General features: G+C 46.2%; 3 protein-coding genes and 2 pseudogenes across 3 annotated transcripts in view; 2 read left to right on the top strand and 3 right to left on the bottom strand.

Annotated features, from left to right (window-relative positions):
* The first annotated feature begins 45,131 nt into the window (after positions 1–45,131).
* LOC109745822 (disease resistance protein RGA5) lies at positions 45,132–56,323 on the top strand. The gene is made up of 6 exons (XM_020304929.4): positions 45,132–45,700; positions 51,236–52,184; positions 52,561–54,591; positions 54,662–54,708; positions 54,797–55,885; positions 55,986–56,323. Exons 1-5 carry the CDS (start codon positions 45,211–45,213, stop codon positions 55,864–55,866), a joined length of 4,587 nt encoding a protein of 1,528 aa, XP_020160518.1. The 5' UTR covers positions 45,132–45,210; the 3' UTR covers positions 55,867–55,885; positions 55,986–56,323.
* Positions 56,324–57,016: 693 nt separating this feature from the next.
* LOC109745796 (glycine--tRNA ligase, chloroplastic/mitochondrial 2-like) lies at positions 57,017–65,449 on the bottom strand (annotated as a pseudogene).
* A 4,765-nt stretch (positions 65,450–70,214) lies between these two features.
* LOC109745807 (uncharacterized) lies at positions 70,215–72,629 on the bottom strand. The gene has a single exon (XM_020304917.1). The coding sequence runs from the start codon at positions 72,627–72,629 to the stop codon at positions 70,215–70,217; it is 2,415 nt and encodes an 804-aa protein (XP_020160506.1).
* Positions 72,630–95,098: 22,469 nt separating this feature from the next.
* On the top strand, positions 95,099–98,902 carry LOC109745808 (uncharacterized; annotated as a pseudogene).
* Positions 98,903–131,101: 32,199 nt separating this feature from the next.
* The window catches only part of LOC109745810 (disease resistance protein RGA5), a 3,650-nt gene continuing 790 nt past the window's right edge, over positions 131,102–133,961 (bottom strand). The window contains exons 1-2 of the mRNA XM_045231797.2: positions 133,897–133,961; positions 131,102–133,000 (exon numbers count right to left, since the gene is read on the bottom strand). The exon at positions 133,897–133,961 is cut by the window's right edge and continues 790 nt beyond it. Of these exons, the coding sequence (XP_045087732.1) occupies positions 131,179–133,000; positions 133,897–133,961 (1,887 nt within the window). The 3' untranslated portion in view covers positions 131,102–131,178. The remainder of the gene's footprint in view (positions 133,001–133,896) is intronic.

Raw genomic sequence — 133,961 nt, 5'->3', positions numbered from 1 at the left:
CTGAGGTTCAGCACACCGAGCGGTGCATCAAGGACATAAGCCTTCTGTGCAGCAATGAGGACAATCCTCAGTTTACGGACCCAGTCCGCATAATTGCTACTACCAACTTTCAACTAAATTTTCTCTAGGAACATATCTTAACCAGTAGAACTAAAGCGCAAGCTATGACATAATTTGCAAATACCTATTTGACTATGTTCATGATAATGAAGTTCATCTGATTATGAACTCCCACTCAGATAGACATCCCTCTAGTCATCTAAGTGAAACATGATCCGAGTTTAACTAGGCCGTGTCCGATCATCACGTGAGACGGACTAGTCAAGATCGGTGAACATCTCCATGTTGATCGTATCTTCTATACGACTCATGCTCGACCTTTCGGTCCTCCGTGTTCCGAGGCCATGTCTGTACATGCTAGGCTCGTCAAGTCAACCTAAGTGTATTGCGTGTGTTCCGAGGCCATGTCTGTACATGCTAGGCTCGTCAACACCCGTTGTATTCGAACGTAAGAATCTATCACACCCGATCATCACGTGGTGCTTCGAAACGACGAACCTTCGCAACGGTGCACAGTTAGGGTGAACACTTTCTTGAAATTATTATAAGGGATCATCCTACTTGCTACCGTCGTTCTAAGCAAATAAGATGCAAAAACATGATAAACATCACATGCAATCAAATAGTGACATGATATGGCCAATATCATTATGCTCCTTTGATCTCCATCTTCGGGGCACCATGATCATCTTTGTCACCGGCATGACACCATGATCTCCATCATCATGATCTCCATCATTGTGTCTTCTTGAAGTTGTCACGCCAATGGTTACTTCTACTTCTATGGCTAACGCGCTTAGCAATAAAGTAAAGTAACTTACATGGCGTTATTCAATGACACGCAGGTCATACAAAAAAATAAAGACAACTCCTATGGCTCCTGCCGGTTGTCATACTCATCGACATGCAAGTCGTGATTCCTATTACAAGAATATGATCAATCTCATACATCACATATATCATTCATCACATCTTCTGGCCATATCACATCACAAGGCACATGCTGCAAAAACAAGTTAGACGTCCTCTAATTGTTGTTGCAAGTTTTTACGTGGTTTGTAGGTTTCTAGCAAGAACGTTTCTTACCTACGTATGACCACAACGTGATTTGCCAATTTCCATTTACCCTTCATAAGGACCCTTTTCATCGAATCCGTTCCGACTAAAGTGGGAGAGACAGACACCCGCTAGCCACCTTATGCAACTAGTGCATGTCAGTCGGTGGAACCTGTCTCACGTAAGCGTACGTGTAAGGTCGGTCCGGGCCGCTTCATCCCACAATGCCGCCGAAACAAGATAAGACTAGTAGCGGCAAGAAGAATTGACAACATCGACGCCCACAACTACTTTGTGTTCTACTCGTGCATAGAAACTACGCATAAACCTAGCTCATGATGCCACGGTTGGGTAACGTAGCAGAAATTCAAAATTTTCTACGCATCACCAAGATCAATCTATGGAGTAATCTAGCAACGAAGGGAAGGGGAGTGAATCTACATACCCTTGTAGATCGCGATGCGGAAGCGTTGCAAGAACGCGGATGAGGGAGTCGTACTCGTAGCGATTCAGATCGCGGTTGATTCCGATCTAAGCACCGAAAGTACGGTGCCTCCGCGTTCAACACACGTGCAGCCCGGTGACGTCTCCCACGCCTTGATCCAGCAAGGAGAGAGGGAGAGGTTGGGGAAGACTCCATCCAGCAGCAACACGACGGCATGGTGATGATGGAGGAGCGTGGCAATCCCGCAGGGCTTCGCCAAGCACCGCGGGAGAGGAGGAGGAGGGAGAGGGGTAGGGCTGCACCAAAAGGAGACGTTCTCATGTCTCTTGGGCAGCCCAAACCTCAACTATATATAGGGGGGGAGGGGGCTGCGCCCCCCTTAGGGTTTCCACCCCCAAGAGGAGGCGGCCAGCCCTAGATCCCATCAAGGGGGGGCGGCCAAGGGGAGGAGAGGGGGGGCGCCCCACTAGTTGGGCCCTAAGGCCCATCTGGACCTAGGGTTTGCCCCCTCCCACTCTCCCATGCGCCTTGGGCCTTGGTGGGGGGGTGCACCAGCCCACCTGGGGCTGGTCCCCTCCCACACTTGGCCCACGCAGCCTTCTGGGGCTGGTGGCCCCACTTGGTGGACCCCCGGGACCCTCCCGGTGGTCCCGGTACATTACCGATTTCACCCGAAACTTTTCCGGTGACCAAAACAGGACTTCCCATATATAAATCTTTACCTCCGGACCATTCCGGAACTCCTCGTGACGTCCGGGATCTCATCCGGGACTCCGAACAACATTCGGTAACCACGTACATACTTTCCCTATAACCCTAGCGTCATCGAACCTTAAGTGTGTAGACCCTACGGGTTCGGGAACCATGCAGACATGACCGAGACGTTCTCCGGTCAATAACCAACAGCGGGATCTGGATACCCATGTTGGCTCCCACATGTTCCACGATGATCTCATCGGATGAACCACGATGTCGGGGATTCAATCAATCCCGTATGCAATTCCCTTTGTCCATCGGTATGTTACTTGCCCGAGATTCGATCGTCGGTATCCCTATACCTTGTTCAATCTCGTTACCGGCAAGTCTCTTTACTCGTTCCGTAACTCACATCATCCCGTGATCAACTCCTTGGTCACATTGTGCACATTATGATGATGTCCTACCGAGTGGGCCCAGAGATACCTCTCCGTTTACACGGAGTGACAAATCCCAGTCTCGATTCGTGCCAACCCAACAGACACTTTCGGAGATACTCGTAGTGCACCTTTATAGCCACCCAGTTACGTTGTGACGTTTGGCACACCCAAAGCATTCCTACGGTATCCGGGAGTTGCACAATCTCATGGTCTAAGGAAGTGATACTTGACATTAGAAAAGCTCTGAGCAAACGAACTACACGATCTTGTGCTAGGCTTAGGATTGGGTCTTGTCCATCACATCATTCTCCTAATGATGTGATCCCGTTATCAACGACATCCAATGTCCATGGTCAGGAAACCGTAACCATCTATTGATCAACGAGCTAGTCTCCTAGAGGCTTACTAGGGACATGGTGTTGTCTATGTATCCACACATGTATCTGAGTTTCCTATCAATACAATTCTAGCATGGATAATAAACGATTATCATGAACAAGGAAATATAATAATAACCTATTTATTATTGCCTCTAGGGCATATTTCCAACAGAACCCAGCCTGCTACTCTTTAGGGAGTTATTTTACTTGAACCGCCAGAATGAATGCGCCAACGGGCCTAGCTTGGAACTTGGCGGAATCTCCATTCAACGACGGAGAGATTGCCTCTTTCCTTATGCTGAGCCGCCAAGCCACCCAAAGGACTGGAACCAGACATGGTTCTACTGCCAAGATACTTCTCCGGCTGATGAGAACCGTCTGCCCGGCTTTCGTGGCCTGCGTCTGGAGCCAAATCACCCCCTGCCAGACAAACTATCTCAAGCTGAGCGTCAACCACTGATCCCCACCATCAACAAGATTAAGGCTCTTCTGGGAAACGGCCTTAACGACGTTGATCTGGTCCGGGTTTGGATTGCTTGGCGGGTGATTCCCTTGAGCCGCCGCCCCGGCTTAATGTGTGATTACACGGGCCGGAAGGATGATCCTCTACGGCACAGCCCCATCGACCTACCTGAGGACGTCGTTGACGACATGACCAAGTCCCTCTTGAACGAGAGCTTAGCAGACTGCGGGAGGACCGGCTTAAGCCCCTTCTGCCAAGCTAACCCGGCTCCGGCGGTAAGCTACCGATCTGAGCACTTTACTTTCCATTTTAACAATTTTCATTTTATCTTCAAGGAAACCTTTGTTGCATTTTTTCAGGCTAATGACAAGTTCTGGAAGGTCAGGTATGATCATGAGGCCGCTAAAAAAGCCAGGAAGGCTAAAAAAGCCGCTAGGAGAGCCGCTCCCCGCAAGAAGGGGAGTAAGCCTAGCGCCTCAGAGCTGCTTCAGTTGGATGATAGCTCCGAGTCAGAGGTAGCCCTTGATTCTTTAGGCTCTTCTTTTGTCTTTCGTCTGTTTTTAACCACCTTATTGACACTGATTATCAGCAGGATGATACCGGAGTGAGTAACTCGGTGGTTGAAGAGGTAATATACTTTCCTCCGACCCAGAGCCCTTGCCAAGGCTGAAAGTCCGAAGAGTAACCCGGAAAGTAAGATTTTCACATCCTTTAGATTATCAAGATCCTCAATTTCTTTTGAAGCGACAGATTCATGAGAGCCGGAGACACACCCGGACCAACAAGGATGCAGACCTCTCCTCCGGCTTACCTGAAGCATCAGGGAAGCGCCGGACTGAGGTTATCTCCAACTTATACCCCTTTCATCCTTTAGCGGGCGTCACTCGTCAACCACTCAATTCGTCTGATTCAAACTATCAGGAAACTTCACCTTCCTCCGGTGACTCCATGCAATCTAACCTGCCGGCTTTCAAGACCGCACCCGGGTAATGATAATCATCTCATTTTGTGCTTATCTTATCTATGTTTTTTGTACTAACCTTTTGACTTTCAGTGCCCAAGCCAAGCTCAGCAAGAGGGCAAAGAAAAATAAACCGGTCGAAGAACCGGACTTAACTGAACCCAACGCCTCTGCCTCTGAGCCACCATCTGCAGCAGCTCCGGAAACCGCCGCTTCAACTGAAGAACAAACCATGGCGGGTTCTGACAATCCGGAGACTCCCGGCTCAGCTCAACCGGCCGATGATCCGGATGTGGTGATTACCCGGACCGAATATGTTGAGCCGGGAAGACCCACTGTGCTGGCCAGATGCTCTGCCAAAGAAGAACTGCTGGAGCGCCGCAGGGCCAGACTGAAGATCACTGACTATGCTAACTTGAGCATTGGAGACATTGTTTCTGGTTACATTGGTCAAGTGCACAACAGCCGGGACTTGGAGATTGACATGGTGAAGCAGATACAGCAAAAATCTGAGGTACAACTCTCTTGCTTGCTCCATAGTCATCCTTACCATGCTAGCCCCCAAGTCTATTACTTATGATAGAATATGTTGTAGACTTAACTTCCGGCTTACCTTCATAAACCGGCAATTATAAATAGAATCTTTCAGCATACATTAGCCCCCAAGTGCCAAGTGTCTTTGCTTGCAAAGTGCTTGGGACTTTAATGTTGCATGGTAATTACTCAAACTGTAACCCGGAATTTGTACAGGCTGTCTGCAAGAAATTTGAATCTGAAATCTCTGAGCTGAAGAACCGCCTGAAGACTCAGGAAACTGAGACCCGGAAGGCCAATGCCAAATTTGAGTTCAGTGTTGCTGCACAAGAAAAACTGAAGAAGAAATTTGAAACAGAAAGAAAGACTTGGGCCGAGGAGAAAACTGCCTTGCTCAGCCGGGCCGAACAAGCGGAGGCTGCTCTGACTGAGAGAACCGCCGAACTCTCCGGCTTAAAACGCCATGTGTCACAGATGGTCTCCGCAATCTTCGGTAAGCCATTCTGCAAGCTTTTAACAAGTTTACATTCTTTATGTCTTATAAGTCCCACCATTGCCATCAGCTCACCTAACTTTGTTATACAGGCCCCAGAAGCTCCAACCTTAATCAGAATGTTCTGACCAAGCTGAAGGCTGTTTACACCTTGGTGGAGCAACTCTACACCGGGTCACAGCGTGCTTTAGCCGTTGTGGCTCTGTCCAATGAGGTTCCGACTCACCTGGCGAACGTACTCAGGCGGCTTGCCGTTCTTCCTCAGCGCTTCCAAGAGCTAAGACGGGCCTCTGCAAGAGCCGGAGCTATAGCTGCTCTGAGCCGGGCCAAGGCTTTTCTCCCGAAGCTAGACCCGGCCGACATCGCTCTTGGATACCCCAGCCTGAAGGAAGACGGGACCCCCTTCGACCAGAAAGACTTCGCCGCCTGTGTGAAAAGCGTGCGCCCGGTAGCTACCATGATTGGGAATGACACAGATCTTACCAAGTATCAGCCGGGTTATGACGCGGAGAATCAGAGGATCCCAACTCCACGCTATGAAGCAGTCAGCCTGATCCCGCCGACTCGTAAGCACACCTTCGCCCCAGAAGTTGACCCGGCTGGGTTAATTGATGATGAGGCTCAATTTGAAGCTTTGAGCGGCATTGACTGGAAATCATCAACCTTCCAGGTCATGGGAACAGCCGGAGGAGCGGAGAGGGATGAGCCGGAAGCTTCGACCCAAGAAGCACCTTGATTTTTTAGGCGGCTCATGGTTACACCTTAAAACAATGCCTCACCTTTTGGACTCGGGGAGTCTTGTAATAGAGTAGGACAAACACTTAATTTTGTCGTGCCATCGTGCACGTGTTGAATGCTTAACTCCATTGAAGCTGCTTCTTTATATTCCTCCGGGTTATGTTCGACCATCTACGTTCCTTAAGTTAAAGAGCTATCTTTAATCGTCCTGCATAGAAAACAAATCACAAGTCTCTGGGCGGCTTACCGCACTGAGAGTCATATACTTTATATATAACCCGGAATATGAACCAAAGTTACCAAAGACTGGCCCTCAATTATATCCTCGACGTAACCATAATAACATACTTACAAGCCTTCAAGTATACTTCCGGTTTATGTAACCCAAATAATGAGGTTGAGAACTCAGCTCCGGTTCACCAGTATCGATAATGCTTATTGTGTGCTATCAACATTGTTAATCAAAGTTAAGCCGGCGGAGCAAGAACCGCCCTTGCACACTGTTGATATGATCAAAACAACTTGTTGCAAACCAAAAGATCAAAACTTAAGGGCTTCTGATTCGAATGCGACCAAAGAACCGTTTCAAAGGGGTTAAGCTAAGATTCGAATGCGATCATATAGCCCCCAGTGGCGTTGGCGTTGCCGATCAAGAGGGTACCGACAGATATGTTCTCTTTGGTTCGAATACGACCTATGTGTGAACAGGAAGCCCCCAAATGACCTTGAGAGTTGTTTAACGATGCTGATTCGAATACGATCCACGTCGGTTCCCAAAGGGGGTTGAGCTATGATTCAAATATGATCAAGAAAAACTCCCCAATGAGCTCGGCGATTTGCCAATCAAGTGGGTATCGACAGCTATGTTCTCTTTGGTTCGAATACGACCTATGTTTGAACAGGAAGCCCCCAGGTGATCATATTGGTAACGGCCAGATTCGGATACGATCGTAAGCCGGACCCACCTCCAAGTGACCATGTAATGTTGTAATGGAAATAACACATTTACCTTTGGAGGAGAAAAGGACAGAGGTCCTGCTTCATTATTTATCATAATATATACATGGCTATAGAAATATGTACATTATGAGAGCCGGTGGCTCAAGTGTAATAAGGCCGAAGCTGAGCTATGTTCCACGGCCGACGGGTCTCCTCCTCCGACTTACGTGAATCTTTGTGCTCCCGAACATCGATAAGGTAGTATGACCCGTTGTGCAAGTTCTTGCTGACCACAAAGGGCCCTTCCCAAGGCGGGGATAACTTGTGTGCATCTGTTTGATCTTGGATGAGCCGGAGCACCAGATCACCTTCCTGGAAGACCCGGGACTTAACCCGGCGGCTGTGATAACGGCGCAAGTCTTGTTGGTAAATCGCCGAGCGAGCTGCTGCCACATCACGCTGTTCGTCCAACAAGTCAAGAGCATCTTGGCGCGCCCGCTCATTATCCGCCTCAACATAAGCCGCCACTCGAGGCGAATCATGACGGATGTCACAAGGGAGGACTGCTTCCGCTCCATAAACCATGAAGAAAGGCGTGTAACCCGTAGATCTGTTAGGAGTAGTATTGATGCTCCATAACACGGAGAGTAACTCCTCCACCCAATAACCCGGCATCCGTTGCAAAGGGACCAAAAGCCGGGGCTTGACGCCCTTCAAGATCTCCTGATTAGCTCTCTCAGCTTGACCATTGGATTGAGGGTGAGCCACTGACGAAACATCAAGGCGAATATGCTCTCGTTGACAAAACTCCTCCATGGCGCCTTTAGATAGATTGGTACCATTGTCAGTTATAATGCTGTGTGGAAAACCAAAGCGAAATATCACCCTTTTCATGAACTGAACCGCTGTGGCTGCGTCACACTTACTAACTGGCTCTGCTTCAACCCACTTTGTGAACTTGTCGACCGCCACCAAGAGGTGAGTCTTCTTATCCTTGGATCTTTTAAAAGGCCCAACCATATCAAGCCCCCAAACCGCAAACGGCCAAGTAATTGGAATCATCCTCAGCTCCTGAGCCGGCACATGAGCCGGTCGCGAGAACCTCTGACAACCGTCACATTTACTGACCAAGTCCTCCGCATCAGCATGAGCCGTCAGCCAATAAAAACCATGACGAAAAGCCTTGGCCACAAGGGATTTTGAGCCGGCATGATGGCCACAATCCCCCTCGTGAATCTCACATAGAATTTCTTGACCTTCCTCAGGGGAAACACAACGCTGGAAAGTTCCAGTGACACTGCGACGATGCAGCTCACCATTGATAATTATCATTGACTTAGACCGCCGGGTTATTTGTCTGGCCAAAGTTTCATCCTCAGGCAATTCTCCCCGGGTCATGTAAGCCAAGTATGGTATTGTCCAGTATGGGGTAATGTGGAGAGCCGCCACCAACTGTGCCTCCGGGTCAGGGACAGCCAAGTCTTCCTCTGTAGGCAACTTAACAGAAGGGTTATGCAAGATGTCCAAGAAAGTATTAGGCGGCACCGGCTTTCGCTGAGAGCCCAGCCGGCTTAATGCATCAGCCGCCTCGTTCTTCCTGCGATCGATGTGCTCTACTTGGTAACCCTGAAAGTGTCCAGCAATGGCATCAACTTCGCGGCGATAAGCCGCCATGAGAGGGTCCTTGGAATCCCACTTGCCTGACACTTGTTGAGCCACTAAATCTGAGTCGCCAAAGCACCTTACCCGGCTCAAGCTCATCTCCTTAGCCATCCGAAGACCATGGAGCAAAGCCTCGTATTCAGCCGCATTGTTAGTACAGGGAAACATCAACCGTAGCACATAACGAAACTTGTCACCTCGAGGGGAAGTTAATACAACTCCAGCCCCCGAGCCCTCCAATTGCCTAGACCCGTCGAAGTGAATAGTCCAATATGTATTATCCGGTTTCTCTTCAGGCGCCTGCAGCTCCGTCCAATCGTTGATGAAATCCACCAATGCTTGAGATTTGACAGCAGTGCGTGGCACATATTTCAGACCATGAGGCCCAAGCTCTATAGCCCACTTAGCCACTCTTCCTGTGGCTTCTCTGTTTTGGATGATATCTCCTAGGGGAGCAGAACTAACCACAGTGATAGGGTGACCCTGGAAATAATGCTTAAGCTTCCGGCTTGCCATGAACACCCCGTAAACAAGCTTCTGCCAATGTGGATACCGTTGTTTGGACTCAATGAGCACTTCACTGACGTAGTAAACCGGCCGCTGAACCGGATACTCCTTACCCTCTTCCTTGCGCTCCACCACCATAGCCATACTGACGGCTCGTGTGTTAGCGGCTACATACAGTAATAAGGGCTCCTTGTCAACCGGAGCAGCAAGAACTGGGGGCTCAGCCAGCTGTCTCTTCAAATCCTCAAAAGCAGCATTAGCAGCATCATTCCAGACAAAGTCATCTGTTTTCTTCATCAACTGGTACAGTGGCATGGCCTTTTCCCCCAAACGGCTTATAAACCGGCTCAAAGCAGCGATGCGGCCTGCCAGACGCTGGACGTCGTTTATGCACGCCGGCTTAGCCAGAGAGGTGATTGCCTTGATCTTTTCCGGGTTAGCTTCAATGCCCCTGTGAGAAACCAAAAAACCCAAGAGTTTGCCTGCGGGAACACCAAAAACACACTTCGCCGGGTTAAGCATCATCTTGTAAACCCGGAGATTATCAAAGGTTTCTCTAAGATCATCCACCAGGGTCTCCTTCTCCCTGAACTTAACCACGATATCATCCACATAGGCATGAACATTGCGCCCAATCTGGTTATGAAGACAATTCTGCACACAACGCTGATAAGTTGCCTGTGCACTCTTGAGTCCAAAGGGCATAGACACATAACAGAAGGCTCCAAAGGGAGTGATGAACGCCGTCTTCTCCTGGTCCTTAACTGCCATTTTAATCTGATGGTATCCAGAATAAGCATCCAAAAAACTTAAGCGCTCACAACCCGCCGTAGCATCAATGATTTGATCAATACGGGGGAGAGCAAAAGGATCAGCCGGACAAGCCTTGTTTAAGTCCGTGTAGTCCACACACATCCACCAGGTGCCGTTCTTCTTGAGCACGAGTACCGGGTTAGCTAACCATTCTGGATGAAAAACTTCAACAATAAACCCGGCCGCCAAGAGCCGGGCCACCTCCTCACCAATGGCTTTCCGCCTCTCCTCATTAAACCGCCGAAGGAATTGCCTGACCGGCTTAAATTTCGGATCAATATTGAGAGTGTGCTCAGCGAGTTCTCTAGGTACACCTCGTTGGTAAACCAAGCACGGAGATATAAGAGAGGACACTTCTCTCTAATAGCTACCTAATAACAACCTAAATTAACCCCCAAAACCCCTAAATCAGCCCCTTTCAAAAAAAAAACAAAAACCTCGGCTCCAGTTAGATGCTGACGCGTAGATGCCTATTGGTCCCGGTTGGTGCCACCAACCGGGACCAAAGGCCCTCCTGCCTGGGCTGGCCGCAGCGGCCACCTGGAGGCCCATCTGTCCCGGTTCGTGTAAGAACCGGAACTAAAGGGTTAGGGCATTAGTAATGACCCTTTAATCCTGGTTCAAAAACCAGGACAAAAGGCCCTTACCAACCGGGACAATAGGCCCTTTTTCTACTAGTGTTGGTTTCTCCAGCTCCAGCTTGCTGTACCTGGTGTTCACGATCTATCAAGCTGGAGGATGTGAGAGTTGACGAAGAGGTGGCGGTGGCGGTGGAGGTTGCCAGGCGCGAGCTGCAGTGGAGTCGTCGCATCTTGATCGGTAAGTGTTTGGTCTGTACATAGGTAGCTAGGGTTTTTGATGCCGTAGATCGAGTATCACACAGTCCAGTGTGTATTATCCTCGTCCTTTTGTATGTTAAAAGAAAGAGAGGGTGACAGGTAGCAGCATGCATCGATCCTGGGCCTTTTGGATGTCAGCAGTTGGTGCTGGGTAGTTCCAGCATGCGTCGATCCTGGGCTGGCCTGCCAAGCCTCAGATGAAACCTTGGGAGGGGAGAAAAATAAATGAAATCCATGTGTGGAGCTTACGTTCAGTCATTGTGTAGAGTACACAAGATAGTGGCTAGCTCCAGCATGCATTTGCATCGATACTGTTGAGCTTAGAGGACTGTGCGTTTGGGGTTTAGTTAAAAAGAAGTCTTTTAAGCAAGCAAGCATCAGGAAACACACCGTCGTGCCCTGCCTGCCCACCTGCTTTGCCAGTTGTTAAACCGATCTCCCTGTTTGCAAAGCAGGGACGGTGCATTGTTTTACTCAGCTAGCAGTTAGACACGTGATGCCGGTCGGCTTCCATTTGATTCGAAACGAATGGTGTTACCGTTGGATCCAGTCGATGCTCCACCCAATCCATGCAAGATTGTCGTCGCTGCTGGCAATTGGTGTCTTTCGCCAAAGAAGTTGACAGTGGCGGTTGGTGCCTTTTTTTTCGAAAAGGGACTCCCCGGCCTCTGCATCACAACGATGCATACGGCCACATTTAAAGATAAATAAAGAGGTTCAACAAGGTCTTAAAGTCTGAAAACAAAAAAGCAGCTAGCTCACAAAGAGCCACAACGCCAAAAACAAAAGGCCCAAAAGCCACAACCGGCTGGCATAACACAAGATAGGTAAACTAATCGCCTGTCCTATTACATGACCGCCATCCAAACCGGTTGAAGATATCCCGCGCTACCATCTCCCACCGGACAGATCCAGTAACCAAACGCTCCCTGGCCTCCGTCGGAGTGAGTAAGGACCACATACGGATCAACGCAGTAGCTCGGAATAAAACCTGCAAAAAATGAATAGTTGTTGTTCTGTTAAAAGCCAAATCATTTCTGCAGTTCCAAATTGTCCATAACAATGCACAAACTCCTACGCGAATGTGTCTAGCTGTTTCGGACTCTATCCCAACAAGCCACGTTCCAAATAACGAACTGACCGAATTTGGAGGAGTAATGTTAAAGGCAATTTGTACCGTGCGCCACAAAACTCTCGCCAACGGGCAATCAAAGAAGAGGTGCTTGATAGTTTCATCCCGATCACAAAAACTACACCTAGTAGATCCTGTCCAGTTGCGCTTAGTCAAATTATCCTTTGTTAAAATGACTTGTTTATGTACAAACCACATAAACACTTTAATTTTCAAAGGAACTTTGACTTTCCAAACATGTTTGGAACTAGAATAACACTAGAGTTAATGACATCGATATACATCGACTTGACTATGAACTCTCCAGACCTAGTAAGCTTCAAACACAACTGATCGGGCTGATGAGCTAGCTGAACCTCCATCAGTCTACTCACCAGATGAAGCCAAGCTTCCCACCGGTCGCCGAGAAGCACCCTCCTAAACTGAATATTAAGGGGAATGGACTGCATAATCGTTGCAACAAGAGCATCACGTCGCTGAACAATACGATACAGGGACGGATACTGAAGCGCCAACGGCGTTTCACCAGGCCAAGTATCCTCCCAGAAGCGGGTGGTGTTGCCATTACCGACAATAAACTTTGTTCTATTAAAGAAGGCAGCTTTGACTCTCATAAGCCCCTTCCAAAACGGCGAGTCAGTCGGTCTCACTGTCGCCTGGAACAAAGTCTTGGACTGTAAATACTTGCTACGGAGAATCTACGCCCAAGTTGCCTCAGTCTCAACTGATAACTTATACAACCACTTACTGAGAAGACATCTGTTCTTGACCTCAAGATTCTCAATACCAAGGCCCCCCTGGTCCTTTGGTCGACAGATGATATCTCAATTGGCGGTTGGTGCCTTGGCCGGGTTAATCTTGCTCGGCACAGAGATGAGCTGTGCTTTGAGTATCATCAGGTTGGCATTTGGTGTTTTTAAGTAGCTGTACCTTCCGTTGCTTCGGCAGCTGGTCTGTCTTGTGTGGAGCCTTTGGACACTGCACTGTCAATTTCTGATGCGCTGAAGGTGGATTCTAAGGTGCTGGACTTGCCAGACTGCCACGGCTACGGGGGCTCGTCTTCTGATGATGGTATAGGCACAGGATGTTGCATTTTACTCCCCAATCCTTTGTTTGGTTCTATATTACGAGGGGTTATACATGTGAATTTGGGATGGGGGTTACTTCCCTAAATACGAACAGTAAAAAGGATTGTTTCAGTCAGAGGTGAAAACACTAAGTTACAGGATGTCCGCTCATAGAGAGCACTCGTTATCCCCAAATCTCCTCCCATTAATTTGGTTTGCTCCTCGACACGGCTGCTTCCCTAATTTTTGGAGCAATGGATACACAATAATACCCCATATTTTATGCTCCATCAGAAAGAATCATCAAAAGGAAACCCTAGCGAGGTATAGACTACAGATCACCTACACAAATCAAGCCGCCATGACTCGAGCTCTGCCGCCCGAGAAAGGACGCCGAAGGCGGGATGCCGCCGGGAGAGCCATCCATCCTCCTCTCGCGCATCATTTGGTGGCCTCTGCTCTCTCGACTCCTCTGCTCAGGTCGTCACCTAAGATTGAAGCAGAGCACCAAGGTTACTCTTGTCTACTAGTACTAAAATAATACTTACTCTGCAACTCATAAGAAGTTTTTTGAGATATTGTAATTGTCAAAAAAAACATCTTAATTATGTTAAGTTACTGAGTGAGTAAAATACTGGATCTCCGTCTTTTCTTTCTCTTCTTTTCTTTTATAAGGGCATCTTCATCACGGACCCTCAAACCACCCGCATCCGTTCGGATAAGTTTTGTCATCCAACGCAGTCCAGTATTCATCTGCGGTCTGGTCCGGAGATCCTTTTTCCTGTCTACCATAAGTAAACTGGGTCGTCCGGAAGACTGTCGTGCATGCGTCCAGCAAGCATGACCCAGCCAAAACCCTCTCCCGCGGTTTCTCCCTTTGCCACCCGAAGCGGCCAGCACCACTCCACAGCGTCGCGCCACATTCATGCCAGCCCAGAGCAGACACGACCTCTAACTCAAGCCAGCATTGAAAGCGGCGCGCCGGCTGAGATCGCCAACCAGGTTGCTTCCAGATGCACGCGTCTGCTCTCCACATTCAAACGGCACCCGGTCGTCCGCCTCGCTGTATTAAACATACGTGGTTACCGAGGAACCTATTCCGGTGCACGCGTGAGAACGCCACCCATCCGTCCCTCTACAGACACCATTAAACACGTCGCCGCTTGGAAAAAGCACATAAGAAACATATGTTCATAAGGTCTACATTTATTTGGAAAAAGCAGGTAAGAAACATATGTTATCAAGATGTGACAGTTCACACGAACCATAACATGCAGGTGATAATGCCGTTCAGCTATTCATTCTCCCAATTAGTGGTAGAGTGAGACCTTGTATGCTCCTTTGCACTAACACAAACACTGGAACAAGTTAGTTTATTAAGTCACAACGCGGAATATGTGTATTGTAATAACATTGACAAAAAACTTTCTTCCCAAGATACAGTTGTGAATTACAAGAATGCCGAGGCTGACGGGTTAACGACAATACGCCTTACAAGAAAAGATATTCCCCCCGCTAGGGTACTTCACAAACTGATCTATGCATGGGTCTCACCATTTCCTCTATGCAAGCGAAAGCTAGGACACCAGTTTATGCTCTGCCAGATTGATTATCAATTTATTTATAGCACCTGAATACAAAGGCTTAATCACCGACCTAGACTAGTATTCCCAGAACCAGATTTAATTATCACATCTGGTTTTTCCTCCAAAATCTCATGTGTGCTTGTTATTTCAGTCTCGGTGCTTTCATCAACATAGGAACCAGAATCCACTAATTGCACGTCAATTATAGGATTGCTTGGATGATTACTAGCTATGCCAATCCTCGTGACATACTCCAGATCAGCAGCTGTACCCCCAAATTTTGTGAAGATCTCTCTAAGGCCTGGCATATAATCGATGTTGATTAATGCTGTACCATGTCCATAGGTTCTCCACTGGGGATGGTCCATTGGGGGGATGGCCTTGAAAACTAGCTTGAGCTTCCAGAGATTAGGCATTGCATCCGCCTCAAATTTTACCCAAGCTATACCCCGCATGAACGTAAACTTGAAGTACTTAAGAACTGAGAACCCGGCCTTGTCAAAGATGATATTGTCATCAGGCGCTGTCTCCACATACAAAGATAGAGCAGTCAGGGCAGGCAATCCTCTGAGAATATTGACAGAATTCATCATCAGCTCCCTCACTGCAATCTTCAAAATGCATAGGTTGCCAAGTTTTCCAACCCACGAAGGTACCTGTGAGAATATGCAGCTGATGTGTGGTGAGAATTCAAATCTCTGGAGAAGGGGGGGAGGTTCCATACAATCCCATAAAATGTTTGTTTTTGAAGCTGCGGTATTTTTAACCGGTGAGGCATGAGCCACTGCTATAGATTTCAGGTTGTCATGACCTCCAAGTAAAGAACCCAGAGCTTCCATGTTTTTCACCACATGCTTGAAAGTAGACAATGAAGAAATTGTAAGATGAAGCTCCTGCAGGTAGTTCAGCGTGCCAAGGCTCATTAAACTGGGAGACCCTATTCTATCCACCCAATCCAGCAGATCTCTCTGGACAGGAAGACTCAGGTGCAAGTGCAGCAACCGTGGAAAATTCACATCCCATGGAACAGGAGCAAATCTTGCATCTGTAATATCCAGTGTTCCCAGGTACTGTAGCACATTGTTCGGCAGTTTGATGCAGACATCAGATGCAATCTTCAAATATCTCAGTTGAAACATTTCTGAAATCCCAGTGAGGTCTGCTATATCATCATCACGGTGGCCTTGACCAGTTAGTTGAAGGTTTAGGACACGAACAAGCTTGAACTCTGTAACTACTCCTGGTCGTCGTCAGCGGGCTGCACGTAGTAGTAGGCACCTCCGGTGTAGTAGGAGTCGTCGTCGACGGTGGCGTCTGGCTCCTGGGCTCCAGCATCTGGTTGCGACAACCAGGTAGAAGGAAAGGGGGAAAAAGAGGGAGAAAAGCAACCGTGAGTACTCATCCAAAGTACTCGCGAGCAAGGAGCTACACTACATATGCATGGTTATATGTGTAAAGAGGCCATATCGGTGGATTGAACTGCAGAATGCCAGAATAGGGGGGGATAGCTAGTCCTGTCGAAGACTACGCTTCTGGCAGCCTCCATCTTGCAGCATGTAGAAGAGAGTAGATTGAAGTCCTCCAAGTAGCATCGCATAGCATAATCCTACCCGGCGATCCCCTCCTCGTCGCCCTGTTAGAGAGCGATCACCGGGATGTATCTGGCACTTGGAAGGGTGTGTTTTATTAAGTATCCGGTTCAAGTTGTCATAAGGTCAAGGTACAACTCCGGGTCGTTCTTTTACCGAGGGACACGGCTATTCTAATAGATAAACTTCCCTGTAGGGGTGCACCACATAACCCAACACGCTCGATCCCATTTGGCCGGACACACTTTTCTGGGTCATGCCCGGCCGCGGAAGATCAACACGTCGCAGCCCCACCTAGGCACAACAGAGAGGTCAGCACGCCGGTCTAAATCCTATGCGCACAGGGGTCTGGGCCCATCGCCCATTGCACACCTGCACGTTGCGTACGCGGCCGGAAGTAGACCTAACCCCCTTAATACAAGTGCGAGCTTACGGTCCAATGCGGCGTGCACCGGTCGGTCGCTGACGTCACGAAGGCTTCGGCTGATACCACGACGTCGAGTGCCCATAACTGTTCCCGCGTAGTTGGTTAGTGCGTATAGACCAAATGGCCAGAATCAGATCAAATACCAAGAACTCGTCAAGCGTGTTATTTTGAAGTAACCGCGGACGCCGTCCAGGGCCAGGCCCACCTCTCGCCTAGGTGGTCTCAACCTGCCCTGTCGCTCCGCCACAAAGATCCACTCGCGGGTACTCCTACGAGCCGACCTGACTTTAGTCACCACAGGTGTCATGTATAGAGTATATAAGTATATACCCGTGATCACCGCCCAAGTGATCACGGCCCGATAGTATAGCACAACAGACGGACAAGAATGTAGGGCCACTGATGGAAAACTAGCATCCTATACTAAGCATGTAGGATTGCAGGTAAAGGTAACAACAGTAGTAGCAAGGATAGGCTATGCATCAGGATAGGATTAACGGAAAGCAGCAACATGCTACACTACTCTAATGCAAGCAGTATAGAGAAGAATAGGCGATATCTGGTGATCAAGGGGGGGCTTTCCTAATTGCTCTGGCAAGAAGGAGTGGTCGTCAACAGCGTAGTCGGTCGGGGCACCAGCAGCGGTGTCGGTCTCGTAGTCTACCGGAGAGAAGAGGGGGAAGAAATAATGAATACAATGCAAACAGATGCATGACGATGCATGACATGACAAGCGTGATGCTAGGTGTGCCCTAACGCGGTAGTAGGTGATACTGGCGAAGGGGGGGAACATCCGGGAAAGTATTCCCGATGTTTCGCATTTTCGGACAGATGGACCGGAGGTGAAATGTTGCAGGTTCACTATGCTAGGGGCGTGTGGTGAACGAACGGGCTGCGTATCCAGATTCGTCTCGTCGTTCTGAGCAACTTTCATGTAGAAAGTATTTTCATCCGAGTTACGGATTATTTTATATGATTTTCTAAAGATTTAATCATTTTCTGGAATTATTTAAATTAACAGAAAAGGGAATTATGACATCAGCATGATGAAATGCTGACGTCAGCAGGTCAACATGTCGGCTCACCAGTCAAACCAGACAGGTGGCGCCCACATGTCAGCCACTGTTAATTAACAGAGTTTAAATTAAACTAATCTGATGTTAAATAGCTACTGGGCCCCACATGTCAGTCTCTAATTAGTAACTAATTAGGTTTTAATTATTAAAACATTTTAATTAATTAATATAGGCGGTGGGGCCCACGTGTCAGTGGCACTGGGCTGCCTGGTCAGCAGTTGACTGGGTCAACCCACGAGGCCCACTGGCAGTGGCTCTGAGGTGGCCCCAGGCCAGCCACGTCGGCGGCCGGCGCCGGAGTGGCTCCGGCGACCAAAACAACGGCGGAGGCACTGGGGACCTCGCCGGAATCCACGTACAGGGGGCCATTTGGCCCGTGCGTTGGCGCGTTCGAACGAGTGAGCAAAGCCGCATCCAACGCGGGTGGCCACGCGAGCTGCGATGGCCGGAGCAGCCGCCGGCGACAGGGACGGCGGAGACCCGAAGCACGGCGAACTCGCGCGCGATGAAACGGAGGCCAAAACGGGCGGCGCGCTACTCCTACGGCGACTACTCGAAGCCACGAACGCGTTGGTGAGCTCGGCGGACCGGGACGAGCCCTACCGTGATGGCTACGAGCTGACAGCGGAGCCCGGGCGCGGCAATGGCGTCGCGTCGCGCACAGCTTGCTGCGGCGCGTAAACGGAGCTAGGACGGGGAGAGGAAGGGGTGGAGCTCACCGTGCGGGCGCAAGGAGGTCCCGTGAGTGAACGGGAGCGCAGAGGGAGGTCGCGGTAGACGGGGATCACCGACGGCCGAGGCGGAAGGGGACGAGGTGGATCCGGCGCTGTGGTGCCTCCCGGCTCCAACGGCGGGCACCGATCGACGTGGAGGTCGACGACGGACGCCTACGGCATGTCGGGGTTGCAGGGCGATGACGGTGGCCGCGGGGACGACGGAGAACGGCGGCGAGCATGCTCGGGCAGTGGGGATCGAAGGGGAGAGGGAGGTGGATCTGAGGAGGGAGGCGCAGAGGCCGAAAGGGAGAGCGGGGCGAGTGGGAGAGGGGACCGAGGAGGCGGGGGCCGCTGGCGACCTTATCCTCTCCGGCGTCGGTGCCGGCGAGGTGGTCGGGCGGGAGCGCGCCCCTGTTCCGACCCGGGTCGGGGGAACAGGGGGGGCTTGCAGGGGGCTGGGTCGGCGGTTGGCCAGCTGGGCTAGGTGGGCCTGTGAGCTGGGCCGCCTGGTCCAGTGAGGGGGGGGGGGTTCTTTTCTTTATTTTTCTTTTCTGTTTATTTCACTTTAAAATACTTAGGCACTTTCTAAAAAATGTTTTCTCCATAATAATTACCAGTGCAATATTTGGCACCCACCGAACATTTTTTTTTTGACTTTTGAAAACTTTGGGTGTTTGTCACTAATTCATTTTTTTGAATTTGAAATGTTTTGAACTAACACTTGATTAGCAACAGTAACAGAGATGACATGGCATCATCAAGAGAGTTTTACTGTAGCCTAATTATCCGGGCGTTACATGTACCCTTTACCGAAAAGCAAATATGACAGATAGGGTCCTTTCGACCTTGGTTCCGTAGGAGCAAGTCAGAAAGGTTGAGAAATAGAACCATCTGATTTGATTCGTTCCCAATAGCCATGAGATGATCATCTTAGGGTGATCCGCGCGGGCCGGCTTAGAGCGCGTGAAACTCATCACTACCTCGTAAGGGCGTTGAGCATTAGTCTTGGCGATGCTAGGGATGGAGGGAGTCATCAGTCGCACAAGCTTATTGCTAAAGCCAAGACAGGACATAATAGCTTCTAAGTAATGCCATTGTACCCGCTTTCATCATGCCCAACTCAAAAACCATTTATCCCATACTTCTTCTTTTCTTGTTCCTTCGTATGAATAACAGGAATCCCGGTTCGGATGGTTGACCAACATTATGATTGTGTATGAACTAGGGCTTTGGCTCAACACCTGTTGTCTTTCTTGCCCATCCTTTTGTGGTATCGAAGCTGTTCATGGAGATCCATAGGTTCACGTTACAACCCACCAATAGTCGATTCCAGAGCGGAAGGCGAAAAAGATAGGACGGGGACCCTTCGGAAGAAGGTATATGCCCGTAGTATCTAGAAAATATTCATGGTTGCAAGAGCGAGGTTAGTCATCCTCACCATCACCATCAAATACCGGTACTCGCTTTGCGTTCTTCCTTTGGTCACTCAGGTTAAGGAAACTATTCCTACTGTACTCGAGTCGAAAGCTGTTAGCGCTGCATGCGCAAGGTTCCAACGCTTGCAGTTGCTTTTTTCTCTTTATTCCTTCTAAGCGAGCCTCTAAAGACTCTACTCCTACTTTAAACTTAGAGTACGATTCTTCCAAAGACAAAGTAGAACTTCGTTTTGAGGAGTTTGCCCCCACTGGACCGAAAAACCCATATATTCCCATGGGAATGGGTGGCGCTGAACAAGCAGGCAGGCCCAACGTTGTTTATCTTTACTGCAATCCTGGTTAGGTAATAGGAATTCCGTAGTGCAACAAAAGCGTTGATTCGAGGCGTCAGCAAAACACCGCCGTCTGTTCCTAAAACAAAACCCCTTAGCGCCCCGGGACGGGAGTGGGGGACGGCCCTATGCAGACAACAGCAGCACCGGCTCTACGAAGTCCGAATCGAATCTTTCGGTTGGCTTTCCCGTGAATAAGAATTGTTGGGCGCGGCGAAGCGAGCGAGAAGGAATAAAGAGAAAAAAGCAACTGCAAGCGTTCGGGGCTTCTCCTTTTGAGACCGCGAAAGCAGAGCTGGTTACGTCCATTGGGGAAAATTCCCAGTTTCGTGTGGGACTGCTTTTGTCTCTGGATGTCAAATGCCCCTTGACGGGCAAACGGGAGGCTCTCGAAAAGACGATAGAGGCCATCTTGAAATGCCAAGGGAAGCCCACAGACTCCCTAGCGTCTCTACTCGACCTAAAATGCGATCTCAAAGACCCCGAAAAACTCGAGCTTATTTTTTTCCGTTGCAGAAAAGAGATCCCTTACCCTTTCTTTAGAAAATGATGAATATGAAGTCCGGGAGGCTGCGGGTACTATGGATCCTCTAATTCCCAATCGGGTTACCTTCCTGGGTCAATGGCTGGGAATTTCTTGTCCCAGAATGCAAAAAAAAATGTCCGCCACTTTGTTGCTTTCAGCACGTTTTCTAATGAAGTCAAGCCCCTTCTGGACTGCTCAAAGCACATTCGGAGTATAGTTGACTATTCCTCCTTTACGTATCTCAGCCAAAGCCTACTTTATTCTCTACAAGCTAGGTAGTTAAGGAATTAAGTAACTAATTTAGACTGATTGGTGGCAGGCTCCGACGAAAGCTTATGGATTCAACACTTTGCGTATAGGAAGGCGGCTGCTTAGAATGCTAAACATGCCTACTAGATGGCTTATGCTAGAACAAGTCAAGCTCAACAATGCTTAAGCCCAAGGAATGGATGTGTTAAAGACTGGAAATATAGAGTTTATCTCAACCTAACCTATGCAAGCACTTATCCCCTTGCCTTGGATTAGGCACTACAACTATATGTGACTTAGAATCTGACCAGTAACTATACCTTATGAAAAGTAAGCACTAGCTATAGACAGAACTATATAGTCCCGAGTAAGTGGCGCGGAGCGGATTGCAATAAAGCAATAGAGAGTTAGCTACATATATTGAAGTTGAATCTATGCTCTTTGCAAGGCAGAGGCGAATAATAGGCTTGTCACTCTGCGAATTGAGCTAGTTCCTATTTGGATTTGCCAGCTACTTGTTTCATTGCGGCACATTTGAGCTGCTGATCCTACTCTGGAAAGTGAAATACCTCACTTAGAGGATTAGAGGGATGTCTATCTAAGTGGGAGTTCTTTAATAATATGATTAATTGAACTTAAATTTATCATGAACTTAGTACCTGATAGTATTTTGCTTGTCTATATTGATTGTAGATAGATGGCCCGTGCTGTTGTTCCGTTGAATTTTAATGCGTTCCTGGAGAAAGCAAAGTTGAAAGAGGATGGTAGCAATTACACGGACTGGGTCCGTAACTTGAGGATTATCCTCATTGCTGCATAGAAGAATTACGTCTTGGAAGCACCGCTGGTTGCCAGACCTGCTGCAGGAGCAACACCAGATGATATGAACGTCTGGCAGAGCAAAGCTGATGACTACTCGATAGTTCAATGTGACATGCTTTACGGCTTAGAACCAGGTCTTCAACGACGTTTTGAACGTCATGGAGCTTATGAGATGTTCCAGGAGTTGAAGTTAATATTTCAAGCAAATGCCCGGATTGAGAGATATGAAGTCTTCAATAAGTTCTACAGCTGCAAGATGGAGGAGAATAGTTCTGTCAGTGAGCATATACTCAAAATGTCTGGGTATAACAATCACTTGATTCAACTGAGAGTTAATCTTCCGGATGATAGCGTCATTGACAGAATTCTTCAATCACTGCCACCAAGCTACAAGAGCTTTGTGATGAACTATAACATGCAAGGGATGGATAAGATGATTCCCGAGCTCTTCGCAATGCTAAAGGCTGCGGAGGTAGAAATCAAGAAGGAGCATCAAGTGTTGATGGTCAATAAGACCACCAGTTTCAAGAAAAAGGGCAAAGGGAAGAAGAAGGGGAACTTCAAGAAGAACAACAAGCAAGTTGCTGCTCAGGAGAAGAAACCCAAGTCTGAACCTAAGCCTGAGACTGAGTGTTTCTACTGCAAGCAGACTGGTCACTGGAAGCGGAACTTCCCCAAGTATTTGGCGGATAAGAAGGATGGCAAGGTGAACAAAGGTATATGTGATATACATGTTATTGATGTGTACCTTACTAATGCTCGCAGTAGCACATGGGTATTTGATACTGGTTCTGTTGCTAATATTTGCAACTCGAAGCAAGGACTACGGATTAAGCGAAGATTGGCTAAGGACGAGGTGACGATGCGCGTGGGAAATGGTTCCAAAGTCGATGTGATCGCGGTCGGCACGCTACCTCTACATCTACCTTCGGGATTAGTTTTAGACCTGAATAATTGTTATTTGGTGCCAGCGTTGAGTATGAACATTATATCTGGATCTTGTTTGATGCGAGACGGTTATTCATTTAAATCAGAGAATAATGGTTGTTCTATTTATATGAGTAATATCTTTTATGGTCATGCACCCTTGAAGAGTGGTCTATTTTTGTTGAATCTTGATAGTATTGACACACATATTCATAATATTGAAGCCAAAAGATGCAGAGTTGATAATGATAGTGCAACTTATTTGTGGCACTGCCATTTAGGTCATATCGGTGTAAAGCGCATGAAGAAACTCCATACTGATGGACTTTTGGAACCACTTGATTATGAATCACTTGGTACTTGCGAACCGTGCCTCATGGGCAAGATGACTAAAACACCGTTCTCCGGAACTATGGAGCGAGCAACAGATTTGTTGGAAATCGTACATACAGATGTATGTGGTCCGATGAATACTGAGGCTCGTGGCGGATATCGTTATTTTCTCACCTTCACAGATGATTTGAGCAGATATGGGTATATCTACTTAATGAAACATAAGTCTGAAACATTTGAAGAGTTCAAAGAATTCCAGAGTGAAGTTCAAAATCATCGTAACAAGAAAATAAAGTTTCTACGATCTGATCGTGGAGGGGAATATTTGAGTTACGAGTTTGGTCTTCGTTTGAAACAATGCGGAATAGTTTCGCAACTCACGCCACCCGGAACACCACAGCGTAATGGTGTGTTAGAACGTCGTAATCGTACTTTACTTGATATGGTGCGATCTATGATGTCTCTTACTGATTTACCGCTATCGTTTTGGGGTTATGCTTTAGAGACGGCTGCATTCACGTTAAATAGGACACCATCAAAATCCGTTGAGACGACGCCTTATGAACTGTGGTTTGGCAAGAAACCAAAGTTGTCGTTTCTTAAAGTTTGGGACTGCGATGCTTATGTGAAAAAGCTTCAACCTGATAAGCTCGAACCCAAATCGGAAAAATGTGTCTTCATAGGATACCCAAAAGAGACTGTTGGGTGCACCTTCTATCACAGATCCGAAGGCAAGACTTTTGTTACTAAATTTGGAATCTTTCTAGAGAAGGAGTTTCTCTCGAAAGAAGTGAGTGGGAGGAAAGTAGAACTTGATGAGGTAACTGTACCTGCTCCCTTATTGGAAAGTAGTTCATCACAGAAACCGGTTTCTGCGACACCTACACCAATTAGTGAGGAAGTTAATGATGATAATCATGAAACTTCAGATCAAGTTGTTACTGAACCTCGTAGGTCAACCAGAGTAAGATCCGCACCAGAGTGGTACGGTAATCCTGTTCTCGAAGTTATGTTGCTAGACCATGACGAACCTACGAACTATGAAGAAGCGATGGTGAGCCCAGATTCCGCAAAATGGCTTGAGGCCATGAAATCTGAGATGGGATCCATGTATGAGAACAAAGTGTGGACTTTGGTTGACTTACCCGATGATTGGCAAGCCATTGAGAATAAATGGATCTTCAAGAAGAAGACTGACGCTGACGGTAATGTTACTGTCTATAAAGCTCGACTTGTTGCAAAAGATTTTTGACAAGTTCAAGGGTTTGACTATGATGAGACCTTCTCACCCGTAGCGATGCTTAAGTGTGTCCGAATCATGTTAGCAATTGCCGCATTTTATGATTATGAAATTTGGCAAATGGATGTCAAAACTGCATTCCTGAATGGATTTCTGGAAGAAGAGTTGTATATGATGCAACCGGAAGGTTTTGTCGATCCAAAAGGAGCTAACAAAGTGTGCAAGCTCCAGCGATCCATTTATGGACTGGTGCAAGCATCTCGGAGTTGGAATAAGCGCTTTGATAGTGTGATCAAAGGATTTGGTTTTATATAGACTTTTGGAGAAGCCTATATTTACAAGAAAGTGAGTGGGAGCTCTGTAGCATTTCTAATATTATATGTGGATGACATATTGCTGATTGGAAATGATATAGAATTTCTGGATAGCATAAAGGGATATTTGAATAAGAGTTTTTCAATGAAGGACCTTGGTGAAGCTGCTTATATATTGGGCATCAAGATCTATAGAGATAGATCAAGACGCTTAATTGGACTTTCACAAAGCACATACCTTGACAAAGTTTTGAAGAAGTTCAAAATGGATCAAGCAAAGAAAGGGTTCTTGCCTGTGTTACAAGGTGTGAAGTTGAGTAAGACTCAATGTCCGACCACTGCAGAAGATAGAGAGAAGATGAAAAATGTTCCCTATGCTTCAGCCATAGGCTCTATCATGTATGCAATGCTGTGTACCAGACCTGATGTGTGCCTTGCTATAAGTTTAGTAGGGAGGTACCAAAGTAATCCAGGAATGGATCACTGGACAGCGGTCAAGAACATCCTGAAATACCTGAAAAGGACTAAGGATATGTTTCTCGTTTATGGAGGTGGCAAAGAGCTCATCGTAAATGGTTACGTTGATGCAAGCTTTGACACTGATCCGGACGATTCTAAATCGCAAACCGGATACGTGTTTACATTGAACGGTGGAGCTGTCAGTTGGTGCAGTTCTAAACAAAGCGTCGTGGCGGGATCTACGTGTGAAGCGGAGTACATAGCTGCTTCAGAAGCAGCAAATGAAGGAGTCTGGTTGAAGGAGTTCATATCCGATCTAGGTGCCATACCTAGTGCATCGGGCCAATGAAAATCTTTTGTGACAATACTGGTGCAATTGCCTTGGCGAAGGAATCCAGATTTCACAAAAGAACCAAGCACATCAAGAGACGCTTCAATTCCATCCGGGATCTAGTCCAGGTGGGAGACATAGAAATTTGCAAGATACATACGGATCTGAATGTTGCAGACCCGTTGACTATGCCTCTTCCACGAGCAAAACATGATCAGCACCAAGGCTCCATGGGTGTTAGAATCATTACTGTGTAATCTAGATTATTGACTCTAGTGCAAGTGGGAGACTGAAGGAAATATGCCCTAGAGGCAATAATAAATATATTGTTTATTTCCTTATATCATGATAAATGTTTATTATTCATGCTAGAATTGTATTAACCGGAAACATAATACTTGTGTGAATACATAGACAAACAGAGTGTCACTAGTATGCCTCTACTTGACTAGCTCGTTGATCAAAGATGGTTATGTTTCCTAGCCATTGACATGAGTTGTCATTTGATTAACGGGATCACATCATTAGGAGAATGATGTGATTGACTTGACCCTGCTTTCTTCATGACTTAACTATGAGATTATGCAACTCCCGTTTACCAGAGGAACACTTTGTGTGCTACCAAACGTCACAATGTAACTGGGTGATTATAAAGGTGCTCTACAGGTGTCTCTGAAGGTACTTGTTGGGTTGGCGTATTTCGAGATTAGGATTTGTCACTCCGATTGTCGGAGAGGTATCTCTGGGCCCACTCGGTAATGCACATCACTTAAGCCTTGCACGCATTGCAACTAATGAGTTAGTTGCGGGATGATGTATTACAGAACGAGTAAAGAGACTTGTCGGTAACGAGATTGAACTAGGTATTGAGATACCGACGATCGAATCTCGGGCAAGTAACATACCGATGACAAAGCACTACTAGGAAAAGGGCTATAGATGGAATGGTCACTAATGGCGCACCAGACATGTGGTGCGCCACTACTATATAGCAGTGGCGCACCGCGGTCTGGTGCGCCATTAGTGTGAAAGACACTAATGGCGCACCAGACGCAAGGTGCGCCATTAATAACAATTTTTTATTTATTTTTCCAAACATACTAATGGCGCACTAGGCAGCAGTGATGGTGCACCAGCCTCACAGTGCGCCATTACTATATTTTTTTATTTTTTATTTTTTTGCAAAACTACTAATGGCGCACCAGGGAACAGTGCGCCATTACTAGTTTAAACTAGTAATGGCGCACTGTTCCCTGGTGCGCCATTAGTGTTTTTTTGCAAAACTACTAATGGCGCACCACCAGCAGGTGCGCCATTAGGGTTACTAATGGCGCATTTGTTGGTGGTGCGCCATTAGTAACCTGGGACGAGCTAGATATTTTGGACAGCCACACCTACCCACTCACTTTCCCCACTTCATTCTCTCCACCTCCTCCTCCAAGCTTGTCTCGGCTGCCTCCTACTCCTCACCTCATTTGCACTATAAATTCATCCAAATTAAGTGGTTAAATTACCTTTTTTTGATAGGTAAGTAAGGGGGAAGCTATCTTTATGTTGTTCTCCCTCCAACAACGTGCACATGCACTTTTTATGGCCTAGCTAGATCTATGTATGTTTGTGGTGTTGCATATATGTTTGTGTTTGCAGGTACCGGTATTTAAAATGCGATAGTTGCCAATATTTTGCCGGAATGTTGATTCATTTCCGTTTCGGCGAGAATTTTGGCACTATGCATTCTTTTTGGTCCTATTTTTAGGGAAAGTCATGCCAAATTTTTTCTTGGTTCTAAAATATCGTTTTGCTCTACCCCGCAGGCGACCATGGTCCGCACGATGACCGAAGGCATCGTGAATAGGTTTTTGAGCTCCGCGAAGGCCGAGATGCTTGAAAAGAACGAGACGGAGATAAGATGTCCATGTCGAAGATGCAAGCTGAAGAGCCTTATTGCGGACCCGGATTCCGGGCAGGTGCGGGACCACCTGCTCTTGCGTGGTTTCATGGATGGTTATCGGTGGCAAGGTGATGAAGATGACTATGAAGTCGTCCGTGGGGGCCGGGCAAGAAATGAGGAAGGGCAGCAAGACAACCACCGCGTCTCGGGCGGGCGAGAAGACGAAGAATCTCCAGGACATGATCACGACGGTGATGCTGTACACAATCATCATGTAGAAGATGCCGGACATGATGATGAGGAAGATGCGGGAGCAGACGAAGGGCATGATCATGAAGATGAAGATGCCGGCGGAGCAGACGACGATGGACCAACGATGGGCTGGATGCAGGACCCTCATATTCAAGAGCTGCTTCTCAAGCAGACGGATAATGCAAGAGCTGCCGCCCGAGAGAAAGCCAAGCTGGATCAACTGGAGATAGACGCGGTTATTCCATTGTATGAAGGATGCAGGCCCGAGGATACCCGCCTGAAAGTAACGCTCATGGCTCTGGAGATGAAGGTAAAACACAAAATGACCGACGCATGCTTTGATGAGAACATGTCATTCTGGCACGAACGTCTTCCCAAGGGGAACAAGTGCCCGACCAATTTCGAGGAGGCGATGAAAATCGTGTGTCCTCTGGATTTACCGCATGTGGAATACCATGTGTGCATGAACAATTGTATCATTTATCGGGACGAGCACGCGGAGTCTACCATATGTCCGGTGTGCGGCGTCACTCGATACAAGAAGAGGAAGAAAGCTCCTCGAAAAGTGGTGTGGTACTTTCCTATCACTCCTTGTCTGCAGCGGTATTTCGCAGACCCTAAGGTAGCAAAGCTCCTGCGTTGGCACGCGGATAGGGAGGAGAAGAAGCGAGAAGATGACGCAAATGATCCGGAGATAAATAAAAAATACAAGATGCTGAGTCACCCTAAGGATGGGAGCCAGTGGCAAGCGTTGAACTTCGAACACCGAGAATTTGGGAAGGATCCAAGGAACATCATGCTGGGCGCGAGCACTGATGTAGTCAATCCGTTTGGTAGCCAGAGAAGCACACATAGCACCTGGCCTGTGTTTGTGTGGATGTACAACCTTCCCCCCTGGTTGTGCATGAAGAGGAAGTACATTCACATGAGTATGCTAATTGAAGGGCCAAAACAACCAGGGAACGACATCAATCTGTATCTGGGGCTGCTGAAAGAGGAGCTAGACACGCTGTGGAAAACGCCAGCCAATACGTGGGACGCCGCAGAGAAAGAATATTTCCCTATGAGAGCCGCACTGCTCACGACGGTGCACGACTATCTCGGTTACGGATATCTCGAGGGGCAGGTGGTCCACGGATTTTTTGGATGCATCAGATGCATGGATGACACAACGTATCGCCAGCTAGATAGAGATCCCGGGTCTTCGAAAACCGCGTTCATGGGACATCGAAGGTGGCTTCGCGACGATGACCCGTGGAGGAAACGCAAGGATCTGTTCGATGGTGAAACCGAACCCCGAATACGCCCGCGTACGAGGAGCGGCGAGGAAATAGCCGAGCTGTTGAAAAATTGGAAAGATTGCCCACTGCCGGGAAAGAAGCAAAAGGCGCCAGAGCCGGGAAAGAAGCGAAAGGCGCCAGAGCCGCTGCCGAAGGTATGGAAAATGAGGTCTGTTTTCTGGGACTTGCCGTACTGGAAGATCCACCGTGTGCCTCACAGCCTTGATGTCATGCATATCACAAAGAACGTGTGCGAGAGTCTGCTTGGTACCCTGCTCAACATGCGAGAGAGGACCAAAGATGGGCCGAAAGCAAGGGCAGACTTGAAATCAATGGGCATCAGGGAGGAGCTTCACGCTAATGATGATGATGATGATGAGGCGAAGCAGGACATGGAAAGTCGTCGCAAAGGCAAAAAGGCCAAGAAGACTGGAAATGACTTCCCTCCCGCGTGCTTCACTCTAAGTCAAGAGGAGATCGATCAATTTTTCACCTGCCTCGTAGGAGTAAAACTTCCTTATGGTTACGCGGGGAAGATAAGCAGATACCTAGACTCAGCGAAGCAGAAGTTCAGCGGGATGAAGTCTCACGACTGTCACGTGCTGATGACGCAGATACTTCCAGTTGCAATCCGTGGGATCATGGACGCGCACGTCCGTGAAACGCTATTTGGCCTATGCAACTTTTTCGACGTCATCTCTCGGAAGTCGGTTGGCGTGAGGCAACTCAGAAGGCTACAGGAAGAGATCGTGGTGATACTATGCGAGCTTGAGATGTACTTCCCGCCCGCATTCTTCGATGTTATGGTGCATCTGCTGGTCCATATCGTGGAGGATATCATCCAACTCGGGCCGACGTTCCTGCACAGCATGATGCCGTTCGAAAGGATGAATGGTGTCATCAAAGGATACGTTCGCAACATGTCACGTCCAGAGGGAAGCATAGCCAGGGGCTTTCTGACCGAAGAGTGCATCTCCTACTGCACAAATTATCTAGGCATCGAGAACCCCGTTGGTCTGCCCGTCAACAGGCACCTCGGCAGGCTCGCTGGATGGGGTCACCGTGAGGGTCGCCGCGAAATGCATGTCGACTTCGATGGTCGACTCGCCGACTTTGAAAGAGCAAACCTAGTCGCGCTACAACACATAGACGTGGTCGATCCTTGGGTGGTAGAGCACAAAACCTTTATTGAGAGGACGTACAATGACCGAGGCCAACAGAGGACGGACGGAGATATAATCAAAGAGCACAACTCATGTTTCACGCGTTGGTTCAAGCAGAAGCTTCTATCGTACCCTTTACATGAGGATTCTTCCGCGGAAGAACAACTCATATTCGCCTTGTCACAGGGCGCCGAGCACAACCTGATGACGTATGAGGCGTACGATATCAACGGCTACACATTCTACACCAAGGACAAGGACATGAAGAGCGATGGTTATCAGAACTCCGGGGTAACGATGGAATCCTACACCGGTAACGACAAGGACAGATACTACGGAAGGATCGAGGAGATCTGGGAGCTGAGCTTCGCTGGAGAGAAGGTCTCGATGTTCCGTGTCAGATGGGCCAAGAGCGTCATAAAAGAAGACCGGTATTTCACCACCATGGTTATACCCGAAGCCAAATCCAAGACCACAGGCGCGAACGTCACCGCGAAAAATGAGCCATGGGTACTGGCTTCCCAAGTGGACCAATGCTTCTTCATTACCGACCCGTCAAAGCCCAGTCGTGTTGTCGTGAGGAGAGGCAAAAGGAAGATCATCGGAATGGATGGAGTCGCCAATGAGCAAGACTTCGACAAGTACGGCGACCCGAAGATGGAACATGACGACAACGATGAAGTATCAGCATACACCACAAGAAGAAGCAGGACCACCCTACCTAAAGGACGTCCGTTCAAGAGAAGAACTCCATTTACAAAAAATAAGGGCAAGAAGATTGTGAACAGATAGCTAGCTAAGATCGATTGTATTTAAATTGTAGCCTTCATTTCTCAATTGTATTTCACGGGCACTTTTTGAACTCATGAATATTTTTAAATTTCATGGACACTCGATCTCGATCCCCCTCCATCTCGATCGCTATCCCACCTCGCCAAATCCGGTCCCCCTCGCCGCCGAGCACCCCCCGCACCCTCCCCGGCCCGCTCCACCGTCACAAATGAATGCAACTAAAATTGCAAAAAAAAACAAATTTGATTATATTTTCAAATAATAAATTTGATGATTTTTCCATATTCATAAATATTTTCAAATAACAAATTTGATTATATTTTTTTAAAAATCATTACTGTTTTTATAAAAAATTAGTATTGTTTCATATTCATATTCATTTTCTAAAAAATTATTAGATGCAACAAAAAATAATAATAATAAAAAGATTACTAATGGCGCACCTCTGGCTGGTGCGCCATTGCTATATAAAAAAAAGTTTACTAATGGCGCACCGATCGTGGGTGCGCCATTGCTATATAAAAAACACATTCTAGTGGCGCACCGCTTCTGGGTGCGCCATTAGTAAGTTTCCCCCTATAGCTAATTCCTCCCTCTCCCTCGCCAGTTTCCCTTCGTCCCTCTCCCTCGCGCCAGTTCCTCTCCGTCGGCTCCCAATCCGCGCCCCCGCCTCCTCCCTCTCCCCATCCTCCCCTTCCTCCCCTCCGACCCTACCCCACTCTCGCCGGAGCAGCGCCGCAGGGCCGACACCAACCTCGCCCTCACCCGCGCGCGCCGCAACCTTCGCCTCGCCGAGTCCGGAGCTGCTCGTGGAGGAGACGTGGCTGGAGGCACTCTCCGGGGAGGTGCCCGTCTACCCGCCGCCCTCGAGCGCCAGTTCATCGCCCTCGAGCGCCTGCACACCGAGGTGCCCGTCTACCCGCCACCCCACCTCGTCTTCCATGCGCTCCACTATGCTGTTAGGGTTAAGATTTTTTTAGTCCCCACCCCCGACTCTGCTGCTGAAATTACCGTTGAAATCGAGGTAAAATCACTGTTGAACTGGGTGTAAAATCACTACTGTTGAAATTCAAATTTAAACTTGAAAATGAAAATTGAATTGGAGAATTAAATCACTGTTTTTAGTCCCCATTTCTGAACCTATGCTAAGTATGGCAATGCCACAGAGTATAAGAAGGACTCCTGCATCTTACACAATGATAGGTCTAATTTATGCTACTCAACGAAAGAAGAAGAAAAATGCACTGGACATACACTGAAGAAAAATGCACTGTATCATCGGGTGTCCATGGTTTATACCTGAAAATAAGTTTATCTCACGGCATGAATGTAAGTATCTGTTCCGCATTCATGGGCTATCTACCCAAGGTAAACCTAGAAAATGAGTTATATCCAGGACAAGCCACTGTCAATTAACACTCTATACACTGCCAACTGTATTTAGTTAACATTACACTGCCACTGCTATTCAGCACAAACGTTTGATCATCTCACTCTACTTACTGTCAATTGACATTGTATAACTGTCAGCTCCATTCACTAGCAGCAGCCAGCACTTCTGAATCTAATCTTTCTTGGGCAAGCTCGGCTACTTGTTGTTAGTCATTCACTAAAAGATCCTCAACAGACTGCATGCATCTAGTATTAAATTTCTTGGACGGATCATCTCTTTTAGCAAAGGACTGTAATAATTAACTAACTGAAAATTTGACATTTTGGACTATGCTTGGCTCTGGTTTTGTGAAATCTCATCTCTTTTCTACTGCCATGACTAGTCATGAATTTTATTTTACTTTCCCCACTTTATAACATTCAGAAATTGTTTACTAGCTCAAGCTTCTCCTTTGCACTTTATCACTTCAATCTGCTGCTACCTCAAGCTTCTCGTTTACACTTGTGCCAAGTAACATTTTTTCCTTGTATAATTATATGGTGGTTGACTGAGCTGCTACTTTTTCCTTGTAGAAGATCGCAGGTTGAGTGGGAGGGATCCAGTTGCGACGACACCGAATCACCAGCAAGGCAGCTGCCTAGAATAATAGGTTGACTCACCTATATATACTACTATCTTTCATCTCTCTCTTGTTTCTTCTTCTACTACAATACAAAGAGAGTCATTTCAGTTACTTGTCTTAGTGTGTGGTGTAGTTGTTTATTGTTCAACACCAGCAGCTAGCTCTATTTAGGTCCAGTAGAAACGACATGGCTCTCCAATTTTTAAGTAATCTTGCATATGACTTGGATATACCTTATGGAGTTGTAACAGTTCCTCTTGGTGCTTAGGTGCATTTTCTTTGTGTAACTTGGTTTAAAAATGTGATTTGGTCTTTTGTGGCATTTGGATGCCTAAATCCCATTTTCTTAATCATATTGCTTGGAAACTTTTGGTTATATCCTCTCAGTGATGAAATAATTTATATGCACTGCACTTTTTTCATAATTAGGTAATAACGTTGGTTACGGTTTTGGTAGTTCAAATGGGATGTATCTCATTTTGTAGATAGATTATTTTCTGGAATATCATATATTCAAATTTGTAATGAATGATGGCTTCTACCTGAATTAGTAGACTCTATGGTGTTAGTTTGTTCTAAATACAGTAAGATAATTTTAACAACTGTAGAACATGTTGAGACTAGCAACTTTTTTGTGACATCAACCAACAGTCCTGTCACTGGGTTATCCTATTTGATATTTTTAATTACTAACTTAAGTTTGAGTAAACAGTGGCAGTGAAGTCCTCATAATAATCAGGCGGATGTTAACTTTCTGATGTCCCCAGAAGTTAACTAAGATTGTGGTGCTAGTAGAGGCACATTGTGGCCTTTTCATCCATATGAAAGTAGAGGCACATTGTGGTGCTAGTTTGTTGGGTTTTGTCTCCGACCATCGTGTCGTGATGATTTTGCAGGTACCCCGAGAGGCCCTTGAGTTTGCCAGAATGTCGATTAACTTCCGTTCTGGCAAATTCGGGTACTCCATATGTCCTATTTTCAGCAAAGGTCATGCTGAAATTTTCCGTGAATTTTAGCATGACTTTGCTAAAAAATAGGACATATGGGGTACTTGCGACTAATGCATGGGCCGGGGTATCTTAGTACTTAATTAAGTAGGATCAATTGCCCCTTTATTCTTGCTGCATTAAACCATAGGTGGCAATAGAGCCAAGTGATTAGGCCCAAATGATGAAAGCTTAGGCTTTTAGGGTGCCTTGGCGTCGACAAACCCTAAATGATAAAAGCTTAGCTTTTAGGATGCCTCTCGGTGTCGACAAACCCTAAATGATGAGACCATGATCTTGTTCCTTGACAATAACCAACTTTTTGACCAAACTTTTTTCCTATTTAGAGCGAAACATGGCCCACAACGATGAGGTCGGCGGTTCGGGCGGCAAGCAATTCTGGGAGCTGTCCCAGGAGCTGGAGGAAGAACCTCACCGCTATCGGGACGATGCCGCGGAAGACACCGATCCTGACTACACAACCCCTAGTGGGGTCAGGGATGACACCACTGATGGTGCTGCCGAGGATGCCACCACTGATGATGGCGGCGCACGCACAGATGGCAGCCAACCGAAGAGGCAACGGAAGGACCGGCGCCCGAACGTGCTCGGCACCGTCAAGGAGGAATTTACTGAAGTGAAGTCCGACGGGCATCCAACGGCGCCCAAACAAGTAGTCAAGGGGTACTCGGTTCAGCTCGGGTGCATTCTCCGGAGCACCGTCTCGATCAACACCGAGAACCTAAGGCATAAGGACCGAGGGAATTTGCGCAGCCTCCTCTTCACGAAGCTGCACGAACGATACAAGTTCCCTGCTGAGTTTGCAAACACACGCCTCTCAGGGAATAAAGTGAACAGTGCCACCCTCACGAGGATGAGCACGGCCCTGTCTACATGGAGAAGCACGGTGAAGGCAATGATTGAAAAAGGTGATAGTTATGAGAAGATCAAGGCGAAATATCCTTTGATGAGCGAAGATGACTACAAGGAGTTCAAGATCAAGTGCGAGAGCAGCGCAACCTCCGAATCAAGTCAGTGGGGGAAAGAAATGCGGGAGTTGAACTTAGGGGTCCACCAACTCGGTCCCGGCGGTTACAGAGTGGCGGAGCCTATATGGGACAAGGAGGACGCGAAGCGTGCCGAGCAAGGCCTACCGCCCCGCTTCGAGAAATTATGTGACAAGCAGACCAGGAACTTTTTCAGGGCCCGGTACAAGGAGGACCCGGTAACAAAGGAGCTTACCATGGATCCTAAGACCAGGGCGCTTGAGCTTGTTCTGGTAAGGAATACACCCCCGCGTAATTAGCTCCATATGGTTGCATTCTAATTAATGAAGCCAAATTTCTAAATGCTTCACATTCCTTCCGCGGGAGGCTGAAAGCAGTACATGTTTTCGCAGGGTGCCGCAGACGTTCCTTGCACTCTCCTGCACTTCGTGGGCGGCGAGTTGGTCGATGTCGCCAAGGGCAGAATCGTTCAACCGGGCAACCGCGTGTTCCACGGTAATCCGATGCCACCCAGCTTGTATAGGGTTGAACTGGTTCGGGTGCTGCCAGGCTGCGACGAGTTGTTACCTCCGATTCGACCCGCTGGGGCCGACGAAGATGATGTGATGACCCTCAGCGCCTGCGTAAGCTGGCCCCTGCTTTGGCCGAACGTGCCAGCGCCAGTCGTGCCAGCGCCAAGCCATGGCAAGAACGCCGCAACGCTACCGGACATGCCGGACATCCCTATGGCACAGGATCCGGACATCCATATGGCACAGGATCCGGACGACGACGACAACGACGGCGGTACATTTTCCAACATCGATAAGTACTTTGCCGAACATGGGTACGATGACGAGTTCTGCGGGCCTCCTTCTCAAGAACCCAACCCTGAAAAAGACGACCGCGATCTAGCTGGTACGGCGGAGAAACCCAATTGCAACAGGCGTCGTCTGGCGTTCAGTTCTCAGGAGACGCCTCTAGCTGCCGCCTTCACCGAGCCTCAGATAGCTGAGGTGCGAAATATTATCAGCCCCAGCACGCTCAAGAAGGCGGTCTGTGAGCAGAACTCGATCCCATTACAGCAGATCAGGAAGAAGGGACGGAAACGAAAGACTAACAAGGGCGCCAGTGCGAGCCAGCCGGCATCGAGTACGATCCGTGCTCAGGACGGGCCACCTTCACCTAAGGATATCTCGAGGAGGGTGCATGTGGCGGGTAGGGCGATGCTACCGACAAATATGCTCAATGCTGCAACCGGTGCTATGCGGAGTCTGCATGACAGTGTTCTTTCTTTGGAGAAGCGGCGTCTCAGAGAGAATGATGTGGCATACCCGGTTTTCGTGGCCAAGGTGCCAGAGGGCAAGGGCTTTGTGGATAGCGCCGTCGGGGGTACGATCGTCCTGCGGTTTGATGACATCTTTGCTATGCTTAACCTTCATCCGCTGCACTACACCTTCGTTCGGCTGTTTTCGCTGAGTATGGAGATGCGGATCATTAGAGACAAGACCCCGGACATTGTGGTAGTCGACCCCTTCTACATGCGTGCCAAGATCTTGGGCAGCGCTGGGGACCGGCAAGTCGCGAGTTCACACCTCGAAGGCGTCATTCTGGCAAACCCAGATAAGGATAACTTCCTCGTGCCTTACTTTCCCGAGTAAGTCATCCCCTAACCACCCCGTAACATATGATTTCTTAGATTTCGATCGTTCTTTTTTTTTCTAACATTCCGTGTTCTGTGCAGTGACACACATTGCACACTCATCCTCTTAAGCCCGAAATATTCCATGGCCACCTATTTCGACCCGGACCGTGACTCCAAGATAGACTACACAAATATCAAGAAAGTTCTTGATGATGCTCTCCACGGCTACGCCGCATCTGGAGGCACCTTTAAGAGGCCAGCTCGTAGGTACGGCAAGCACGTGTTCACCCACAATACGACGTTCCCCTGCGTCAAGCAGCCGCCTGGCGGTCAGAAGGATGCCTACTACGCCCTCCATCACATGCAGGTGATCGTACGGGACCATAATCACCTTCTGCTACCAAATAATCTCAAAGATTGGGCCGCAAGCTTGGCGGCAATCCAGGACGCGGACATCCGACAAGAATTCTTTCGCATCCAGTCGGAGTTTGCAGAAATCATCCATCAAGATGTCCTTCGTACCTCGGGGCAGTTCTACCTCAAATTTCAACCATCCAACAGTGAGATAGACACAACGCTACAAATGCAGGCTGACAACGCCCGCGACTTCATGACCATCACGACAGACGGCGGCTTCATCCACGCTCCGGTCCCATGAGTCGAGTCGAAAGTAGTGATGCTATGTGTAGTTCTGAAACATTGATTAGCTCATGTTGTAATTAAACTTTAATGAACTTGTATGTCTCTTTGGTTTGGACAGTCGTTCAACTTAGATGTAATCGATGCTATTTATTAGTAGGACCATGAATCGTGCTATTAATGTCTTGCTTTTCTCTTCCGATCCTTTTGTTACATACTTATATATTGCTTATGTATTGTCTGTTGTTTGGCTAGTGCATAGAGATGCCGTCGTATGTCGTGTACAAGGGTAAGGTTCCCGGAGTCTACGACGACTGGGAGGAGTGTCGCAGATAGGTTCACCGTTTTAGCGGTAACAGTTACAAAGGGTACACCACTAGGGCGGAGGCGGAATCTAGATACGCGCGCTATCTAGCGGGAGAGAGGAGGGAGCGTTGGAGGAACCGGATGAAGACCAGTTTCATCGCGATGATGCTCATCGTGATGACCGCAGCTCTCTTCTATGTGATGGTAGTTTAGATGATCGATATTGACTTGTAATGTGAAGACAAACTCGCTACTCGCGGTCTCGAGACTTGTAATGTTCTATCTTTGTTCGGTCTTTTGAATTCGGAGACTAATACGATGAATTGTATTCGGAGACTAATCTTCTATTCTATTCGATGAATCTGTTGTTGCTGTGTGGTGCTGTTTATATTCTGTCCAATAATATATTTTGCAATCGGTGCAAATATCAGAAAAAAAAATAATCCCTAATATACATACTAATGGCGCATCACCCCAACGTGCGCCATTAGTATGCCAAAGGATACTAATGGCGCATCACACAAACGTGCGCCATTAGTATGCCAAAGGATACTAATGGCGCATCACTCCAACGTGCGCCATTAGTATGCCAAAGGATACTAATGGCGCATCATCCCGCAGTGCGCCATTAGTATGGCAAAGCACATGGGTAAATATGGCCCCCTGGGAGGCATACTAATGGCGCACCGTGGCCTATACTAATGGCGCACTGCCTGGTGCGCCATTAGTATACCAGATACTAATGGCGCACCAGTGTGGTGCGCCATTAGTAAAAAATACTAGTGGCGTGGTGCTAGTGGCGCACCAGTAGTGCGCCATTAGTAGGCAAAACTGGTGCGCCACTAGTAGGCCTTTTCCTAGTAGTAAAGGGAACAACGTATGTTGTTATGCGGTCTGACAGATAAAGATCTTCGTAGAATATGTGGGAGCCAATATGAGCATCCAGGTTCCGCTATTGGTTATTGACCGGAGACGTGTCTCGGTCATGTCTACATAGTTCTCGAACCCGTAGGGTCCGCACGCTTAAAGTTTCGATGACAGTAATATTATGAGTTTATATGTTTTGATGTACCGAAAGTTTTTCGGAGTCTCGGATGTGATCACGGACATAACGAGGAGTCTCGAAATGGTCGAGACATGAAGATTGATATATTGGACGACTATATTCGGACACCGGAATGGTTCCGGGGGTTATCGGATATATACCGGAGTACCGGGGGGTTACCGGAACCCCCCCGGGGGATTAATGGGCCTACATGGGCCTTAGTGGAGAAGAGGAGGGGCGGCCAGGGCAGTCCGCGCGCCCCCTCCCCCTCTAGTCCGAATTGGACAAGGAGGGGGGCGGCGCCCCCCTTTCCTTCTTCTCCTCCTCCTCTTTCCCCCTTCTCCTAATCCAACAAGGAAGGGAGGGAGTCCTACTCCCGGTGGGAGTAGGACTCCTCCTGGCGCGCCCCTCTCCTGGCCGGCCGCCTCTCCCCCCTTGCTCCTTTATATACGGGGGCAGGGGGCACGCCTAAGACACAACAATTGATCTGTTGATCTTTTAGCCGTGTGCGGTGCTCCCCTCCACCATTGTCCACCTCGATAATACTGTAGCGGTGCTTAGGCGAAGCCCTGCGTCGGTAGAACATCATCATCGTCACCACGCCGTCGTGCTGACGAAACTCTCCCTCAACACTCGGCTGGATCGGAGTTCGAGGGACGTCATCCGGTTGAACGTGTGCTGAACTCGGAGGTGCCGTGCGTTCGGTACTTGATCGGTCGGATCGTGAAGACGTACGACTACATCAACCGCGTTGTGCTAACGCTTCCACTTTCGGTCTACGAGGATACGTGGACAACACTCTCCCCTCCCGTTGCTATGCATCACCATGATCTTGCGTGTGCGTAGGAAATGTTTTTAAATTACAACGTTACCCAACACAACCACCATTCTATTCCACCTATAGTGCTATGTCCATGGCTCACGCTCATGTATTGCGTGAAGATTGAAAAAGTTTGAGAATACTAAAGTATGAAACAATTGCTTGGCTGAAACCGGGGTTGTGCATGATTTAAATATTTTGTGTGATGAAGATAGAGCATAGCCAGACTATATGATTTTGTAGGGATAGCTTTTTTTGGCCATGTTATTTTGAGAGGACATGATTGCTTTGTTGGTATGCTTGAAGTATTATTGTTTTTATGTCAATATTAAACTTTTGTCTTGAATTTTATGGATCTGAACATTCATGCCACAATAAAGAAAATTACATTGAGAATTATGTTAGGTAGCATCCCATATCAAAAATTCTGTTTTTATCATTTACCTACTCGAGGACGAGCAGGAATTAAGCTTGGGGATGCTTGATACGTCTCCAACGTATCTATAATTCTATATTGTTCCATGCTATTATATTATCTGTTTTGGATGTTTGATGGGCTTTATTATACACTTTTATATTACTTTTGGGACTAACCTATTAACCCAGAGCCCAGTGCCAGTTTCTATTTTGTCCCTTGTTTCAGTGTTTCGCAGAAAATGAATATCAAACGGAGTCCAAACGGAATGAAACATTCGGGAGCGTCATTTTTGGAACGGAAGCAATCCAGGGAACCTGGAGTGTACGTAAGGGAAGCAACGAGGAAGCCACGAGGTAGGGAGGCGCGCCCTACCCCCTGGGCGCGCCCCCCACCCTCGTGGGCCCCTCGTGGCTCCGCTGATCGACTTCTTTCGCCTATATATGTCCATATACCCTAAAAACATCGAGGAGCAGAATAGATCGGGAGTTCCGCCGCCGCAAACCTCCAGAGCCACGAAAAACCAATCGGGACCCGTTCCGGCACCCTGCCGGAGGGGGGATCCCTCACCGGTGGCCATCTTCATCATCCCGGCGCTCTCGATGACGAGGAGGGAGTAGTTCACCCTCGGGGCTGAGGGTACGTACCAGTAGCTATGTGTTTGATCTCTCTCTCTCGTGTTCTTGATTCGGCACGATCTTGATGTATCGCGAGCTTTGCTATTATAGTTGGATCTTATGATGTTTCTCCCCCTCTACTCTCTTGTAATGGATTGAGTTTTCCCTTTAAAGTTATCTTATCGGATTTGAGAACACTTGATGTATGTCTTGCCGTGCTTATCTGTGGTGACAATGGGATATTCACGTGATCCACTTGATGTATGTTTTGGTGATCAACTTGCGGGTTCCGCCCATGAACCTATGCATAGCGGTTGGCCCACGTTTTCGTCTTGACTCTCCGGTAGAAACTTTGGGGCACTCTTTGAAGTTCTTTGTGTTGGTTGAATAGATGAATCTGAGATTGTGTGATGCATATCGTATAATCATACCCACGGATACTTGAGGTGACATTGGAGTATCTAGGTGACATTAGGGTTTTGATTGATTTGTGTCTTAAGGTGTTATTCCAGTACGAACTCTATGATAGATTGAACGGAAAGAATAGCTTCGTGTTATTTTACTACGGACTCTTGAATAGATCGATCAGAAAGGATAACTTTGAGGTGGTTTCATACCCTACAATAATCTCTTCGTTTGTTCTCCGCTATTAGTGACTCTTTGTTGCATGTTGAGGGATAGTTATATGATCCAATTATGTTATTATTGTTGAGAGAACTTGCACTAGTGAAAGTATGAACCTTAGGACTTGTTTCCTAGCATTGCAATACCGTTTACGCTCACTTTTACCACTTGTTACATTGCTGTTTTTATATTTTCAGATTACAAAAACCTATATCTACCATCCATATTGCACTTGTATCACCATCTTTTCGCCGAACTAGTGCACCTATACAATTTACCATTGTATTGGGTGTGTTGGGGACACAAGAGACTTTTTGTTATTTGGTTGCAGGGTTGTTTCAGAGAGACCATCTTCAACCTACGCCTCCCACAGATTGATAAACCTTGGGTCATCCACTTAAGGGAAATTTGCTAGTGTCCTACAAACCTCTGCACTTGGAGGCCCAACAACGTCTACAAGGAGAAGGTTGCGTAGTAGACATCAGTGGCATCGCCTCTGGATAGTATAGGTGGCAAGGGGTCCAGCGGCGGGTGTCCCTTGGTCGTTCTCTTACAGAGGAAGTAGCGGCACCCATATCTGATTCACATGGGCTAGACTTAATCGTGGTGATGACCTAGGTGCTTCGCAAGATTCGCGCTTTGGCGTAGGCGAAGGCAATGCTCGGGTTCCCTTTCGTTCTGAAGGACACCGCCACAGATCTCTTCTTATCGCCTAAGCTCCGGGTGAAAACCCTTGTTTGTCTATTAGACTCGACATCTGCGACACTTTGCACTGCTACCATCCTAGGAGTGTTCTCGTGGAGGAGCTCAGGTGCCGCCGATCAGGCCGTGGTTGTGCGTTCAGGTCATCCTATGCTCTTGTTCCGCAGGGTCTACGTGTCGTTTTTGTGCATTTGTGCATCTTTTTGCGGTGCGACTTCTGTTTGTTTGGTTTTCTTTGATCTACTTTCTTTCAAGGCTACCTCACTACTTTGTACTGTTTGTCTGTGAATTGTGATTGTTGCTTTATATGGAAAGCCGGGCGAAAGCCTACTTCGAGGGAAACATCCAATGCATTTTTAGTTTCTAGCGGTTTTTTAGTTTTAATTAGCCAAATATTCGTGCACTGCCATAGAAGTTGAATGTTTATTCATTGATAGAGAACTTTTCCTTAATGACATTAGTTGTTTATAAAGGTTTTGTCATCATAGTCACTTATTTTTTGCAATTTTTTTTCTCAAAATAAGGATCGATCGACTGATCTCATAAGATCTTGATGCATCTCACTAGCTACTGCATATAATGTTTTTTCCCTGGTGTAAAACTGATAGGCGTGTAAATTAATTTCTTGGCAACTTAAGAGGTAACCTCTGTCTCGAGAACGAAGGTTCATTCACCAAATGAGATAGAGATATTTTGTTGTAATTTAGTGTATATTAAGTTTTGATAATTTATTGGCATCACTCTTTAAGTCTGTATAGCATCAGTAAGCCCTCATAGGTGGCTGGCTTGTTGCCGTTGAGCTCGCCGGCCTCACCCTCTTTTTCCTTCTCCTCATTCGTTTGCCCTCCTGCTCCCCTGTTTCTCCTGCTCCACAACTCCTCCTTCAGATTGGATAGGGTGGCGCATAGATTGGATCCAACGGTAGCACCATCTGTTTCAAGTCAATGGAAAGTCGACCCGCATCACATTTCTGATTGCTAGCTGTAGAGAAAAAATGCATTGCCCCAGCTTTGTATAGAGAAAGATAAGTTTAACAATTGGAGAAACAGGTGTCCAGGCACGACACAATGGTGTGCTTCCTGATGCTTGCTTAAAAGACCTGAACAAGGCGGAATCATGTTTGGTGATGTATGGAGACCGAGGATGCAGTTTTTTTTTTCTAAACCCCAAATGGACAGTCCTCTAAGCTTGCCAGTATCGATGCAAATGCACAGTCCTCTTGATTGGAAAATTTGTGCAGATGTAACTACTTTGGTAGATGTGGTGTGAAAGGCATATGAGTTCATTAGTCTATTGAATGATCGACTCAATGCAAATGCAAAGTTTATCATCACTGCATGCCAGACTGCCAACTTGAAGTAAAGTACGAATGCACCGCCAGCTGCTTGGATCGATGAGGCGGATAACCCGGAGAAAAGGCGACAAAGGTCCAGACTTGATTAGTGCATCTACTGTAACATTTTTCGTTTCACATTGGCTGGCACACAGGGCGCATCGACGGCGTGCCACACTGCCAGATTAAAGTAGTACACCTCTGTGATCGATGGGGTGGAGAAATGGGAGATGAGTTAGAAAACCTATGAACACGCGCTGTAGCAGTCGAGAAGTAACCATGAACTACAGAGAGGCATTCTGTGAACTTACTTGGAGACTCAAGATGCTTGCAGTGCTTTAGTAATAGGTTAGTGAACTCCAAGCTGTATCTGATCCTTTATATTTTTCTCCCCTCCCTAGGTTGCAACTGAGCTTTTGTTATGAAGGATCTGACAAAGGTGAAAATATGGTGTGAGTCTACCGCCAATACCAGAAGCTCAAGTAATCTCTCGATGGCCATCAAGGGGTTCATCGAGAGACGCACCAATTTCACAACATCACTTGCACTCTCACTACATCTCAGTGGTGAACGGTCTCACGACTTGATGAATTTCTCCCTAGAAACTGGAAATCCTACTATCTCAGCTCACTCAAGCTACAAGGGGACAACATATTCAGCCTGCCTCCCTTCGTTAGTCTTTACTGTTTTTCCTCATGTGCGTGTCACGTGATGTGGTGAGAGAGAGCATACATATGAGAGTGCTCGCACCATTTTGTCCTATATGCTGCATGTGCATGCCCCCAGCGTGCGTGCGCCTGGGGCATGACCCTCACGACGTTCACTCGCAAGAGTCTCCTCCAAAGTAATAATCAAAGGACGTACGCGTATTTTAAGTTTCCATATAATACCTGAGACGGAGTACAGTTCTTTCAAATCAAGAGCAGATAAGAATCCAATGAGCTTGTCCAATCAGATTTCAGTGTTTGAAACTATGCAGTGTGAGCGGGAGAGTCCGAGGTAATTAACAAAACAAAGCAGTGTGAGCACCTAGGCATAGCATCCGAGGCAGGAGAAGCCAAAACAGAAAAGAACAGGTAGGCACGACAGTAGAGGCACAGCCAGTGCGATGCATGTGTAAGAGGAGAGAGAGACAGAGGCATCACTGCCTCCACTCTCATCTCGCCGGAACACTAGCCACTCTTTCATTGGATGAGGCCAGGCCACCGGACATGGGTGACCCTGGCGGCAGCTCGTCGTCCTGGCCGCACGGCAAGGAGGAGCTGCCGCCGGAGGTGGTTCTCTACATGGCATCGGCTTCATAACAAAAGATCTCTATGCGCACCTCCGCCCACCTCCGCCGATCTCTATGCCTTGCGCGCCCTGCTGCGGGCCTACGGTCTGCCCATGGACGAGCGCGACGTGTGCACAAGCAAAACGCACCGCTGCGAGCTCAAGTCGTTGCTTGCGGCTGGGGTCTGCGGTTTCTCCCTCCCGCAGCTCCTCGTGGGCGGCTGACTCGTGGGCGGCCCTAAAGATGTCAGGCAGCTGCAACTGGCAATAAAAGATATGGCACCTAACAAGCGATCAGAGGCGCGCCGCAACAATAAATAACACCAATCATCGAAGAGTCGCAAACAAATTATTTAGAGCATGGTTACTTAGCCAGCTGCTGGCTATATGAAACTGACATGTCATCTATAGCCATCATTTATACTCACTCATACAATAGTGTAGCCTATAAGATTGGGTTAGGAATACGCATATAGCTAGGATCTTGCATAAGAATTCCATTAAGATACTTGAAACGAAGCACAGTAGTGCTCCCCTTTCAAATCCAGAGCAGACAAGAATCCAATGAGCGCCCAGCTGGGATCTTTTCAAAAAACTAACTAAACAGCTAGCGTGAGCGGGAGAGGCCAGAATAATAACCTTGGCAATCGACAAAGACGCGCAACGTCCTAGGAATTTAACAAGGCAGGCACGACAGTAGAGGCACAAGCCACAGTGCCATGCACGTGATGTGACAATGTAAGGAGATGAACCACCACTTGTCCCCGTCTCCATCTGCTTCCCCTCTCCTCTCGTCCAAACACTAGCCACACTCCTCTTCGGAGACGAGGCCACCGGACATGTATGACCCCGGCGGCAGCTCCTCGTCCCGGCCGCGTGGCGCGGATGAGCTGCAGCCGGAGGTGGTTCTCTACACGGCGTCGCGCCGCAGAGGGCGCACCTCCGCCGACCGCTACGCCTTGTGCGCCCTGCTGCGCGGCTACGGCCTGGCCGTGGACGTGCGCGACGTGTCCAGGAGCAAAGCGCACCGCTGCGAGCTCAAGTCCTTGCTTGCGGCTCGGGGCTGCGCCTTCTCGCTCCCGCAGCTCCTCGTCGGCGGCCGGCTCGTCGGCGGCCCTGACGATGTTAGGCAGCTGCACCGGGCCGCCGGGCTGCGGCCTCTCCTCGACGGCGCCCCAAGGCCGAGCCCCGCCTTCGTCTGCCAAGCCTGTAAGAGGGTCGGCTCCGTGCCGTGCCCAAAGTGCAGCGAGCCCCGCAACAAGATGCTGGCTCATGGCATTATCGAGGAAGAGGAGGAGGAGAGGGTTGTCCTATTTTATCCAACCCAAGGTGACACTTCCTTTCTCTCCTTCCTTCCTATCCCTCTACTAAAAAAAGAAAAGAAAAACCCCGAGACTGAACTTTTCATGTACTACTTTTACTACATGTAATCATTCTTTCTACATTCAATGATGCACCCAACCCTCCATTATGTTAGCCTAAACCCTCCTGCTGTTATCTTCTACAACGGCCAGGACATGTGCCTGTACATTACTTGGTTGAGCTGATTTCTCCTGTTAGTTAGTTAGCTCAATAGGTGAGCTTTGATCTGGTCATGGGAATGGTGATCGCGGCAAGTGCGCACACCTAGCTCACGTCAAGCATCGTGGGATGGCACGGCAGGTAGGCTCGGCTTAGGCATGAAATTTCCTTCTGTAGGGGCAGTACAAAAAACAGAGAAGAAAGTAGAAAGGTAGTAAGTTTTTGTGATGGGGCGAGAGAGGAATGCAATGCACTGTAGTGCATGCCGAAGCATTAGCACGCCATATATACAGTTTGAGAGTACAGCCGTTCTGCAGTCGTGCAGAGGTGGAGATCTTGCGCCTACTGCGCAGAGAAGGGGGCGGGGGGGCTAGGTCGTGTACAGAGTGGGCTTGGTAAACCAGCAGATATCTATGGACACCCCGCCGCCGTTTGAGCGTTGTTGGAATAAGCCACGGCGTGTAGTGCGGTCGGGCGCGTCGGATGCGCGCGGGACGTGCGGGACGCAGCGGCATGGCGTGCGTGTGTGTACCGTATGTGCGCATGTGTGTATGGCATGGTGCTACAGCCGGTCGAGCTAGCTAGCTAGGTGGGTTAGCCTTCTGTTTCGGGCGGCCGGCGGTGTGCGCTTTGGAGCGCGTTGTGCGTGGCCGAAGCGTTGGGATCAAGCACCGTGCATATAGTTACCTTAGTTCGTGGGCTCGTTAGCTGAACGTCCAGGTCGTGTGGATCATGCGTTTAGTGGCCAGCATGGTAAACCGGCTGTGCATGCTTGTGTGAGGGTACTTAAAGACTTGTAAGCTGGTTGCTTTGGCAAGGTGAATACAAGTGAAAAAAGGGTTGTACGTGCGGCCGGAAAAATTCTGTGCTTCTTCTAGCTTCGTCTTCTTCGACCTCCGTCCGTGAGCGAGAGAGCTGGCTAGGTCTGTGGCAACAACAAGCGTCCGGCGGCCAGATGCACGAGCTGGACCAAAATTCTTCAAATGCAGCTGTAGTTAACCCCTTCATCATCACGTCAGCAAACTGTTGCATCGTCGGGATGTGTAGGACACGGAGCTCACCAAGCGCCACCTTCTCCCAAACAAAATGTATGTCGAGTTCAATGTGCTTGGTGCGTCGGTGATGGACAGGGTTGGCCGCCATGTAGACACCGTAGATGTTGTTACAGTACACGACCGTGGCCTTGGGAACATCGACACACAGCTCGCCCAGAAGCTGCCGGAGCCAGCGGCACTCGGTGACAACACGGTTCTCGGCCTCCGCACTCGATCTGGACACCGTGGCTTGGCGCTTCGAGGACCAAGAGATCAGGGTGTCGCCCAGGAAGACGGTGTAGTCGGAGGTGGAACGGCGCGTGTTGGGGATGCCGGCCCAGTCGGCTTCCGAATAGGCGACGATGTCGAGTGCTTGCAAGCGATGAAGGTCAAGGACGTGTGTCGTCGTCCCTCGCAGGTACCGCAGTATACGCTTGACGAGCGCCAAGTGCTGGTCCCGCGGGTCGTGCATCTGGAGGCACGCTTGCCGGACGGCGTAGGTGTGATCGAGGCGAGTCATGGTGAGATATTGGAGCGCCTGGACCAAGATTCTGTACTTCGAACAATCGGTAATAGGTGAGGCATCGGATGCAGATAGCTTGGCACGTGTGTCCACGGGCGTCAGCGAGGTCTTGCACGCGGTCATGTTGGCACGGTCCAGGAGCTCCTTCGCGTATTTGCGCTGCAACACGAAGAAGCCAGAGAGGACCTTCGCGTATTTGCGCTGCAACACAAAGAAGCCAGAGCTGCTGCGCGTGACGCTGATGCCGAGGAAGTAATGTAAAGGACCAAGGTCCTTCATCGAGAACTCGGCGAGGAGGCGCTGCTCGATGTGTTGGAGGAGACGGTCGACAAGGCGGTGAGTATGATTACGTTGACGTACTGGAGGAGGTACGCCAGGCAGCCATCATGGTAGTACACGAACAGCGACGGATCGGAGCGTGTTGCCACAAAGCTGATCGTGCATAGGAATGCGGCGGACCTGTCAAACCAGGCATGCCGAGCCTGCTTGAGGTCGTACAGCGACTTGTCGAGAAGGCAGACATAGTCGGGGTTGTCGTGGTCGATGAAGACGTCTGGTTGTTGACAGTAGACGCGCTCGGCTAGCTGCCCATGGAGAAAGGTATTGTTCACGTCCATTTGATGGACCAGTCTAGCGGCGTGGCAATGGCGAGCATGGCATGAACGGTAGCACACTTGACGACAGGACTAAAGGTTTGGTTAAAGTCCACACCCGGTCATTGCGAGAAGCCGCGCACCACCCACCTAGCTTTGTACCGTTCCAGGGATCCATCAGCCTTGAGCTTGTGCCGGAACAGCCACTTCCAAGTGATAATGTTGGCACCAGGTGGGCGTGACACTAGCGTCCAGGTTTTGTTCGCCATCAACGCCCGATACTCCTCCGACATAGCTATTAGCCAAAACGGATCGCGCAATGCTGTGCGCACTGATTTGGAAATGGGGGAGATGGTGATTACGTCAGCCTGGAGCCCGTACTTGGGATATGGCTAGAAGATGTCGTTGATGCCGCAGGTGACCATGCGTTGTGTGGGAGCAAGAGGCACTCGGGGTTGTGTGGGTTTGGCAGGAGGGGGAGGTGACGTAGATGGCGATAAGGTTTCGCTGATTGGAGGTGTGCGCCGAGAGGGAGATGGAGTGGGTGATCAGAAGGGGGTGGGTGCTGGAGATGACTGGCACAAGGGCGTCGAAGGCACGCTGGAGGTGGATGTGGTCGTGGGTGCTGGTGAGGTACTAGGGGTTGTCTGACGGCATCGAGGGCCCGGTGAATGATAGATTTCGTCACTATCAGCTGATGCAGGGGTTGTGGGTTCAATGGTGTGGTAGGGGAAGGAGCTTTCGTCGAAGAATACATGACGTGAGATGAGAACTCTGTCGGTCGATCGGTTGTACTAACGGTACCCTTTGTTGTCCGATGAGTAGTCGAGAAACATGCACGGTGTCGAGCAAGGAAAGAGTTTGTGAGTAGTGGTGGTCGTAGTGTTGGGATAGCATAGGCACCCTTACACGCACATGTTCGTGTAGTCTGGGTGAGCACTGAAGAGCATGAAGAATGGAGTGAGGTTGTGGCGAGGACGGCATGGACGGTAGAAGGAAAGTGGCATGAAGGCGTGGATTAGAAGGCTCTGGACAATGTCATTTAGGGTTCATAAGATACGTTCAGCGCAGCCGTTTTGTGGGCCAGTGTAGGGGCACGACATGCGTAGAGCAATGTCGTGTGTGGAGAGGAACTGGCGGGTGGAGTGATTATCAAATTCGGCCCATTGTCTATTTGAAGTGTTAGTATGTTTACGTTAGACTAGTATGGATCCCCTCCCCTTCCTCCCGCGACGCCCCCCACAGGAGCACGGGAGGATAACCCTAGCCGCCGACGAGGAGCCCCTCCACCCTCCTCCCCTCACTCAACACCGCTAGGGGGGCGTGACTAGGCGAAGCCCGTTCGGCGCCGGTGACGGGAGGAGGGGGATGCTCTTCTTCCCCTCACACGGGTGGCGAGACGCGAGGCGGCCCACCCAGGCCTGGGTGCCGCGCTCGGCGCCGGGCGCGACAGCACAACGTCCTGCCGGGAATTGTCGATGGAGGTGGTGTGTAGGTGGCGGGGGCGCCTTGGTCTCCAGGCATGGTAGGGTCGAGGCCAGATCTAGGCCTAGCGGCACGGGCCGAGGGCGGCGCGGGCTACAAGCCTCTGCACCTGCCGTGGCAACGACAGGTGGTGGTTCAACACAGCAGCGGCTGGCCAGTGGGTAGGTCGGCCGGGATCCAGGAGTTGCGGTGGCTGGACGATGGCGGGCAGCACAGACGAGATCCTCGGTGAGCTTCCTTCGCGATTGGCAGTGGTCCTTAGGATCTCTCCTTGCCGGTGAGTGGATGTGTGTTGGTGGCCTCGCGTGGAGTTGCTTTCGCCGCCGAGGTGGGGCGATACAGGAGGTGTCTGGTGGGGAGGCAGGCTAGAGGGACGGGATGTGTCGACGAGCTCGGACCACCCGTCGCTAGCACAGGGGTGTGCCGGCCCGGATGCGTCCGCTCCCCCTCCTCCCCCGTTCCCTGGCCGTTTGTGGGCTGATGCGGTCTCTTCGGTCGGGTGCATCCTTTGGCCCATAGCCGGTCACTTTGGTCGGTCTTGGGGGTGTCTGGATGCAGGGCGGCGGCCCTGGCGACGGGAGTCACGGCATTCGCGGGTGGAAGTTGCGCCTCGGATGCGGGGGAGAGGCCATGGCCACGCGGGTGGGTGCTCGCTGGTGGTTGGAGGAGCTAGGATGCGTCGGAGGGGTGAGCGTTCTGGGGTACATTACTTGCCGAATCTTTTATTTGCCGACGGCGGCGTCTTTTGTGGACACTGTATCCTTCATAAAAGCTCTGTCGCGGTGTCCTTACTCCTTCGAGTTGCTCCAGATGAAAACTTGATCCTTGGGATCGGATGGTGGCAGCTATCAGTGGTTGTTCCCTTCTAGGAGGCACATCTTGGACTCCTTGCTCCGTCATTTTCCATCTCACCTCTCCTCGGAGGATTGGAGGTCTCCGTTGGCTCCAAGTGGTTCGTCCTCGCACATATGTAGTGTCTTGGTAGCCGTTGGGGTGGTGTGACGGTAGTCGGCACCTATGTATCTTGCATTGGGTGTGTGTGCCGTGTGCAGTGGTGGCGTGAGTTTGTATCGTGGTGCTAGTGGATCGTTGCTTTATATATAAAGCGGGTCAAAGCCTTTTTCGGTATATTTAGGTTAAAGTGGTGGGAGATGAGGTTCTGAAAAGATAGCAAAGTGGGGAGAACTTCAGACACCGGGGAGGGTAATACCCTGGCCTCTGCATCACAAGATGCACACAAATAATTGTATTAAATTTGAAAACAAGTTCAAGTCATCGAGTACCAGACAAAACTAACACTAAAATTAAAACATGACCACAACTGGTTGAATAAACTACGCAGAGCCTTAGTCTTCTATGAACTTTCTCTTTGCATGCATGATTTTTGTGTGTGATAGTGTTGATTGTGTGTATCCTACTCATGTAGACAACGGGTGTGTGCTCATTGTGCTTGTATCTGGTATGCTTCATTTTGAGTCAATAAAGTCCACAAGAAAATGTCTATAAGCAATTTGTTTTCTCTGCAATTTTAATGTGTTGGTGGATATGATGAGTGAAGTACAAAGTACAAAAACAATATATTTTGGCTTGAATGTCAGTTATGTGAATAAAAATAGATGCGAGTGTGACACTTACTGGTAGTTATGTATTACATCCAACACTCGTTGTATAAATTAAATCGTTCTTCCTCGTCTATGTTTCTTTTCAGATGTTTCAATGGGAGGTAGAGGCAGAGAGATGGATGCCAGTTTCAGTGTTTCTCTTGGCGCCATGAGCCCCCTTCTTAAGAAGCTTGACATGATGCTAGGTCCTCATGGATGCAAGCTGACCAAGGGGGTCAATGATAGGTCGCAGCTCCTCAAAGATGATCTTGAAGAAATAGCCGCATACCTTGAAGATCTGTTAGAGGTGGAGGACCCTCCCATGATGGCCAAGTGCTGGATGAAAGAAGCACGGGAGTTATCTTATGACATCCAAGATTGCATTGACAACTTTGTGCCCCCTGAGTCTCTTGGCTACAAATCTGACCACAAGATGACTCATGTTAAGATTCCCAAGAGACTCAAGTGGCAGAAACAGATTGAATATGCAGCTCCTGATGTGTCAGGACATGTTATCTCCAAAATCATTCGTGTTGATGTCATTCGTGCTCCCAGGAAGCTCAAGTTGTACCAGCAGATGGTTGAAAAGGTGTCAGAATTCAGGATCTATGCTCGGGAGGCGATCCGACGGTACGAGAGGTACCAGCTCCATTCTTGTAGCACCTCGGCGGCACGTAGATTTTCAGCCATTGGGCCTATAATGCCAATGCCGCCAATGCCTTGTGAGAAAACTTGTTCCGGCCTAGTAATTGATGGTCGGATGAGCAAGTTTATTAACTCTCTGGCTAACGACGCGGATCAGCAGCTCAAGGTGGTGTCTATTCATGGATTTGGATGTCTTGGTAAAACAATGCTTGCCAAAGTGTTGTACAATAAAATTGGGAGGAAATTTCATTGCCGGGCTTTCGTCCGGGTGTCCAAAAAGCCTGATATGAAGAGGCTTTTCCACGACATGCTATCACAATTACAGCGGAAGCAGCCCCAAGCAAGCCAAGATGCTTCTGATGAACTTCGCATTACTGCTGAAAATATCGGCAATTGTCTACATGGCAAAAGGTACTTTATTTTCCACATCCAAATACTATGTACTAGTTGTATGCATCAGTGTATCAGGAATTGTCTACAGGTTGTACACATCAGTATGTACTAGTAGTACTATATCAGGAATCACTGTATATTATATTATTTCCCTACAGGTTGCTCTTTACGTTTTTCACAAAAATAAGTCAGTTTCTAAAAGGATGTTTTTCAGACTAGCTTTACGGTATTCTAGAAAACCTCGATTCAGTAAGCTAGAAAAGCTTCAGTAAGCCTGTCGATTCAATGGCCATTAGTTTAACTCTTCAAGTTAAATTCTGGTTGATACATAACTTCAGGTTGTTACTGTTAGCCTGACACATAAATGTGACATGCGTGCATTCTTGACATGCAGGTATCTAGTTGTTGTTGATGATTTGTGGGATACATCAGCATGGGATGTTATTAATCAGCTTTTTCCCAAGGGTAGTCAAGGCAGCAGAATAATAACAACTACACAGATTGAATATGTTGCATTAGCATGTTGCAGCGATGACCCAGAACAAGTTTTTGAGATGAATCCTTTGGATGATGATCACTCAAGGAAGCTATTCTTTGACAGGCTTTTTGGTTCTGAAAGTAACTGTCCTGACGAATTGAAACAAGTTTCAAGCCAAATTGTAGAAATATGTGGTGGTTTACCGCTAGCAACCGTCAGCATTGCTAGTCTTTTAGCAAACCAGCCTTTTGTATCAGTGGATTTATTGACACACATACATGATTCGTTAGTGTCTTGTTTGTCATCAAATTCAACTTCAGAAAGAACGAGACAAGTACTGAACCTCAGCTACCACAGGCTTCCTCATTACCTCAAGACATGCTTGCTCCAACTTGGCATGTATTCAGAGGGCTCCATAATCTTCAAACATGACCTGGTCAGGCAATGGGTGGCTGAAGGGTTTCTTGCTGCAAGTGAAGGGCAAAATATGGAAGAAGTTGCTGGAATGTATTTTGATCAACTTGTTGATAGAAGATTCATCCAACCTGTGTCTATCAACTTCAACAATGAGGTGGTGTCCTGCACAGTTCATGCCCTGGTGCATGATCTTGTTGCGCACAAGTCTGCCGAAGAGAATTTCCTTGTGGTGCTAGATCACAATCGAAATAATTTGACAGTTTCTCATAAGGTCCGTCGACTGTCTCTCCAACTTGGTGATACAAAATATGCCAAGATACCAGCAAACATCAGAAAGTCACAAGTACGGTCACTTGGAGTTTTTGGATTATCAGAGTGCATGCCCTGCATTGCAGAGTTCAAGCTTGTTCGTGTTCTGAACCTTCAGCTATCTGGCCATCATAATGGCGACCAAGACCTGGCTATAGACCTCACTGGGATATCTGAATTGTTCCATCTTGTATATCTGAAGATTGTATGTGATGTCTGCATAAAATTGCCAACCCGTATGAGAGGGCTGCAGTGCTTGGAAACACTGGATGTTATGGATACACCAAGAGGCACCTATGTTCCATGGGACATTATATATCTGACACGCTTGTTGCACCTCAGTCTTCCTCCTGACACAAATCTTGTGGATTGGTCTTTCGGTGACGATCTGAGCCTTTGCAGGCCGAACCACCTGCAGGATCTTTGCATTTCTACACCGCCTTCTTCAGATTCCGGCCATCTGATGAGAAACATGTATGCTCTTGATTATTTAAGGTATGGACATGACAGCCTGAAAAGTATAAAACTGGTGGCTCACGGATCCTCGGTTAGCTATGGTGATGCTTCAAAAGCAGGATTTAAGTGGGTTTTGGATAAACTTACGCACCATGTCCAGAGAGTTGAGGTCTCACCGCACAGCCCCGTCGTATTTTGTGATATGCATTTGTGGAATATCCAACATGGCAACCTATGCATTCTGAAAATTGCAGTGGATGGACTGTCAGTAAATGATGTTGATATTCTTAGAGGGTTGCGTTGCCTCACTGCTCTGTCGTTGTATGTGGAGAAGTCACCTGGTATTAAGATAATCTTTGGCACGGCTGCTGGATTCACCGCTCTCAAGTACTTGAAGCTTAGGTTCATGAGTGGAATAGCTTGGCTAAAATTTGAGGCGGACGCAATGCCAAATCTCTGGAAGCTCAGGCTCGTTTTCGACGCCATCCCCCCACTGGTGGACCAACGACTTGAACTTTATTCTGTGCCTGACCTGTGGAAACAATATCGGCATGGTACTGCATTAATCAGCATCGACCATATGACAGGCCTTAGAGAAGTCTCTGCAAAATTTGGAGGTGCAGCTGTTGATCTGCAGTATGTCTCGAGGATTGGCGTAGTTATTAATCATCGGGGCAATCCTGTAATCAGCGTGCAATTAGTTGACTCTGGTTCCTATTGTGAGGAAAGCACAGTACAGAAACAACAATCAGATGATGATAAAAGGTAGTAACTCTTCAGTTATTCAATTTAACCTGATTTGACTCTACATGGTCTAAATGGTTGTTGTAATCAGGATATCATGGAGGTCACCGGAGTCTTGTTCGCGCCTGCATCCTCCAGGTATGCTTTCTAGTGAACACGAGTTCTAATAAATTACTCGTAGAAATTTTACGAATTAGCAAAACAATGAACTGTTGACATTTTTCAGGTGTAGAGGAGGGTGGAGAGCAGCAGGATGTGGTCTCGTGGAGCAATACCATTGGTGTGATAGGTCGTGACCTCTTCATCTATTGCCTCCACCGCCTCTCCAGGTGGGAATATGGCGCCATCGCCTCCCTCAACCATGATTTCAATTCCGTGGTTCGCAACGGGGACATCTACCGCCTGCGTCGCAAGAACGGGGTCGCAGAGCACTGGCTCTACCTCTCTTGCGGTAATAATCCTCCGGAGTGGGAAGCTTATGACCCGTCCACTGGGCGCTGGATCCAAGTGCCCAACATTCCACCGGCTCAAATCGTCATCTGGGAGTCGCTCGCTGTAGGAACCGAGCTGCTGGTGTTTGGGTCCTGGGGAAGGGTTGCCTTGAGATATAGCATCCTTACCAATTCATGGACAGGGCTGGCGGATGCGATGAACACCCCGCGGTACTCGTTTGGGTCAGCGAGTGTCGGTGAAAAGGCGTATGTCGCGGGAGGCGTTGATTCTTCTCTTATTAATGTATTGAGCTGCGCAGAGATGTATGACTCAGAGACACATACTTGGACACCCCTTCCCAGCATGAATAGGGCTAGGTACGGATGCTCTGGCGCGTTCATGGATGGCAAGTTCTATGTGATTGGTGGTAATAGCAGTAGCCGCGAGCTATTGACATGCGGTGAGGAGTATGACTTGATCCTGCGGTCATGGAGGCTCATCGACAACATGTCTCAGGGGCTCAACCAGACAAGCCGGGGAGGTCCTGTGCTCCTTGCAGTTGTGAACAATGAGCTTTATGCCGCTGATTACAGAGAGGATGAATTGAAGCAGTATGATAAGCAGGACAATAAGTGGATCACTCTTGGGAAATTACCTGTGCGGTCTAAGCAAGAGGGCAGTGACATTCGTTTCCGAGCTTGTGGTGACCGGCTGATTGTTATTGGGTCTCCAAACAATTCTAGTGATGAAGAAGTGGTTGAGCTTCATTCATGGACCCCGGATGGGCAACCGCCTGTGTGGAATTTGCTTACCACAAAGCCACAAGGGGTCTACCGGATTGTGTGCGCGGTGATGGGTTGCTGAGTCGGTCGATTCAATATGAGTAAGTTACTTACCTTGTACTCGCTTTGTATAATTTTTTCTTTATCCAGTTTGCTCCATGATTTCAATGACACGGAGTTTCTGTTCCTATCTCCATGCAGTGCGGGCTGTGCCTCATCCTCAGCCTGAATTTCTTGGGAGCACTCCGCTGATGATGATATAAAAAGAGAAGACATGAATGAGTTCCAGAGAAAGTGCCTGCAGAAACATCCGAGTTTTAGTCACTCGCTGTTATTTCCAGTTGCAATTTGTGTTCCAATAATGTTTTGACGCTTTCTACGGTGTTCTGATGATCTTCATCTCCATCACCAAACTTTATCCGTACAGTAAAACAGTAATCTCAGTTACCTTTCAAACATCGAATTCGGTCTCTAGCTTGCCCTCTTGTTTTGTTCAAGATTTTTCAAACTCTGAATAAAAAGCAATTTGGACCCGACGATATTCAGTCAGCTGTTCTGAAATGTATTCACTCGAAGTTTGGTATAGATTAATTTGCTCTAGGAGTGTGAAATCATGATTTTTCTTTCAAATTGTTTATTCTTTTAGATGAAATTGTTTATTTCTTGAGAGTCGTTTGAACAACCTTCAACCGAAAATAAGGAAAGGCTGAACATGTTTTTCCTTCTTTTACTGCACTTGCAATACTCATGTTCCGTCTGACATTAGCAACCATATCATACACGGGTAAAAGCAAGTCACATCACAGACATTGTTGCCGGAAGAATTCAGCAACATTTTGATTTAATACATAGGAGTACAAACATATGTACATAGGTGCGCTCGGGATTTCTCTTCTTCCATTGTAATGTGAAGGCCCTTACTAAAACAACTACGTACGTTACTATCCCGGATTATAGTACAACAACAACCCGGCAAAAGCTAACTGATATTTTTTGCTACAAGATTAACCAAAGTGACCAGGAACCAACAGACAAAGGGAAGGAAGGCTAGCTGCAAATGTTTCAATCTTCTTCAAACAAAGTTATACATCGACCAACAAATCTAAACATCAAGGAGCGCCCGCCCGATCTGCTTGAAATTGGTAAGATCTAAATGAATGCCAAATAAATTTTCTCTGGGTCACCATCCTCCAATCAAAGACGACCCCAGATAATATCAGCAACACAACACAGAAGAAGAAAATGCATTTAACAACTATAGCATAAACAACACCCCATTTTGTCTATTGGTTCGTCTTGTAGTTAAACCTCATAACTGATATCCTCCAATCAAAGACGATCCCTTGTAGTTACATTCTCATTCTTCTCCCAGTAATTTTCCACCAGATGAATGACCAGTAACAAAAGTACAAAAAATGGCTCCAGCTTAATGACACCAGCTCAAAAATGGGGCGCACGCTCTCAGCTCGCTCCAAGGCTAACTAAAACCCTGGTAAAACCGAGAGGTCGGCTATCCCCTTCGTCAAACTCGCAACCTTTTGCAGCAGTGCCAGCCGGTTGTTGCGGATCTTCTCATCTTCCTGTCCAACGGGCGCCATCACGAGATACAAACAAAGGTTAATCAGCAAAGTCACATGTCCATATATACACGGTCAAACGGTAAAATGAAATGAATCGCAATAGATCTGGAAAACAAAGAGTTTCTCTACTCTCACCGCCATGACAAAAACATTGTTGAAGAAATCTTCCAAAGGCTGTATCAAAAGCAGGGAGGCCTCTACGAAGGTTTTGACGTCAACACCTGCAAGAGTGGTGGACATGACAGAGTACAAGTCAGCTGTATCAATAGCAACATTTTATTGTATTTTCAGTTTAGCATCTGTTTAACGATGGCAATATATGTGTAGGAAGTACCTATCAGCAACCGCAAGGACTATACCAGCATCTGTTTTTGGGAAAACATCGCCAGAGAACCTTGGAAGTGTTATCTCAAACAGTGCTTCTGCAATCTTTGACATGAAAATTTACTCAGCCCAAGTTGAGGACCGGCTTAACTTTCCCTATTAAGAGTTGGCAACAAATGTACCTCTTCTGGAAGACCATCCCTTAAAGCATAATGGCGTGCCATAATTCCAGCGAGTGAAGTAAATTCTGTAACAATTGAAGTGGAAAGATCTGACATAGCCAATGCAGCTGCATCTTTGATAACTGGGATCATCCCCTCGTTTATCCCGAGAACAAGGGTCAACTCTGCAACAACATTTTCAACACGCGCCATTTTGTCGAGCATTGTACCAAGTTTTTCCTATTCAATGTGGTGCAGATAAAATAAGAATAAGCAGAACACAAGAATCCAAGGAAAATTCAGCGCAACTCACATGAAAGAGAATGCTCTTCAGCTGGCCTCGGATTTCAGACAAATTCTTTTGTGTATCCATCTTATAAAAGAACTTAGCATCCTCATACCTTGCCCTGTATTTGTATGCCAATTCAGAATGTATATTTGTCTAAAGTACTCTTTGCAAACAAAAAAGGCAGAGGCCAAAACTTCGGCTCTAAAATGAATATTTGCACAGTAAAATAATGATTCAGAAAATCTTCATTGGGCCTTTGCATAACCTGAGTACAGCTTCATTGCCTTTACGGACCACTTCTTCACTAATAGAACCATTAGCAACCTAACAACAAATGCTGAATTAGAACAAAGACTAATCACTAACCAACTGTAAAGTATATAGAAGTGCAGAAATCATCTCACAGTAATAAAATATGGTAGCAGATCGCCTGTAGACTTGGAGGTTACAGGAAAATACCTCTGGTGTTTCTGCATAACCTGCAGTTGTAATTTTCATTAGAAAACATGCATATTATGAGATAATTCCTTTCAGTTGAGTAATTCTTAAAGCACAAAACATGTCATTGACCTTTTCATTTGGTGACTGCATCAACAGAACCAACAAAATGTAGTGTGGTTTATAGGCATCGCCGTCCAAATCTGAGCATACCGTTGTTAACACATCTTTCGGAAGTTCTAGGAAGGAATCATCATATCGACCAAGAATGGGCACAGGCGCCTCCACAAGATTAACAACCTGAGTTGTGGTTTCAAATATTTCAGGATAATTTCCAGCTTCAAACCATAAAAGTATGCAAAATAAAATAGAAAATCTACCTCCTGCAGCAAGCTATCAGGTGCAATGAAATCCCCATCGACTCCTCTAGCTAGTGTACTAGAGTCATCCAAGATTTTTGCTCTACGCTCCTGCAATGGAGTGAGTGTTATATAAAAATTGAGGCACAATGAGACCTGGAATACTAATTAACTAAACGTATGAATGGCCAATCGCATGTGTTTCCCTGTTTTCTGTAGGCTAAACAAGTTAGCCCCAGACAGCAATATTCTCAAGTGAAACAGACTGCGCACAAAATTATAACATTCTGCTATGAAACCTACCAAAAGGGCATGTGTTCAATGATCTACAAAAAGAACATGAGATCCCGCACTGCATATGAAAGCCTTATATTTGCTTATCTAACCTGCATATCAATCACGATCCCAGCTTTTTCTACAGTGTGCAAATATGATTCTGCAGTTTCCACCTGAACATATGAAGACAGCAAGCTTAGCTGTTAGCCTGTCACACAACAAAGAGTGAAATCTCTCTACAGAAAATAAGATACTCCAAAGAGGACACAGCTGTTAGTTCATTGGAGTAGCACTTTTTTTTTCTCAGCAAAGAGGGAGATTCTGTCAAGAACATTAACCGATTAGATTTTACTTTAATTAACATGGTTTTTGTCCGTAACAAGAGCCAGGACACATATTATTACCCTGAAAAGGGAAATGGAACTACAGCCTTTCAATATCGATCTTGGCAATACAATGTGGGTAACTTAACAGTTTACACAGCAATATTTATGTCAAAATAGAAGTCAGAACTGGAGTACAAAATAAACTTATACACATGATAGCCCAATCTGTACCTTAAAATTCGCCAAAGAGGAGTTACGAAGGCCACATGACTGGCTCCCACTGTCCCAATAGCAAATCATGGTGGTTTTAGGATTTTGCACGGAAGAACACACAAAAAAAGGCATAGGAGTTTTATTTCATTTAATTTTTTATGCATATCATCACCCTACAAAATATAAATCAAGTGTATCACACACTAAGATATTACCTTGAGATGCCAGCAAAAGAAAATGGCACAACAAGATCTCCATGAAGTGCCATGATCCAGCGTACAGGGCGACTAAACACAATCTGCAAGTGTAATGACCCCCAAAATGTTACAGAATAGAAACTTAAATAGAATGCGAAAAAATTAAACTTGTAATGTGATCTACACGTACATTTGAGTTCCAGCGCATTGACTTGGGGAAAGAAATACCAGATATAATAGTAGGTAAATCTTCAGATAGGACCTGCAATTCACATGCTACAGTTGTTGAACAGGGGCAGAGAAAATGGAAGCCAGGAAGTACAGTATGCATTCTAGCGTGCTAGATGCTGAACGCTGCACCGCACAGCGTGCTGAGCACCAGATTTAAATTATCACCAATCATAAATAGCCAATTATAGTTCCTCATCCGACAAAATACTAATGCGGCAGCACAGGACATGTCACTAAGTTTATTGTGAACTGTGGAGTTTGCTCCTTGACAAATCATAAATAATGTAGGGTGATGGAGTACCTATAATTTGCTTAATCTAGAAAATTTTCCAAAAGTTGTTAAACAAGTCAACATAATCAGGCCGATTTCTTGACAAGAAATACAGGCAGGTACCACAGAGAAATTCAGACAGGTAATCATTCTCATTCCCACCACCCAAAAGCTCATTCCTCTAACCCCCCAGAACCAAGGAACAACTTTTAAATTCTCTTGCAAATGCTGTTGGTGAATGAAATGTCAAGGAATCATATGCTTTTATCAACAACCAAAGGTCCTACTTATTGCATTTTCCTGATATAATTATCTGTCAAAAATATAAAGGACAGACCCAGTGCATAGAAGCTCCCACACAAGGTGGGGTCTGGGGAGGGATTATAGGAACCTAGTCTTAGGTCTGCAAAGTACAATGCAGAGAGGCTGGTTCGAACCCAGGACCTCTTGGCACAAGTGGGGAGGACTTCACCACTGCGCCAGGCCTGCCCTCTATCTGTCAAAAATATACAGGATAAAAACTAACCTCGTCAGCGTATCTTGCAGACTCTTTGACACGGGCATATATATACTCTGTTTTACCTGAAAAGCAAATAAGCTCAACAAACTTCAGACCTCTTCGTGGAACAGGAACCTGATACAAACATATAGTCCAGTGGAGAGTCTCAAGGTAGCCATAGAGTAAATCAGAGTTAACATGCTTTTATTAAAGAACGTGCAAACAAGCGTGTTTGCACATCTTTTCATTAAGTGGAGTGAAGTTACAAGGCCTGCAATTTCTGTTGGTAATCTGGAATAATCTAAACAAAATAGTACCCCAGTTGTTTGGTACGAAATAGTTTATGCAGAATAAGAATTGAGAGTTGAACCTAACATTGTGCTAGAAATCCCTCATGGGAACAACGAGGGACCATTGGATCATCGGTTCTACGGTAGATTTGTTGTGGTTTAAACAGCAAGCAGAAATAAGGGGGATGATTTCTAGAAATCCCTTCCCAATAAGGTACACACAAATGCTAATATGCCACAGAAATGAAAATTTCAGAAAAACAAAACATAGAGCTCGAAGTGAGCAACCAACTTTCTGAAGGCAAAAGCATGAGTTGCATACCGTCAATTTTTCTGTATAAGGAATCTAAGGGAACATTATTTTTCCGACAAAACCCCTCAGCAGCCTGAAAACGAACAGAGAAAAATATTCCTAAATTACAACATAAAAAAAGACTTCCAAAACATTATCCCTACTCAGCCTAAATAGAATGCAGAAATATTAAAAACAGGGCAGATAACCAGAGAAACCCAAGGAATACGCAACAGAAGGATACCAGGGATAGGTCCAGCTTCTCGTTGGATAGCTAACCTTAGTGGGTTTTCCCTCTTGGTCAAATGCCTTTGTAACTGGCGGACCGCGTAACTCAACCTCTTCCTCCATTTGCTTCAGACTTAGATTTTCAACAACAACCTGCAAAATAAAGCTGAAACTTGTATAGCTTCACAAAACAAACATGTTAAGTGAAAGATGTCTACCAAGATATCTCTTCTTTGAGAGATGCCTTCTCATAATGAATATTAATTTCCATGCAACAACAAAAATACAGATATATTACTAACTCTGTGTACAGTTCTGTTGCTACCAAGGAAAGGACAGACAACCCTACTGACTGATTTCATGTTTCTCCATCATGCACTGTGCATTAGATATCAGATTTTATCAGAACTTATTTTTGTCTCCGAGCATCAAAAGTTCAAAACTGTGCCCTGGGTCTAGACATATTGATATACAATAATCCACTGAAAGCTGATTGAGAAACTAGATGTAAGATGAAAAAGACTCAAGATGGTAGTGATACCGCTAATCTCCGTGGTGTCCCATAGGAGTGCACCTTCCCATGGCTCAGTCTACGCTTCCCTAGTATTTGAACTAGAGATTTCTCAAGCTGGGGAAGATCAAAAGGACAGAATCATAACTTAAATGTTCAGCAAGTGTCACCGTGTTGTCTATACGAGCATGCAAAACCATGTTGAGATAGAAACTTACTTGTTCAGTTGCTTCTACCACATCATGGGGCGGCAACTCTTCCGTTCCTATTTCAAGAACAAACGTTTGTGCCTGCCCCAGCACTTCCTAAATGACAGAAACCAAAGTCCAAGGTCAGAAGGTGTGTTTAAAAATAACACATTTGGCGAACATAGCAAATGCAAACTAAATACCTTTCTGCTGAGCTTTTCAGAGACATGGGGGTATACAAGATTAGCCTCTTGGTAAGTGCCCAGTGGATAACCAATTTCCTCTCGTGTTTTCAACCAAAGCTGAGAACATTGACGAGCAAGACTGCGCATAAAGAGTCAGCATTAGAATTATATTTTGATTTAAATGCAAAAGCTAAAAAAGGGAAATGACTGGATAAACACCAGCCAAGAATAAAGAATGGTAGAACACTAGAGCAAGAAAAACATAATATGGATGCAGCTAACTCGAAACAAGTGCATATCAACGAGGTTAGGTAATAAGTAAATTTTATTGTAGTGATAAAAAAAATTCCAGGATCGATGATGAGAAAGCACAGAGAAAGAAAACAAGGAAATACCTCCGCATGCGTCCAAAATATCGTGCACGCTCAGTTACACCAACAAAGCCTCTAGAATCCAGAATATTAAAAGCATGAGAGGCCTTCAGAACCTGGTCATACCTAATCCATTGCAAATCAAAGACAACCTTATCAATTCTTAACAGTTCACAGAAAGTGCAGAAGCAGAGGAAGAATATATCAGTCAAACATACGCAGGAATTGGCAGCCCAAGTGATAGTAAAGAGCGGGCCTCTTCTTCAAAATCATCAAAGTGCTTTTGAATGTGATCAACATTTGCATGCTCTAAATAATATGCACTCATCTCTTTCCTGCACAAGGACATCAGAAAAATGAGGTCCTGAGAGCTAAGCACAGTCGTAATAGACTGGAACAATGACACTTGTCAATTCATCTAATTCAACAGGAACAAGAATGATGGATAAGAAAGAAAAAAAAATGATAAAAGGAATAATGAAGCAGAGCATATATAGTTCCAAAGTGTGGAGAAGAAACCTACTCATTCTCAAGGAATAGTTCCCCATACGTAATTCCTTCGGTGTATTGTATCTTTTTGAAATGATCTACTCCCTGTCAGAATATCTAAAGCAAAGTAAGGTCAGCTCTTTCAATGACCTAGCAGAGTAAGGTGGAAAATATCTTAAAAGAGACATTTGATTGGTCTACTAGATTTTCTATGATGTCAAAAGAAATAGAACTTTTATGTGAGCATACACAAAAAGGAGGTGCTTGTGAGAACCATACTAAATGCTCTATACATATAACTCATACGGAGTAATATATACAACCACACTAGTGGACTTACCTGAAGTGACATGAGGATACGTTCAAGTCCATATGTTATTTCGACAGAAACTGGCAACAGAGGAAGGCTTCCAGACTACAGTGATGAGATTTTATGAAGATAAATAAAAATCCAAGATTAGAAGGTATTTAGGCACTTCAAGCAGGATATATGCAGCAACCTTAAAGAGAAGGACATAATTTGTGCAGATTTAATTTGCTTTACCTGCTGAAAATATGTGAATTGCGTGATTTCCATGCCATCCATCCAAACCTCCCAGCCCAGCCCCCAAGCTCCAAGAACCTGCCAACAATGGTAAGAAACGCCAATCAGTAAAACAACACACTGGAGAACACTTGATTGCAACAAATGGTTAATATGGCAAAGTGGGTATGCTTGCTGCATATATAACGTTCTATTGGAATTTGATTGAAGCAGGAGATGTGTAAACAGTAATGAAGAGAACCGAAAAAGGGGGAGGAGGAGAAATTTACAGGGCTCTCCCAGTTGTCCTCGACGAAACGGATGTCGTGTTCGCGAACATTGATGCCTGAGATTAAAAAAAAACACCACTTATAAGTAACCACTGAGTTCCTTTGTTGAGAAAATAAAAAAGTTAATTCTCTGGATAGAGCTGAAGCCATGTGTGATTCAGAAGTAATGATACCCAATGCTGAAAGGCTGTGCAGGAAGAGGTCCTGCAAGTTCCCCGGATCGGGCTTCAGAATCACCTATTGTTGTTGGTCAAAAGGCATGGTCAGCAGTCAGTAACTGGTTTGAAACAGGGCAATGTTGTGAACCAACCTGGAACTGGGTGTGGCGCTGGAGCCTGTTGGGGTTGTCTGTCGTCGGGCCGCACGCTCGGCTCCACATAGCTTCAATTCAACAGAGAGCGTCATGTTAACAAGTCAGAAATGGGGGCAAATGCATTGTCTGAACTGCAAGCATCTACTGTAGTAGTATTCAGTAGTAACTCGGTTGTCTGAATTGCGCTGCATTTGCAGATGTGCATCGAACTTGGATGGATAAGATGGGGAGAAGGGTGGATTTGCAAATGGCACTCACGCGACGTTCCACGGCTCCGGGCCCAGCACCCGGAGGAACGTGAGGGGGTTCATCGTCCCGGCGCCGACCTGCTCGATTGATTGGGCAAATTCAGAATATTTATATCTATCAGCCATTGATGCTGCTGGTTCTGGTGAAGCTATGTGGCTGGCGAAGAGAAAGAAGAGAAGGGGAAGTGGGCGGCACCTCGGTGTTGCTGCACTGCATGACGGCGCAGCCGACGGAGGCCCAGTACTCCTGGAGCCGCTGGATGGCCTGCTGGAAGGTCAGCGCGCCGGCCCCCTTGTTTCCGTTGCCGGAGGGGGAGGAGGCGGTGGAGGAGAGCGCGGACGGCGCCCCCTCGGAGCCGGAGTGGGCCGCCGGAGCAGACACGAGGAGAAGGCGTGTGCGTGTGCGGGAGCGGCGGGTGGGCGGAGGACGGGGAGTGGCGAGGGCGGAGGGGATGTGCGAGTGAGCGGCGGCGGCGGCGGGGGAGAGGAAGGGAGCCATGGCGACGGCGGTGGCCATGCCCGTGGCCGTGGCCATGGCGACAGGTAGAGCAAGAGAGGATAAGGATGGGGATGGGATTGGGGCGGGAGGAGTTTTATGTTGTTGATTTAACCGCCAAATCCATCCAACCTGCTTTCTTTTTCTTCTTCTTTTTTGTCATAAACTACTTCAACTAGTGATGAAATTACATTTATCTATTTTAGGAACCGGCACGAGCGCTGCCTTTTTATTTATTTTCGATGACATTCAATACCTTCTTTATTAATTAGCTACAACCATTTGATAACAAAGGAGAGGAACCGGTAGGAGCGTTGCCTTTGTTATTTTCGACATTCACTATATGGAAGAACTCCTTGGAGTTTTGAAAGATTCTACTCCTCGGTATGAATAGCCAAGCCGCCCATTTTGACCCCGGTACGGAATAAAAAATAAAAGAAAAAGAATACAAGTTCGAAAAACGCAATCCTCCCGCTTGTTGTCCTTTTATGTGTAGTAATTGCGAGGAAAATACCAAACTTTCAATATGACAAATTTGAAAGAAAGAAAAAACCTTCACAAAACGTGCTATCGTGTAGGAACATTCATGGTTTTCAAGTCAAATGACCACAAGTGATGTCATATTTATTGAATAGTTTATTATAATCTGCCCAAATTAGAGACATAGGTGCATATTGCCATTATCAACAATGTTTCCAAATCGAGAGTTCAACTTTTTTGTAAAAAAAATCGTTTATCATTTTCTAAATGTCAAAAAATGGGTATTTCTGTGAAGCAATTACAAAAAACAGGGTGCAAAATGGCAATACTCTCATTTTCGCAAAAAGTAGACCAATATTTGATGGATAATTCCCAAGTTTTATGGATTTTCTATATTTCTGGCTACTTTCACACATTTAAATGAATTTATGTAGACTTCGCAGAAGTAAATCAAATTTAAACTGCAAGTGTGTGATAGCTCCACCCTAAAAATTAGCAATAAATATTTTAGGCACACAATTATTCACTATATATATGGAAGACCGACTTATAGTTTTGAAAGATCTAACCCCTTGCTATGAATAGATATGCCGATCATTTTAACTCTGCTTTGAAGAAAAAAATGAAAGATAAAGAATAAAACTTTGAAAACTGCAATCCTTTCGCATGGAGCGCACACGCCAGAGAACTCGGCAAAAACAACACCGTTGGCTCCGTTTCATCCAGTTGCTTTTTTTGTTGCCGTGCACCAGGTGCAAAGTTTTTGCCGAGCGCCTGATGAATGGTACTCGGCAAAAATCCGTTTGCCGGAAGGGTGTATGCCGAGTACCCTTTGCCAAACAGAATACTCGGCAAAATTGTTACCGATTTTCTTTTTGGGCCTTTGCCGAGTATTTTGGGCACTCGGTAAAGGCGCACATTCCAGTAGTGTACCTTGCTTTCGTGAAATACTTATATAGGAGCAAGGTAAATCAGATTATTATTGCATTTGCTATTCTGTCACTGACGGCCCGTGTCATGCATGGATGCTCGTATAAACACACTGTTCTGTTCAGATCCCTAGCAATCTCCGTTCATTTATCCTTGTTTTGCCTTCGGTTAACGAAGACCCACAACTCCATGTATTTTGAGTCTAGGGTTTCTCCGCCCGTGTTCGTCTACACGAAGACCCTTTTTTTTTTTACGGAACACTCTCTTTTGTTTTGGTGAATCAGGACCCACGTTATGTAATTCCCGTTGCAATGATTAGTTGTATATATATCTACGGGCCGGCCCATGCATATGCTACGGTGCAAGAGAACACACCACAACCGTCCATCACTAGTACTATAACTCAGATTAGATCAACAAGATGAGCAACTCCTCCAAGAAAAAAAAAATGGGGCTAGACCTAACTAGCAATTGCTAGATCCCGCTTCTTACGTCCATCTTTGTGGAGATTGTGTCAAGGAAAGGAAGAAGATGAAGGCCCGGCGGTTCGTGAACGTGGTGACGGCGGATAGCCATCTATTGAGCCGCATCAGGCTCAAGAACAATCTCTTCTACCCGTCAGCCGCGGAAGCACAGCACCATGCCGCCATGGCGGCCGCCGGCAACAAGAAGAAGGAGAGCAAGATGGCGGCGGCTGCGGAGGACGTCTTGCGATTACCCCCGTCGAAACTCAGGCTCAAACCATCTTCGGTGGTGGCGGCGGCGGCGGCGAGGGAAACGTACTCTGCGTCGACGACTCCGGCCACGCAGCGCTCTACGACGCCGACGCCGACACCGTCGAGATGATGCCCGGCCTCAAGGGCTGCCACAACCCTATCTCTTTCTCCGTCGCCCGTGGCGCCGGCGACCCCCACGACCCCACCCGCGCCGCACGCTCTACGTCCTGGACGGCGTCTTCCACAGCCGCAGCCCCAGCAGGTTCGAGGCCCTCGTCTACGACAACCCCAACCCCAACCCGAGCCCCTACGCCGGCAAGGAAGACCACGCCTGGCACTGGCGCCCGCTCCCTCCGCCGCCCTTCCACCGTGACTCCTTCGTCGGGTGCCACGCACTGCTCCACGGCAAGGACGGCGGCGGCGGCGGCACCATCCCTGCCGTTGCTGACCCCGTCGGCACCTACCGCTTCGACACGGGCACCGGCGAGTGGACCAAGGCCGGCGACTGGAGGCTGCCCTTCTTCTCCCAGGGTGTGCACGTCCCCGAGCTCGGTGACGACCTCCTGTTCGGCATCGAGCTCCACCATCCCTACCGCTTCTGCGCGATGGACATTGCCTCCGGCCGCAAGATGAACGGAGCTCCGGTGTTGCGGCACGCGTGGCTTGACATAGTTGAACCGCTCCCAGAGTGGCTCTCGGGGATCAACAGCATGGCCTACCTCGGGGACGGCAGGTTCTGCATCCATAGGAGGTTCGACATCATGGCCGAATTCAGGATGGAGTCGGTGTCGGTCGACACGGTGGTCTTGCTCACCGGCGTTGAGGTGGTGCGGACAGGATCCAGGCTCCGGATGATCAAGCACAAGTCCAAACGTCTCGACCGCGACATCGAATCCGTGCTCTAAAAAAATATATATCTGACTATTCTTGCAAGCAACATCTGCATCTAGCTTGAGAGAAGAGATTTGGATACAATTAATTGCATGCTTTGTGGCGGTGTAACAATGCGAACCCATCGCGATGCTCGCATGGTGGCGCACAAAGCCCCTACTTGGCACGCCAACTGTGTTGTCGGTGTTCCGTTACCAACTAAGTGAATTTGTATGTAGGTAGAGCTTATGGCTACAATCGGATGGGTTAACAGCCTAAAGCACACAAGGATGTATATAAGTTCAGGCCCTGGGATCGTCCTAGTAAAAACCCTATTCCTGTTTGGTGTCGATTGTATTCTAGCGTGTGAGGCGCTCAAGGTACAAGATGAAGTCGACTGGCTGGGTGTATGGTGGTTTCTTAGGAGAGTGGGTGCGGATGTGTTTGTGGGTGTGTGTGAATGAATCGATCTCCCCTCTCAAGAGAGAAGGTACCTTTATATAGGGGCGTGGCACAGCCTTATAAGTATGGCGGTGCCGCCTTACATGCCCGGAGGTACAAGCTATCGAGGGGCCCACTTGAAGCTAGGATAGGATACTGTGGTTGTTATCATTGGATACTCTATAAGGATTCTTGGCGCCTATGCCGAGGCCTGCTCCTACAACCTCCCATGGGATGCGTGTGAGGCCCTTGGTACCGGCATGCTTTCTTTTTGATGTGGGCAAGTCTGATTCACACAGCAGCCTCGGTTCACTGTTGAAGTAAGCTCCAAGATAAGAGTCCTAGTCTCCAAGACGTACTTGCAATTGAAGTAGCATGAGTCTGCTTGCTTGGACGTTGCAGCTTTTTCTGGGTAGATGAGTGTATAGCGCATGGGAGTAAGTTGATTATGGAGACCAGCGTCGTTGTAAGAACTAACACGCTCTCATATCGGCGTGCTTAACACGATCGCATCCCACCTTGGCCAGACGCCGAGTTAACGCCCATCGGTGTAGTGGATCGTATCTTTCGTCGGCTCACAGATCACTCGTTTTAGTGCACAGTAGCCTCATCGGCATGTCCCAATGACTCGCGAGTCTCCTCAAGGCAACAATGACACCTATTTTGTTTGTTTGTCATGCTTTCATCTCTAGGGTCATTCTGTCCTTTTTAACCATATATTTCCCGCTCCCGGGTTTGTTCTAAACTGACCTGCTACTGACTGATTAAATAAAATAGGTTGGTACTTGAATTCTCTTGGTCCTCCGTGACGACATCATCCACTAATTGCTGCAATTTTCTTTGAGTACTGTTAACTTGTCTCTTCCTAGTTAATAAGTGACGGGCTTGAGAAATAAGGGGTCTCTTCGCCGTCGAAAGGACCAATCGGACAGGCTGCCATCTCCTGCCTATCCGGGCAAGGAGAGCAGGAGATTCACCTCCAGCCGCTTCTCTAGAAGCCTTAGGAAGGGGAGCATGGCAAGTACAGATCAAGCCTCACAAGCAGTGGCGGAGCTAGGATTTGAAAATTGGGTGATCTTTCTGGAATTTCGCACTAGGATGTTGAAATCAATAAAAGCTGTATAATACATAGGTTATACCCTCAGTAGTACCCATAATATCGGCTTATGAAACCAGTCCAACATTATAATACCTAAGTAATACCATTAGTAATACCCAGGAAATCGGCTTTACAAAACAAGTCCAACATAACGACACAACTTAACCACATTACATTACAATGAAGTTACACGCTAGTATCAATCACTTGTAAAATCGAAAAGGTAGTACAAGTAACAAATCCAGTGTTGGGGACAAAACAACAAAGGTAGTAGGTAAAGTGTCGTACGGTTGACACGTCGGCAGCTCAAGCATGTGATGCAGCATCGACATCTGGACGGTGAACAATGCCCGCGTGCGTGAGCAGCGCCCAAAGGTGGGTCATGAACTCACCACCTGTCGCTAGGTGGTCGGCATGGACGTCGGCCTTGTCGGACGGCGCCAGGAAGAGCACCAGGTCGGCCCAGAAGCCCGCGAGCAGCTCCCATGGCGGCCGGTCGTTCCTTGACAATAGCTTGTCTGCCAGGCTGGCTCCAAGGATCAAGATGGACTTGTCTTGCACCATGTTGTTGCTGTCCGGCTTTGGCTTTCCCAATTGTACCATCTTTTTGCATCTCTCTGACAATGTTTTGGTTGTACGGAGACGCTCTCGGGCATCTAGAATGACGGCATCCAGGATCTGCGTGGCCGTGTAGCTGTGGTCGGGCAGCATGTCTGGGACAAAAGCAAGCAGGTAGGCGCAGTAGCTGGACAATGTGGTTGCAACGAGGCGGCTACTGCCGAGCTGGTCGGGGTTGTCGGTGCCCTGGTCCTGGTCGGCGCATATGGTGGTGGCAATGTGCCACACGAGGACCGTGTGCGTGCTGCTTGAGAGGTCGAACGGCGCCCAGTGCAACTGTAGCACCATGTTCCTTAGACCGCCTGAACGGTCGACCGACAGCCGGCCACCGCTTTTCTCGAGGGAGCTGAGAACCTCCTCCTTGATTTTGTCCGTCAGGATGACATCCTTGTCGCGCTTCCGGCCTTCTCCTGTCTTCTCGAGCAGGCGTAGGGTCAACAGGGAGAAGGCATTCGTCTTGTGCGCGGTGTAGCCGCAGGAGTTGAGCAGCGAGTATTGGCCGAGCTTGTTATCCCACCAGTGTGCCGACTCCTTTGCCCGGCGTGCCGCCACCCATTTAATCAGCGCTCGACGAATGCCGAAGCCCCGGTTCCACCACCGCTTCGCCGTCATCCACCACCCCTTGCTCCTGTCACCGTCACTGTCTGTCCTCCTTCTCAGGTAGACGTAGTCGCACACGTAGTGTACAATGGCCCAGTTTGAGTAACCCGTGGCAACGTCTTGCAAGATGTCGATGCTAAGGATCATGAAGACGACGAGAATGTTGTTGAAGAGGATGAAGTTAACCGCGTGACTCGAGGAGTACCCCGTGTTATTCTCAAGCAACTTTGCGGGGACTTTGGCGTAATATGTGATGGCCTCGAGAATAAAATCCAAGAGGAGCACCTTGAACAAGCCAAGAAGAACGACGAAACGAAGGACGCGGAGCGCAACTGGGGCGGCGGGGAAGAGCGCCGGGTACTTGGTGTAGAAGAAGTCGTATAGGAACGACAACTCGACCTCCACGAGACAGAAGGCATGCTTGCCCTCAGCGAGGACGAATTTCAGCGCCTCCGGGTCACCCTCCTCGGCGATGGGGAGCCCCGGGCAGAAGCGCCGCTTGAGCAACTTGAACAAGGCGAAGGAAAGACAAGTATCTTTCAGAGGCGCAGGTGCACACCTATTCTGGTCATCATCAGGAGTAGGACTTAGCACACGTGCACGCTTATTCTGGTCATCGTCAGGAGTAGGACTCAGCAGCAGCTTGTCCTTGCTGTTCCAGATCATGTCGAACGTGACAAGCTTGCCCTTGCTGCCCACCTCTGAGAGGTAGCAGGGCGCCTTGGATGGTGGGCTGGAGTCCTTTTCCTCACCAAGGACCAGATACTTGCACTTAGCCATGTCCATGGGGCTATGAATCGTATCATCAGAGGCATAGACATGTTGCATGTAGTCAGCCACCACTTTAGCGCTGCGCACAAGACCGTGCACCGAGCTGGCCTTGCGCAGCGCCTTCATCCTCTGGGCGACCCTCAAGATGCTATACACCCAGCAGAGGAGGAAGTAGATCAGCAAGACCCCCCCGCCCTCGGAGACGTCGCTCCGGCTGACGAGGAGCCAGAGCACGAGAACCGTCTTGATCATGTGCTCCGCCTGAACTCCTTTGCTATTCTCGACCTCCTGCCGGCTGAAGGCCGACATGCCGTCCACGCTACCCAGGAGGAGCAGGAGCCCGACGGCCCACAACAGCTGGCTGTCAAGCTGTTTGGGCGCCTCCACGGACTGGATGAGGCCGATGGTGTAGACGAACACCGGGAAGGAGACGGTGTAAGCGGCCTGCAGCAGGTACACAATGATTTTGTTGCCGGAGCGCCGACGCCGAGATCCCAGCAGTACCTGGATGCTGATCAACACAGCACTAAGCATGGCGAGAAGGTTGATCTGCAACCCTTTGTCTGCGTGGATCAGCATCAGCATGTCGCTAGGGCTCATGTCCGGCACCGGGGTATCGGCGGCCACCGGCGCGCCCTCCCACGGACCTAACGACAGTTCTCCATCTTCGGGAAACATGTGGATGGATAGACTGATGTATGCGTACGCTAGCAGCTCCCACACCGTGTACATTTTCTCAATCTAGATAGCTAGCTGCTCTTAGCTCTAGGTGTCTTGGACTCTTGGGTCTGCCTGAGCTCTGAAGAAGCGTGCCATCTATATAGCTAGACCGAGCTTGACGAGGATGCTTAGTCTTATGAAAGGTGGTCAATCTTATTATTTTCTAAGACCACAAGAGATGGTGTGTGTGAGAACAAAGGTAATGAAAAACTAACAGTAGCTAGTTTTCACACGATTAGCAGGTAAGCTTTCTTCCTCTCCTTATTTTTAAATTGGGATATTGATGTAGACATACATGACTTACGAACCTATCATTGCGTGTGCTGATATAGACATGCATGACATGGTACATATAAGGAGCCATGCATGTGAACCATTCTGTACACGCTCACGGTAAAATGTTTGGGCCATCACAAAAAAAAATTGGGCTAGAGAAAGCATGTTCCATTTTTGCTGGTAAACTTACGATTTAGAATTGTATAATGTAAAGTATGTAAAAGAATTGGTTATGCACATTATATTATGTCCACATTCATGATCACCTCTATCATTTTCATTTGCTCGTAGCATATACCAACAAGGAGAACAAGAACGTCTTTTCACACAAATTGGGAACTGTGTATCCAACATCCGGTTATAGATCTATTTCAATGACAATATTTCTGGACCAATCACAAAAAAAAATTGGGCTAGAGAAAGCATGTTCCATTTTTGCTGGTAAACTTACGATTTAGAATTGTATAATGTAAAGTATGTAAAAGAATTGGTTATGCACATTATATTATGTCCACATTCATGATCACCTCTATCATTTTCATTTGCTCGTAGCATATACCAACAAGGAGAACAAGAACGTCTTTTCACACAAATTGGGAACTGTGTATCCAACATCCGGTTATAGATCTATTTCAATGACAATATTTCTGGACCAATTATATTGCAACAAAATGTCTTCAGAAGATGAAAAAAGAACAAAGAACATTTATTATAAATGTAAAACATACTTAGACTGCGATAACTTTCAACCGTGTGGTAGATTGTGAAAAGTACCGCACGACCCCCCTCCTTCGATCTGATTTTCTCCCAATGTTTTGTGCGCCTCCTGATTTATTTTTGCCCCGCACACAAGGTTGCATCTCTCCCTGATTTTCTGGGCTGCTGCACATGCACTGTCAACATAAGGGCATGACATGGGTATCGAACCCACACCCTCCCATATCAATTGGGACAACAATAAACAGCTGAGCTAGCTCCCTTTGTTGATTACACAAAACTTACAAATTAGTTGTATGTTCTTGAGAGGAGATTGAACAAAAAAAATTAACATCAATCTGAAAATCCAAACCAGCAGCCTCACTTGTCCGGGTTTTAGGACTATGTGTCCTAGTTCATCATTTTTCTGCACGTTTCACACTGGTTCACAAACCCGGTCGCCCCCTTTCCCTCCTTTTCAGATACAAATTATCATAGTGTTTCGACGTAAATTATCGCGTATGTGGGTCGTATATTACCATGCTATTTACATAGAAGTTACCGAGAGGTATTTTTTCAACAACTTTTCCCCCTTTGGTCAGATTTACTGCGGTGTCGTACGTAAGTTATGAGGTATGTGTTTCATATATTACCATGCTATGTCACATAAGTTAACAGGGGTATGTTTTTCTATATTTTTTCTCCTTTGGTCAAAGTTACCATGATGTTTGTAAGTAAATTAAATTATTGGGTATGCGGTTCATTTATTATCGTGCTATTTTCACATAAGTTACCAGGGGTATATTTTACTCTTTTTCCTCCTTGGTTGAAGTTACCACAGTGTTTATACATATGTTATCAGGAATGCATTTCGTACATTACCGTGTTATTTTCACATAAACTATTGGGGGTACATTTTTCAAGAACTTTTTCCCCTCCTTGTTATATTTATCGTGACATTTGTACCTAAGTTATCAGGTATGTGGTTCATGTATATTATCATGTTATTTTTACAAAAACTACCGGGGTATATTTTCAACAACTTTTTTTCCTCGGGTCAAAAGTTACCGTGGTGTTTTGAACGTAAGTTATCACGCCTACGGTGCGTATATTACCATCTATTTTGTGTTGGGGTCTAGAAAACACTAGCTTCTAGTTGTAAGTTTGCACAAGCCTCCCCTCGGCTGCACTAAGCTGCAGGTCTTGGGGGCTCACAATGTCGGCCATAATTTCCAGCCTCTCTTTGTAGGGCATGTTCTGTCCACCGGGAACCCCTTGACCTTCTCAATTTACTTGTTCATAACACTCTGCATAACCAATTACTCGTCAAAAACTTGTCTGAGTTACTGAAAATGTTTAGCTTATGAAATGCAATCAATTTGGCTCACCTTGATGTTTTCCCTAAGCCGAGGAGAAATCTCCTTGTCGAAGCTATCGGATATCTTTGAAATACAGGACCAGGATTACGCCTTCACCGTCATTCTCGCCGAACATGGTAGTAGGATAGGTAGGCAATTGTACATATCAGCTAACTTGGCAAGTTTCAGATCTAACCAATCAATACTGCTTGGTTAAGTAGTTGAAGAAACACGAGTGAATTACCAGAATGTTCGCAACTGCCACAAGTAAACACAATCAAAACAGAACAAGGTGAGCACTGTGGAGAGATGTTAGATGAAACAGAGCTTTCGGATGGCCGAGGGGACTGACCGACCATCCACTGAGTTGGTTTGGCAGAGCCTTGCTTGCACGGTGATCGCCACCAGCAGCAAGAGCAACAGCGCGGCCGTGTCCATTCTATCCACGGGCCAGTCCACAGTGGACACTGGACAGAGTCCGCATCGGCTGGCTAGTCGTCGGCGCGTGGTTGGCTCGCGGCGGCGTGCAAGATATAGAGGGGGCGGCGCACAATGGCTTGGTGTGGAGAGGGGGAGGGGTGTGTGGGCGGTGCGGGGAGGCTGAGGTAGGAGCCTCCGTTGGCGATGGCACGCTGGTGTGGGAGCGATCATGATGATGCACGAGCTTGGTGGCGGCAGGGATGGGGATTGGAGCGAGGTTGGGGGAAAGAGAGAATCATTGTTGGTCTTCTCTCAATTTGTCTCTTGTTAGCATAGTACTGATTTGTCTCTTCAACTTGTACTACCTCCGTCCTGGTTTATTGGTCCCCTTCGTAATTTGTGCCAAATTTTGACCAAAGAATTAACTAACAAAATATTAATGCATGTCAACAAAAATTGTATCGTTGGATTCGTATTTGAACATAGTTTTCAATTATATGATTTTTGATGACATGCGTGAATATTTTGTTAGTTAATTTATAGTCAAAATTTGACACAAAATACAATGAGGACCAACAAACGAGGTAGTATTATTTAAGGTTAACAATGTACTGTATTGTAACTGTGTGGTCCTTGCAGAGTTATCCTTAACTGTGTTAACGAATAACAACTCATAGTATTTATTTTGCCACTTGACCACAAAACATTGCAGATGGACATCGTAACCACCTCATATATATGTCACGCTTTCGACCGCTAGCTGTACGAGATGCCTAATTACAATATACGATGACCAATTCATAAGCAATCAAATGCGATTTTCACATATACTAATACGTACTGATAAGCAATCTTTTGGTTGTGTGTTCTTAAACAAGGACAAGCGCTGAGGCGTGTGCACTGAGACAACCGGCCTACCACTAATCAAGCTGCAAATACAGCGACCACCCGCCTAACAGCTGCTACAAACTCCATATGTATTCAGATAGTAGTATATATGAGCGACTGGCTGTCATGTTAGGTCAAGCATGGATCTGAAATTGTGTGAACATGCATGACCGTATGTCATGTTTAACCTGTCTTTGTAAAACCATGTCATATAGTATTGAGCAAGACATATCCAGTATGACATATTTCAATCAATCAAAATATACAAAGTCTTGACGTCGACACGGGCGATGGCAGGTTATTAATCGTCAATGTATTGTTGCGTCATACTCTACTACATGGAGCACCTCTGATGTCTACACCAGGTCTACAAGTACTTCTTTTTTGAAAACCCCTCCGAAGTATTGAAACCCGAGGTTTTTCCCATGTAGACATGTTGAATTTCGCTAATAGTTTGTTTCGAAAAAGAAATTGAAACTCCCAGCCTCCGCATCAAAATGATTCACACATATATATTTTTTTATATTACTCAAGAAATCCTTACAAAGTAATACACCGATCAAACCGGAGCCACCTTCCTAGGGACAATTGTGGCTACACCTACAAAGCTTGATGAAGGGGTGCCCATGATCGGAACCGTGTGCCCTGACCTCAAACCTACTCACATCAGCAAAAATCCGCCATCCTCATCAAGCTGTCCAACGGCAAGCCGGGAGCACAAACTGGTCCAGCAGTGCCTTAGTGAGCACCATATGTGCACACTACAGAATCCGCTTGCGAACTAAACCTTATTCTCCATTGAGCAAGCTTCACCTGCTTGTTCCAACCACTAGTGGCAAATCTTCGATATGTTATATCCGAACCTTGCATCGGCCAATCCACACCTTCGACCCTCAAGGGCAACAACTTGGCCAGTCCACACCTTGGACACTCAACAGTCAACACCTAATCATTTAGAAGATGCCAAATCTCCAAGATTAACAAGGAAGGACAATTGTGCTTTTGGTAGGTGCATGATCATACTCACTAATTCTCTCAAAGAATAAGCATAAAAGCACGAAAGAGCTAGGGAAGTTGGAGCAAGTGAATTTGGAATTCTATATATCAAGTTGCCAACCCTACCCATCGGGGCTCGGGTGCTATTTATACTAGGCGCTTGGGAGATCTAGCCGTAGGGTAAAGGTGGTTGTGTATTTTTTTTTAGAAAAGGTGGTTGTGTATGGATAGGTGTAACGGCTAGTCTTCGACTATGGATGACCTCGAATAAGGATGTCCTCGGTAGAGGTTTTATGTGTGGGGGTAGTACCAAAGAGTCTTCAATAATGGCCATGAACCTTTTAAGACTACCCACAGTGGGAGTAACATAGGTACTAACATCACACATATCTAGATAATGTGGCAAGCAATAAATGAAGAAAATGAGAAAAGTGGTAACATAGCTAGTTACTAGTATGAGTAACATCACACATATCAAGGCAAAATGAGTCTATAGCCTAATAAATTAAGTGTTGCATGTTACCACACATATGTTACTCCCCACTATAGAGGTATTAACATAGACTGTGCATGTTACTACCCAATATGGCTAGTCTAACTCAACTTAATTACATTTCATCACACGAGGCACTAAAATCAACCCAGATCTACTAGGCCACAGCCTCTCGTGTTCAATCTAGTGCCTCAAGCTATTCAAGCAGACTGATTTTGGTTTCTAATAGATTCCGCTTTTCATCACGTGAGCCACTGAAATCAACATATATTTACTAGGCCGCGACTCTGCGGCATGGCGCGCCAGCCGCCGATACCCCAGCGCCAGAAATGAGCACTAGAACCATGTGATGCTGATCCACAGACAAAGGGTTGCAGATCAACCTCCTGGCCATGCTTAGTGTTGTGTTGATCAACCAGGTGGTGTTGGGATCTCGGCGTCGGCGCTCCGGCAACAAAATCATTGTGAACCTGGTGCGGGTCGCTTACACCTTCTCCTTCCCGGTGTTCGTCTACACCATCGGCCTCGTCCAATCCCAAATGGCTTGACAGCTAGCTGTTGTGGGCCGTCGGGCTCCTGCTCCTCCTCGATAGCGTGGATGGCATGTCAGCCTTCAGCCGGCAGGAGATCGAGGATAGCAAAGGAGTTCAGGTGCAGCACATCATCCAGACGGTTCTCTTGCTCTGGCTCCTCGTCAGCTAGAGCGACGTCTCCGACGGCGGGGGGGATCTTGCTGCTCTACTTCCTCCTTTGTTGGGTGTATAACATCTTGAGGGTCACCCAGAGGATGAAGGCGCTGCGCAAGGCCAGCTCGGTACACGGTCTTGTGCGCAACGCCAAGGTGGTGGCTGACTACACGCAACATATCTATGCCTCTGGCTCTGATGATATGATTCATAGCCCCATGGACATGGCTAAGTGCAAGTATCTGGTCCTCGGCGAGGGAAAGGACTCCAGCCCACCGTCCAAGGCGCCCTGCTACCTCTCAGAGGTGGGCGGCGAGGGCAAGCTCGTCACGTTCGACATGATCTGGAACAGCAAGGACAAGCTGCTGCTGAGTCCTGACGATGACCAGAAGCGTGCTCTGAAAGATACTTGTCTTTCCTTCGCCTTGTTCAAGTTGCTCAAGCGGCGCTTCTGCCCGGGGCTCCACATCTCAGAGAAGGAGAAGAGTGACCCGGCGGCGCTGGAATTTGTCGTCACCGATGGCGAGCATGCCTTCCATCTCGTGGAGGTCGAGTTGTCATTCCTGTACGACTTCTTCTACACCAAGTACCCGACGCTCTTCCCCACCACCCCAGCTGCGTTCCGCGTCCTCCGTTTCGTCATCCTCCTTGGCTTGTTCAAGGTGCTCCTCTTGGATTTTGCTTTGGAGGCCATCATATCGTACCCCCACAATGTCCCCGCAAACTTGCTTGAGAATAACACCCACAATGTCCCCACAATGTCCAGTCAGGCGATTGTCTTCATCCTCTTCAACAACATTCTCGTCGTCTTCATGATCCTTAGCATCGACATCCTGCAAGATGTTGCCACGGCTTACTCAAACTGGGCCATTTTACACTATGTGTGCGACTATGTGACTACCAATGACGGCAGCAAGGGGTGGTGGATGATGACGAAGCGGTGGTGGAAGCGGGGCTTCGGCATTCGCCGAGCGCTAATTAAATGGGTGGCGGCACGCCAGGCAAAGAATTCGGTGCACTGGTGGGATAACAAGCTCGGCCAGTACTCGTTGCTCAACTCCTGCGGCTACACCACGCACAAGATGAATGCCTTCTCCCTGTTGACCCTACGCCTACCCTGACAGATGAAATCAAGAAGGAGGTTCTCAGCTCCCTCGGCAAAAGCGGTGGCTGGCTGTCGGTCGACCGTTCAGGCGATCTGAGGAACAAGGTGTTGCAGCTGCACTGGGCGCCGTTCGACCTCTCGAGGAGCACGCACATGGTCCTCGTGTGGCACATTGCCGCCACCATATGCGCCCACCAAGAACAACAGGACCAGGGCGCGGCGCCGACCAGCTCCCCAGTAGCCGCCGCGTTGCAACCACTGTGTCCAGCTACTGCGCCTACCTGCTTGCTTTCGTTCCGGACATGGTGCCAAACCACAGCTACACGGCCTCACAGATCCTGGACGCCATCATTCTAGATGCCCGAGAGCGTCTCGGCACAACCAAAACATTGTCAGAAAGATGCGAAAAGATGTTACAATTGGGAAAGCCAGACATGGTGCAAGACATGTCCATCTTGATCCTTGGAGCCAACCTGGCAGACAAGCTCTTGTCGGAGAACAAGCGGCCGCGGTGGAAGCTGCTCGCGGGCTTCTGGGCTGACCTGGTGCTCTTCCTGGCGCCGTCCGACAAGGCCGACGTCCATGCCGACCACCTAGCCACCGGCGGCGAGTTCATGACCCACCTTTGGGCGCTGCTCACGCACGCGGGCATTGTTCATCGTCCAGACATCGACACTGCATCACATGCTTGAGCTACCGACATGTCAAGCATACGACACTTCACCTACTGCCTTTGTTATTTTGTGGACAACACTGTACTACCTTTTCGATTATACAAGTGATACTAGTGTGTAACTTCGTTGTAATGTAATGTAATGTCGCTAAATTGTGTCGTTATGCTGCGCATATGTTGGACTTGTTTTGTAAAGCCGATTTTGCGGGTATTACTATAATGGTATAACTTACATATTATAATGTTGGACTGGTTTCGTAAGCCGATGTTATGAGTACTATGTACTAACGGTATAAATATATATGCATTATACAGCTTTTATCCATATCAACATCCTAGTGTGAAATTCCAAAAAGATTCACAAATATGCAGAACCAGGCAAAATCTAATTGGAAAGCAGATATGTCCCATCTTGTTTTTGAGTTTCCCTATCTTTCGTTTGTTGGAAATGCGTTGGAAAATCAATGGGCACGCACAAATATGCAAGACGTACATCAATACTCATCCATAAAACCAACTATATTCCATCCAACATTTATTTTCACTTCACGCATAAATGGAAAAAGAATGTGACCACTAGATGTGAAATAGAAAGGATTCTTCTTCATGATAAAGTTCATAATTTTTCACCCCTAAACCACAGTATAAATGAGATATTGAATTTCAGGTAGTCATTATTTAGAACCCATCTTACTCCTTAGACCCTCCTCTCTGCCTCCTTAGACCCTCCTCTCTGCCTCTGCACGTCGGCCCTCCTCTTTCTCCCCTTCAATTCTTGGAGCCGATCGGTTGGGTCCGCCGACCAAAACGTGTCGGAGTGACCAACCTTGTCCTGCCCCCAGCCTTTATAGCCAAAATGTCCACCGATGCCTACTAACCTTGCTGCCTACCTCCCCCGCAGACCAGATGAGCAAGATTAACCAGTCTGTCTTAAGATGAGTATGCCGGTGTTTTTTTGCAATTATGTTGCATGTGGAATGATCTTGAACCTACTTTTGTTTTCCGAATAATTAGAACAAAGCTCTCTACGAGTGAAATGGAGATGAAGACCCTATACTATGATGATAACTGGAACACGAAAATCAAATAGAAACTTGGTGGTTAGGCTTGCTTATTGCTTATTTTGCAGCAAAAGATGTACATAGTGTGCAGAGTAAAGAAAGCTTACCAGGCCGCATTTAGATAATAAAGCTTCATAGAGCACTTACAATATTTTTGATGTGGGCAAGTCTGATTCACACAGCAGCCTCGGTTCACTGTTGAAGTAAGCTCCAAGATAAGAGTCTTAGTCTCCAAGATGTAGTTGCAATTGAAGTAGCATGAGTCTGCTTGGTTGGACGTTGCAGCTTTGTCTGGGTGGGTGGGTGAGTGTATAGCGCGTGCGTGTCCTCATCGGCGTGCCCCAATGATTCGCGAGTCTCCTCAAGGCAACAATGACACCTATTTTGTTTGTTTGTCATGCTTTCATCTCTAGGGTCATTCTGTCCTTTTTAACCATATATTTCCCGGGTTTGTTCTAAACTGACCTGCTACTGACTGATTAAAACAGGTTGGTATTTGAATTCTCTTGGTCCTCCGTGACGGCATCATCCACTAATTGCTGCAATTTTCTTTGAATACTGTGAGCTTGTCTCTTCCTAGTTAACAAGTGACGGGGTTGAGAAATAAGGGGTCTCTTCGCCGTCGAAAGGAGCAATCGGACCGGCTGGCATCTCCTGCCTATCCGGGCAAGGAGAGCAGGAGATTCACCTCCAGTCGCTTCTCTAGAAGCCTTAGGAACGGGAGCATGCCAAGTACAAATCAAGCCTCACAAGCAGCGGTGGAGCTAGGATTTGGAAACAGGATGGTCCTTCTCAAAAAGAAAAATTACAACAAACATGGCATGTGAACGTTCTAAGCAATTAGCAATACCACACATGATAGATCAATATGGTCTTACAAACATGCTAAAATTCTTAATTAAGTCTCGATTTTGCATTAAAAAAAGCCTACATGATGCATACCTTGAGAAGTTAAAGAAGACTATGAAAGTATCAATTATATTAGCTTCATTCACCTTGGAGAAAACATCCCGCTCAATGTATGCGACTAGGCATTTGGTTGCTGATTAGAATGACAAGAGCACGTCAATAGTACTAAAGAAACACAAGACGCACAAACTAAATCAGACAAAGACCAAACTAACAAGTCGCGTACTCGCATCAGTAACATACATTTGTAGCAAGTCTGTAAGGATTACTCGACACCAAACAGCGCACTTGTGACAATGACAGACAGTCTGTAAGGAGTAGAAGGTAAGTGGCTAACACAAACAAATACGGGGGGATGTGATGTTGCAGAGCTTAGCACGAAATAACCTTGCCGGCCGCCAGTGAGCTTCACGTGGACGTCCTTATCGACGAAGTTGGCCAGGTCAAGCGCTATCTCCTTGCGCTGGCAGGGGCGGCTGGGCACGCCGACGACGGCACTGCTGCGTTGTGGTGCCGCACTGGCGCACTGCCGATGGAGTTGCAGCCGGCAGCCCGGCAGGGACCGTCGAGGCGGCGGATCGAAACGCGTGGAGCAGAGGGGATCAGGGGAATCAGATGGCATCGAGAGGCACGTGACGCGCGTTTTTTTTTTTTTTGAGAAATACGTCACGTGCGGTGTAGGCACTAGGCTGTTGCTGGGTTTTTTTTCTTGGCCCATCCTCCTAGTAAACCTATGATATATAGGCTGGTCCAAAATCACAGGGTGTTCAGCCAATTGCCACTACGCATCATCCACCCAAATCACTAATTAAGGAGAGAACACTCCACTTTCCCGGGTCGCGACAAGTGACGCACATGCAGCGCGCCACTTGTCGCAACCTGCGAGTTTTTCCTTTTTTCGTTGATCCGTTTATTCAAAACGTTTTATCTCTTAAACCGTGCGTCTAAATCTCGAACCGTTTTCATCATTGATAGGTTTTGACGAACTTTTTTTTCACGAAAAAAACCGGACGAAAAAACCAAACCGGGAGCACGGTTTTTTCCCTTTCCGAAAGAGGCACGCCCGTGCCTCTCGCGAAATCACAACCGTGCCTCTCATGGAAGCAAAACCGTGACTCTCGTGGAAAGAAAAAAACAGAAAACGCGTTTTTTCCCTTTCCGAAAGAGGCACGCCCGTGACTCTCGCGAAAGCACAACCGTGCCTCTGGCAAAAGCAAAACCGTGACTCTCGTGAAAGAAAAAAAACAGAAAACGCGTATTTTTTTCCCTTTCCGAGAGGCACGGCCGTGACTCTCGCAAAAACACAACTGTGCCTCTCGTGGAAGCAAAACCGTGACTCTCGCGAAAGAAAAAAAAACAAAAAGTGCGTTTTGTTTTTCCTTTCCGAGAGGCACGGCCGTGACTCTCACGAAAGCGCAACCGTGCCTCTCGCGGAAGTAAAACCGTGACTCTCACGAAAGAAAAAAAAACAGAAAACGTGTTTTTTTCGTTTCCGAAAGGTACGGCCGTGACTCTCGCTAAAGGTACGGAAGTAAACGCGTTTTTTCGCGCAAATTTTTTTTTTCAATTTTTTTGGTCGAAACGCTAAGGAAGACCAGGGAAAAACCAAAACGTCGAAAAAAACCGGGAAAAAAGCCGAAAACGCGTGCGGAAAAATAAAAAAAACAAAATCTGGAGGGAGCGTCCAGAGTGCGACACGTGGCGAATGGCTGAGAGCGCGCCAAGTGGCGCTGATCGTTGCGAGGCTCCCGAAGGAGCGCTCGTTAACTACCGGATTGGTTGTCGACCGGAGGACTATGAGAGCTCGGTGGAAACCCTTTTCTGGCCTTGGTTTGAGCCTGTGACGGTGGCAGCCGTGGACGCCGTAACCTTCTTAAAGGCGTTGACAGGATGCTCTCTCTTCCTCTACGAGAGACAGCTCTGGGGAAACTCTAGGCTAGGAGGTCGGTCGTTGGCGGCGCATTGGTCTTCTACGGTACCAGTCTTGCATGGCTCTCCTTCGGATCTTTCCTTCAGAGTTTTTTTTTTTTTGTCACGCATTTGCTGAGTGTCAAAACCCAGTAGACGGCATAAAAAAAGAAGACCAAACGGAATAGAGCGGACAGGCAGCGTTGTTTGGCAATCAAGTGTGTTTGTTACAAGATCCATGTGCGTTGTGCCACAAACTTTGTGCATGAAGGATAAATAAGTGGTGTGGTTTCTTTAATAATCTACATATACCTGATCTGCACATGCTTAGTTGGATTGGACTGTTGTGTGACTGTCAAGCAAGCACCACTGGATATATTGCTTGCTTGGTTTCTATAAGTTCACCATCAAGCCGGATGATTTGCATTTTTTTTTTTTGAGAAACGCCGGATTGTTTGCGTGGTGTGTGCTGCGTGTGGTTGTTGAACCATATATAAACTGAGCTTTGTGTTTGACTGATGAAACAAGAAATATTATTATTACTATCACGAGTGCTTTGTTAGTTAGTATATGGTAATTTGTGATTGCACCGAAGATGATATTTAATCCTGTGGTGTTGCCATTAAGTACTGTACGGAAGAGTTTGAGAAATCCAGCTACCGTCATTTGGATCATTAACTTGTTTCCAGCCAATTTGTTCTACTAGGTTGTATTCAGATGATTGCTAGTTCAGAAATGGGTTGTTCCAGTCCTTGTTGCATAGAGATAAACTGATTCCGTGAGTTGATATACACGCGGTCGTCTCTCCGGAGCAGAGTAGTAGAGAGAGAGAGATGCCGGAGAGAAGGAGATCTGCAAGTGTTGGGTCTGTACCAAGCTAGCTAAGGTTCCTGATGTGTTCCTAGATCAGCGGCCCTTAGCGTGAGGGGGCAGGCAGCATCTCTGCATCTCTTGTCCCGTGGTCGGAAGGTGGAAGATTGCCTCTCACGCCTGAAACCTCAAGCTACAGCCAAATATTCAGAGTTCAAAAAACAGAGCAAGTTCAGGTTATGACTCCGAGGCCCTGGGCTCGAAAGACACACAGAATTAACAGCATCATAATTCATCATCAAGGGAGCTCCAGCAGGTAAGCAGGCCGGGATGCCGGAAGGACAGTTCATGGTCCGACATTCCTGTTGAGCATTGTTCAGATTCTGAATACATACATTCAGAAACAAGCACATTCGGTTTGGCGTATCGTACTTTCTGGCTCAGAATAAATTGATCAGAGTTGTCAAAAACATACCTCACACTGATGGATCTGAAACAAATACTGATCTCAATTATAACGTAACTGTCTATAATTATAACCTGCACGTTGCCACCAAGGTCAGGGCCTTGGTGAGGTCAAAGGTCTTCTTGTTCTCAACCAATATTTGGACCTGTGTAAAATATATTATGACAATATTTTATATGCAATTGTACGCGCAGTTTCATCTTCCCTTGCCAGTCCATCAGAGATCCTTCTCAGTCCAAATGGATCATTTGAACAACTTGGCTGAGATCCGGCTCCAAACAGACCCACTAGGCTGTCTAATCTGTAAAAATAAAGACATCATTAGCAGACTCATGGTTCTCCGAATGTACCAAACAAAAGGCACAGAAGGAATCTTTTAGCAGAAAATTCAGTCCCAGAGGTTGCCCAGGCAGAAAGTATGACAAGTGAAACTGAATGTGCTTGTTTCTGAATTTATGAATTCAGTAAGTGTCCCTCCGGCATCCGGCCGTCTTACCTGCGGGAGATCCCTTGATGATGATGCTGTTAATTCATTCTGTCTGTCTTTGGAGCCCAAAGCCTTGATTGCAAACTCTGTTGAGCTCCAGCGACTTCGTCTTCGTCCAGACCTCGACTCAGACTCTGGTTACCAGCGAGCTTTGTGGAGGCAGAAGGCAGCAGGCAAAGATGGACAATCAGAACTTAATTAACTGATGCATACATAGATAGACTGCAATTGTGCTTCCTCTTCTTTCTGAACCCTGAATACTGGCCTGTGGCTTCCTCTGCTTTTGCTCTGCTTTGTGGACTCTCAATACTGGGCTGTAGCTTGAGGTTTTAGGTGTCAGGCCGACCTAGGGCCTGATGATCGTCCTGATTCCAACCACAGCATGGACGGAGATTCTGCCTTCTCACGTTAATGGCGGCTGATAACTCTCTTTTCGTTAGCAGAGAAGGACGCCATGGCCCTGCTCAACCGGGTAGCCTCCAAACTGACTGCTGAGCTGAACAAGGTGTTGGAGGGCACTAGTTTCGATCGGTCTCATCTCGGACACGTTGTAAAGCCAGTGAAGGAACTAACCAGAGAAGCTCGGAGCTTATACTCGTGAAATTGACTCGGAATCAAAATAGGGTTGCAGATTTGGTTTAGCCAAACTTTCGTGAACTGAGCACGGAACCGACTTTAGTTGAGCTGTAAAGTATAGCTTCTTTAAGTAGATATAATCATGTTTCCCCTGGTAGAAGTAGACAGAGTTTTTTCTTCTTCTTTTACTCCTACTATGTCTGAAGTCTGAACTAAGAATTGACAGAGCAAGTGGATGTCAGAAAAACAAAATGCAGACTCCTCTGCCCCAGCGACTCCATTTATCCTCCTCCTGAGCAGAGGACGAAGGGAGATGCTGCTCCATCACGCTAATGGCGGATGCTATCCATTTGTTGGAGCAGGGACTACCCCCAACAAGAACAAGCATCAGGAACCCAATCTAGCTAGCTACGGATCGAAATCGAACACTTACAGATCAAGCCGCGACGGACTGCACTCCATCTCAGGGAGCGTCTCTCCGGCATCAGTATTTAGAGTTGAGAAAGCAGAGCATACGAGAGGAAAGCTAGCTACAGGGAAGGCAAAAACGATAACAGACAAACAGAGCAAAGCAGATGCTTGATTCTCCATCTTTGTCCAGAGTCGAGCCGAGGTCCAGGCCCTGGTCACAAAAGGCAGACATAATTAACAAGACCATCATCATGATCAATGGATCTCCGGCAGGTAAGCTAGAATATTGAACTGCCTACGAATATGCTAGAATATTGTCAACTGCAAACTCTCAGTTTCCAAAGCTATGATGTGTAGATAGATTGCACAGCTAAAGTTTCTCATCAAGATGGCCAGTTGGTGAGCTGGACCTTTCTTCATGAGCTGAGGTATATCCCGAGTAGAAATCACTGCTGTTGTTCTATGATCATTTTGTTACCCACTGAGTTCCTTTGTAAAATCGCTCTGTTTTGTGTATAGTGTCTGTATTTGACATAATAATTGATGCTTTTGTCCTTGCAATTTCGCAGGCAGCAATTGTGGAATTCTGGCAACACGGTGAGCAGTCTATGATGATGGTTCATTGCGTAATTGTATTCCTACACACACACAAAACGTAATCCAAATCCAGTATCGGAAATGGGATGACAGTGTTCCATGTTCCAGGATATTGATCTTTTAAACGGTATAGTTTGCGACGAAGAAGACAACAGATTGCTTCATGAGTAATTTTTGTTTTTTGCACTCGTCCTGTAGATCGAGGCCTTTGAGGTGGTTCTCTAATTAACACTTCCACTCTGCTCAATGACCGGCAAATTGCTGCCGAAGCTTTATAAGATCAAGCTGCGGCCGGTCGACGGACCAGCAGATGGGTCTATGCCCAAGGGCAAGCTTTTACTCTTTATTGATGAGAAGTGTTGGCGAGGATGCCAATGCAAGATTTATTTTTTGCCTCGGCGGAGATATGTACATGTATTACGCCTCCTGTTCGACCGAGGCAATTGGCTGTTTGAAGATAGATTTTTTTTGTGGTGACTTGGTAGTGATGTTACGGGAGCTAGCCGCTACCAGTTTCATGCTGGAGCCGAGCATAGGTGCATAATCATGTAGTATTTCTTTCCCCTGATGTAAAAGGTTGTTTGTATCTTGTAAAGATGACTCTGCTGCAAACAGCTCAAGCTCAATAGAGCAATTTTTTCATCATAGCCAGAACACCATGTACATGTAATTCCTCAGTTCTTTCCAGAGAGAAGTATGAAAAACAAATATATTCCTGCCCCTCCCCCTCCCCCCCGAGCACCGTCTGCTGGGCTGGCCCCCGACGCCGAGGAGTGCCGGGTAGAAGGAGCTCGCTGCTCCATGCCGCAAGATAACTATTCATAATTATCTCCTGACTGACAGAGATTGTGTATTTTCCTTTTTGTTATATGACAAAAGATTCTTGTTGAGCTGGACATTAAATCTTGGCTCCCCCTCTGCTTCCTGGACTCGACAAGAGGAGAGCAACAAGTCTAAAGTTGCCAATTAGTCACTAGCTAGCTAGGCTCAAAGCAAGAATAAACACAGCAAAAAATATAAAATAACCTGAACTTTAGATTGCACACAAATCCTCACACTCATTATTAGTAATACACAAAAACCAAATTGTTTGGTGGCAAGTGCATAATAAAGCGTTTGGATTATTATACACACATACATCAGTACAGGACAACAATTAATACCTGTTCAACAGGGTAGGCACTGCTTACTGAAATGAAATGGAAAAGGTGGTAACACCACACCAGCCGGCCATACAGATAGAGATATTACGGGTGCAACAAAGGCAAACCAACTTGGAAACAAGCATGCGTATAAATAAGTAATAATGTGGGGACCCATTTAACTTGTGTGCCCACATTTGGGGATGGAAGATTTCAAGGTAGCACTGAGAATCGCCATGCCCATGGTGTCTGTCCCACTCCGGTAAGATGCATCTTGCCTATCCCACTGCTGGAAGCTTCTGGAACCTGTGTGCTCTTGTTCGCTGGAAAAGTCTCTTCCTCGCGGCCAGTGACACAAACAAAAGTGGAGCTTCTTTCCTCACAGCGTCAATCATCGCGCTCATGCACGGGCTGCTCTTTACTGCTCCTTGGTACCATTCCTTGTTGCATCTACACTCGACCTGGCGGAGCATCGGGAGGTGTTTCATACCCAGCTGAGGGCCTTTATTTGCAAGTGCAGGTGAGCCACCATAGAACTGGAACTCGAATTCAAGCGAAAACAGCCACGGCATCGCTCCTTCCTGGAAGGTGACAACCGGTGGCATGCGGCTGTTAAGAAGGAGACTGTAGAGCCTCAGGAACCCTTCACCGCTGATGGCTATGGGCTCTCTTGGGACGACCTCCAGCCTTAGCTTGAGGTTACGTAGGCTAGGCATCTCCCGCAGAATCTTGAGATCCTGCTCCTCTAGTTTGCAGGTCCTGATATCCAAGGACCCAATGTCGTTGAAGTGATCCTTGATCCATCGTGGAATCTGCATGTGTTTTGTCCCAACAACTAGCCCCCCATTGTCACCAACTTCAACGCCCATTATAAAGGATATAATCTCCCCAGCTAATTCAGCCACTTGATCACTATTCTTCCAAGCCTCGCGGACGCACTTGGGCACTCCCTCCAATTTTGCAAGCTGACCAGCTTCCCAGGGTAACACACCGATGGTTTCATCTAATTCCAAAATCTCCAGCTTTGGTGATTACATTGTTTCGGTGGATTCCCTGAAGCTAAAAGAGATAAAATAGAAGAGCCATAGCAGAGCAGCAACCGAGTTTCCGTGGCTGCCGGATCCTCACCGCGATTCGTGGAAAGCACACCTACCGCTGACATTCGGGCGTCTCTCTAAACTCTGGTCAGAGGGGGGGGGGGGGGGGGGGGGGGGGGGAGAGAGAGAGAGAGAGAGAGAGAGAGAGAGATGCTGGAGAAGCAGCGAGCGAACGGTTTCGCCGCCGGAGGTTGCCCGGCGCAGGCACCATCCTGTCCCAGAGCTCGAGCTATTGATCTGTGAGTGTTGGATCTGTGGACTGTGGGTAGGTAGGGTTCCTGAAACTGTCGATTCTGCATTGTATCTATAATATCTATAAATAAGTATTCCTTGCTAAAAAGAAAGAGCTGATAGAAAGCAGCCGCGATTAGCTTTGAGGAGGAAGGGAGCATCTCCTTCCATCATTGGTCGAATCGACCCGACGCCTCATGCTACAGCCAAATATTCAGAGTTGAGAAAACAGAGCAAAGCAGAAGAGTAGAGGTGGCTAACTACAGGTGAAGCAGAGTTAAGAAAACAGAGCAAAAGCAGAGGAGGCGACTTGCAAATATTCAGACATGAGAAAACAGAGCAAAGCAGAGGAGTAGAGAAGGCTAACTACAGGTAAAGCAGAGTTGAGAAAAAAAAAAGCAAAAGCAGAGGTTGCGACAGAATGAATTGACGGCATCCATCATCAAGGGGTCTCTGGCAGGTAAGCTTCACAACTCAACTACGTACGTATATCTACCATCAGCGTGCAGTCAACACCGCGCTTCAGCTTCAGAAACAGAGCACACAAGGCACAAGCGCTCCTCAGCTTCTCCAGAACTGCACAGCATACACTCAGCTCTCCCTTTCCAACCCCTTCTGCTAACACTAACCCCAGTTAAGATACTGTAAGTTTGGTCTGTACTACCGAGCTACCAAGGGTTCCTGATGTGGATTTGGCACCGTAGATCGAGTAGTATCACAGTCACAGTCAAGTGTGTAATGTATTTTCCATGGTAAAAAGAAAGAGAGGATAGATAGGAGCCATTAACGTGAGGAGGCACCATTTTCTTTCATTTGGTAAATACTATAAGGCTAATGTGGTGGGAGTGCATGGGGTTAGCTTTTCCTTTATGTCTGTTGCACAACAAGCAAGCCACACAGTTGTCAGCGTCTAGCCCATAAATCACAGTCACACATGAACATGTTGAGCAGAGGAGGAGCGCAAGGGACTCTTGATGTTCAGAAGTAACTACTGATATTAACGTCTTGCGGTACATATAAATTTTGCTGATAGTAACATTTTTTGGAATCCAAAATGCAATACAAAAACAAAACATCTAGCAACTAAAAAAACCCCGATGTTTCTTCAGGCACTTCGTCCCAGACTCATTCATATCTTTTACGTATTTTCGAATGAAGGCCAGGCCGATGTTTCTGCAGCTACAGCATGACATATGAACAGAAGAGCGGTGTCAGTCAAATAAACAGTAACAAACAAGTCCAAGATGATCATCTCATAGCACGTAAACAACAACAAAAGTCATAATGAGCGGAACACGGTATCATTGCTATGGAGAACTTGATAACGCAGTTCAACAAAAGGGATGCTACTGAATATGAGGTACGCACCTTGTTCATTATAGAAAAAAAGGTGTTGCTTCTAACTGATTTAGTTGTCAAAGTCAATGATGCATGATTTGAAACATTTGGTTATCCAGGACAAGAGTATGCTATACAGTAAAACTGCATTGTAAAAGCTTCAGTGATGAAGCACCTATGGAGCAACATGGAGAGCCAGTGGAGTGCTTCATCTCCTATGCAGTTTTGGATGACACTCTCATCAACAAGCTCTCAAAGAACGACCAGGCTCCTCCTTGATGGAAAAATAGAATGTACAAGACTTATTTGAGGACATGAGATTCCTAGACGGAGGTGCAAAAGCTTACTGATTGTGCTTTCCTACTGTCAACCACTCGGGCACCGGTGCACTAGTTCGGCAAAGAGATTGTGATACAAATGTAATATGGATAGCAGATATAGCCTTTTCCAATCTGAAAATATAAAAATTATAATATAGCAATGCTTGAAAATAAGGCTTAGGGTTCATACTTTCACTAGTGCAATCTCTCAACGGTGCTAACATAATTGAATCATATAACAATCCCTCAACATACAACAAATAATCACTCCAAAGTTTCTATCGGAGAACGTAGGACAAAAACATGTATCAACCTATGTGCCTAGACCACCCAAATGCCACCATGGGCATCCGCAAGTTGATTACCAAAACATATATCAAATGACTCAATATAATACCTCATTGTCACTAGGGTTTCCATATGCAAGACATACATCAAGTGTTCTCAAATCCAAAATATTCAATCCAACATAACAAAACCTAAAAAAGCAAAACTCAATTCTTCACAACAAGATAGAGAGAGAAAAATACTATATGATCCGACTATATTAACAAAGCTCACGGTACATCAAGATAGTGCCAAATCAAGAACACGATATATATACATACATACATACATACATACATACCCTCATCCTCGAGGGTGAATTACTCCCTCCTCGTTATGGAGACCGTCGGGATGATGAAGGTGGCCTCCGGTGATGATTTTCCCCTCCGACAGGGTGTCGAAGAAGGCCTCAAGATGAGATCGCTTCACTACAGAGGCTTGCGACGGCGGAGCGGAAGTTCTAGCTTTCTTTCTGGGGTTTTCTATATTTAAAGGAATTTTTGGCACCGGTTTCACGTCAGGGTGTGTTGCTGCTGCCCCAGAACTCAAGACGCTCCTCTTCGTTGCCAATCTGACGGTTGATCCCAACATTGTGGGCCTGCGGTGATCGGTACGGGCCTGCACCCTTGCCTGGTCTCCTCGAGGTTGACGCCGCCCCATCTGCCGGTCTTCACCGAGTCGTGAGTGGGCTCTCTTGGCAAACTGGCAGGCGTTGTTGTCGTTCCTCCCCCATGCAGCTACATGCGTGCCTGGCACGTGACACTACCGGAACGGGGCGCTACCCCGACGGCCAAACATATGCCGACGGCCCCCGTCAGCCTACTCCGAGCTATGCCGACAGTCAGGGCCAGGCCGTCGGCGTATCTGGGCCGTCGGGCTATCCTCAGCTATGCCGACGGCCCTCGACGGCACAGAAAAGCCTACAAGGTGAAAACAAAAACCTCGCGAAATTCCTCGCCTCCTTGGTCGTGTATAGTGATTTTTGGTGGCCAGTAGGTGATTGTTGGTCGTGTTTGCATTGTTTATTGTAGTACGGAGATGAACACGGCCGAATTCCGTGCTTCCTTGGAGTCCTCGGCCACCGTTGGACTTAATGATCTCAACTACGGCTCATTTTGTGATCATTCGGAGGACACCCAAGACATGGAACAAGAGGTGACCGGGGAAGAGGAGGAGGCCAAGGGGGTGGTTTCGCATGCCAAAGGATGGCTCGATCCACAACATATACATGCTAAGTTTGTGGTGATTTTGGATCAAACATTGTGTTTGAAGTGATGTATTTTGGGTGAACTTCGCATGTTTTAATTTTAAAAACGCGATGATGAAACTTTATGTTATGACGGTTATGCTATTCATGTTTTAATTTGAATATTTTTAAGATATGTATTGTGTAGTGTTTGAAGTTCGTGCGGCTAGGACACAAAATCTACACAATTTTATTTTTACTCACTAACTATAGGGGATCGGCTAGGTGCCGCCACCGCTAGTGGAGTAAAAATTTACTCCACTAACTTTTATGGGATCGGTTAGAAATGCCCTTAGCCTAGCAGACATAGCAGGGTCACACCATAAGTAACATAACCAATGCTTTTTATTATGTCCAAAGTAAGATATTCTACTCTCTTTTTTTTGCTTAAAGATATTCTAGTTGTTACACATTGTTATTTTTTAGGGAAATGTTTGTATACGGACGACCGGCCGGTCGCATCGCTCGCTCGCTGCACATCCTACGCGCGAGTTCCACAGCGGTGGGGTCACACACCGCTTTTCTCTCCTGATCCTTATCTTTTCACAGGCAGCGTTGCTCTCATCCACTCGTCTCCGTTTCTTCCTCTATCTCCTTTTCTCCTCCACCTCCCACACCGCACCATAGCCAAGGTTTGTTGTTGCTTTTTCTGCTGCGGGCCAAGGCTACCCATGAGCTGCAACCGGCGAAAGGGAGGGGCGGCGGAGCTAGCTACAGGATGAAGCAGGCGAGCGGTGCTGCGAAGACATCTCCGGCATGTGTGGCGAGGCCATGGGGGCGCTGCTATGACCCTTTCTAGCCATGAGAGCTACTCCGAGCGGCACAACACCCTGCTACCACCTGCTCGCTCGGTGCTACAACCAGTTTGCGTGATGTTACAAACGGCGTAACACCCTGGTACAACTGGTGTCGCCGCTGGTAGAGTTATCCGAGGCCAGCCACAATGAACTTCCATGGCGAAAGCTGCAACCACCTCTCCACAGAGCTGGAACCTGCGTCGCTGAAAGTTGCAGCCACTCCTGAGGAAAGCTGTAACCATCGCCTGATTTTGCATTTTTGCTACCACCGTTTATTTTTTTGCTGGAACCAGCACAAGTTTTTGCTACCACCGATTTTTGGGTTTGCTTCAACCAGCCCCCCAATTTTGTAATTTTTGCTACCACCGGCGTTTTAGTTTGCTGGAGTGAGCTTCATTTTTTGCTACGACCGGCATTTTTGATTTGCTGGAACAACGTCCAATTTACATGATTTTGCTACCACCGTGTTTTTGATTTGCTGGAGCCAGTGCCATTTTTTGCTACAACCGTCTTTTTGGATGCGAACCACTACATCGTCGCCATTGAATCTGCAGGGAGGCAAGGGGGATGGCAGCACGGGCTAGGGGTGAGCACGGCGGGGACGGCGAGCTTCGAGGCCGGTCGTCTTGCTCGGGGTAGGGAGCGCTTTGAGTAATAGGCGCGGGGTCGCTCGGGGTAATCAGCGCCGGCCTGGGGCCCGTAGTATTGCTAAGGAAGAAGAGGAAGGCGTGGGACGGGGAAGAAGAGGATGAGGAAGCCAGATCGAACGGCTGGACTGCGCTGCATCGGGCGGCTGGGGCGCGACCGGCGCGCCGGCGTCTAGTAGTCGCCTATTTTTTATGGGAGTACTAGTTACACATTGCTAAGGTATGCACAGAGGCATGTTGGACTACGGGAAGGAACTTCCACAATATATGACGTAAAATTATGCAGCGTTGGTTAAAGTACAAGATAGATGCATGCACGCAAGAGGGGCCGGTGGAGATATTAATGCACATGCCATGAGTGTCAATGGCCTGTCCGATCATGGGCAGGTAAAATGGCACACTCTCACTGCCATGAGTGTCAAGTGGGGGTTTGCTTTGATATGGACAAGCAACTAGGCTGAGAACAATCGCAGAGCGTTTACTGAGTCGGCCTATGCTGGCTGCAAGCTCTACGTTTTAAATTGAGATGCCAAACATGCCAACACCCCTCAGCAACGCACACAACCCACCATAGCAATTTCGATCTCATGGAGACGGCACCACCAATAATGCTCGCCACACTGCTGCTGCTGACCACGGCCACTGCCGTTGGCCTTGCGTCGGACATGGCGGCAGTGCCCAGGGGACAGGCCATAGCGCTCCTGGCCTGGAAAGCCAGCCTTGACATTCACAGCCAGCATGCCCTGCGGTCCTGGGACAACATGTCGACACCCTCAGCTGGCGCGGCATCAGCTGCGGCATGCACTCGCGCGGGCGCCCACCGGTGATCAGTGGCATCTCCCTGCAGGGGATGCGGCTGAGAGGGGCATTGGAGTCCCTTAACTTCTCGTCTTTGAGGACCTTGACACACCTCGACCTCTCCCACAACCGCCTTGCTGGGAGTATTCCTCCCGGTATCAAGGCCCTCGGAGAGCTCCAGGCTCTTCTTCTACAAGGCAACCAGATAAGAGGCTCAATCCCACTAGGTCTAGGAAATCTCACAAAATTGTGTGTCTTAATGCTTCATGAAAATGAAGTCTCCGGTGAAATACCAATGCATATAGGCAATATGAGTAATCTTGAGACGCTCAACTTGTCAATCAATCACTTAGTTGGTCATATCCCTTCTGAAGTAGGCCACCTAAAGCACTTGGTTAGGCTATATTTGTCTAACAATAATCTTTCGGGCTCGATCCCAAGCAGTGTACATGACTTGACCAAACTCACTGCCTTATACCTTTACCGCAACCAACTTTCTGGACACATCCGTCAAAAACTTGGTCATTTGGTCAACTTAGAGGACCTGGAACTTAGCTACAACAAGCTGATCAGGTTCCAACCCAAACAGTTTAGGAAATTTGACAAAACTCACTACCTTGTACCTTGACGTGAACCAACTTTCAGGGCAAATTCCAGAAGGACTAGGTTGGTTGTTGCAGTTGGAGATCTTAGATCTCGATAGCAACATGCTAACATGTTCCATCCCAAACAGCCTAGGCAATTTAACAAAGCTCACTATGTTGTATCTTTACAATAACCAACTTTCTCGCCATATTCCTCAATAACTAGGTTATTTGGTAAAATTAGAGTACTTGGCACTAACAGGTTCCATCCCAAACAGCCTAGGAAATCTAACAAAACTCGCTAGCTTGTACCTTCCTCATAACCAAATTTCTGGCCACATTGCCCAGAATTAGGTCATTTGGTCAACTTAGAGTACTTGGAGCTTAGCAACAACACAATAAAAGGTTCCATCCCAGTTTGCCTAAGTAATCTGACAAAACTCACGACCTTGTACCTTTACAGTAACCAACTTTCTGGGGAAATTCCACGAGAACTAGGTTTTGTGTTCAAGTTAAAAGAGCTGGTTCTTCATGTAAACACACTTTCAGGTTACATCCCAAACACATTAGGAAATTTGACGAAACTCACTATATTGTATCTTCACATGAACCAACTTTCCGGACCCATTCCTCAAGAAATTGGCAAGTTAATGAGTCTAGTTCATTTGGGCTTTGCTTTCAACAACCTCTCTGGTGCCCTACCATCTGGTATTTGTGCGGGAGGTCGGCTACAATACTTTAACGCTGCTAGCAACAACTTGATTGGACCCTTGCCATCAAGCTTACTAAGTTGCACAAGCCTAGTCAGGGCTCGAGTTGAAAGAAATAACCTTGAGGGAGATATCACCGAGATGGGGGCTCATCCAAATCTTGTCTATATTGATATCAGTTCAAATAAACTATTTGGTAAATTATCTCATCGTTGGGGTGATTGCTACAAGCTTACCATGCTACGTGCGTCAAACAACAATATAACTGGAATGATACCATCAAGCATAGGGAAATTATCTCGGTTGGGGATACTTGATGTTTCATCAAACAAGCTTGAAGGACACATTCCACCAGAAATTAGCAATGCAATGATGTTGTTCAATTTAAGTCTTTCTAGTAACTTGCTCCAAGGAAATATACCACAAGAAATTGGATTACTGAACAATTTGGAGTATCTAGATTTATCATCAAACAAGCTAGTTGGGCAGATACCAGGATCAATTGAGCATTGTTTGAAGCTTCACTTTCTAAAGTTGAGCCATAATCACCTCAATGGTGTTATTCCTATCGAGCTAGGGATGTTGGTAAACCTGCAAGATTTGTTGGATCTAAGTGACAATTCAATTGATGGTGCTATTCCAAGTCTTCTAGGTGGTCTTAGTGCGCTTGAAGCCTTGAATCCCTCTCACAACGCACTGAGCGGTAACATTCCACCATCACTACAGAGCATGACCAGTCTCATATCCATGGATGTGTCATATAACAGATTAGAAGGGTCGGTGCCGCATACCAGGTTCTTTGAAGAAGCTCCAGTCAAATGGTTCACGCATAATAAGAAATTGTGTGGTGTTGTGGAAGGTTTGCCCCCTTGTGATCTTCCTGCAAGTAGTGAACATGATAGGAAGTCTAGAGCTATTTTACTTGCTATTATACTTGTTATATCTCTTGCGTTTGTCACTGCACTAGTCACATGGCAATGCAAAAATAAGAAACCCAAGGAAGAAACTGCAACTGAAGTACAACAATACAAGATGTTCACCATCTGGAACTTTGATGGGGAAGATGTGTACCAGAAAATTGTTGATGCCACAAACAATTTCAACAATGTTCATTGCATAGGATCTGGAGGGAATGGATCTGTCTATAGACCTCAGTTACCAACAGGTGAATTGTTTGCAGTAAAAAAGATCCATATGATGGAAGCTGATGAGCAATTTAACCGTGAAATACAAGCGTTAATGCATATTCGACATCCCAACATTGCAAAGTTATGTGGTTACTGCTCGGCATATCAGGGAAGATTTCTTGTTTATGAATACATGGATAGAGGAAGCTTAGCAGAATCTTTGAAGGGAAAGGAAACTGCAATTGAATTGGATTGGAGGAGGTTAAATATTGTTTGTGATGTGGCTCATGCTTTGTCTTACCTGCATCATGAATGCTTCGCGCCAATAGTCCATAGAGATATAACAAGCGGCAACGTTTTACTTGACCTGGAATTTAAGGCATGCCTCTCAGATTTTGGTATAGCAAAAATACTTGATGTGGATGCATCAAACTGCACAAGTCTTGCCGGGACAAAAGGATATCTTGCCCCAGGTAAAATCATATATCTATCTTGGTTACATACATAATCTTATTATATATTTGTTAAACCAACCATGCTACGTTTGTCTCTTGTTTATACAATCCAAATTACTATACAATAGATGGCTATCAGAATTAACTCTCCAATGTTGATGTTTCTTCAGAGCTTGCATACACAACCAGGGTGACAGAGAAGTGCGATGTTTATAGCTTTGGCGTGCTCGTTCTAGAGTTGTTCATGGGACATCATCCAGGCGATTTCCTTTCGTCCATGGACAACTACAACAAGAGTACACTACTTGAGAATTTGCTGGACACCCGGCTCCCACACCCTGAAGCGGAGATCGCAAGTGAGATATTTCAAGTTGTCGCCATTGTTGTTCGGTGCATAGAGCCTGATCCATCACGTCGTCCGACGATGCAGCAAGTAATCAAGGTGCTCTCAACAGTTGAACGATCACCTGCTCATAATCTTGATTATCTCCACACCGGCATTGTCATCCCCGCCTGCTGGTCCTGAATGTTCGTTTAGTTAGCAAGCTGTTGTTTCTTCCTTATGATTATACATACAGACTGTCCATATGGTAGTTTGTTTTCTGTATTACGTTCATGCCCTGTACTAGTGGCTGGTTGTCAATTTGCGACATATAAATAAATATTTGTGTAGCAGACAGAGCTCCTGCTATTTCTTCAAAACATTGACAAATAGTCCTTTTTGCATCCTCTGTCAAACGTCTCCTTTTGGGGCCTTGTGGCCATTGCAAGATGCTCAAGCCTTTAGCTGTTACCCTGTCACTTGGGGCTGCAGCATTTCAAGATCCTCCGGCTGCTTTTTTAACAAGAATATGATGGGTACAATGAAGCATTTCAGGTGGTTTTGGGAGGAACAAAATAAAAAATAATGCATCTGATTCAACTCTGAAAAACGTTCTTATATTATGGGACGGAGGGAGCAGCTAGAAGATACATACAAGCAGTGCAGATCATCTCTTTTACCGGCTCGCTTTCTGGTTTCCGAAGCAGGAGCAAAGACAGGAAGGAAGGACAAAGACAGAGCCCTCAATTTTAATTTTAATTTTAGGGCCTACTAATGATATGATCCATACCAGACTAGAAAGATAAGCTACTATTAACATGGCGACACATGGAGAAATGTGTGCCTACGTACGCTAAGAGTACTAATCAGGTGATTTCCAAGGAAGGCGCGCATGTCAAAGAGTAGAAAATGTAAAATAGTTCTCACGATGATAATTACCATTTCTTTCTCTCAACGTTCAGAAATGTGCAGACTCGCTGAAAAAAGGAAGATGCGGAGCAGAGATTAATTAAGCAATTAACCGAAGAAAGGAAGATGTGGAGCAGAGATTAGCTAATCAATCCCTGGAGATGAAGAAATCTTGGGAAGATGCGCAACAGAGATTAGCTAGTCGTGACCTAAGCAATCCCAAGATTAACTAATCAATCAAAATAATTCAATAGTAGTCTTTGATCTTTACTGACAGAATATAACCGTTTCTAATTTCTACACTTGGCTGCTCACTAAAAACAATAAAGAATCGGTATATACTCCCTCCGTCCCAAAATAAGTGTCTCAACTCTAGTACAACTTTGTACTATCTATTAACCGAAGAAAGGAAGATGTTGAGACACTTATTTTGAGACGGAGGAGTAGTACATAACAAAAAAATTATCTGTCTGATGAGTGATGGATACAGTTTTCTATTAGTGATTAGAGCTGTTCGCAGCAGTACCATCTATCTTTACAGGATACAACCATCTTTTACACTACTCGGGGGACAACACTCACATAATTATACAACTATCACAACAAAAACATATCTTCTAACTGACAATTGCCTCGAATCGACCAGGAGGCCTGATAATGCATGTCTAAATCACGACACTTGACGCCCTCGCCGAGGCGTCGGCACTTCTCAGTGATGAAAAGCTTGCCCTTGGGCACAGTTTCTCCATGGAGCCATCTGGTGGCCCATCGACCGGGCGCACTTGATCTTGTAAAGTTTTGGCCACAGATTTTCTGGTCACTGTGAGCAGAGCCAAAGGGTTAACTAGAGAAGAACCTCAAAGGCTTCGAATCATTGGATGAAAACAGTTAACTGCAGACGTGTAAAAAAACCCTCACCGGACAGTCTGTGGTTATCTTCATCCCTAGCTATTACTCCCTCTGTAAACAAATATACGACAAAATTTTATCTTATAATAGTTTACAGAGGGAGTACCATTTAAAACAATATTCTGGAACATGGAATAGATTTAGTGTCATCTCACTTCGGACACTGGATATGGATTACGTTTTGTGTGTGTGTCTGTGTGTAGCAATGCAACTAGACAATGATCCATCATAGGCTGTTCACCCTGTTTCCAGAATTCCACAATTGCTTCCTCCAAAATTGAAAGGACACAAGGTTCGGTTACTATTTCAAATGCAGACAAGAAACTCGTGGGTAAGAAAATGGAAAGGGAACATCAGCAATGATTTCTACTAGGTAGACAACTTGGCTCCTGAAGAAAGATCCAGCTCACCACCTGGCCATCTCGATGAGAAACTCGATACTCCAGCGACTTCACCTTTGTGGACCTCAACTCGACTCTGGCTACCATCGAGAAGTGAAGGCACAAGGCAGTGTACAAAGATGGAAAATCAAGCATCTGCTTTGCTCTGTTTGCCTGTCATCGTTGTTGCCTGTAGCTAGCTTTCCTCTGCTATGCTCTGTTTTCTGAACTCTGAATACTTGCATGTAGCTTCCTCTGCTTTTGCTCTGTTTTCCCAACTCTTGTATATTTGGCTGTAGCTTCAGGTCAGTTTCAGGCGTTAGGTCGACTCCATTCGGGGCCTGAAAATCATCCGCCTTCCGACCACAGGACGGGGGGATGCTGCCACCTCACGCACATGGATGCTGCTGTCTATCCCCTCTTTTTTTTTAGCAAGGAATACACACTAGGCTGTATGATATTTAAATTTTGCAAACGGCCTTGGATTGAGATGATTCAAAAGGAAAAACCGTGTGATGCGACGAGGTGAAGAATTCTTCATGTTAAACACTTTTCCATTTGAGGTAGTTTTGAGGACGTGATCATGCAAGCCAAAAAGTGGTGTCAACAGGGTCCGCCTTGAAGTTCCCTTACATGGTCGTGTATGTTTGCCTGCCGTGTGCATGCTGCAAGTGCTGGTCTGATATTCCAACAATCGCTATTTGGTCTAACTAAAAGAAGATGTTATTTGTGTCCCTTAACTTTCATATACCAGAAATTCTGGTACTCCATCCGTCCGAAAAAGCTTGTCCCCAACTTGTCCCTCAAAATGGATGTATCTAACACTAAACTAACTTGATGCTAGATACATCCATTTGAGGGACGAGCTTTTTCGGACGGAGGGAGTAGAATACTCCAGCAAGGCAACCATGATTCGTTGAAATAACTTAGACCGGACACCTAGCTGCAGGCTGATCCAGAGGCGTCACCATTCCCTAGCAGTGGCTGGTGAAAAGGACAATGTCAATCAGCATCAACATGGAAAATGGCCGATGGCCACCAAAGTCACGCAGAGATTCTTGGTCAGCAATGACGGTCACCATCATTTCGAAAAGGTTGGTCTGTATAATAGTCCTCAGCCTTATATTAGTCAGCAAAGGCTGCACTGAATTTCCCTGGCTACACCTTCGTGGCTGCTCGCTGTTCTTTAAGCTCTGGAGCTGCAGTGTTAATACTAGAGCATTGCTTTCATGGGACCTTTTTTTAACTGGTGATTTTGTACCTTCCATGTAACTGAGAAAACCAAAAAGAAGTTCAGTTTTGGAGAGAATTGAAAATTTTCAATGCGCTTCCCCTATCGTGAGTGCATTAATTGAAGAGAGAAAAAAAAGATTTTTTGGTGTTTTGGTTGGATGACCCTCCCAAAGGTTGCCTGTTGTTGTTATGTTCAGAGAAAAAGGTTTATTTCAGGTACATGAGTTGATGAATATCTCCTTCAATGTCCGGGTTCAAGATTCATGCCGAGTTGCCGTTCGGATCAGGGGTGGAAGGGAGACGTAGGCAAAGTGGGGCGGGCGTGTGACAAGGCCTGGGCGGCGGTCTGGATGGTACATTGACGGCGTCGGTCTCTGATGATGCGAATACAGAGGAAGGGGATGGAAGAAATGAGAGAAACGGGGCTCTGAATGGGTTTTTTGGGTGGGCCGAAGGTGTCGGACGTCTACGTGGAGGAGGTCTGCATGCCGGCAAACCTCCCCAAGATTTGGTTCCTGTTTGTGGATCACAGACATCCGGATGAATTTAAGGCATTGTTTTAGATGAGTAGTAGTGTTCGAACCGTCCAGTTTAAACATTTGAAGGCAATTTGGTGCACCGTGTTGGTGCTGCCCTTAGTTAGCGGGAGGGACCGTTGTTGGGATAGCTTGCCGAATGACGTATGTAAGGGTAGCGTCAAGTTTTGCAGAATTGAAACGTCCTTCTTTACTCCACCACCAGCACAAAGAAGCTGCAATTACTTTTTTTTAGAGGACGCACCCACATCGCAGTCAACACCACATCACCTCAGCGCACACGCGTGTGTACCAACCAACCAGCCTAGAACCTAGCCTTGCCTAGGCCATACTTGTTCATGAGACCACACCGAAAATCGTCCTTACACCGGACGAAATCACTGTTCTAACCTTTTGCGCTAACTTAATCATGAATTGACCTTGCTTCTATTTTTTTTCAAATCTGTTCTTTTTCGGTCGCACCAACATGCATGGTGTCCAATCATTGGCGGTCTTGCTGTGGGGAAGAAAACTTTGGTTGCGCATGGTTGCAAGGATGAGCGGGTCTGCTCAAACTTCTCTTCAATTATGCGCTTGAATGAAACCAATTTTTATACAATAGCGGATAGAGGAAGTGTCATGTCAGGGACAGGGAGGATATTGATAGTTGTTGAGATTGATTCAGATGTGGATGAAAAGGATTTGACCACATTTTATTCATATGTGGCAAGCATGGATGGAGGAAGCAAAGTGATCATCTTAAGTAGGCCTAAAAAGATGGAGAAATTTGGAACTATGAATCCAATTTTTCTCAATGTCCTGACATATGAGGAGTTCAGCTACCTCTTCAAGGCACTCGCATTCGGAAGTGCAAACCCGGGGGAACACCCGCATTTAGTACAAATAGCAGACAGGTTTGCCAAATAGTTACAATCAGGGTGGTCAATTCTCGCTGCAAATTTGTTTGCACATGTAATGAGAACGAACTTGAATGTTCATTTCTGGCTTAGTATATTGAGCAGGTGCAGAAGACTAGTTGATAGAAACCTCTCTATGTTTGTGAGCATCCAAAATTATGTCTTGAAAAAGGTCTTCCAATCGACGTGACAGACATGGTTCTGCATCCCGCTTCTCCACTTCAGTTCATCTGGAATAGCTCAAACAATGTTCCACCGAAGGAATTACCACAGGTGACCTTTACAGAGCTGTTAGTGGATCTTAGTCCGAAGATGCAGGCCACTGTAGTGAGATTTGAATCAAGAATTCCACCTTATACTACATTTGATCACATTCTTTCAAGTTATGCTCAAGATACTCCTCTGCCCGGGACCAAGCGTCGATGAGTGCCTTAATTTCAAATCTTAGGCATTTTGTACATGTGTAATCTAATTGTTGTAATATATTATGAAAACCTTCCCTATTCCATGAAAGTTCTCCATAGTACGATTTCGTGAAAATTCCAACGTTTCGTATAATTAAGAATCTCGGTTAGCCTATTGGGGCCCCACATGCTAGTGAGTTCGATTTTCAGGTTTATTTCCATTTTATTATGTGCGGGTAAAATATGTCAAATAAAACTGTGTCGCATTTACCAGCCTGGTTTCGCGGTCCCGTGGCGACGGAGGTTGCCTGTGCTGGCACCAACCTGGCCCAGAGCTTAGGCACCTACGGTGGCCTGATAGTGTTTGGTACTGATGCCGTCGACTCGTCGCCGTATCTAATCATCACACAGTCTAGCATGTATTCCTTACTGAAAAGAAAGAGATGATAGATAGCACCCGCCCTTAGCACGAGGAGGCAGGCAACATCTCTGAAACCTCAAGAGACAGAGAAGTATTCAGAGTTGAGAAAAACAGAGCAAAAGCAGAGGAAGCTAACTAGTACAGGACAGAGCAGAGTTGAGAAAACAGAGCCACCAGAAAGGAAAAAACTTACCAAATCGCCTCTGAATTTTCGGTGGCCGGCCGATCCGTGCGGTGACTCGAGCGAGCACACGTGTGGGATTGTTTCTGCCAGCAGCGATGGCGGAGGTCGCCAGGTGCCATCCCATTCCTCAACAGCATACAAATAGAAGCATCCGGCAACTGAATAACCATTTTAAAAGTTCTGCTAAATTCAGAAAAGTCCATCAAATTGACATGCATGAAAACAAACTCATGTACTAGAAGCAAAAGTACAGAGATGAGGAACTTATTGGAAGCACTTAATCATATTCAGGAGACAGAGTCCGCAGCTGAAGCACTTAATCTTATTGGAAGCATTTAAATTCCATATAATCGTGCCATCCCACAGACACATCGTGGTCAATCTCTCGGTGGTTAAACACTACTGCCTATTCAGCCGCAACACGGACTAGCGTGCTTCTCGCAACGACAGAGTCTAACTCAACACTACGTGCGCGAGAACTCAACTGACAGCTGAGGGGTGCACTAGAAGAATTTAAGACAATTGGTCTGTGTAAATTACCTGTGAGCCATCTTCCATGCACTGATCTTCTTAAACTGACACTCCTTCCATCTCCTTTTTAAAACTTTCCAACTTTGTGCTAGGACCATTTGCACTAGCAATTGGATGCCAGATAAAAAATGCAGACTCCATTCTCCTCCTGAACAAGCACAGGATGGTTGGAGATGCCGCCCCCCAACCTGAATCTCGAAAGCATCAGGAACCCTTGCTTCTAGCTACATATCCAGCACTTACAAATGAAGCCGTGACGAGAGTTTCCATTCAAGCTCTGAGATAGGATGGGTCCGGCGCTCGTGCCGCTGATGCCGCCTGCAAAATCATTCGCTCGCCACCTCTCCGGTTTCTATCTCTGTCTCTCGACTCCTCTGCTCAAGAGAGAGGCCCGCGGTCCAGCGTCACGTGGCTGCTCGGACTCGGACGACCACCAAGATTCGGGTGGAATTTAAATGCTTTGTCCCAGGCGACTGTCCTATACAAGATTTATGAGTATTTAACCAAAAACTACCGCATTTCACGGACATGTGACAGAAAACTACCACTTTACCATTTTGTGCGGAAAACTACCAAATTTGTCCTAAACCGTGGCAAAAAACTACCAACTCGCGTAAGCGCTCGCTTCGCCCGCGCTAACCCCGAATCTGACCGGTTGGGCCCGCGAATCAGTTGCCACGCAGGCTAACGGACGGCCGCCGCGCGTTGACGGCCGTTATCGGCCCGTCCGCTGTAGGAACGGCGGCTGTCGGTCGGGTGCGGGTCAAGATCTGGTCCGTTCCCCTCTCGCTTCACTCTCTCCCTCCTCTCCCTCTCTCTGAACTAGGTGGCGGCTGCCATGTCGTCGTTGATTCTGGAGGGTGGCGGCGCTGGCGGCGGCGACGTTGGCGGCGGCGACGCTGGCGGCGTTGACACAAGTTTGGACGTTGCTGCCTCGCCCGCGCCTCCACCGATGGCCAGCGGCTAAGTCGATAATTGGTTGGGGAGCACCAGTTTCTCAACGCAGGCTGGCTCGCAGCAGCCGGAGGCACCGCTCTCCCAGTCATCGCCAATGGGTTGCAGGTATGCAAGTATCATCTGCTGGGCCTTTGGTTAGCTGCTTCAATCTGGCAGATTAGTAAGATGTGTTTGTTTCTGTTAGTTGGACATGTGTAGTAAACTGTATTGCAGTTGTAGCTCAGTCAATTTCAATTCAATTCATGAGCACTTATTTGTGCAGTTTGGCTGACCAGAAGTGGGATATATGGTTTCATTTAGAAGGAAGAAACCCTGTGAAAAGGGGTATAGTTGAGTCAGATATTTCTTTGCTTACTCTACAATCACTCATTGCTAGTGAAGGTTATGGGGAGAGTGATTACATGTACTATGTGAAGGAGGAGGGAATTGGATCTGAAAGAGTAAAGTATTTAGGTAATGAAGATAGTGTTCATGAAATGTTGGAGTATTTTCATCATGTCAAGGTTGTGAACATAAGGGTTGTGAGAGATGTTGAACCTGGAATTAGTACACAGGCTAATGAGAATTACATGAACACTCAAGAGAGCTGCTGTGTGAAAATGGTTGTGGAGCAATCTGAGCTTCAGAATCAGATAGATGATAGAAAGGCTCAGCTTGAGAGGAGCAGGATTCAAAGAGAGGCAGATTTGAACCACTTTGAAGGAGACACTGAAGTGTCTGAATTTTGTTCTGAGCATTCAGTTCATTCAGATGGGAGTGCTGAAGCTGTTCAACAAATGGAAATAGAGTGTGCCTCTGAAGAGGATACAACATTGCAAACTACTGCTATTGTGAAACATGTGAAGAATCCTGGTCCAACTAGCAGATGTCACAATGAGGTAGAGATAAAACGTTTTGAAGATTGGTTTTCTGAAGCAGATGAGTTTTGTTTTGCTGGTGATGCAGGCATAAGTGATGAGGAAGAAGAAGATGAAGTTGAACTACCATACCTCATGAAGAAGCCAAAGACAAAGAGTAGTAAGAAAAAGATGAAGGAAAGGCTATATTTTGACCCCTCAATTCCCAATTCACATTTACTCTTGTGCAAGAGCTTGTGTTTTGATAGTGTTTACAAGTTTAGAGAAGCATTAAGAGATTTTCATATAAGGACTTTGAGGTCTTTTCACTACCACAGGAACACTCCAACAAGAATTATTGTTTGGTGTTCACAGAGAGAGCATGGATGTGAATTTCACATGTGTGCCTCCAGGATAGCTAATGAAAGAACATTTTGCATTAAGAAGTGTAACATGGAGCACACTTGTCCAGCATCAGCAGAGAACACAAAGGTTACTACTAAGTGGCTTTCCAAAGCAGTTGAGCCTTCTCTTAGAGCAGATCCTAGAGCATCTGTGGATTCACTTATTAAAAACAGCAAAGTCAAGTTTTCAGTTGATGTATCAAAGAGTGTGGCCTATAGGGCAAGGAGGAAGGCTATTAAGGTTGTACAAGGTGACCAGAAGGAGCAGTACTATAGACTGAGGGACTACCTACAAGCAGTTCTTGACACAAACCCTGGTAGCAGGTGTGTAGTTACAACATTTGAGGACCCAGAAAACCCTGCCCCAACTCCTAGATTTAAGTACATGTTCTACTGCTTGCATGCATCAAAGCAAGGATTTCTTAATGGTTGCAGGCCCTTTATAGGTAAATCTATAACTGCATTTTGTTCAAAATATCTTTTTGTAAATTTATGGTAGCTAATTTGGGTATGGATGCAGGGCTTGATGGTTGCTTCATCAAGCTAACTACTGGACAGCAAATTCTTGCAGCCACAGGAAGAGATGGCAACAACAACATCTACCCCATAGCCTTTGGTGTGGTTGATAAGGAAGATTCAGAGAGTTGGACATGGTTCCTAACCCAGCTAAGATGTTGCATTGGAAGTGGTAGCAAATTTGGAACCTACACCATTATTTCTGACAGGCAAAAGGTATGCACCCTATCTTAGCCAGTAGTTCAGATATATATTGTTATTAGTAGCTTTATTTCTTTTTGTTCATGACCATGGTTATTAATTTACAATCAGGGTCTTCTTAAGGCTATAAATGAGGTGTTCCCTGATTCCCCTCAGAGATACTGCCTCAGGCACATATATGCAAATTTTCAGTCAGCTGGTTTCAGAGGAACAGAACTAAAGAAGCTAGTAGATCAGGCTAGCTACTCATTCACCAAACATGGCCATGAATTAGCAATGGCAGAGCTTAAAGCAGAGTGTGAGGATGCCTGGAAGTGGCTTAAAAAAATTCCAAAGGAGACTTGGTGTAGGTCTGCAATGGATTACAATTGCAAAACTAATCTTGTTGTGAACAACCTTAGTGAGGTTTTCAACAAAATAATCCTTGATGTTAGGGCCAAACCAATTAGGACTATGTTTGAAGGAATTAGGACTAAGCTGATGATCAAAAGGCAGAAGACTAGGGAAAAAACAGAGAACAACAGGTGGATGATCACACCCAACTATTCAGAGAAACTAGATGAGCACGTAGGGCTGGTCCTGACATCTGGCAAGTGTCTAGTGCTGAAAATCAGTATTGTGTGAACATAGCTACTAACTCATGTGACTGCAGGAGGTGGGACATGACAGGTGTGAAATGCAGTCATGCAATAGCAGCAATGAGCAAACTTCACATGCACCCAGAGGACTATGTGCATGAATTTTTCAAAAACCACTATATATTGAAGCATACAAAGACATAGTGTACCCTGTCCCTAGTCCTGAATTCTGGCCTGGCACCCATACTCAGGATATTGAGCCCCCAGTGTTCAAAGAAAAAGTAGGCAAGAAACAGACATCTAGGAGAAAGGGCCAGTTTGACGTGCCTGCACCAAAGGACACAAGCAGGATGGGAACAATTACATGCAGCAATTGTGGTCTACAAGGCCACAGATATACAAACTGTGGGAAAGCTCTAAAACCTAGTCTTGAGATGAGAAAGAACTTACATCAGGTCATTCAAAAATGATGCATTCTTTGTTTAATTATTTTAGTTCTGGTCTATTTACTAACTGATTTAATTTTGTCATGCAGGAGAATAGAGAAAATTTTAGGGGTTCCTCTAGTGCTACACATCCACCTCCACAACCACCACCTCAACATCAAACTTCACAGATGCCAGCATCATCTGCTCCACCTCCTAAAGCAATGAGGAACAAAAAAACAGCAGCAAATAAGAGAGGTTCAACATCAACAGTTTCAGCAGGAGCAGCCAGGTCTTCACCAGCACCTGCAACAGGATCAACATCAACAAGAGCTCCAAGAGGATCAACATCAACAAGAACATTCAATGCACCAAGAACATCCACTGAAGAACCAGTGATATTGGCAGGCAAGAGGAAGAGGAAACCTCCTAGCAAGTTTGCATCCTATTTCAATGCTAGTGGAAACTATTGAACTCTGTGTCTAAGTTTGTGTTCTGCTACTTAGTTTGAGTGTATGGTACTAAGTTTGTGTTATGCTACTAAATGTGTGTTGTGCTACTAGCCTGCTTAAATTCAGACATGTGAACTTGTGGACAATGTTGAATGTATGGTTTAGGTGCATGTTGAAATTGTTTTAACTTGTTTTATTTGTTTTACATTGCCATTTATACAGTTCAGAAGTTACTGCCAAATTCATTTTAGGAAAAAAAATCTGCACAAAAAAAGTCTGGCCTGGGGCTCGAACCCAGAACCAGTTGGTTGTAACCATGCATTCAATACCAATGGGCTAGTGCTTGTGATTTGTTTGACTAGCATCGGCCAAACTTATTATATGTTGTTAGCCACGTCGTCTGTTCAGCGTGCGTTGCAGCCGGCAGCGTGGTGAGTGTGCGTTGAGTAAAACCAGCCGTTTCGGATTCTATGACTTTATTACGTGTCCACCCACCACCCACTCTGCTCACTCGCCCACTCGCCACGCTCGCACCGCCCACTCCACTTCCCCCTCTCTCCTGTGGAAATCGCCGCCGACAACCACCGCCACCGCCGTCGCCATGGACTGGCAGCTGGCCATCGAAGCTCTCGCCGACAACAACCAGGAGATCCGCGCGCAGTACAGGGAGATCGCGCGCTGGTTCCCCAGTCTGGCGATGCTGAGGAACCACGCCCACGGCCTCGTGAAGGTGATGACAGCTGCTGAAAGCAGCGTGCCTTCCCTGCCGGTCGCACCATCCCGCCGCCGACCATTCTGCTGTGGGCGATGCGCGAGGTGTAGCGCTCCCCCGACCCCAGGCAGCGCGCCCGATGGTGGATGTACCGCTCATCCACCACGGTGCCGGCCGCCGCGGACCACGTCACCGACGCCGTCCTCGCTGTCCCAGCCCCGGTCAACAACGCCTACTGGGAGAGGCGCAATCCATTGGTCCTTGGGCCCTCTGACGACTCTGACGGCGAGTCCTCTGACGACGAGTCCAGTGACGATGATGAGGATAGGCGCTCTGACGACTCTGACGACGAGGTGGATGAGGTCGTCGTCCTCTCCGACGACGAGCCTGGAGTGCAGCTGCTGGCTCCCGTCCTCGACGCCATGGAGGGGGATAGGAACCTCCCAATCCACGTGGATGCGCTGCCGGAGGTCGCCGATCTCCCAGACGGCGTCGTCGTGAAGCAAGAACAAGATGGCGGCGAGGAAGATGTGCTGGAGCCGGCGCCGGCCAAGAAGAAGAGGGCGGCCGTGACTGCGGTGCGCCGCTCCCAGCGCCTGCAGATGCTGAAGGAGGAGTGAAGTGCTGCCTTCAGTTACTTCAGTGCACTAATGTTCAGTTTCGTCAGTCCTGAACTTTCGTAAATTCAGTAAGTTCCTAGGTTCAGTTTCGTCAGGCACTATCTACTACTAGTTGCTATTTATGTCAGGCACTATCTACTACTAGTTGCTATCTATGTCAGACTATGAATGGCAGTACTATCTATCTATGTCAGACTATCTATATATGTTACTTGCTACTTGCTACTTACTACATATGTTAAGTTATTTGTCAGACTATCTAAGCTAATTGCTATATATGTTACTTGCTACTTCCAACTATGTCACTACTGCCAGTTATCCACACATGATATATGCAGAGTAAAACAACCTCATCATAGATAAAACATTCTTACTTACTTAACTTAGCATGAGTACTCACTTAGCATAGTAGGTCTTAACATAATAGTCATTACATCATAGATAAAACCAACTAGTTCTTAAACCATAACAGTACCTCCCTCCCTCATACCATTCTAAAAGCACATGAAACTTTCCCAAAATATACACCTAAGTACCTAACATGCATGACATTCCAAGGCCAGCTATATATAGGCCTACTAATTACTTAACCCACACACCAACCGCTTCACTCATTCATAATTGCCTTGATCCTCTCCAGTTTATCTTTGCTGGCATGCCCAGCCTTGAGTAGATCAGCAATCAGATACTCCAGCTTCTTCTTCTCTTGCCTTAGTAGGTCCCTGTCCCCCTCCACTTCCTTCATGGCCTTCCTCATGTTCTGAATGATATCTGCTTGGCTTTGAAGAATGCACCTTTGCTCCTTGGCAAGCTTCAGCTTTTCCATACTTAACTCAACCTTTGCCTGATCCTCAAGTTGTTTCTTCTTCTCATTTAGTTCATTGATTGCCTGACTGGTATAGCCCATGTCATGAGACATCTTGCCATCTTGATAGTCAAATAGCTTGGATACATCTTCCACCAACTGGCTGTAGTTGTTTGACAGGAAATCAATTTCCTTCTGTAGCCTGGCCACCTCTTTCTCATGGACTTGTTTGTCATTCACCCTTCCCAAGTTCTGCTCATGGTACATGTCCCAAATCCTGGTTAGGCACCTTTGTAGAATCTCTGGCCAAGGACCATCCACCCACTCCACAACCCCACAGTTCACACCTACATCCTACAGAAGCAATTATTTTATAATTAAGCACAAAGCACTAGTAACAATCTTAGTACAGATAACTAAAGTTATAAAGTCATTTCATTTAACTGAAACCCTTTGTTTACATCAATATGCTCTCTGAATTATGCAAACATAATTCTTTCACAGTAAGCACACATCACCTGACTTAGCATCAGAGATAAATTCAGTTAACAGCTATATTTAGCAGTAGATATAAATTCATTTAACTCTATTCTTTTTTCAGTTAACAGCTATATTCAGAAAACACCTAACTAATACATTCAGTTCACAGTACACTAAAGATCTCTGCATATGTATGGCACTTTCAAGTTTTAGTTGTAAACTACAGCACACATCTCTGCACATCACACATCTCTGCACCACATGCTGCACCACACATCTCCAGCAGCAAAACACATCACACATCTCCACCAGCAAAACAAGTTAGCGTTCAAGATTAAATACCTGCTGCATAGGACAACTCAGGAATCGCCTCCCAGTCAAAGCACCTTCAAAAGCCACCATCTTCTTCGGCCTCTGATGATGCATCATGCACGTCGGCTCAGATTCAGTGTAAGAACCACAGAAAGTTGGTTCCACCACACTGTCAGGGGTTTCCTGCAAAAGAAACTTCGAATCAAACCTAAAGCAAATTGGAATCTCCAATTTGGATGAAATAACCCTAACCCTAACTCTGTTCCACCATTATGCACTTACAAAGAGCTGAGGATCCATTGAAACCATGTTGATGTCCTCGTCCGAGCTCTCCTTGTCATTCCAGGATGGCATCCTCAACTTCTACCGGCAGCAATGGCCGCGGCGGCAACGGCGATAGGCTGACCTAGCTAAGAGCACCAGGGAGAGGGAGAGGATGAGGACGAGTGAGAGCGAGCGAGGAGGAAGAGACTGAGCGAGTGGTGAGCTCGCTCTCACTTATTGGACCACCGACAGCCGCCGTTCCGACAGCGGACGGGCCGTTAACGGCCGTCAACGCGCGGCGGCCGTCCGTTGCCAGCGTGGCAACTGATTCGCGGGCCCAACCGGTCAGATTCGGGGTTAGCGCGGGCGAAGCGAGCGCTTACGCGAGTTGGTAGTTTTTTGCCACGGTTTAGGACAAATTTGGTAGTTTTCCGCACAAAATAGTAAAGTGGTAGTTTTCTGTCACATGTCCGTGAAATGTGGTAGTTTTTAGTTAAATACTCAAGATTTACCGCTTGTTTCCCCAAATGTTTCAGACTACATCTCAAAATATGAGCAATCAACCTTTGCTTGGGGAAGATCGAGATCGTGTTTGTCGTTTATACATCATTGCGGTCTTCACAAAGTGGTCAGCAAGCCACACTGGTGCTTGATTTTCCCGCGTGGTCAGCAAGCCGCTTACACCTCAGGTTTTTAATATACTAGCACTTGGGCCGCCTGCCACAAAGTTCGTCGGTGCCCGATAGATAGCCGCACTCTTCATTTGTATTTTCGTGGTCTGCTGGGCAGCACATGTACTGACAATTGTTGTTGAATTGATAAAAGCAACTAAAATTTCTTAGCTTTGTCACATGCACATACACCCTTTTCACTTCTCTTTTCTGATTTTGATAGCACATGCCAATGGATAGCGATATGAATAACACTGGCAAGAGCATGCTGCTGCTTCTTGATTTTCAAAAAAAAAAAAAGATACAACACTGAAGTACAATGCACATACAAGTATTCACATCTTTTTGGAGGGGAGATGTCGCCTCCCTCCCGCCCCATCCCCTCCCCATCGGGCGAAGCGACGAAGCCGCCATTAAAGCCCAATCCCCAGCTTCCCACCCACCCCCGCATCTCACCGAGCTCTCCCCGCCCCAAATCCCCATCTGAGAGTACGCATGGCTAGAGCGCGACGCCGCGGCGTGCGGGTTCGCCGACTTGTGCCGGTGGCGCGGGTAGCGGAGCCGAGGGCACTTCCGCCTCCGGTAGCGGCGCCGCTGCCCGAGATCGACCCGCACTCGCCGGAGGCTCGCCGCGAGATGCGACGGGTGGTGCTGGAATGCTTCCCCGACCGCGACGAGTGGGGGGAGATTCACATGCACATCCTCCGCCACGCGAACTTCGTCGAGCGCGCGCGCTTCATCGGAGACGACGGCTGCGAGGATGTGGAGCTCCTCTTCTGGGCGATTCAGGAGGCGAAATCGCCAGATCCGCGGCAGGCCGCCCGCTGGGAGAACTTCAGGACGGCGAATCCCTCAAGGCTCAACATCCGGCTGCCATCGTGGGAGGGCATCGCCAGGATCCCGCCGGAGTTCATCCCCCCGGGGACCGTTTGGCCCCCGCGCCGTCAGTAGATCGCCTGCCCCGACTGGTTCAGACATAGCGACGACCCATCGAACCCCTCCCCCCCATGGCCTGGTGAGTTAGGTATGCATCTTGTTGATTCAACTCTTAGGGCTAGATTGAGGGATTTTCGTTTGCGCCGTCGGGGGAAGCATGATTATGCTGGCTCGATTGAGCATGCGCCTGGTTCGATTACTCTTGCACCTGATCAGGATTTGATGATGAAATCGAGGGTTCTCCCTCCTGACCCCAATTGTAATGAGAAGGGCGTGGCTGCTTCTGCAGCTGGCGAGACCTCATCGGAGGCATCTCCGGCAAGGGGCTCGACCGTAGTTTGAATTTCAGTCCCAAACCAGGAGCGACATCTCCCTGCCGTTCCCACCTGGTGAACCCAGCTTTGCCTGGACCCATGCTCAAAATATGTGTTGTTGGGGAGAAAGCGGATAAGGCGAGGGGATGGCGTAAAGACGAATCCCTAGAAAACGTAGAGGAGCACTTTGGCCAGCTCTGGCTCATCCCCTCTCCCCCTCGCTGCCGCCTCCCTAGAAACCCTACCCCAGCAACCGCAAGACTCCCGGAAATCCGAATTCCTCTGCTGGATCCGGAGAGACCTGGTCGAGAACAAGTCCTTTTCGGCAGCGGATTGCTTTCCTGCAGTCCGTCGGCCATTTGATCCACCTCCAAAACAAATTAAGGTAGCTCGCGAGGGGATTGGTCCTGGTTCTATCTCTTTCGCGGAGGCTGTTAAGCGAGGGTTGAAGATGGCAGATCGCCGTGCTGGAGGGAGTAGCAATCCTGCTGCTGGTCCGTCCAAAGGGGTAGGGCAGAAACCTGCTACATTCGCTGGGCGGAAGCCAACTGCGCCTGCTACAAAGGAACAAGCCCCTGCCCCCAAGCCTACCAGATCCACAGCTTCGACTGCTGGATCTGCTCAGGTACAATTATCCCAATATGTAGAGGTCGAAGTGCAACAAGTCCTTGATCCTAGGTATAAAGATATGATTTGTTTTAACTATGGTGGACCGGGGCACTATGTCGGAAATTGTGTGAAGCCGAAAGCCTGCTTTATCTGTCAGCAAAACCACAACGTGAACAACTGCGCAGCGTGGTCTAAGATTCAACCTACTGCTGCCTTTTTTGGTAGTGGAGCTCAAGGCCTTGGTTTCTACCATGTGGATGTCCCAGTTGCAAATGAGTCTAAATGGTTGAACTTCCAGAATTGTGCGGTGGTCAACATCCTAAAAGGAGAAGTGAATTGTGCCAAACCGATGGAACTGCTATCTGCTACTTTCTGTAAGACTAAGCACTGGCCTTGGCAAATCAGAGGGCTCTCTAGCAAGACCTTTTTGGTCAGGTTTCCTCCCTGGAAGAAAGTGGAAGATCTTATTGAACTGACTGGATTCTCCCTGCCACAGGATGTCAATGTGACATTAACTGAATGGAAGGGTGGATGTGAACCTTTTGGTGAGTTGATTGAAGCCTGGGTACTGATTGAGGGAATTCCCCCAAAGTGGTGCACTTGGAAAGTATTTGCCCAAATTGCTTCACTATTTGGGGTGCTTACAGATGTGGACTGGAATGGAATGTTCAGAACTTTCTTTGAGAATGTCAGAATTAAGATAGCCTGCAGAGATCCAACCAAGATCCCTTTTGAGAGACTGATTGAAATGAAGAAGAAGCTGTTCCTACTTGGCTTCACTGTTGAGGGCTTTAAACAAACAGGTGGGGTTGATTCTGTCATTCATATAGATGAGGATGAAGATGATTTTGAGGAGGATGAGAAAGTTGAGGAAGATGAGGCAGGAAAAGATAATGGAACTCAGGGTGAACATGCTTCTGGTGGATCAGGTGGGGGTGACTTAGCCATTGATGAACTTGATAGAGCCAATTTCCCAGCTAAACAAAGATCCTCAAATAAGTCTGGTACTCAGATGATGGTGGTTACACCTATGAGAGATGAGAATGATGTTGATCAGGAGGAATTCATTCTGAAATGTGCTTTGACAGCTGCTGGCCTTGATGATACATCTTCTGATGGACATGAACCTGAGTCTGATTGTGTGGGTAATCTTATAGATCAAATCATGAATGCTGATGGGGAAAAAGGGATGGAGAATTTACTCACAAAAACCCCTATCCAACTGAGGAGGATACTACACACAGGACTCCTGAGAGGAATGCTGATAGCATGGAATACTGTGAGGACCTGTTAAGATCAATGGACATATATGATTCTGAAAATGAGGAAACAAAAGAAGAAGAATTGGGGGTTCTCCCTCCTGAGGCTGTCCAAATCTTACAAAGTGAAACTTGGAGGAGGTCCCTGCTGGAATCACTTAACCAAACCAAAAGTGGAGAGGCCAGTCATGAGAAGAAACCAAAATGGGGCCCTGTGTTAGCTCAAAGACCTGCCACTAGAGGCCATGGCAATGTTAACATCATGGAGAAAGCTGCACCATACAAGAGGAAGAAGAACTTGGAAATCCCACCCACATTCAAAGGTAAATCCTTCTCTACTATGGATAAATCTATCCTTACTAACCAAATGAGTCAAATGAACTTAATAATTAGGGGGGATGGCACTCAAAAGAATCTTACTATTGATGGGATGATAGCTGTGGAGAAAGAGAGGTGTTTGGTGTTTGCCAATAATAATCCTGAAATTGTGCTTCCTGACAATCTTGACATTGATTCTAATGACTTAGTTAGTACACCTAAGGGTTCCTCCCCCTTGGAGCCAGTGGGCACTGCTGATGCTTCCAGGGGGACACCTGTTGTTCTAATTAAAGTTAAGCCTTGTGGCTTATCCCATCCCTTCAAAACTAATTAATTATGAGTGGGCTTATTTGGAATATTAGAGGTCTAGGACAACATGGAAAAATACAGTGCATATGTGATACCATTGCCAAATCTGATCCTGACTTTATTGGTTTTCAAGAAACAAAGAAGGAGAATATTTCTGAGGGTTTCCTCAAGGCTATTGATAAATTTGATAATTCTGTGTGGCATTTTTTGCCAGCTGAAAATACCGTTGGGGGAATCCTTGTGGGTTTTAAGAAAATGTATTTTGAGGTAGTTGGTTTTATTAACCAAAGATTTTCTATAGTTGCTACTGTTAAAAATAAATCTGATGGCTTTGTCTGGCAGATGGTGCTGGTCTATGGGTCTGCTTACCCTGAATTTAAGATGGACTTTATAGCTGAACTGCATGATACTTTATCTAATGCTTCTTATCCTATTATGGTTTGTGGAGATTTCAATTTGGTTAGGAATGACAGAGAGAAAAGCAGTGGTTTGGTAAATCAACAGACTGCATTTCTGTTTAATGACTGGATCAATAGATGGGCATTGATGGAGATTTCTATCTCTGATAGGGTCTTTACCTGCTCTAACAACCAGGTTTCCCCTGTGTTTGCTGTGCTTGATAGAGTCATACAACCTCACCAGGCAGAAATTGCCAAGGCGCCCATCCATGTCGCCGTATATGAGGGGTTGTTCGTCTTGATGTCATGGTGGATGAAGATCTTGTTATAGTCCTAATGGAGATACAGCAAGCCGGACGTGATGCCCCGATGATCTGAAACCTCTTCCCCCAATTGAGCGCGGGCATGGTCTTGTTGCCGAGGTACTGGTCGAGGATGTCGTTGGTCATACATTCGTGCACGAGGAGGATCTCCCCATGATGACAATAGTATCCGAGCAGCTGCACGAGGTTCATGTGCCAAAGGTGGCTGACGCTGAGAACTTCATCGATGAACTCCGTCATCTCCGGCTCCAAGTCATGTGACACCCGTTTCACTGTGATCTCGGGTTTGGATTTCGGGATCACACCCTTGTAGACCCTACACCTCTTTTTCCTTTATTGTTTGCATCATTGCATGGGTCAGGTTAGTTAGGGATTGAGCGGATTGTTGAGTTGTGCATGGGTGTTTGTGTGGGAGAGGATGTGAGGGATAAACAGACTTGGTTTTAGGGTGCTTTTATTTATCTTCTCGTAGATTTACGTGACGTAAACTGTGATATACATCCATAGATCTAACTTTAATAGTAAAGATATCGAAAGTTGTACTTTTGCATAGTGTAGTTTCTTGATATATTACAATGTAGTGCCGAAACTTTTGCATGCAATCTGTTTACTAAACGTGACATGTTAAATTATTTGTCCTGTGAAAAAATCTCATGCTAAAGTGTAGTGCTATACTGCTATGAACTTCTTCTCAAAGGTGTAGTATTGTAATTTTGTTTTTAAAAGAACTCTTGTATCATGATATTTACTCTTTCATTACCGTGAAGGTAACTGAGCCAGGTCTAATAGCCTCATAAATAATGCACCTTCTCTTGTTTCAAGGGTATTTGGTTTACAACGGCACATATGGATCACCAACCAATTGCTACACGAAGTGAAATGGAGCGTATCCTACTTGATGAAAGTGCATAACCGAAGGCCATACTATTATCACTTTTGAAGGACATCACTAACAATTTCTCTGATGGCAACATAATTGGCTCTGGTGGATTTGCAGATTTTATAAGGTATGATTATGATAACACTAAGTTGCCCATGTCGTGATCAAATTTAATCTGCAAATTGAAGTTAACACTGCCAAAGCATGTTGCGATTATAGGGAATGCTCGACAATGGCATAGTTGCTGTGAAAAAGCTCTCTGGAACGCTAGATATCGATGATAAGAGATTCGGTGAAGAGGTTTGTTGTCTGAGGATGGCAAAGCACAAAAACATTATAAGGTTCCTAGGAATTTGCGCCGACACACAAGGTGCAATGTCAGATTACAATGGCAAGTTTGTCATAGCAGAGGTGCGAAAAAGGTTACTCTGCTTCGAATATCTACGTAATGGGAGTCTTGATAAGAAAATCACTGGTAAGATCATGTGGCATGTATTTGGTTCAAGCATCCATTTAGCATTCAATGACCAAGGACCTAAAGAGTGTCAACTACTAACCAATTTACTCATCTCCTATTTCATAGATGCATCTCCTGAACTTGAATGGAGCAGGTGCTATAAAATTATCATTGGAATATGTGACGGTTTATATTATCTTCACCATAAGCGCATCCTTCATTTAGATCTTAAACTAGGAAATATATTGTTAGATGATACTATGATGCCAAAAATAGCTGATTTTGGTCTATCGAGGTGCTTCGATGAAGAGCAAAGTTTTGCTATTACTTCAAAAGCGATTGGAACCAAGTAAGCTTGCTTTGGCTTTGGGAAACTCTTTTTGCGTTATGCATGGATAAATATCCGTGCATTTCCCATTAATCAATTTAAATGTTCATGCAGGGAATATATGGCACTGGAATTCATACGTGAAAAACATATCACATTCAAAAATGACATATACAGTCTTGGTATTATAATCATAGAGATGCTAACAGGAAACAGGGGATGTCCTTAGATCGACAATGTAAGACCAAATGTTCCAATATAAAGTATTGATTTCAAAATTACCGGGTTACATTGTTATGAATATATCGTTCTTCCATTCGGACTTTAGTATATCCTATTTTTGGGATCACATAATAGTAAAAAGCAAAAATTAGCTGCAAAAGAAGCAAATATACCCTGGTATCAACCTAATGGTAATATTTCTAAATACACACAGACACAATGATATGTTAACATACCCTTTCATGCTTGTTTTGAAAAGTCAAACTATGTAAAGTTTGAGCAAGTTACTATGTCTAATCCCTTGTAGTAATATACTAAGTCGCTATTTATATGTAACATTTCCTGTGTGAAGTGTTCCTCCATTACCAGTTTTAGTAGTTTGTTTTGAGAAATTTTACGGTACATCATACTACTGATTATAGTGTGTAGTACTCTCTCCGTCCGAAAATAGTTGTCATCAAGATCAATAAAAAGAGATGTATCCAGATGTATTTTAGTTCTAGATACATCCCTTTTAATCCATTTTGATGACAAGTATTTTCGAACGGAGGAAGTATAAATCTAATCCAACAGTAGATGTAAAGGGTATTTTAGTCAACTGAATTTCCTTTCAATCAGCGATTTCGTTCTGCAATCACGGCGCACTGGACCAATCCTGTTCATATTCCCCTCGCCCGTGCTGTCACCACTCACCAGCCGTTCGCCCCCGCCCTCGCTTGCCCCCAGTCCAGACGATTAGATTTTTTATTTGGAAGTCGAGGTTCAAACTTGAAAGGTACCCATTTTGAATGTTTTTTTTGACACAGTACATATGCAAACGCTCATATATATACACACATACCCGCATCCCTATGAATGCATCCAAGCACATCCTACCCCTACGAGCACCTCTGAGAGATTGAGCCGGCACATCATCTTAAGATTGACGGAGTCGCCACAGACGCCTTGTAGTCGACGGGAATGTCTCCCCCCACTGAACACACATCGTCGGAAGGCCTGGAATAAATCCGGAAAAATACGAGCACCAATGTCAGTTCTGAGGATTGAACTTTGGTGGATCCAACCACATATTGGTCCGCACCCATTTAAATGTTGGTTGTGTAGAAGAACACGGTTGTCATGTCCGCCAAAAAACCGTATGAAGGAAGGCCTCCTTTGATTTGGAGGGATTTCATAGGAATTATTCCTATATGATAGGATCCTTATACGAATTTCCCTTAATAACCCTTTGGTTCATAGGAATGGATTTTTACTCCTATATAGAATTGGTTTCTATCCTTCATATTTCAAAGGAAATAAAATATTAGTCTAGAGTCAATGGAAAAATTCCTATGACACGAACCAAATGACATTATTTTTCCTATTCCTACTCATAGAATTTAAGATACATGTCATCTCATTTTCTATAAATTTCTATTCCTATGATCTTGCTATCCTATGAATCAAAGGAGGCCGAAATGGCACCAGGACGCGGGAAGACAGGAAGAAATGGCTAGCAGGAACGATGGGCCGTCGGCCCAGTTGAGTGCAGCTAATCACTGGAAAGGACGCCCCTCTCTCCCTCTTGAAGTCAAGAGAGGGGAAAAAAACAAATACTATGGCGTCGCCCGATCCTCCTCTGCCGCCCTATCCATTCTTCTGCATTCGCGTCTCCATTCTCGTGCGGGGTTGCAGCGACCGCGATTTCCTCTCGCTGTAAGCAGGGAAAGGGAGAGGAGCACCGGCGGCGGCAGGAGAGGAGGAACGTGGGACCCCGCGCGCATCAGCGTTGTGGCTTAAGCCAGTTACAGTTCTGTCCGCCCAGGCAGAAACTCCTCGAAACTTGATGCAAGTCTACTTCGACTGTGGACTGTGGTTCAGACTTCAGAGTGTGATTCCACTTCAGGTGTTCAAGCTCCCAGTCCCAGTCCCAGTCCCAGTGAATCAGAATCTGTTCGATAAAAGTACTCTTCAATGTGTAGGCTGTTAAGTTAGCAGAAACTGAAACTTGCTGCATCCAACTTCTCATCAGGCAATCTAATTTCCTTTGACATGCGCATAATTTTCTTATACCACATGTTCCTTTTTTTTGTACAATAAAAATGGAAGCTAATTTTCTTTCTCCAACGTAGATATGCTGATTGCGAATGGGTGAACTAGACATGTTTACAAGGCAGACAATGTTAACGGCACCTTATATACCGAAAAAGGGTTTCCCCCACTTTGTATTCCAAAGCAACAACACCGATACAAGGATCGCTGGGGCGAACTGCACAACAAGCCCAAGAGCAAAAGAAGAAGAAACAAATGCCAACAACGGCAGCTTGACAAAGCGCGGATGACCCGCCACTAGTAGAAAAAGGGTCATCTGTCCCGGTCGGTAAGGGCCTTTTGTCCCGGTTGTTGAACCGGGACTAAAGAGTCGTTACTAATGCCCTAGCCCTTTAGTCCCGGTTCTTACACGAACCGGGACAGATGGGCCTCCACGAGGCCGCTGCGGCCAGCCCAGGCAGGAGGGCCTTTGGTCCCGGTTGGTGACACCAATCGGGACCAAAAGGCATCCACGCGTCAGCATTTCAGTGGCTGGGGTTTTTGTTTTTTTTTTGAAAGGGGGAGGGTTTAGGGGGTAATTTAGGGTTTGTAAGCTAACTAATAGAGAGAACTGTCCTCTCTTATTTCCGTGCTTGATTTACCAACGCTACTGCTATGCCTAAACATGGCTTAGATTAAAGTGAAGGCAACATGTGGTGCATGTCGAAAGTAATATTAATCCTAACTTGATCAAGTTTGGATTAGTACTACTTTCGACATGCACCACATGCTTGTTGCCTTCACTTCATTCCAATCCATGTTCATTTCACTCACTGATATATAATAACTCTTCATGCCCGCATCATGCATCATCATAATAACAAGTCCTACTAATCATCATCATACAACTTCTACTCGTTATTAATAACAAGTCATACGATCATCATCCTCATAGTCATCGAACCAACCCTACTTAATTGTTCTTAGCACATGATCATCAGTATTAGGTAGGACCTAAATACCCTCTTTAAGGTAAAATAGCATAAAACAATATAGACCCCGACTCTCCATTATGGAGAATGGAGATCATCCTGTCTCCAATTTTTGCGCTTCGCTTCCTTTTGCTTTCAAGAACCTCCTTGCGACTGTCCATACATTTTTTCCATTCTTTGATTTTCATGTCTCCACTTCTTTTAGAAATCCGGTATGGACAGTTGAGATTCGTAGGATGACCTGGTTGTATGTTCAAAATATCAAGCCTACCATTCTGATACATCAAATGAGGCACACAATCCTCTGGGATTATCTGTTGAAAAACATAGTAATAACTTCATAGTTAGCAATGATGTACTAGTTTTAGAATTATGCAAAAGATGCACGGATGTCGTAATAGTAAGAAATCTTACCACGGTATCTCCATAGTAGTTACCGTAGTTCAACACGTGCACTAGTGGCACGTATTGACCATAATGTGGAGGAGTTTTACAATAGATATTGTAATTCTCAAGATCAGTACAAAATCCAACCAGATGAGTTTTCTTCTTATAAGTTAACTCAGAGTCATCCGTGTAGTAGGTTCTGTCTATCATGTTCCGCACATTGTTTGAACAATCAAAATAAGCTGTCAACTATTTTGAAATGAACAATATAAATTAGCTAATAACTATGTTTGAGAAACTCACATAGCGGTAGAATTGGAGGTGTATCAACAAGGACCCAAATGTCCATATTGTCTTGCTCGATGTCAGGATCACCAAGATCCATGGTGACAACCATACCCTCATCAAAACCATACATCTTGCAAAATGCTTCCCAATTTTTGCAACCAAAATGGGTTACGCTCTCAGAATTATACAGATTTACTTCAAAATCTATATCATGATGGGTCCTTAGGTGAATTTTCTTTGTTTTCATACTTTCATGGTCTTCAAAACCCATCCTCTCCAAGACGTAGCGTCTTGCATGACATGGGATAAGCTAGTCGAATTGTAAAAGATGAAAAGTACACGTTGAAATAGTTGAAGACGTGCTTAATTACGAAAAAATAACACTTGTCGTCGTTGCGTACCGTTTCAACATCGAAGGTCACCTCCAGCTTAATACTGAAGCGCCGATCTTCGTCCAGGTCAGGCCTGTCGCACAGACCTCGGTCGTCGTGGCACCAGTCGTACTCCCCCGGGAGACCTTCGTCGTCCGAGTACGACATTTCCTATGTTCATAATTCAAATATTAAACGTCTATAATTAAATATATGTACTAAAAAACCTAAGTTAGATCATTATTATTCATCACGGGTTGACTATCGGTTTGTCGAGTCTTTTCTTGAAAACTCTCAGCTCGCGTGGTGTATACATTCGACCGTTGGTGATGGTCGCTCCTCCTTTCATCCCCGAGTGCATTACACCAAAATGTCTAGCACACGGGAACGAAGGAGAAGCGACCCCCACGACAATAGTCGGGATTCTTCGTCCTCTCATATATATATATATATATATATATATATATATATATATATATATATATATATATATATATATATATATATATATATATATATATATATATATATATATATACTCTCCCTCACTGATTCCTCTCAGACATTTGCGACCGTCGGTGATGGTAGCTCCTTCCTTTCGTTCCCGAGTGCATTACACCAAATTGTCTAGCACACGGGAACGAAGGAGAAGCTACCCCCACGACAACAGTCGGGATTCTTCTTCCTCTCATATATGGTGGAGACTCAATAGACTTAAAGTCAACCCGAAATATCGTTTAATTATCTTTCTAAAACCGGTTCGTGGCTGGTCTCACCTCGAGGTCGGAGGGGGTCGGTGACGAGGACGACGGCGGGGATGATGGAGGGGGGCTCCTAGATTTCTGCGAAAACAAAAACCCTATAAGCTATCAACTAATCATATGCATACGCCTTGCATAGTGCTCTCCAATTTTAACATTCAAAGTAGGAGTAGTATTCCAATTTGAGCATTCAATAAGCAAAATCAAATCACAAAATAAAGTAGTATTCAAATTAGGATGCATTCAATTATAAGCAAAACTACATCATCTTCATGCGTCCGTACATCGTCGAATATTATCACTAATACACCTCAAATACTATCATACATATCGCCAGTACAGCTAGAACCGTAGCGCCCAACGGGTATCGGCGCGGGCGGTGGACACCCAAGGGGAAGGAACCATCACAGGATCATAGCTCCAGTGAGATCCTTGAAGAACCTGCCAGGTATTGTCGAACCTGCCCTCCAACGCAACCATATAGCGACGGACGTGTTGGTCCTCCTCGCTGACACGGTGACGTACCACCTCCGTGGTGTCCGGAAGCTTCGGCACCGTCACTGGCCCACGCGACCACCACCAAACAAGGATCGGGTCAACGACGGGCTGGCTCCTCACCAACCTACGCCCCCAAGAAGGTAGCACATCCCAAAACCAGCCCAGCGGAGCCCAGTCCCGGACATGGCCCCTCTGATCAAGCTGGCCTCCTCCGCCGAGTCGACGACGAGGATGCGGGGTTGGCATCGTCGACGTCGATGCGGGAATAATTGCTTTAAATAAAAAAATAAACTAGTTCTATTTATTTTCTTGTTAAAAATAAACTACTTCTATATATAGTAAAATAAAGTAGTTTTATTAAATCAACTGGTTCAACTAGCTACTAAGCACTTACTATAAATAAAATAAAGTAGTACTTACTAAAAATAAACTATTTCAACATATAGTAAAATAAAGTAGTTTTATTAAATAAACTAGTTCAACTACTAAGCACTTACTATAAATAAAATAAAGTAGTATTTACTAAAAATAAACTACTTCTATATATAGTAAAATAAAGTAGTTTTATTAAAGCAACTAGTCCAACTACTAAGCGCTAACCTAAAATCAAGTAGTACTTACTAATTTTACTTTTTCCTCTACACTAACCTAAAATGCACTAACCTAAAATCGATATCTACTAACAACCTAAATACAAAATTAATACATATATGAAAAAAAACATATATAAACAAAAAAATGCTATGAACATTATATTCATACATATATATAGCCACATCCATTCATCATATAGCTACCACATACATATATACATTATATATATATATAAATGCAATGAACAAAAAAATAATACACATTATATGAAAAAAAGCACCGAACAGAGCCGTGGCGGCGGCGGCTCACATCGGGGGCGGCCGGCGAGGGCGACGGCGGGGGCGGCGAGGGTGTCGGCGACGGCCACGGTGGGGGGCGCGGGCCGGGGCAGGGGCTTGGCCGGCGACGACGGCGACGGTGGGGGCGGGTCGTGGCGCAGGGGCGCGGCCGGGCGTGCTCGGGGGCGGTAGAGGGCGACGGCGTGGGTGGCGGACGGCGTCGGCGTGGGCTCGGGGGCGGCGGACGGCTTCGGCGTGGGCTCGGGGGCACGGGCGACGGCGACGGCGGCGGGGCAGCCTTGCGGCGTCGAGGAGGTCGGCGTCGACGGGGGAAACTGGCGATGAAATTCTAAATTTTCGCCAAGTGTTTCTTATATAGGAAAGGCTTTGGTCCCGGTTCATCGCACCAACCGGGACCAACGCCACCTTTAGTCCCGGTTGGTGCCATCAACCGGGACCAACGGCCTCTTTTCAGCAGCCCAAAGGGCGGGAAGCGGCGGCCTTTGGTCCCGGTTGGTGGCACCAAGCGAGACTAAAGGGGGGGCATTGGTACCGGTTAGTGCCACTAACCGGTACCAATGCCCCCCCTTTAGTCTCGCTTGGTGCCACCAACCGGGACCAAAGGCCTTGTGCTGCTGTGCCCGCGTCGAAAGTTTAGTCCCACCTCGCTAGTTGAGAGGGGCGCGCAGTGGTTTATAAGCCCCACTGCCGCTCCCCAGTAGGTGGCATATTTTTTATTTTTTGCCTTTTTTTTGTTTTCTTTTTTGCTTTATTTATTTTGTTTTGTTTCTACTTACAACAAAAAACTTATTTATTTTATTTTATTTTGTTTCTAATTACTTATTTATTTTACTTTATGATAATTCTTTTTGCTATTAAAGTTTCTATCAAAAAAAGTTCTTTATGAAAATTCTTTTTGCTTTTAATGATTTTGAACAGAAAATACTTCGATAATTTTAGTTGCATCAATTTTATATGATTTTAGTTTCAATAATACTAGAGGTTTCTTATAATGTTTTGAACAGAAAATACTTTGTTAATTTTAGTTTCATAAATTTTATTAAAGTTTATTTTATTTTGTTACTACTTATATATTTTAATAAAGTTTATATTATTTTGTTTCTAATTACTTATTTATTTTATTTGTTATTTTTCATGTGTTATTTTTCATGCATTTACTAATTATTTTAAGCTATAAGACTCTAAAATTGAAAAGCATTTCAAATGAACTCTGAAGAGGTTGAAAGTTGGCATGGTATCATGATTTCATCCACATAGCATGTGCAAAAAAGTTGAGAGGGTTACGGCAAAAACTGGATGCACTTCGTGTACAAAACGGACAATCTCTTTCAAAGTATCAGGATTTCATACGGAAACTCTTCTGTTACAAAGAGATTTCATTTTTTTAAACTTATTTGAACTCCTGACTTTATGTGTGTTCAAAATGCACCATTCAAAGCCACATCATCATTTTTCAATCCTTTCTGACTTCATTTGTTATTTTTCATGCATTTACTAATTATTTTGAGCTATAAGACCCTAAAATTGAAAAGCATTTCAAAAAAAAACTCTGAAAAGGTTGAAAGTTGGCATGGTATCATCATTTCATCCACATAGCATGTGCAAGAAAGTTGAAAGGGTTACGAAAAAAACTGGATGCACTTCGTGTACAAAACGGACAATCTATTTCAAAGTATCAGGATTTCATACGGAAACTCTTCTGTTACAAAGGGATTTCATTTTTTAAAACTTATTTGAACTCCTGACTTTTTGTGTGTTCAAAATGCACCATTCAAAGCCACATCATCATTTTTCAATCCTTTCTGACTTCATTTGTTATTTTTCATGCATTTATTAATTATTTTGAGCTATAAGACCCTAAAATTGAAAAGCATTTCAAATGAACTTGAAATTGAAAAACCCTACAAATGAACTCTGAAAAGGTTGAAAGTTGGCATGGTATCATCATTTCACCCACATAGCATGTGCTAAAAAGTTGAGAGGGTCCCGGCAAAAGATGGATGCACTTCATGAACAAAATGGACAATCTATTTCGAAGTATCAGGGTTTCGGACGAAAACTCATCTGTTACAAAGGGATTTCATTTCCTTGAACTTATTTGAACTCCAGACTTTTTGTGTGTTCAAAATGAACCATTCAAAGCAGAGACTGATTTCGAATGGTGCATATTCAACACACAAAAAGTCTGTAAAGATCGCCAACCCCAACATAAAAAATGAGCATAGATGCGCCTATAGAGAGAATTCAACCTAAATTCATAATAAATTTCTATGAATTTCAGAGAAATTCACTCTGAATTTAGGTCAAATTCCCTGTATAAGGGCATCTATTTTCATTTTGAGAGGAGCTCAACAAGGCAGAGAGGGACGGGCTTATAAACCGGTGTGAGCGCCCTTCGGTTGGTGAGGTGGGACTAAACTCTGACCGCAACGAGGACCAACCCTTTAGTCCCGGTTTGTGGCACAAACCGGGACTAATGGTCATGGCCAGGGGCGAGGCGCATTGGTCCCGGTTCATGCGTGGAACCGGGACCAAAAGGTCCAGAGGAACCGGGACCAGTGGCCCACGTGGCCCGGCCGGCCCCCTGGGCTCACGAACCGGAACAGTTGCCTCCTTTGGTCCCGGTTCGTGAGCGAACCGGGATTAATGGTATTACGAGGGTCGAACCAATGCCCTGTTTTCTACTAGTGCGCCACCGCTACGACCTCCAGAAACAAACCACCGCAACCCGAGGCTCCGAACCGCCGCGTACCAAGCAGCACCTCCAAGAAGGAATGTGACGCCGACGACGCTGCTGCCCGGACATGTCCTAGAGTTTCCCCCGGCACGCGGAGGGAGGTGGGGGATGGATATCACCGACACCTTCCAGGAAGGAATGGTGGCACCCGCAGGTGTCACCGCATCGGAGCCGAAGAACCGGCATGGACTTCTCCCGCACTCCATCCCCACCGCCCAACAGACCGGAGCCGATCAGCCAGACCGCCGCCCACCACCATGCGTCATCGCGGTTGCGCCGCCACCCACGCCGCCTCACTGCGGACACCAACACGAGGCCAAGAGGACCGAAGAGAAGCGCCCCGCGGAGGGAGAAGCAACACCGAAACCGAACGGGAGGGAACCACCTCCACCGCTGTCGTGCGTGAGGCCAGAACCTCCGGCACCGTCGCGGTAGCCGTCTGGAACGGCACCTTATATACGCTGCAAAGATTCTGAAGCCTCACCGTCTCAACATGAGAATATTGCCTCCCTAGGGCGATTTAACTTTTAATAAACCAGTACAGCTTGTGTTTGCGTACGGTTATATGCACCAGGGAAGATTACACAGAGCGCTTCAAGGTAAGCATCAATATGAAACTTGCTGACTGTTCAATTCCTAACCTCTTTGTAAGTAGCCTAATAATCTGTAACTTCAACTGTTCTTCAGGTAAGTGTGAGAATATTCAGTCTTAACTGAGTCAAGGTGGTGTGACCCTATCTATGCTCTTGTGGTAAGTTATCTGCAATATACATAATTGTAGATGCATCTGATTTCAATATTAGCCAAACTAAAATGGAGAGTTTTCCGCATATTGACCACCTGCACTGGTTACTACAACTCTGCCAAAGAGTTATCTATGCTTAGAATCCATCAACATTTTCTTCCTTGGCCTGTCCCATGTTCCACTAGACTAACTCCCAACGGCTAGCTTTTGAGGATTTCATAGGCGTCTGCATATGGAAGAGCTAACACAGCTGCGCAACAGTGTCAACATAGCTTTGTTGACGGCCCATTTTTTATGAGGAAATTTGAAACTCACACTCAGAAAAAATAACATCAAATGGAAATGAAACTGAAAGAGGAGGCAACCAGTGGCCCGGAGAAGAAATCAATATATGTACTCCCCTCTACACATGTAGTGTTTCAGTTATTTCCGAAGAGCAAACATGAATGTTTTGTCCAAAAACCTACAGCATGCTCTGGTTCTGTGAAGAAATGAAGCAATTATTAGGGGAAATACAGTATGTAGCTTGCAGCTCACCTCATAAAAGCCTTTTGGAGTGAGGCTAAGAAATTACCATAAAGTTTATTTTGAAACAACGGTACATGTCTTCTTCCGGAAACTACTGCACATACCAAAAATGTGCCCCGCTAAGATGCCCTCTCCAAGACATAAACAGGCACTAAACTTTCTAACTTTCTGTGGGAGAGAAAACATACAAAGAAAACCGGGTGTTTGTATTCCCTTATTCCTTGGGGATAATGTCCCAAAGAAGCCAAACTTGAACCATTATATATGTTCAACTACAATGATATATACTTGAATAAGGAAATAGAGAAAATAAAGAGCAAGCGGTAGAATAGAAATATAGGATTCGGTCAACCTTCAGAACATAAAATGTTCATGCCATTTCATAATAAGTAGATGTTTAGTCCCTCCTCCTTTTTCCGGGCTTGGGACCGGCTATGCAACATAAAGTTCCATAGGCGGAGTTACACTCCCCCTCCCCGCCCCCAACCCCCCAAAAAATCTAAAATAAACACACGTGAGACCAGACACCAAACCCCAAAACAAACACAACCCACAGAAAAAGTAAATGGTACAAATATCCCAATACCTTTTTGTTTTGTTTTTTCACTGACTACACAACGAAAGCAAGCAACGTACTACATGATGCCATGAGGGCATGAGGCAACATCCACTTTTTGTGATTTTATTTTTCCTTTGCCACAAAATACTCCACATATGTGTTTTTGGGAAAAAGGACATTTTTTGGGGGTTTTAAGTAAATAATTAAGTGACATAGGTCGGGATCAAACAATCGCAGTACCCAATATGGAGCCCAAATTTTTTTTAGGAGATTAAGTTTTTTTCTTTATAGTTAAATTAGGCAACAAGACTCTAAACTCCTACAAGCACACAAATAGACTTTTTGTTTTTTAGGACACTAAACTCCTACCTAGCTATGTGATCTTCCAGCTGGTAACATTTGTGAAAGGCTCTCAATATCTTTTTCTTTTTTTCTTCTTCTTCTTCTCTGTGCGATTTGCTAACAATGCCAACCTGCATATACAAAATAACTGTCACAGAATGTATGTATGCATGGTTATATAAAATGAGTGAAAAGAAATGCATATGTGTGTATAGAGATCTCATTTATATATGATGGGAAGACAGATCTAGTACGCATGCAGATTGTTAGCTTTTAATGTAGAAAAAAGAGGGTGAAGACACCCAGTTTGTAACAGGAAGATATAAAGGGAGTGTGCATACATACCTTTATGCAGGTGGAGATACACAACTAGCATAGTTAACACAATCAAATTCAAAATCTGGAAATAAGAGATATACTGCAGGATTATTAGCCTGTGACAGATATAAACATGCACTGCTTGTGGAGGCGGAGATCAACTTACCCCAAGATATCTTGTCTCAACTATGGACTTGGATGTATCCACGTAATGATTGGTGTATTCTGAAGCAAAGGAAGATTCCCCAAGGTACCAAAATCAAAAGTATCAACCTTGCCATCACCGGAAGCACACACTTCGATGTGAAAATCGATAGATTCAGGGCTAGGCATACTTGAAAACATTCCCTCTGGAAAATGACCGGGTGTTGTACTCTTGAAAACCCTCAACTTGGGGGATGCACCTTCATCTCCCATGATGTCACGTTGGTGACCTCTCGGCATATTCAAACGAACAGTAATAAGCTCTGGAAACCTTGCAAAGATCTCATTCTCCACCAACACGGATAAATGGGAGGTGATTAAAAGCACCAAATCAATTGGAGCACCCAAACCAGGTTGTTTGTAGTTGTACCACAGGTACTGAAGACAGAATTGTCGAGGAGGGACGTAGCCTTCCCAGCAGCAAGTGGAGTCATCATATCCAACTGACACAACCAAACAGATGTCTATGGTTTGGATTTGCTGCAGTTTGACTAAAGACTCCATCCAAGCTTTCATCGAGCTTGCATGGAACAACCATAATGTTCCAGTTGTGCGGAGCTTCCTCAGCTCTGTTAGCTTGCCAAGCTCATTCATAAAGTTTGAAGACTCGTGGACCTGGCTTACCCACAGCTCTTGTAGAGATGTAAGCCTCCCGATCCAGTCTGGCATTATCATGTGCCTACCATAAGCGCGTAGGCACTTGAGTTGAATTAGTAGGCCAACACTCTGCGGCAGTTCTCTTAGTCTATCACATCCCAAATCCAGTGTTTGTAAGAATCTGAGCCCCCCTATTTCCTTCGGGAGCCTATGGATATCCACCATTTTCCCTATTCCAAGATACCTCAAATGTACTAAATTTCCAAGATTCTCAAGACAGCTAGTGTTGTTTTTAGAAAAAACACCACCTTCTAGAGCTAGGACACGCAAAACTTCAAAGCATGAAAATGGTGGCAGCATAACATCACTATTGAAGTCATTTAATGACCTTACTTGTGCCATACAAGTGTTAACCAGACGAGTTTTGTCTCCAACTGCTAACCTACGAACAGTGCTCTGTACTGAATATGTGTGCTGTTCATTACTGTCCAATACAGTGACAAAATTTTCTTCCTTCGCTAATAGACAGATCATATCGAGCACCATATCATGGACACGACAACCGCTTATGATGCCCTTATTTGCAGGAAACTCATATGGTTGTGTCATACTTTTATCTATCAGTTCATTGAAGTATCTCTCGCCAATGTCGTACAACCCTACCCCTGGTTCCTCATGAACAAAATCCTCGGCAACCCACTTCCATATCAAACTATCTTTTTCAATCATACGATCTTCCGGATATATGCTCAAATATAATAAACAAGTCCGCAAATGACAAGGTAGATCATAGTAGCTAAATAAAAGTATTTTTCTCGTGTTGTCAACATCTTTGTTATCTTCATATCCAAAACCAATTGAGTTGTATACCTTGGACCAAAGCTCCACTGGTTTACCAACAAGTAGGCTGGCTATTGTAGTTATAGCCAACGGTACGCCACCACATTTATGTAAAATTTTATTGTACACCTCTTCCGGTGGATCATAACGGCATTTATTCTTACCACCAAATAATCTTGTATTAAATAACTCCTTAGATAAATCATGAGAAAGTGGTTCTAGCTTGTATACTTCACCGGTATTTGTGGCGACCTCAAGGATGCGAGTAGTTGTGATTATCCTGCTGGCACAATTATTATGCATCAAAGCGCAACTGAGTATATCCCATATTTTGGTATCCCATATATCATCAATAACAATGAAGTACCTGTCAAACACAAGAGCCATGATAAATTAGTAAAACAATCTGTCAACGTGCTGAGTAACTAGATGCATGTATGGCTGCAGGAGGCAGCATGATTCCATTTCAACTTCTAGGACTCTAGTTATGATTAACTAAGGTTTCCAACTATATATATATATATATATATATATATATATATATATATATATATATATATATATATATATATATATATATATATATTTGATTTGCATTTATTGTAAATACTAAGATACAGTCACTCATGTCCCAAATAATAGCGAAGAAGGTTAAAAACATAGAATAAATTATTTATATTGCAATAATTTATAAAAAGTATGTAAGAACTAACAAAAGTATTACTCCTTTGCAGGTTATTTTACACTCTACGCACTGGCTTCATATGTGGTCTATGCTGCAACGTATGGAGTATCGACTGTTGTTCAATATGGTGTGTATGCGGTTGGAGCGGGTGGTTAGAAAGATTTCTACCCAACATGTATGGCAACATAATCTCCGGATCAGTGCATCGCCCCCCTTTGACGTTGACATAGGCAAAGGGACGTTTTTCTATGGCTTTAATGATGCGGTTATGTCGTTTTTATTTGTTAGTCAGACTGTTGGAGTGTGGTTGAGTGCATCTTATTCTTAGCTATGCAGAGGTCGGGTGTTGCTCAGATAATTTGTAACTGCTTGATGTAACTTTTGAGTTAATAAAACTGCCCTTTATCAAAAAAACATGTGAGAACTACTATATGTTATCCAAACCATTCTCTGAAATAAAATATCTAAAATAAAATTTACCGCTTGTTTCAAACTCATTTCTTCATGAGGTTTAGTATATTTTTTTCTCATTTTCTTGATTTTATAAGAAACCACATATTATGTAGTAGGGTGCATACCTATTCTTCTCAAGTAATCCTCTGAGTTTGTCGATCAACTGCCTTTCATCCAACCCTGGGTATAT

This window comes from Aegilops tauschii, chromosome 7 (genome assembly GCF_002575655.3).
Source record: "Aegilops tauschii subsp. strangulata cultivar AL8/78 chromosome 7, Aet v6.0, whole genome shotgun sequence".
Taxonomy (NCBI): domain Eukaryota; kingdom Viridiplantae; phylum Streptophyta; class Magnoliopsida; order Poales; family Poaceae; genus Aegilops; species Aegilops tauschii.
The sequence above is the reverse complement of the archived record's forward strand: the minus strand, read 5'-3'. Positions and strand labels throughout refer to the sequence as shown.

Bases quoted from the DNA above. Each gene is read 5' to 3' on its own strand.
- LOC109745807 (XM_020304917.1), bottom strand. From the start codon at position 72,629: ATGTACACGGTGTGGGAGCTGCTAGCGTACGCATACATCAGTCTATCC.
- LOC109745822 (XM_020304929.4), top strand. From the start codon at position 45,211: ATGTATGACCCCGGCGGCAGCTCCTCGTCCCGGCCGCGTGGCGCGGAT. The intron at 45,701-51,235 runs GTGACACTTCCT...GTTTCTTTTCAG, and splicing joins CCTATTTTATCCAACCCAAG to ATGTTTCAATGGGAGGTAGA. The intron at 52,185-52,560 runs GTACTTTATTTT...CTTGACATGCAG, and splicing joins AATTGTCTACATGGCAAAAG to GTATCTAGTTGTTGTTGATG.